Consider the following 142,490-nt stretch of genomic DNA (forward strand, 5'->3'; position numbering starts at 1 on the left):
CTAGGCTATATGCTTGTTTATGCCTCCCAATATGCTCTCTGCTCTCTCCAGAAAAGGGTGGATTTCCTGACTCACATTCCCCTGGTAACCCATTGCCCAAACCGGTTGTTCCCCATTCTGTATTTGTGCAGCTGGATGTTCCTGCCTTATTCCACCCCACACGCCTCCCAACTGAAGCTCATCCTACTTCTTCTAGGCTGTTCCTCCACTGTTTTGAGGCTGCTCTCCATCCCAATTTCATTCTCCAGTGCCATTCTCAGTCCTTCCTGACTCTGTATGTCCTTCAGATTGAATAAACTTCCTTTGTATTAATTCATCCACTCTGCAGACCCATGCTCACAGTTACCTTCCCTGCTTGGAAGCCATGTTAACAAGCATCTGGGAGTGCTGGTGGGCAGCGAGGTGACTCTGAGCCAGCCACTGTGCCCTTGTGGCCAAGAAGGCCAACAGGATCCTGGGCTGCATTAAAAGGAGTGTGGTCAGCAGGTCAAGAGAGGTTATCCTCCCCCTCTACTCCACCCTAGTGAGGCCACACCTGCGGTGCTGTGTCCAGTTCTGGGCTCCCCTGTTTAAGAAGGACAGGGAACTGCTCGAGTCCATCAGAGAGCTACCAAGATGATGAGGGGGCTGGAGCATCTCCCTTATGAGGAAAGGCTGAGACACTTGGGTTTGTTCAGCCTGGAGAAGAGAAGCCTGAGGGGGGATCTTATCAATGCTTATAAATACCTGAAAGGTGGGTGTCAAGAGGATGGGGCCGGGCTCTTTTCAGTAGTGCCCAATGACAGCACAAGGGTCAATGGGCACAAGTTGGAACATGGGAAGTTCCACCTAAACATGAGAAACAACCCCTTTCCTGTGAGGGTGCCAGAGCAGTGGCACAGGCTGCCCAGGGAGGCTGTGGAGTCCCTTCCCTGGAGACATTCAAACCCCACCTGGACGCGTTCCTGTGCCCCCTGCTCTGGGTGTGACTCCTCCAGCAGGGGGGTTGGACAAGATGGTCTCTAGAGGTCCCTTCCAACCCCTACCGTTCTGTGATTCTGTGATCTAAGTCATATGCTTTAACTGTTTTAGGAGATGAGCGATGAAATCCTTGCTGGAGCCAAGACACATGGAAGCTACTGCGTCTCCCCTTTCCAGAAAGACTGTCACAAAGAGCATTTGAATAATCTGAAAATTTCTCCTTGACTAGACCCTAATGACTGCTACCCACCTCCTTGGTACCTATCATATGTAAAGAGGTCATTTGATTGCTTGTCCCTTGCTTGTTGTTTGTAGGACTAGATATTTCCTGCCACATTTCCCCTGCTGGCTCTGTTATTCCCATTTTACTGTGTCTGTTAATCCTACTTGCATAAGGTTCTTCCTCATTACCCCTGATCCTCAGCATGAAACAGCCCTGTTACAGGTCACTAGGAAGAAAACCTCTCCAAAATCCTGTACATATCTGCTAAATATTCCCACTGACTTCAGTGAGCAGTGGGATCTCATTCCTAATCCTGGTCCATCAAACCCTAAGACAACATTTAACTTCAAGTACACAAGTAATACATCACCAACTTCACTACCGGTCTGCATAGCTTTGGCTCTGGCTCATAACATTGTCAAGCCTAAATATCCTCATCCGTGGGTTAAAAAATAGCCTGTGATGCTTATCTATTCCAGGGAGCACCTGTGAAATGGATTCACATATGTCTAAGGTCTTCCAAGTCTCAGGGGGAAAACACATGAGCCAAATCCTGCCCTCATGCTCAGGACTGTTGGTCAGCCCACAGTGACTGTGGGTGCCGCCGCCCGGGCAGGCTTGGGGCTCTCAGCTGTGATGGGTTGTGACAGCTGACAGCAAAGCATCCTCCCAGTTTGTTCCTCACTAAGATTCTCTTGGAAATTCCCCCCCACCAACAATTAAAAAATTAAAGAAGAGTAAGGAACAAGGCTGAACCTAGTGGATTATAACAGACACAGTCTGCTCTCCCAGGATCACCCAGTCCCAGTGGTTAGCACCTGACTAGCCCGGCGGTGTGATGTACAAAAAGCAGTTCTCACTGTGGTTAATGAAACTTGGATGAGGACTGCCAGAAGCCTCCTTTATAACCCAAAGAAACTTTCATCGCTCCTTGCAAGGTCAGCCCCCAGGAGGGAAGAGGCAGTGGGAATAGGTTATGGCACTCTAACTATGTTTGAAACTTGTGTTCATCTCGCTGGAGAAATGGGAACCCAGGATTTCTTCAGCACTTCCCAGCCAAGCCCATAACTTTGTCCTCCTGGGGGGGCAATGATTCCCATGACGGCTGGGCTGAGGAGCGGGGATGTGCCTGCAATGAAGAATGAGCTGGGGGTGCCACTGTGTCCCTCCAGCAGCAACCTGCGGGGTTTATGTGTGCAAGCTGCTTCGTACTTGGTGATGTGATTGAGACCTGTGCTAAGGTGGCCTCGGGGGAATTTCAAACACACTTCACTGAAGCACCTATATTAAAAGCTGGCTCCCTAGGGTCCTTATACAACCAAAGAAAAGGCAGAGCATCACTCCTGGAGCTTCTTTAGGCATCTGTAAGATAGCAGGTGTGAGTCTCGGCCCCTCTGTTGTTTTTTTTTCCTCTACCACTTTGGGGAAAGTTATTCACAGTTACACGACGGGAAGGAATCAGAGCTTGCATTTCTCCCACTGCTCAGCTGAGACCTGCTTCAGGCTGCTCAGCTCTCCTAAAGTGAGATAAAATTCATCCCAAAGCCAGTCTCTCAGTGCCAGAAAATGGAAGGGGCCCAATGCAAACAACAGGAGAAATAAGCCAGCCAACGCCAGCCCTCTCTCAGGCAGCCTTCCCTCTGAAACCAAAAGCAAAGCAACTCCCAGAGGTGTCTCCTGCTCCAAGCATGGCTTTGCAATTATAAATTATTCCAAGATTATCTCTGTCCCCAGCACTGCTGTATTCACCTCTTCTGTGTTTGCTGGGGGATTAATTGCTGCTGCGTTGGCTGTACTGCAGAATAAAAGCTGGGGACGCAGCAAACTCCTAATTACCACCATTATTCAGTAGCGGCAAGGGGTGATAAATTTAAAGCCAAATACATGAGGAAAAACTTTTTGTTTTAATGTAGTCTGCAGTTCACCAGCACAGACTGCTGCTGGGAAGGCAATCAAGACAATTATGACCAGGCATCCGGAGGGCCCGAGCAAGAAAGGAGATCAGAGTTGCACTGGCTGAGCTAGCAATGCACAGAGCTGGCCATCCTGGCATCAGCAGGCACCATCCAAGGACCAGGATGTGCTTCGTGCTCCTACCACATCGTAGCATGATGTTTAACATCACCTGGGTGCAGCATCCATCTTATCCCCTGACACCATCTGCTCCCATGCAGTCACGAGGCCCCATCTGTGATGCACACCTGATGGAGCATCAGCAAGACAGGAGAAGCTGCACTGGTGCCAACTTCTAGGGCTCTGCATTCAAAAGAGCTGCTCCAGGACAGTGTCCCCTTCCAACCTCTTTCCCTGATGGACCACAAGCATGGGGAAATGTGGAGATATCTGAGGAGAGAAGATACTTAGAAGTCTGGTGCTATTGCTTGTTCCGGTGCGGAGCACTGGATTTTGAGGTTGTTTTTCAGCTCAAAGTCGCTGGTTATCTCCTGAACACCCTGCCTGAGTGTGAAGGAAAGAGGAGCTTCATCTCCACCAGAAGCACCTCTGGCTTGCAGAAGTCCCCCACAGCCTCACCATCCTCATCCATGGTAGGAACAAGAAACAAATACACTGCTCCTCACTGAATCTGGGCTGGAGCAGAGTAAAGCCGAGCTCCATGGGACTGCAGAAAGGTCCTGGACACCAGTACTGCTGTCACTGTGGTGCTACAGGACTTCCAGGTGAATGGAAATGTGGTGAAAGCCCCAAACCCCGAGGCTCAGATGAAACACCAGAAGCTCCATGGCCCTGAGTGGGACTGGACTGGAAATCTGTAAAGCTTTCTCATGAGATTTCCTCTCTCCCTCCTGGTTCTGTTTGGGCTGGAAACACCATGAGAATAACTTTCCTCCTTGCATTTCAGCAGTTTTGCTTCCGGGCCTGGGCTAAACAAGGAAGTGCAGAGGCGTGGGAACTGAGGGGAGACACAAACACACGAGAGCACGGCCTGAACTGCTCCAAATCTCTACGTGCAATTCACTGCCTCTATCAAGGCAATTCTTCTGCCAGCTTCACTCCTCTGCCTGGGCTGGCACCTTCAGGTGGAGCTGGTTATCTCAGCCTTCCCTGTGGGCCAGATCCTGTTCTTCCTTAGGCAGCAAAGCAATCCCAGCAATAGCCACTCAAATTTTACCAATGTGAGAAACGAATATTTGGACCATGATCTTGATGCCTTTTAAAGACACATCACCTAGCCCACAGTAGAGCACTCGGACACAGAGCCCAGACCACCAAATTGTGGTGCTGCTGTCTGGGACTTTCTCTGTCTGAAGAAAATGAAAGGACTCTGGCTACGTATGGGAAAAGACCTGATGCAAAAACAGGAGTGGACCCGCCCCCAACACACAATGCTTTTTAGGTAGCTAACTTAGAAGATTCTGGGGCTGCTGCCCTGGAATTCACGTGCCTCCAGAGGAAACTAAAAGGTTCTGGGAAATTTCTGGGAGGAGTTCCAGAGAGCTATTGGGCATCGACCTGTCTCCAACATACACCAAACTCTTCAGGTGTCTACCCTGATGGAGTCTGGGGCCACTGCCCAGGACTTCAGATCCCTCCACAGCAGGACAAAGCACTTTGGCAGATGCCTGTGAGGAGTCCTGGCGAGCCACAGGGCATGGATCTGCTTCCCATTTCTATCAGCAATCAGTGAGAGAGTATCAATCAGTAGTATGGCAGCAGTCAATAAGAGCAGCCATCGATCGTATCGCAACAACCAATCTTTTAGCAATAATCAGTAGAACAGCAACAACCAAGTAGGTGTATATTATTGCAGGTTACTACAAACCTAGCATTAGGGAGGGAACTTTCCCTCGAAACAGCAGCAGATATACTGATGATAGACTACTTTATATAGAGATATAATACAGTATAAAGTGAATTAGACAGATTTCAGAAAGGGCCAAAGCATGCCAGAGGGGAGGACAAACCAATGCCAGAGGGGACCCAGCCATCCCAGAGATGGGTGGATAAACCTAACCGAGTCCAAAAGTGAGCCCAAAGCGGGAACAATAATGAAACAGCCAGAGTCTCACTTCAGAGATGATCTGGAGGTATCTGGATTCTCAGTACCTGGCTGTGCTTCAAAGTGGCCAGCTGCACGTTTCATGGATGCTTCTGGCCACCAGGCTCACAGCTCCTGGGCTCGCAGGAACATTCTTCTGCTCTGTCAATTCCCCTTCTAGCCAGTCCCCTTTATGGCTGCTCACACCTGTCTGCTCCTGCCCTAGCAGCTCCTCAGACACCAGCGAACTCACAAGCACCTGCACAGCAGAAGCTTCCTCACTTCCAACACCAGAGCCTGGCAGGAGTCCCAGCAAGGTGCAGAGCATGGACATGCCTCCAGCACTGACAAGCTAGCAACCTCTAAGCTATCAAACTTAGAGGAGTCTGAGGCTGTTAAACTCAGAATTCATCTATCTGCTGAAAAGGCCAAAATACTCCCGGAGATGCCTGGCAGGAGTCCCCTGGAGCTACCAGGCATGCACCCAAGACAAAAACCTTGGTCCTTTTGCTGCCTACCATGAGATGTGGTAAAAGGTCTTGACTTCTTGATGCACTCAGCATCTCAGCACCCTGAGAACAGAGTGCATTTCAGATGACTGAAGTTAAACTGGTAGCGTGGAGTACCGCAAACCATCAGCACTTCAGGCAAGATTGACCCTTTCCTCCAGGATCCACATTTCATGACTGCTACGTGCCTTCAGCACCCACTGACAAAACAAGGTGTGCCCACATGAGCAGGTATGGCATAGAGGGATGAATAATGCTCCTCTCACCCCATATGTATTTCAGGATAAAGTTCAGGCATCACCACAGGCTACCGCACCACCTAATATACGTTTAGACCAAGCATTCGGTGTCTCAAAGCTACAAAGAATGAGGAAATGGAAAGGAGTTTTTCCTGTCCCAACCAGCTTGCAGTTTAAGGCACTGCTCTTTCCCATAAGTCTCCAACAGATTGGCATGGAAATCTCTTTGGGATTATGAGGATCTATTCAGTAGTTCAAAGGTTAATTGCAGCAACACCAGGGTTATGAGCAGAAAGGAGGGGACAATTTCTCGCAGCAATGTCGTGGAGCTACTGACCACATCCCTCTGGAGCATTCATCATTATTTAATTGTTGCTGTATTAATAGCTAGTATGATTTAAAGTATTCAGGGTCTCTTAGGCTTTGTGAAAGAGGCAAGCCTTTTGTGTTTTTTAAGGACCTCAAAATAGGAGATGGGTGTAGCAGCGAGGAGCCCAGCAGGCACTGTCTCTCATCGCTGACCACTTAAGGCAATCGACTGCACTCACTTGGCAGTCACTTCTAGGCAGGAGCTGGCCCAGACCAAGAGAGTTAAGGAGTTCAGGTGCACCTTAAGGACCTGCAGACAGTGCTGGCACTAGCTAGGACAGGACTCAGTGACTTGAGAGGCCACTTCCAATCCCATCTGAAAACCTGGCTGCATCTGCATACTGCCTAGCACTGAAGGATCTCCACCCTACCAGAGCAGGTTACATCTGAATTTGGGCCGGTCAGTCAGGGTTAGTACCAGTTATAAAGCCATCTTTCCTTCCTGGACAGTGCTACATACCACTACCATCACCTAGCCAGGTTCTGATGTTGCCTCCTCTGCAGCAAGCACCATCGTGTGCCTGTTCTGTACATTGATGCTAACTTCACAGCTGGAACTGCATCCCCAGGGGCATGTGCACAGATTCTCCATGCCCTTACCTCAGAGAGAGAAGCACAGCCCTGAGCCATTGCCTCCTCTCCCTGTCAGAAGAAGAGAGGTAGAGATGCACCCATGAGCCATCCAGTGACTCCGGTCCCTGCCAGATCTCTCCAGCCTGCCCTGCCCAGGGCACTTTCGCCTGTCATAATCTGGCACGTCTATTTCAGACCTCAAATGCAGAGGATTGCCACATATCACAGGGAATGAGAAACAGATTCCCACTGGAGAAGCAGGGTCCTAGAGCAGTGTGGAGTCAATGACATGCCCTTAAAGTTCAGAGGAGGAGGACCTGACTGCTTGTTAATCTTGTTTCCCAGCCGGTGACTTCTAGGGATAACCTAGCCAGGGAATTCTAGGGAAAACTTTAAAAGAACTTCTAGTAATGCACTGTGAGAATAAAATCCCCAGCACTGCAGCTCACAGGGAGGCAGCACTGCTCACTGCACAATAAACCATTTGAACCACTGGACACAGATCCAAGGCATCAGGAAACAAGCAGGAGCATCTCTATGCCCTTCTAGCAGAATCACCTCTCTCTCATTGATTGGCATTAGAAGCCTGGGCGTGACCTCCCGTTCTGGGGTAGATTACATGATGCCTCCAAGTCCACCTTTCAGCCCCATTTTCCATGATTCTAGGGTTTTCTCATGTTGCCTTGTGTTAGGTGCTTTCCATCTTTGAAGTGACTCATGTTCACAGGCTCGTCACCATCACATTCCTCTCCTTGCCCTTCTCCCAGGCCCTCCTCCCCAGCTTCCCCAGCCAGCGTGAGCCCTCAGCCTCTTCTTGACCTCTCACCATCACAGTCTTGAACTCTTCAGACTTTTCCTGCTACTTTACCCATTAGCACTTTTATTAATTCAAAGGTGCCTTATCTTGGAGGAGAGGAAATACAGCAACCTGGAAGCACAAAGTAAGACCACATGATTGCTCCCCCAGAAGACAAGCACGTGCTCAGTGGCCAGCTAGGTGCTACCTCCATAGTCCTGCCACTGAGGGCTAAGAAATGAATCAACAGGACAGTGCTGCACCTTTACACAGGCAGGACAAAGGGTGAAGCTGGGTCATGAAATCAAAGCTGCATTACTCAGCGTGGTCAGTTTGTCACTGCATTTTGCGATCGACCACCTGAGTCACAGGAGTGGAATTAATCTCACTTAAATCTAGAGTTCTGAAACACAGAATCTTATGTCTGGCCACGTATCTTCAGCTTCTTGTACTGTCTGTGATTCATTTGACCTCTCTCAGATACTATTGTAGACTGAATCACACTCTGGTTCTTCATATTTCTCTCCATCGTCAATAAAAGGAGCCGACGGTGACTAGTTCATCTGAAGTCAGACATCTCAATTTTACATGCCAAAGTAAGAGCAAAGGAATCCCACTCTGGGTATTGTCATTTCTCCCTAATTGAAGGGCTTAAAACTTTCAAAGCAAGAGGACAATGACAGCTGAATTTGTGGTGGGGCTTTTCATGCCAACATTCAGAGACCGTTTCTCCCCTGCCAGCTTGCTCAGCTTAGTTCATGGGAATGTCTAGAAATGAGAACCCCTGGAGCACAGCAAAAATGAGCCGGGCTCTGGCATTTCTGAGAGCAACCAGTTCTTAATTATTTGACTAATACTAGCATTGTGCAGCAGCCATACGCACCATGGGGTCTGAAGATGTTTCTTTGTCACAAAGACCCACGTACAAACCTCCACATGGAGGGTGGGTCTAATTTCTGCAGCGTTTTAGGTGCAAGAGCACGGTGCCAAACTGCAGCTGTTTTCAGGGTGTTTGAGGAGTTTATAAAGTATCATTAGTTTGCCTTAAGCGTAATTTGGGTCAGGAAGGATCAGAGAGCTAGGAAAGGCAGGCCTCCTGTGCTGGTCAACTAGATGTATCACAGGCATAGTGCAAACGCTCCCACATTCTGGAAAGGGCAGGAGCATGCTGGCAGCAGGAGTGGTGGAGTCTCCATCCCTGGAGGTATTTGAAAGAAGGGTAGATGTGGTGCTTGAAGATATGGTTTAGTGGTGGACTTGGCAGTGATAGGTTAGTGGTTGGACTCAATGATCTTAAGGGTCTTTTCCAACCTAAACGATTCTATGACTCTATGATTCTATGGGGAGAACCACAGGAGTGGGGTTTTCTGCACAGAAAGGATAGAATTACCCTGGGAGGAGGCTACAGGGCCAGGCTGTAGAGAGGCTTTCTGAGCCATGAGGATGGAGGCAAAACCACTCATCAGCCCTGGAGGTTGGACACCTGGGGATACGGGCTTTCTTCCTTCATTAGGAGATGGGTCAAATAAGACTAGAAATTAGGACTTTATCATTTCAGCTCCCCACCCCCAGAAGTATCGCTAGCAGAGGGCTCTGAGGCAGAGCAGTGCCAGGAGGGAAGGAAACGTCTTGGGCAGTGCCCAAGGGATGCGCTCAGACCCCACGGGCCTACGGCAGAGCCAGGAGGAGAGCACTGGGGAAGGAAGTCTTTCGGCAAGGTCGGACAGCAGCTGTCTCCAGGAATGAATCCAGGAGCAGCGTCCTCCTGGGATGGGCCAGGAGGATCTTGTGTTGACTGACTGCCCTTCCTGAGTTCGGGAGGAAATTAATCTCCCACCGTGGGCTTCAGTTTATTTTTACATTGCAAGTTAGCCCAAAGGGAAAAAAAAAATCATAAAAAATTCTATTCCCTAAAAGGAATCACAAATTTCACAGCGACCTAAGGAGATTAGTCAAATCCCTGTGACCGTCAGCAGTTTCACTTAGGTCAAAGCCTGGCATAACTCAATCTCTGTGAGAAGAGGGGAGAGGAGCAGCACGACTGCCCAGCTCTGCAGGCGGGCCAGCCTCTCAGAAAGGACCCTTCTGCAATATCTGAAGGGAAATACGCCTTTCGCAGTCCCGCAGCAAAGAGGCAGTCAGACTGGCCCGGCGCGCAGACAGCGAAAGGGAGCGTTATCTCTTGCAGATACCACAGTGAGACCTTCCAAGCTGGGAAGCAGGAGGGGGACCAATTTCCCAGGCTAGGAGACATCAAAGGCTGTGTGAAACCTTCTGAAAATGCTCACCCTGAATTCTCATGCATGGGTGGGCATATGGGATAACTCTCCAGAGTGTCAGGGAAATGTAGAAAGTGGAGAAGTCGGGTCCTGCTCTGAAGGAGAAAATGAAGAGAGGTTAGCTCAAAAGCTAAAAATAAATATGCCACCCGTAGGTTTGGTTTTGCACAAAAAATTGGCTTGAGTTAGGTAACCTAGGGCCCTTTTTGGTTGAAATAATTTCCATCCCCTGGCAAACATGTCTGTTTTAATGGGCTCACAGAGGCATCAGCCTTTCAAGCTGCGCATCAATTTCATCCAAGGGATCAGTAATGTGGAGGAGCTGTGGTACTGCTGCTGCAATGCACCCACTGGGCAGAGAGGTGTTAGGGAGGGAAATAAAGGACAATCTAAATTACTCTAAAGAGAAATAGGGCTTTCAGCTCATACTCCAGAGTTTTAAAAAGATCTGCCCCTTCTCAGTGTGAGGAAGGAGTCTCTTAATAGAAATCCAGTGGAGGGTCTTCTGCCCTGCAGTGCGAATACACAGTGTTGCTTTACATCATATCATGAAGCCACATAGGATGGGAAAATCCATGGTGTCTGCCCTCGGCTGCAGAGAGGCAGGAGCTTTTACAATTGTTTCCCTTTCCCTGATAAAGTTGCTGGTGCAGTTTTTAGAAAAAATAAAAAACAAACAAAACAAAACATTTTTTGTAATTCTTAGCTCTCCTCACAGGGAAACTTGTTCTTTCTTTTGTGGCTTCTCTGCTCTTTGAACTCTTCCAGTAGTACCAGCCCCGAGGTTTTCAAAATTATGAGTCAGGAACTGGGAAATCCTTACACTGATTTAGAAACGAAAAGATTAAAAACAAAACAGCGAAAGACACCCCAACCGCAGGGACTTTCAAGGTGCTTCTGGTCTTTGAGTTTTTAAGGTTGAGAGTGGAACAGTCCCATTGCAATGTTTCCGGGTACCACCGCACCTGCTTCTCCATCTGCTGTTTCTTTTCTCATGTTAAGAGCTCTTTGGGGCAGAAAACATCTTTCTGTCCTGTGAACATGCAGCACTTAGTACTAGGCGGTCTTCAGGCAGGATGCAGCCTCCTGGGCACTGGGAGAATGAATGCAAATCATTACCATCAGCCGTTTTACCTACTTAATACATAATCTGAGCAAAAGCATTTGAGGAGAAAGCCAGATAGCAGATGGAATAAGGGAATTCAGACAGCACTGTTGTCCACCACAGCTGCCAGCATCTTCAGTCTTTGGTATTTGCTTCTGACCCAGTGAGAGCTTTCCTGTGGCTGGAACAGGAAAAATAAAGATGATTCCCTTGCTGCTGATGCACACAGAAAAAGGTCCAATTTTTAATACGTGACATTTTGGGAGGTCCTGAAAGCCCTCTCTTAATCTGATTCCCACTTTGATTAGTGTTATACCAACAAGCAGGAAGGTATTCCCACTCCCAGAGGTTTACAGACTACACACCTCCATGGTAGAGCACAAAAGGGGAAATGCAGCCCTTGCCTCTACAGGTGGGGAAAGCTGATCCAGAGGAGTGGAATGTCCCACGGTCCCACAGCATTATGCTGTGGAAAGGTCAGAAACAGAGCTAGAGCTTCCTAGCTGTGTGGCTGATTCAGACATGGGCAAGCTCTGCCCTGATCGGGAGCAGCTTTTACTCCCAGGGGCCAGAGCAGTGCAGCCATGCTAGCGTAGCACCACGTCCAACCACTAAAGCCAGTCAGACCTGCTCTGAACAGCCCTCAGACTTCTCTGCTCTTGGCCCTCTGCAAGGTCAGGTCGCTCTGACGTGGAGTCTGCAGCCCTGCTTCTTGCCCTGCACTTATAACACACACAAAGAGGATACAAGCCCTGATCTGTTTGACCAATTGATCTCTGGTCATTTCCAGGAACCCTACAAAATTACCTTGCAAACTGCATGGCTTTGCCACTTATTTCTGCTGCAGATGATATCTGCCATCCCAAAATGTCCCTGATCCTATGCTTAAAACTTACTTTGATTTTCCTTTCACGAGTGGGAGCTTGGAGGAACAAGTGAGGAAGCCTGAATGCTTCTGCTTGCTGTAACAACCTAACTTTCAAGACAGAAGTGCAAGAGCTACTTAGAGAAGCAAAGTCTTCAAAATCTTTGGTCCAGATGGAGGAGCGGGACCAAAATCACAATAGTGGCCACTTCTCAGATGTACCTATGTCGAAGCTGAATTTAGTTCTGGATCTACAGAAATAATAATAAAAAAATAACATTTCTCCAATGCCAACACAAGGGAATGTCCTCTACTACTCTTCTAACATCAAGACAACCAAAATCATGAGTTGGGCTTTGCACTAAGTTTGTTCAGGTTGGGCAGAGGTAATGTGGCCCTTTGCTCTTGATGATTTCACCAATCTGACATTTGTTCTCATGCATTTCCCCACCCTCCACCCGCCCTAAAAAATGGAAACACAGGCTCCCTAACTGGAAATGCACATTTCATAGTAACATTTTCTGGATCACTTTGCAAGAGGTAGAGTGGGATGAATTTTTTCAGCACAGCTTTGATAGAAGCCCTCTGCTCTTACCTGGCCCCTTGGTGTCTGTATCCCGACAGATTCCTTCAGCAATCTGCAACTCTTCTTGACTTCGCCTTTTTGTGGTGTTTGTTTCTTTGCCCTTCTTAAATAAACCACTGGCAGTTACTATGGTAACACGCCTCATTCTTTCTCCTCCCTAAAAGTCTATTTCTATTTAACAGGCTTTTAAAAAGACTCTATTTATACTTTCCTTTGTTATCCTGCCCCTGCTCCCTTGCAGCCAGACAAGGGCAGGCACGGTGTAGTACATGCACTAGCCTGTGTTACTAATAATGGCCATCCATAAACACAAGAGCAAGCCGTGGGGATCAAAGCTGTGACCTTCGTCAGGAGATGCTCTGCTTCTTAGTCGAACAAAAAGGAAACCTGAGAGACAGCACACCGCATGCTCTGGCGGGAAGCAGCGCTAGCAGCGGCCATCCCCACCTTCTCACTCTTCACCAGCTAGCTGAGGGGCTGCCACCCCCCAAAAAAGCCGTCATGTGAAAAACAGCCTCGCTATCACTGCCGGCAGCTTCCAAGATTCCACCTTTCCTCTTTTCTCAGTGTCAGACATTTGTCTACATTACTGGTAATTGGATAAAGAGAAAAATATGAGCTGTAGTCCTTTTTGCTTCTTATTCTGTGGAAAGAAAAGCTCCCTTCCCCCCTGTGCTTTTTCATTTTAAATCTGAGGGCTATTCAGTTTATTTCCTTAAGGTTCATTATATCATTTAAACATGCAGATTACAATTTACATTAACCCTTAGCTGAAGCAGTAGGTATGTGAATTTTTACAATGGCAGCTTTTCTCCTATTGTTTTTCAGGCATTTCTGTTAATAAAAAACAATGAGTCTGAAACAGTCCAAGTACAATTTGGTTCCTTTCTCCATTGAGAGGTTTCACTTGCACAGTCAGGCTGGTGCCAGAAACCACACGTTTTTTGGTCATCTTTAGGGTGTTCCAGGAAACATATTGTCGACAGATCTCAATTTTTCAGTAGGAAAAGCAAGTAGAATAAAGACTCCCCAGTTCTCCCCTTCTTTCCTCCACATAAAGACAGCTTTCAGGACTTCTTAACTGACAAAGAATGATCCCACAGTTGTAAATCCATTTTCTTCTCAGTTGTGATCTCTACTGTGATGGCTAGCACAAGAAGCTGTGATGCCCTAAAAGTGACATTCCAGAAAGGGTTAAGGTATTTAAAATTATGGCCTCAATAAGCAGCTCACAAAAGTGTCCTGTCCCCAGGGTAGGATCAGTGTATGAGAATTTGCCCAGATCATGTAATGTTTGTAACTTGATTTCCTGCCGGAAAGCTTCAGTGGGCGGAGTTTCTGCTGAACCAGACAGAACTAGAACCATTTCCTTCTCCAGATTGCTTGTGCATGTCCAGTCAAGCTCAACTGAATTAATAGCAACCAGCTCGTTTCCCTCACACACCCCTTCCCATTCACCTCTTGCAGTGAAGATACGGGAAGTATGTGATAATCATTCTGCCAGGGCAAGTGCCTCAGGAGGTGGGATGATTCGGCAATCTTGGGCAAGTCCCGTTCTTTCTCTGCACCTCTGGTGCATCTCTTGTTATATTCTGGAGAAAGGATGTCCTAATGACCAGCCTCCTGCCCTAGCGACTTCCTACATGACCTTGGGAAAGTCACTTAACCTTCGCTCGCCTTCACTTTCTGTAAAATGAAGAGGAAACTAGCAGAAGGCACGCTCACCCTGCTGCCACCACCAGTATTAATCCTGGGCTCATGAGGACTGAAAGTTTAGGCTTAAAGACCAGTCACTATTGTCTCCTGGAACAGTGCAGACCTGTGGTGGATCGCCAGAAGCACTTCTGCAAGGGAAAAACAGCTCTATTACCTCCCACACTCCCAACTGGAAACGGATTCATTCATTCATCCCTTGCCTCGGCCATCCCAGGAACCATGAGTTTCCTTCACATCCAGATTCTGCTCCAGGTGCTTGGTTTTTTATCAGCATTCTAGGTTTCACTGAGGTAGTCTAACCTAAACCCCGGCAAGATGCTTTCATCTATACTAAGAGCTTCCACACAGGAATGAATGCATGCCTAGCCAAATGAGAGGCTACAGATCTCGTAGAACAGATCCGAGCTGGGGCCAGAGATCCATCCCACGTACAGCTTCAGGACTCTGCTGGCTTTAATGGTGCCAGGTCATTTATTTGACATTCAGCTGGTAATCCAGACACTTCATTAGCAAGGTTAAGATGAAGGTGGGCAAGCTCCCTTCCCTCAGTCAATTTTGAGCTGCACCTTTTAAAAATCCTTCCCAAGTTCAACAGCAAAGTTATCCTGAACAAAAGAAATTAAGCAGGTTGGTTTGTTTTTGTTTTTTCTCATGGGACCAAGGAGGAAACTCCTCTGAGGCACAGAGACATTCCTGAGTTCCGTGTTTCTCACCCTTTTCCAGTTGCTGTCTCCACACTCACCTGTCAGTCACAGTGCTAGTCTTCGCTGGATGCCTGGGGCACACCCTCTCCCCCCCTACACCGATAGTATCGTGTCCTTAGGATATGTCTACACTCCCAGCTAGAGCTGGTTATGCAGAATAGTCCTTTCCTTAGGCCTGGCTAAGTCTGGAGGCCTGGGTGTGAGGTAGAAAGTAGGCACTACTCCTTATCATACAAGGAAGATTATGCAACTAAGTCCTTTAATGAAGAAAACAAAGGCAATTTGAATAGGTATGTGGGGTTGGCTGCAGGTAACTACTGGCATCGAGCAGGGTTCTTGCAGCCTGTACCAGCCCAGGTTTCCAGTGCCAGATGAAGTGGGGCAACCAGTCGCCCCCCACCAACCCCTTTAAACCAAATGAACAATTCACCTTCTTTCATAAAAAAGGACAAAGCTTGAGGGCGATATCATCACTGAAAGAATTGTCACTGGGACCTAAAACTCAAAATGTTTATCTATTACTGTTACTTCATCTCCTTTCTGATCACTGCTTGCAGGCGTGGGAATGCAATGTGTGTGTTTTGGGTTCTTTTTAACTGAAATCATTTTGCAGGCCACCTTCAGGCATGCTGGGGACCACCAGTAGTGCAGGGACCGCATGTGAGGAATCCCTGCCCTAGAGACCCATCCTGCCTTCCCTGATGTGGTTAAAATGCCATTCCACGTTGCGGTGCCTGCAAGGATTTAACCACGTTCTTAACCCAGACGAAAGCCCTGCACTATGCCATGTGCCTGAGAAAGCAGGGCTGAGCTTCAGCTGGGTAGGAGGGCAGCTGGAAGAAGCCAGGCTATCTACAGCACTGGGTAGTGATTCCTTTATAGCTTCCCCCATCTCTCTTACATGCAAATGTAACTTCTTAGTTTCTGGACCCAGCTCTTTCTGCTCTGAAGTCTTTGTTGGCTATTAATACCTGGGGAATCCGTGAAGTAGGCAAACAAGGTTTTGATGAGTGTGGGAAAAAGAAAGGCGTTACCATGTATGAGTGAACTTCAGTTTCACTCGTGCTGAATTAGTCAGTGCCTTCAAGTAAATTCCAAGTGCTGGTCCAGCTATTAAATTACTCTTCTGGAAGAGGTAAGTGCTCCGTTTTGAGACTCTCTTGGAGGAAAAGCTACTTAAAAAAAAAAAAAATAAAACCTGAATGAGAACTTTTTTTTTTTATTATTTTCTTATCTCTCCCAGAAAGGAAAAGTTTCCACTAATCACTACACAGCAGCTTCTGGGACCTCTGCGAGCTGGAGAAACCCAGGTTGCCTGTAGAGCAGATGAACATGACATCTGTGTCAGCAGTGGTGACTGGAAGCCTCATCCAGATGTTGAAGTCCCAGAGAAACATGACGTGATAACTGCTTTACCAAAGGAACAGAAGTACCTGGTGTAGAGAGTTGAGACACAAGCTCCAGTGGCTGAGGAACTCGGTGGAGGACTTGTTCAGCTCAAACTGTTACCGGATGGGAAGGAGGCATCAGTGCTGGAACATTAACACCAACATACCAAGAATTCATGTTTCACTTCCTACCCTGGAGGAGTGGTTCCTCCTGCAAACTATCCAACCCAGAATTATCACTTTTCTGCTGCTTCCCCCTCTAACACCGCAGCCGTGAGAAGTGTTGCCTGCAGGTGGCAAAAAGGAGAGTAATTTTTTTTCCATCAGTTCAGTGTTAATGATTTCCTGGCTTGAAGAACGCCGCATTTGGCTGAAATGGAAATGACAGAAAGGGTAGGGAAGGACCATGGAAAAAAAAGATTACAGAAACTCAGAGAAAGCAGGTGTATGGATTGCATTTCCATCCTTTCCGCAAACATGGAGCCTGTGTGGGCTTGATCCAGGAAAGTGTCCTAGCTGTAATAAAAGCACTTTGACGAGCACACATTAAAACATGGCCAGGCTTTCCACTAACACTAAGGCAAATACAGCCCTCTGGGATTAGTGCAGAGGTTACAATCTTTCCACATTGCTTTTCAGTGCATTGCACTGAAAAACATGCTCAAGGATGTTAACATGCACAGGAGATTGTCGATATTTGTGCTGAAAATCCATTCAAATTCAGGAAATTACAGCTAACGTGAAGCCTATTTGATCCTCTTAAGGCAGTGACCTGATTGGGGAAACATTTCTCTCTGCCTGTTTCTCTAAAATCCAGAGAAGTGAGGCAGGGTCTGACTGAAGATGGATTCAGGCTTGCCAGGAGACCTGAAGGTGTTCCTCGGTTGTGTTGCATATCAGTTTTTAATGCCTCCATTTCCCCTCCAGCTTACAATGGGCAAAAGTCCCCCTACCAAAGAGCAGCATCAAAACTGGTATGAATTTATACTCTCAGCCAAGAAGCTACGCTCTCAGGCAGAGCAAGCCTTCAGCCTCACCCATGCAAGAGGGATCAAGCTGGGTTTGACAGCACTTCTGAGGCGATGTGGTGGAGGCTCACGCTGTTGCCCCTTTTTCTTTTGCCAGAGCTGTCAAGCTGAGATTGTGCTCCAGCGCTAGAATTTGCCATGTGACATTTCAAATGGTAAGCAAAGAACAGCTTGCCTACCGCCACTCTCAGGTTCTCAACTAAATAAAACCAGATTACTGGCATTTGCTGCATCTGAAAGAAAGGCGGGTCTATCACATTCACAAACAGTAAAGGATTCAGAAAAACAAACGTATTCCCTCAGAGCCAAATACAGTTCCTCATCATGCCTGGGAATCCCCATGGAAGGAAAAGGGGTCATGCTGTTTTAACAAGAAAGGATTTGACCAAAAATACCCAACCAACTAGAGCAGCTGCAAAGTTGTTTTTCTTTGTGCTGGATTTTTTGTTTGTTTGTTACAGTTTTCAATTTTTTGCTTTTAAAGAAAGCATTCGCAGGAGGGTTTCTCAGTCAGTCCTACCATCACCAGCAATATCAGGAGGACTTCTGCCCTCCAGAGCTTTCGCTAAGATTTGCCAGACTGATTCTAGCACCACCGAAAGTCACGCTCTGAGTATTTCATTAAAAACATTGATGTGAGCAACAGATAATTTTCTCACCTAGAAAAAGTAGCAGAGTCAAACAGCAAAATGCTAAATGTCAATAACAAGGGAAGTAACAGTTTTCTTTCTGTTTTCAGCAGACGTCTATTGCAGGGTGTGAATTTACTGATGCCTAATCAAAGCTTAGTCAATCTAATCTAAGTTTATGCTATGCTCCCCCCCCCCCAAGAGAAGAACAAGGAGAACTAGGCGTGCCGATGGATATCCCTTTTACCCAGCTGCCTTTTTCAAGCTTGCAGAAACTGAATGCCTCTAATATCCTTTGAAATTGGTCAATATATTCAAAAATTTTAGCAAAGGATCCATTTTATGTATTTAAAAACATACCCTTCAGTTGCATAAGATTCACTGCACTAAGAAACCTTGGTAAAACTGGCTTGTTTCCTTTACTAATTCTTTTTGTATGACGCATTAAGAAATTCTGAACTTTTTCTTTCCTTTTTTTCTATTCTTTTTTTCTGTTGGAAACACTCAGTATGGCAAATCAGCCTTTCTCAAGTTCTGTTGGAGGACTTGTAGATCTTGACAGGTCAGCTCTAAACCAAAGAGGAGGCCTCCTGGCCCTTTTAACAAAGCATATTCTCAGAAACATAAAGCACTGTCAGGGGGTTCTGGTTTAGAGGTCACCACTTTAATGCCTTTCAGGGAAGAGGAAAAAACATCCTTGAAGTAAAACCATATCTGAGGATCTCCTGATTTTCATCTGCTGCCCCTTCCTCTCCATGTATTTGTGTATGACTCCTGAGGAATCACCTCATCCCTCCATGCCTATTGGTCACCCAAAAAGCCTGATCCTGCTATTCTTTTAATGTCTGCAAAGCCCTTGGCTGCCTCTGTGCTCACTTCTGCTAAAAGAGTCCTCAGTAAATCAGAACTAAATTAAAAGAGGAAACTTGTGCTGAAGTCAGGTGCTCTGTTCCCATTCCTTTGAATTTATGGTAGTTCTTTATGCTACGCCACTGATATAGGCAGGGATTTATAGCCAAAAGGGTTGACAACCAAAGGCAAGGCCCTTGGCCGCAAAAGCTGAGTGATGGCGGCTCCTGAATCACGCCAATCCCTGGGGCAGCGACCCGCTGGGCGACGGTCCCAGCACCGCTAACGGCAAGGTGTTAAATGCACCATCCTTTATAGCGCTTCGGGAACGAGCGGCCTCCTCTGCGCACCCAGCCTGGCCGCCGGGGCCCTCACGGGCTTGTGCTGCCTGGGGAGATGGGGGGCACCCCTGCACCAAGCCCAGGAGGGTGCTGCCTGCCCCTGCTGCCAGGCCTCCCTCCTCGCCTTCCTCTTTGTCCTCTTCATCTTCCTCCTTGTCGTCGTTGTTGGCCTTGTCATTGTCTGTCATTGTCATTGTCATCATCGTCTCCTTCTTCTGCTTCCTCTTCTTCTTCTCATCTTCTTATTCCTCCTCTTCTTCTTCATCTTATTCTTCCTCCTCCTCTTCCTCCTCTTCTTTGTCTTCTTCTGCTTCATCGTCTTCATCTTCTTCTTCCTCCTCCTCCTATTCTTATTATTCCTCCTCCTCCTTTTCTTCCTCTTGTTCCTCCTATTATTATTATGTCTCCTTTTCCTCTTCTTCCTCCTCTTCTTCTTCCTTTTATTTTTCCTTCTCTTCTTTTTCCTCCTCCTCCTGCCACATTCACCCCCTGCCCACTCACCTCACGCCCCGTGCCTCACAGCGCCCCGGCCCCGCCCATTCTCCAGCCCCGCCCACTCTCCAGCCCCGCCCACAAAGCACAGCCCCTCCCCGGTATCCACGCCCCTTCCCTGGCCCCGCCCCCTCACCGACCCCGCCGGCTCCCCCTTCCCCTTCCCATTGGTTCTCCGGTGCCACGTGACGCCGCGGGCGGAGGGCGTGGGCGGGGCCCAGCGTGGGCGGGGCTAGGGCGGGTAGGGGGCGCGCGGGCGCGCGGGCTGGCGGCGGCTGCATGTGCGGGCGTGGGGCAGCGACCGGGGCTGGCGGGGCGGCGCGGCGCGGCGCGGAGCGGGGCCGAGCGGGGCGGCCGGAGCCGGCGAGCAGGTCAGTGAGCGGGACGGGCACGGCGGCGTGGGGGGGGGGGGGGGGGCGGCGGCGGCACGTGGGGCCGCCCGCGTAACAATGCGGGCGTGGGACGGACAGGGGGGGAGAGGTCGTGTGCGGCTGTCCGCGGGGCCGGCCGGGTGTGGGGTGATTCCCCGCCACGCCACGGGGAGGCCGTGCGCGGAGCGATCGCGGCGTGCGGGGGAGGCCGCGCACGGCGCTGCACGCTGCTGGCCCGGCAGGGGTGGGCGCCGTGCGCGGCGCTGCGCCGTGCAGTGGCCCCGGAAGCGGCGGGGAGGGGGCCGTGCGTGGGGTGCAGGGTGCAATAACCCCGGTGGCTGCGGGGAGGGGGCCGTGCGTGGGGTGCAGGGTGCAATAACCCCGGTGGCTGCGGGGAGGGGGCCGTGCGTGGGGTGCAGGGTGCAGTAACCCCGGTGGCTGCGGGGAGGGGGCCGTGCGTGGGGTGCAGGGTGCAATAACCCCGGTGGCTGCGGGGAGGGGGCCGTGCGTGGGGTGCAGGGTGCAATAACCCCGGTGGCTGCGGGGAGGGGGCCGTGCGTGGGGTGCAGGGTGCAGTAACCCCGGTGGCTGCGGGGAGGGGGCCGTGCGTGGGGTGCAGGGTGCAGGGTGCAGTAACCCCGGTGGCTGCGGGGAGGGGGCCGTGCGTGGGGTGCAGGGTGCAGTAACCCCGGTGGCTGCGGGGAGGGGGCCGTGCGTGGGGTGCAGGGTGCAATAACCCCGGTGGCTGCGGGGAGGGGGCCGTGCGTGGGGTGCAGGGTGCAATAACCCCGGTGGCTGCGGGGAGGGGGCCGTGCGTGGGGTGCAGGGTGCAATAACCCCGGTGGCTGCGGGGAGGGGGAGTCACGCAGAGCCTTGCACAGCGCACTTACCTTGGTAGCAGCAGTGGGACTCAAGCAAGGCGTTGCACAGCGCAGCCATCCCGGTAGCAGCAGACGTGGGTCATGCACCATGCTGCACCATGCAGTAGCCCTGCGGGGAGGCCATGTGCGATGCTGCACAGCTGCAGTCACCCACCCTGTGGGGGGCTGTACCCAGCGCTGCACCCCGCCAGGGCCGCTCCAAGCAGCGGAGCTCCCTGACGGGCACGCAGCCCACTGTGCTACGCGCTGGATGCGATGCAGAGTGTGCAAATCAGCGGGCATGAGCACTTTCAGGCTCCAAGGGGCCTCACCGCCTTCACGAGGCCGGACGCAGGACTCGGCGTTGCGAGGGGCCCAGGGGGGAAGCGCGTAACTCCGTGCTGTCCGGTCTTGCCATCCCAATGAACGTTTCCCACCTCTTTGCAAACAGCGTCAAACGTACGGACGGGGCTGCGCTCGCTGCATCAGCAGTTGCAGCAGCGACGGCCTCTCCTGGGCCATATTTGAGGATGTTTCCATTAAGCTAAAGAGCCTTTCACTGGCCTGGCCATGGCCTGGGGGATTTGGGGGGCTGGTGGGCCCAGTCGCCCAAGCAGGTGGGTCATGTAGTAGGAGGACACCCCTTAAAACACCTTTCTCTGCCGTAGGTAAGGTGGATTTTGCATGCGACTGGAATTACTAATCCAAGCAATTAGCTGGAATCTGGCAAGTTTGCGCTGCTGCCAATTTCGAGCTAATTCAGTTACAGCTTCATCTTTCTGCTCAAAGGAGCTGAAACGTAAACGGGGCGACTGAGCGTCTGGAGCTGCCGGGTTGGTTTTACGTGCATCCTTCTTGCTGAAGGCTGATCAGCAAGAAAACAGCTTTAATGAAGTTGTGTATTTATTGATAGCAGTGGAAAAAGAGTAGAGTTGATAAATGGGGCTGGTGACTTGTTTGTATACTAATATCATGAAAATATCATGAATCTCCCTGTTGTCAGCTGGATTTAAATTCTACTGTTAAAATTATTGCTAATTTTTTGGTCACATTGTCACTAATAGCGTATGTTGAAAATGTTGCAGGTGGATTTAAAGCTGGGGCCTTTGTACTCCTACCAATATTCTGCGCCGATATTTATATACATCCAGGAACTTAATAGTGTGTTGTCACTAGGCTCCAGAGTTAACCGTCCCGGTGCTGGCTAGCAGGGGCTGTTGCATCACAGTCCCTGACACGGATGCTTTTAGGGACATCAGATGCTAGTAGCGGCTGCCAAATTTGACACGTGGGCAAGTGGAGGAAGACACTTTTAACCTTTGGTAAATGCTCCAACCTGAAATTCATTCCTCTGGGAAATCAATACTCTTAACTTTCAGGAGGCTGAAAATAGTCGCGTTACTGGAGCCCCACGAGCCTTTGCCCTGTTGGCTCCGTTTACAGAGGGCACCGCTTGCAGAAGCAAAAAGCTTTCATTACAGCTATTTTACTTTTATTTTTATGTGTGTCTTGATAGCTCAAAAAACACTCCCAAACACTCCCTGGCTTCCAGTCACGGCGGTCCCCAATGAGAAGCATCCGCTGGGATTGGCCTCTTAAGTGCATTTCTTTGATTTGACGGCAGAAGTGCCAGTAGATACGTCAAAAAAAAAACACAAACCCTGGCATTTAGGCATATTTCCAGCTTAATCATCCCCTGCAAGCGATGGAAATCAGTGGCTTGAAATCCAACAGCACTTGATATTAAAATAGCAAACAGTAAACATTGGCTCCTATCAATAACTTTAATTATGGTTTGGGTTTTGTCTTAAATAGGCTCATGTTGCCATAGGGAAATAAAAGTTTAGCATCCAGACGTGCTCAGCAGGGTGGTAGCGTCTTTGGATGTGGCGTAACGTGCTTTTATAGCATAAATTAAAATAAAACAGGGTTTTAGCAGCATAGCGTGCTGTTGTGTAAGAAAAATTGCAAACTTTGGGGCCGAGACCGTGGGGTTTCTGGGCACCGTGTGCTGCCGTGTGTTGGTGGACAGCATTCCCGGGCGGCTTTGGACGGGGAGAGCAAGTTTTACCGCTCCAGAGCTGAACCCCGCTGGGGTTTTTCAACCATAAAACAAAGTGTGGAGGAGGCTTTGTGTGTGCCACTGATAGCCAAACCGAAAGCAAAAATAAACACCCACAACAGTTTTTTTTCTTTTTTTGGGGCATTGACAGAAAAGGAAAGTGCCAGTCCAGGGGCGGGTGTGAAGTGCCACGTTCACTATGCTCCGAATCTGGAAAATGCAGATCGCAGCACGTGGCAGGGGCGTGCATGGCTCCCCCGTGCCTTTTGCATCTTTCTTTTTTCCCCTCTGATTTTATCCAAAATTAAGGGAGGGAAGCAGCACCCCTCGGTCCGTTAAATGTTCGTTTTTGCCAAGTTGCACCACTCTGTGAACATGAGACGGGACCCTATTGCTGTGGCAAGGAGCCCTTAAAATTTCAACAGCTCCACCTATAAATATAGTCGCCGTGAAAGGCAATCCGGCTTTTTTTTTTTTTTAAAAAAAAAAAAAAGCCATGCTCTTTTTTAGTCCCACTGTATCTGCCTGACTTTAGTGCAATGCAATGCATCCCTGGCCGGGCAGTGAAGGCGAGGCAGTGTGGAGCATTAAGACTCTTTAAGTCCTTTTTCTAATTTAGGTGAAGAATGGGTGCAAGCAGAGGAAAAAAAATTTCATTTTTGTTGTCCTGAAGATTTTAGGGGGTGGGACGGTGAGGCTGGCTCTGTGCAGCCACATGGGTTTTGCAGAGGGACCTTTGCTGATCGCTTGGTCCCGGTGGGTCCCCGGGAGCTGCCGCATCATGGGGTGATGCGGGATGTGGGAGGAAGGCGCCTGAAGCATCCCTTGGGTGTGCAGCGATGTCCTGAGTGAAAATTAAAGCAAAGAAAGAAAGAAAGAAAGAAAAACGCTGGCTGCCACCTTGCCCCGGAGGTGTCTGGGCTCACCTGGCTGCTCTCTGATGCAACCGCGGCTGCCCGGGGAGCTTGGGGGCCGGTTTTGGGCATGCCCAGGGTTGCCCAGGGACAGGCTGGCCCTGGGAGCGGGTACAGCATGTTCTCCTGGGTGCTCCTCCGTGATGGTGGGACCCCCCACCAGCCCCACGTGAATCAGTGGGGTGATGGCCACCGTGCACGTCCTGGTGGAGAAGGCGCTGGTACTTGCAAGGCTGGGATTTAGCTGGAAAGCCTAAAAGGAGGGGTGGTTTTGCACCTTAGCGATGCTTTTCTGCATGTCCTGTGTTTGCACGGCAGAAATCCGCCTTTGTGGCCGGAGCGGCTGCAGCATGAAGCCCTCAGTCACCTTGCAGTGCAAAAACCTGCTGGGGGTTTTCTGATGGGGCAGCACGGGCTGGAGAACGGGTGAGAGTGGGGCGGGAGATGTCGAGGCGGCGAATTGCTGCGTGTGCAGTTCGGCGAAGTGCTGAGCCTGGGCTGCGCGGGAGCTGCAGACAGGCTCCTCACGTGACCGTCTGAATTTCAGATGATTGCTGGACCACTTTGCCAACAGCCTCTCACGATTCATCAGCTGCAATAGCGCTTCTTTCTTTTTTTTTTTTTTTTTCTTTTTTCTTTCCCCTTTTCTTCCCCACCCTGCCTGATTTCCAAGCTTGAAGCAGGAGGGACGAATACAACACGGAGGGTGGCTGCAGCTGCGCACGGTCTGTATCCAAATGGTTTCCTGGAAGGCAAGTTTTTTGGCTTTTTTTTTTTTTTAATTTTATTTTAATCTTACAAATATTTTTACTGTGAGTCTCATATCTGTGTTGTTTGGATGTCAGGTTTAGTTTCCCATGACATCAAGCGATTAGAGGAGGGGGGGAAAGGAGGGGCTGAATGCTTTTTTACATGCAGATCTCTGCGGTGGTATCGTAGCTGATCAATGGTAAATGTGCTCCTTCTCATCTTTGCAATAGTTCTCGGCGATTTCCTCTTTTACGTCACTGCAGTTAATAAGATGTTTAACTTGGGAGCTGGGGGTGATGTGGCATGTTATCATGTTGCAAGGAAGGGGGGGGATGACGAGTTCCCGCACAGACTTGTGCTGGGGAAGATCGTATCGATGCAACCTTTCAGGCTGAGGAGAACAGCTGGGTTTGGAGTCAGACCGTTGCCTTTCACCCTTAATGAACCTGACCTGGCTGCATCTAATTTTTTTATTTCCTTATGACAATTATTATTTTTCCTTCTAATACTGAGAGAAGCAACTCAATCCTCTGTATCAGCTGCATTGCTGGAGCTAAGGGTGCATCCCTTAATTTTTTTTTTTTTGATCCTGACTGGACTTTGATTTTTTTTTTTTTCTTCCCTTTTTTTTTTATCCCCTAAAGCATTGCACAAGACCACTTGATGGCTTTTTTTTTTATGGTGATGTTGGATCGGCAATGCAGGTGTGGTGCCTGCAGAGCCAGAGCCCTCTCCAGGAGGGTCATTGACTGCATGCTTTGAGTCCCGTGCATGTGGCCAGTTGATTATAGAGTTAATAAAGCATTGCCATTGTACGCGCCTTGACCAGAAATAGCGTCCCTCCCTGCCGTGGTTTGCAAGGCCAGCTTGTTGTGAGTTGGTCAATAAACACTTTGAGCGACACCCTTGGGAGTTTCGCACCAAAATGGAAATGCCTGTGTCCTTCAGCCCTTCCATCCTTGCCAAGTTGTTTTCTTCTCCCGCTCCTTCTCTGACCTGCCGCTCAAACCCTCTCCCATCTGCTGTGTTTTTCCACAAGTGGCTTTTGAGCATGACAGCAGGGAGAAGAAAGCCACTGTGGGGCCGTGGGGGCCATGGTGTGGGGGGTTGATGCCTATCAGCAGAACCCTTGCCTGTGGCTTTGGGCCCTTTGCTCTGGGTGACTTGGCTGCCAGCTGGCCGTGCAGCATCTGGCACCGCTTCGGCACGGGGCTGCCTCTGCCCACCACCAGACCTGTTCTACCGTCACATCTTCCAGGACTACCACCTCATCTCTAGGGTTTGAGTCAGCCTGGCCAGGGTGACCAAGATGTCCCCATGTAGGTGTGGAGCGGAGAAGGGCTCCATGACCTTCTCAGGGCAACAGCGTGGGCAGGGCGGCATGGAGGTTTTGCAAGAGGAACCACCACAGCTCCGGTGGTGGCATCTTCCGATCTTCAAGCAGGACCTGTCGCTCACAGTCCTGCCAGTGCTCAGCCACAGGCTGCCACTGGTGGTTTTGCTTAATAACCCTTTTTTCTTTTTTTCCTTAAGAACAAAATGCTTCTTAAAAAGCAACGTGCCACCAGCACATTGAGACCTTGGCTTGCCTTTTTGGAGGGTCGCAGTCTCCCAGCTCCGCTCTTGCTCCGGGGAAGAAGCAACACAGTCGGGTGCAATTTTCAGCCCTCATGGGAACAGGGTCTTAAATAACCCCGCCACATCCAAGCTAAGCAAGCTCGCGCCCTCGTTGCTGGATGCGGGAGTTAACTTTCCTTGCTCCTTCCACGCACGACAGCCCTCGATATGCCGCCCCTGAACCTGGGGCGAGTTCGGGTGCAACTCCAGGCGGTGCTGGCTCGGCACATGTTCCCAAGCTGAGCGGCCGCCCGGGGCCCACTTCATGCGAACAGGGTCAGCAGCTGGGAAATTGCAGAGCAAAGTGCCTCCCTGGTAATTCCCAGCTGCTGTTAAAGCGGCTTTAAAATAAATTCCCTCAAAGAGCAATTCCAAGTATTTGAGGGTTTGAACTTTTCCGGAGAAGGGTTTGGGAGCTGCCAGCTACCGCGCTGCACCCTGGCACAGCGGGGAAGGGCGCCGGGGGAATTACCTTGATTATCCCAACCTCTAGAAAACACTTTTTTAATGTATATGTTATGTTTATTTACTAGCTGCGTGTGCAACAGGGTGGTGAGAGATGGAGTACTGCTGGAAGCAAAGCTTGCATTAAATGGGGAAGATGGGTTGCTGAGCAGTGTCCTGGGCTGCAGGCAATGCCCAGGCTCGGCAACCCTCACCGTGCCCTCGTACCTGGCCGCCAGTGCTTACCCGAGGGTGCAGCCCGGCTGGGCGCCCCTTGCCGCGCATTCCTCGGCCAGCTCTGCTTGGTAACGTGGGCACAACAGAAAACAAACTTTGCAGCAAGCCTTGTTCTCCCAGAGCCCCTGAAGCTTGCCTAAAACAAAACAAAACAAAAAAAACCCCAACAACTTTGGAGCAATGTAGCCTTTTTTTTTTTTTTGTCCTTTTTTTTTTTCTCATGCTTATGAAAATTCTCATACCAAACCAGTAACCTCTGCTGCCCCCAGTTCATTATTTTTTAAGGTGGCGTTAGGGGGCATTTAAGGGGAGGCTGGTCCAGCCTGGCTTCCCAGCCTCTGTGTCCCTTTCTCATCTGCACCCCGTCAGTGCCAAATTACAGCTTCATGCTTGTCTATGTGGTGGGCAGAAAACCAGGGATTTTGATCAACAAAACAGGAAAATTTGTCTCATCCCCTGCTTCCCCACCCCAGAAGGCTCTGCATGTCCCCGCTCTGGTGCTCCCCGGGGTGACGGGGTGATGCATCCCGTGGTGTGCAACCTGCTGGTCACGGGGATGTCCCCATGAGGCTGGGTACCCCGAGCTGGGGACAGCCAAGCCCTTCCTTGCAAGGACAGTGCTGGGCTCCTGCCAAAGTCCCTCTCTGGGGCCCTGCCACCAGTGCAAGCGCAGCCAGGCTGGAGGCTGGTGATTAAACCCGTGATCCAGGTCACCTCCTGCCCCTCTCAGTGCCCCGAATGATGGGGATGCTGATAGCGGGGCTGCATCCAGGCAGGGAGCTTGCACCTCTGCATGCACATTCGAAGGTGTTGGGAATGAACTGAGCCAGTTTGGCATAAAACCACCCTAGAAGCCCCACTGCAGCTGGGGTTTCCTCTGCATGCACCTTTCATTGCTGTGGCTCAGCCACTCCCAGCTCCAACCGATTTGGTTCCTGGGCTGTCCTTTGCTCTGGCGGCTTCTTAATTAACTTTCTATCATGTATGTAGTTTTTAAAATATTTTTTCTGCATGGACCTGGTGGAGCTGTTCTCTGAGGTGGGAGAAAACACACCTTGCTTCTTAAGGATGGGTAGAGAAACCTGCAAATTGCGCAGAGAGGTTTGCCATGGATGGGACAGCAACGGGTGCAGTCCCAGCCCAAAGTCACATCCACTGGACCACACACCTAGTTCTCTTGGGTTTTTTTTCCTCCAAAACTAATCGCTCCAGTCCCTTAGGCTTTGTTGTTGTTGTTGTTGTTGTTTTTGCTCCTCTCTGAATTCCTAATTTGCAGGCTTGCTGCCAGCATACAGCGCGCTATAAAAAGGGGACTTGTTCTTCAAGCTTCCCTCCAGTACGCAGCATTTGCACAAATAGCAACATGCTTGACAAGTAGGTCTAATTCCCCCTGCTATTACTGAAATGCTTGTAGGGTGCTTGGGGAGTAGAGCCGCTGTCTTAAGACAAGCCAAGCTGAATTTCATGGAGGGCCCTGAGCCCAAATCCCAGCCGGTGTTTGAGCTCCGGTCGGCTGGAAAAACAGAGCTGTGCCTTTTTATTGTACTCCCTGTGCAGCTTCTCTCTCCAAGAGCAAGCAGATGCTGTTTGCATCCCTCCATACCCCACCGGCGCAGGTATGGCTGCTGGGCAGGATGCGGGCTGCGGCAGGACACCCACATCCTGCCAAAGCCAGCCCCAGGGCCACCACCAATTTTTGGCTGGTCTGGAGACCGGTCCCCCCCGCCGTTACGGGCAGCCGCGATGCAAACCCCCTGCTGGCTTCCTTCTTAAAACTAATGAGCCGTTTGACCCTGGCAAGTCCTCCGGGAAAGCTGCTGCTGGAGCCTTGCTGCTCACATGGATACAAACTGCTCTCATTTCCAGCTTAAATTTATTTGTGGACGACTCGTACCCACTTGGCCTTGTTCTTCTTGTACCCACACTGGCTTTTAGCTCCGATTGCTCTTTTCCCTGCTCTGGTATTTATTCTCTGGCAGGCTGTACCAAGGGCTGTGGGTCTGCCAACCTAAATAAGCCCAGTTTTCCTGGTTGGGAAGGGATGGACGGGGCATAAGGGCATCAGGGTTTCCCCACCCCTGCGGTGGAGACAGCCCAGTGACTTGCTTCTGCAGCTCATCCTCCCATTGACAGAGGAAATGCCTCTCGACACCCTCAGCAGGGATGGTCTCAACCTGCAGAAGGACACCCCAACCATCCTCCTGGCTGACAAAGGCTCTCTGATTCGAAGCCTTCATCTGATATCATTAGCATGCTCATCTTTTGCTATGCAAAAGCCATTTTGGTGGAGGATATGGGTTTTTTTCCTAATGCAGCCTTCAATAACACCCTTCCCTCTCCTTTCAGTTGGCAGCCTGGGGTGGTGGCACGACCATTCATGCTCCCGGCTGTGCTAATCTCATGCTAATCTCAGCTGTGGTCTTCTGAAGCAGAAGTTTCAGAAGTTTCCTGTGCACGGCTGTGCCAGGCACTTTGCTCAAAGGCTGAAGTGAATTTATAACACTTCATCAGAGCAAAATATGCACGCAACTTGTTACCATTGGTCCCCCTCCAGGTGTGTTGGACCATACGGGATGCAATAAGTTTTGATTAAAACGTGCATTGGGTTTGCGTGGCTAGATTTTGGTAGCGGGGGGGGGGCTACAGGGTGGGTTCTGTGAGAAGCTTCCCCTATGTCCGTTAGAGCCAATGCCAGCTGGGTCTAAGACGGACCTGCCGCTGGCCAAGGCTGAGCCGATCAGCGATGGTGGTAGCACCTCTACGATAACAGATTTAAGAAGGGGAGAAAGTTGCTGCACAGCAGCAACTGCAGCTGGAGAGAGGAGTGAGAATATGTGAGAGACACAACCCTGCAGACACCAAGGTCAGTGAAGAAGGAGGGGGAGGAGGTGCTTCAGGTGCCAGAGCAGAGATTCCCCTGCAGCCTGTGGTGAAGACCATGGTGAGGCAGGCTGTGCCCCTGCAGCCCGTGGAGGTTAGTGGTGGGGCAGATATCCACCTGCAGCCCGTGGAGGGCCCCACGCTGAGCAGGTGTCTGCCCAAAGGAGGCTGTGACCCCATGGGAAGCCCATGCTGGAGCAGGCTCCTGGCAGGACCTGTGGACCCATGGAGAGAGGAGCCCAAGCTGGATCAGGTTTGCTGGCAGGACTTGTGACCCTGTGGGGGACCCATGCTGGAGCAATTCATGAAATGCAGACCGGGGGAAGGACCTAAGTTGGAGAAGCTCATTCAGGACTGTCTCCCGTGGGAGGAACCCCACTCTGGAGCAGGGGAAGAGAGTGAGGAGTCCTCCCCCTGAGGAGGAAGGAGCGACAGAGACACCTATGGTGAACTGACCACAACCCCCGTTTCCCATACCCTTGCACCACTGGAGCGGAGGAGGTAGAGAAAATCAGGAGTAAAGTTAAGCCTGGAAGAAGGGAGGGGTGGGGGGAAGGTCTTTTAGGATTTAGTTTTATTTCTCATTACCCTACTCTGATTTGATTGGTAATAAATTAAACTAATTTCCCCAAGTCAAGTCTGTTTTGCCCATGATGGTAATTGGTGAATGATCTCCCTGTTGTTATCTCAACCCATGAGCTGTTCGTGATATTTTCTCTCCACTGCCTGGCTGAGGAAGGGAAGTGATAGAGCATCTTGGTGGGCACCTGGCATCCAGCCAGGGTCAACCTACCACAGAACCCTACCGAGGGGGTTTAAGGCTTTGTGCACGAGGCCTTGCAAAACTCTGCACTCAGGGGGATGGCTGGGAGCCTGCTCAGGTATAGGAAGAGCTGCGAGGTGTTTCCTTCCCGCTCAGGACTGGTAGTTTCTCACCTTGGGGTCTCGTTTCCCCCACCTGTTCTTTTCCCTGCCGCATTTGACATCTTTGCTGCAGGTTCTCTTTGCACATGGATGCCTTTTTGTGCTTTCTTTGGAAGCTCTGTGCTTATTCCTGTGATGCTGGGATGGGTTTGCCCATCCCAGTTTGGACCCCTGCCTTCTCCTTGGCAAGCACAGCTCGGCTGGTACCTTTGATGGAAAGAAAGATGCTCCAGGTGCCGTCATTCACCAGCTCCTTACTTCCTCCAAGTTTTCCTTTCATTAAGAACCTATTTTTGTTTATTTTTTTTTTCATCCTGCCTAATCTAAACTGCATCAGCATGTGTCCATTTGAGGCAGGATTTTATATTGCCCTGCAGTGTCCTTCATGCCACGCCCTCAGTAAACAACATGTGAATTGGCATCATCAAGGAGGAGCTGGGCTCTGCGGTTATTAGTAGGATTATTCTCATCTCTCACAGTTCCCAGTGAAGCTGCTTGGCTGGTATAATGCAGTTCCCCCTAACGCTCATCTCTGCTGTCCGCGAGAACGATGCCAATCCAGCGTTGAGGACTGGCAGCAGATTTCTGGGAGGAAACCAGCAGACCTCATTGCATCTTTCCACATTAAGTGATTTCTGACCCTGAGCTGCTCTTTTCCAGGCCATGGTTGTTTAGTATATCACATCGGCATTAACTTTCCACCCTGAGTCTTTCCCAAGCAGCCCGCGGGCTCCTTCACAGCCACAGCTCCAGTGCGGGAGCGCATCGCATCCTGCGCTCATCAGTGGTATCGCTGGTTTTGCTTTTTGCATCGTGTTTTCTCGCTGCCTAAATCAGCATTCACAGCTTCCAGCACTCATGGTGGGTGCAGCTGGGCATTTTCTCCCTGCAGTCAATCTTCCACGTTCCTCTCTCCCCGTTTATTTGATTTCTTGCTGTATTTAAAGCCAGGGGTGGTCAGTGCATGTTTTGCAACCTTCTGCTCCTGTTATTCATTTCTTAGAAATGAAGGAGAAGGAACCACAAGAAATGAAGAGCCTGAGGTTTGAGGACTGCCTGTTTATTTGTCAAAGCTAGAAATGCAGTGGGTGAAGAGGACGAGAGGAAATCCTCAGTGCAAATGTACCTCAATTAAATTTAGGCTTGCGTAAGTCAAAAGTGGGTGAGGGGGGGCATAGCTGTAGCAGCTGGAGGGAGTGGATTTCCTCTTGCTGCAGTTTTTGATGGAAGCGTTACCACTGCAATTGCTGCAAAGAGCATCTTAGTTTTGAGCTTTACACCACATTTTTGCACCCCTCCCCCAGGCTGGCTTTCCTGCACCATGGTTGGCTGGTGCTGGGGGAGCTGTGCTGCCCATCTCAGTGGCATCTTGGCACCCCTTGCAGTGGGACTGCACACAGCTGGTGGCAAGTGGGTGGCTGTAAACCAGTCCCAGGGATTCAAATGCTAGCCAGGAGGCGGAGGCCAGCCATTAACTGCTGGAGAGAGGGGACAAGGAGCAGCAGAATGGCTCCAACACCAAAGACAAAGATGCTCTGAAGCCCAAAAAGGACAAAAATAGGTGTCCGGATCCTTAAAGAGGGTTGAGGACTGCTTAAGATCTCCTTCGGAATCGGCAGTTACCAGATGAAAGGGAACATCTTCAACCAGGCATTTTGAAGCATCTGTTTTGAATTTCACGCATGTGTTTGGGGAAGCAGGGAGGGCTGCTCGCTGGGTTGATGGCTGGGCAAGGCAGAGGGTAGCCTTCAGGGGATACGGCTGGTTGCTTACAAAATGCGTTTTGACACCAGGAGCGATTTCCACATCTCTCCTCCTTTTCAGATTTCATTGTCAATAACTTTCCAAAGCCCTAATGCTGGGTACAAGCCGTATTTCTGCTGGTGGGAGGGCAAGGGACCGTCTCCGCACGAAGCGGCAAGCGGAGGGATGTACATGTGGTTTCCTTTTTCCCTTTTGCCCCTCCTCACTACAGAGGAGGCATTGGCATGTAATTACCACCGGCTTTAATCCAGCCACACCAACTGTCTTTCTGGCAAACGCAAATACAATAGGAGCCAAGCGTTATTGCATGCCCTAAATAAAACCATTACATCCCAGGGCCTCATCCAAGCCCACTTTGCAAAGCATCCAGGGCCGGTTCCGTTCATTTTTCCTGAGTCTGGAAGACTTGGTTTGATGGCAATGACCCATAACTTTATTTTTTCCCTTAGTTTCCCCCTGCAAAGCCACCTGCACGCTTGTGGCCGCCACGGCACCTGCCAGGAGCAGCACATCTGGCTGGCGTTAGTGAGTCTGCCGCAGGATGCGCTTGGTTCAGGCTTTTCTTACTAAAATTATTAACAGCTTTAACTGAAACCAGAGGTGGACAAAGGCTTGTCACGCAGACGCGCACCACCAGCAGGCATGCATGGCTCAGCCCAGCGTATGGCTGTGACCGGCATCCTCGCAAACTGCTGCCAGATGCAACCCCATGTCCTGCCCATCAGTGGGATGGACAGAGATGTCAGGCACCACGTAAGGTCCCGCTTGGCCTGAAGGAGCCACTCAGGAGCCAGTGCATCCCACCAGGCTTTTCTTCCAGCTTCTGCTCTAAACTGGGATTTACTCTGAAACCCAGAGGATTTAACTTTCCATCCCTGAGCAAATACAGCCCAAATTGATGCAAATGCATGACCTCACCCAAATCTCAAGAAGAGGTAAATATTGCATCATGCTGAGCGTGCTGTATCCTTTGCCCCAGTCTGAGAAGCTCTGCCCGAGTCCACCCTGCTGCAGGGACAAGCCAGGCAAGGGAGGAGGTGTATGGTGGGAAAGACTTTCTCCTCACCACCCAGTTTAATTATCAGTGTCTCAACGTTTGCAGTGTGATGGATGCTGGTCCTGCCCCATACAAGGCTGCTCTGGCTGCTGGCGTCCCCACAGAGCTGCCGGCGGGGAGGAATTGGGTTTCACAACCCATCTTTCCAGGCTCCCGCAAGATTACTGGAGGGAGAGGAATGTGCTGGAGAAATATCCCAACTGTTGTTAAAAGGCACAGCTTTCTCTGCCCCTTTCTGGGGCAGCCATTCCTCCACCACAGCAAAGGTCCATTTGGCAGCACCCACTGGAGCCAGCCCTGTGTCACCTCTCCATGTCGCCCTGGGGTGCCTTTGCCCTCCTGGCCTCCCCTTCATGTGCAAATAATTGTAATCATGATAAGCAGGCTCTTCTATAAAGAAACTCTTTGCTTTTCCCTCGTGGTTCTTCTGGGACAGAGCTCAGTCACTTTATATCTGGACAATAAATCTTCAGGCTCTCCACGACACACCCTCCATGCAAGGCAGTAATGCCTCTTCAGTAATGGGCCTGCCAGATGCTTGTTCTGTCTGGGTGAAGAGCACGCCAGCCAGTTGCAGCATCTGTAAATCATTTGCCAGGAGAGCCCAGGCAGTGTGGGAGTCTCAGTCGAATCTCTCTTGGCCAACCCTTTCAAATCACAGTGAAGGTTTCTGGGCTAACCAGAGCAGAAACATCTGTGAGCTGCGGCAGCCTGCAGTCCTGGGGTGGAAGGTGCACCCCACACATCTCTGGAGGAAGGTGGAGAAATCTTCCTTCTTGGTCCTTCTGCTTCTGAAAGGCATGAAATCCTTGCCAGGCAAAGGCTAAGGTATTCCATTTCCTTGAACCCACTCTTTGCGTCTGCTGTTGCTTTAAAATGCTGGGAGCATCAGATGATGAGGTGTGGTCCTGGGCAGTGGAGGGCACTGGGGAAGCTTGAACTGGTTTGGTGTTGGGTTGTCATCTCCTGGGTGATGGAACATGGAAAAGGCTGAAAGTGGGGATGTCTTTCTCTGAGGTGCCTTCTCTGTTTGGTCTTCTTTCAGAGCTCCACAATCCCAGTCCACGCATTTTACCTCTAGCGAGAGCACCTACAAGTTCTCTGTAGGAGATCCTGTTGCAGCTGGGGGTGACAGCTGGGCCGTTGCATTCGCCCTGGTTTCTCTCCCAGGCTAATTACAAGCCTCTTGGACTCTCTTAGATGGCTTTGGCAGGTGCTCTGCTTTTCTAGCACGAGTGCCGGGGAGCCCTGGCCACAACCATAAAGTCTTTCCCTGGCTATTAGAAAGCAGTTATGCTCCTTGCGTGTCTTTTCATTACTGGAAGCTGGTAAGTGAATGGGTCCTACACAAATAAACTTCTCAAGGGCAGTGAGTCAAAATATCCCTGGGCTTGTTTGGTGGAAAAAGGTTAACCAGCGTGAAGTCTATGAACTGCTGCTGACGCGACTTTGTTGACAAAATACGGTGTTATTAATTGGAGTTGTAGGCAAACCGCCCGGGGGTATTTAGAAGGAGCTTGTCTGTCACAAGGGCTGAGATCTCCCTGGGAGAATATCTGGCTGGGCTCTTTGGAGGTGCACCTAGGGTCTTGGCCATGGCTCTGGTTTGGGGTTTTGTTGCTGAGGATGAGGTCTCAGTCTCAGTCTGAGGGTCTCAGTCTCCCACAGTGGCCACAGGAGCATGGCGATTCACTGACAGCTGAGCTGTGGCAGAGGAGGACAGGAGGAGCTCACCAAGAAGCCAGGCATCAGGAGAATCCTTTAGAGCAAGCTGAAATGGTCTCTGTTGATCTACTTGAAGGTGTCCCTGCTCATTGCAGAGGGGTTGGACTAAATGACCTTTAAAGGTCCCTTCCAATCCAAACCATTCTACGATTCTATGATGACTATAATAAGACTCCTGGGTCCCTAAATTCAGGTTTCTGCTCTCAAGATGAATCCTACCCATAGCATCATTGCCTGGGCAGAAGCAACAGCGTCATGGTGAAGGTGAAGGCCAGGAGAGTGGCGTGTGTGGCACCCAGCGTGGTCCTAAATCCCAGCAGCTGCTGACCGCTGTGTTGGCATGGGAGACGCTCACTGTGGCCCTGCCATTCCCCCAGCCTGGCAGCTTATTTTAGACTGTGGCAGGGCAGTGGTTGGTACATGGCCCTGGGTGCCATTGCAGCATTTCAGCCAGAGAAGAGCTGCCGTCGTGGCAGCCGAGCCTAGCAAGCTCCAGAGCCAGCTGCTCCTGTCGTGGCTGGCAAGTTCGTTCACAGCCTCTCATGGCACTGTGTGACGAACAGCTTGCTTCCCTCGGCCTGGAAGCGAGCGGAACACCCGCGCTGGCGCTGGCCCAAGACAGAAGCTATGGGAATCCTCCTCGACAGCATGACAGCAAACGCTCGTCTTGAGCAGGGCTGGTGCTAGGAGGCCCTAACCCAACAAGGCCACGGCGAAAGCTGTCCCGTTGTAGGCAGAGTCTGCCTTGGGCTGCAAGGGTTCCTGCACCTGTGTGACTAAGCGCGCTGGAAAGCACCTTCGGTGCATGCCAGGGTAGTGGAAATTGGGCTGCCAGCAAACAAACGTGCCAGTGCACGTTCCCCCATGCTTTGAGGGGGTGGGTAGCACCTAGTGGAGGCGGGCAAAGGAGCTGTGCCTTCTCCTCAGTTTCCCTAAAAGACTGAGAAACACCTCCAAGGTAAGGTCAGCCACATTTAGGTGGAGCCTTGTACAGGTGAAAGGTGCTCCTCAAGGGCTGCCAGGTCCCTGTAGTCCCACAGCTGAAGCCCCCTCTCCTGGGATGCTCAGGCTTGCCTAATTCAACTTGTGCCTGTGAACATAACCTGTGAGAGCCAAAGGGAGCAAGATCCGTATGCCTGTTCCTCTTGCACAGCCTCTCGGCACGGTCTTGCCTGGGGTGAAGTGGCCGCTGGGGTGGAGCAGTCCATTGGGCAGGAGTTCGGAGCGGCTTGACCGTTCTCTGCAGAGCAACCATGGCAAGCGGCCCACGTTTCACAAGTGGGGTTTTCCCATCAGGCTCTCCAGCTGCTATAAATAACAGGAAATGTTTTGTCATTTTCTGCTCCAGAGGAGGTCAGGAGCTGGATTCTGTGGTCTTCAGAACTTTAATGAGGTTGGAGATTTATGTGGTATACTCAGAAGTCCCCTGGGGCAGCTTGCATGGGGCCATTTGGTTCCGTGGATGGAGAAGTCTTGAATGCCAGCCTTTCACAAAGTTACCTTAGCCACCCTTTATGACATGTCAGGTCCTGCTAAATCCTTCATGTGCTCTTCATTGCCAAGGCCACATGTTAACTCTTGCATTGCTGCAGAACCTGCTCACAGGAGGTTTGAAGCATCCTCTGTCTGCAGTAGGGAAAGCTTCTATCAGGGATCCCAGGATGGAAACAGGGACACCAGCCACTAGTCTCATGAGCTTGCTGGGAGCTCATTTTGCAGCTTCCCTGAGTCATCAGCACTTGGTATTCCACTCATGGTGGGCAGATTGCTAAAATTTTCTTCTTGCCTTCCTCATCAAGGAAGTCTGGTCCAACCTGAATCTCCCCTGGGACTGAAGGACCAGCTGTTTGACTCCTGGATGGTTGGTCTCTGATGGCCAGACCATTGCATTTGCCAGTGTGTTCCTGCCTCAGAGAAACAGAGCCCCCAACAAATGGCAGAAGGCTTTAAGCAGCCCTCAGTGCAAACTGATTTTCTAGCTTTTATTCAAATTAAAGTGTTTGCCTCGCAGTATCCCCCCAAACCAATACTCAGTCAAGCCTGAGGTGAAACTACCCATGCAGTGCTCCTCCATCTCCGTTATTGGGGTGTGCTCCGTGTGCCTGTCTCCTTCAGCTGGTAGGATCCTACCAAAGCCCTGGTCCTTCAAGGCTGCTGTCCTCCATCCTCACGGCTAGGACTTTGGTTAACTCCATGGTGGCAAGGGGTGATGGGAAAGGTCCTAAGGCATACGCGTCGTGTCAGCAGAAACAGATCAAAATAACCTACTTACGGTGCAACTGATGTATGTATGCCAAGGCTTGGAGTTACCCCACCATACCTCTTAAATTAGGGATGTGACTGCCCTATTCTCCTGTCATACTAACGTATAAGAGATGGGGAGATACCTCCAGAAGTTGGTTTGCTCTACAGACATGGCAACTGCCCCTTCTCTCTCCATTCATTAGAGAAGGAGCAAAGTGCAAAGCCTGAAGGGTGTTTGTCTGGGTCTAGCTGTGTGGAAGAAAGTCATGCCCACCTTCTTTGGCTGGAGACATTGATGGGTCTCCATTGGGGTCATATTATTTCCTATTGGGCATCCCCAGCTCCTCTTCTCACGGTTTACCTGGCTTGTGCTTGTGGCAGGATGGAAGCCCAGCAAATCAAGTGGGAAGATCTAGCCCCAGGAGTTTGCTCAGACATCTTGACAGCTTTCCTGGATCATGGAGAGCCACAAGCATCAGGTCCACGATGCCTCTCGCCCCAGCAGCTGCGCAGGGAGGAGGCAGAGCCGCTGTCTCCCGCCTCTCCCATTTCCCCAGCAGATGCAGGAATGCTTTGATGTCCGCTCCCCCAGCCCTGAGCACCCAGCGCCAGGATTAACCACCAGTCGGACCCTTCCACTGCCTCCAAATTAATCTCCTAAACTTAGGCAAGCCTCGCTCAGAGGGGTCCTGGCATTCCCCTGTTGCAGAATAAGGGCTAAAAATAGTTCCTCCCCTTGCACCTGCCCCTCTGAAGCCAAGATGGTTTTATTTTTACAGCCCAGATTTCCTGGTGGTTGGCTCCTCTCCTGGGGCCTAGGGGATGGGGACAAATAGAAAAATTACCCATCTCAACAGTGCAAAGGTAGGCAGCGTGGAAGGTGCTCGTGTATGCATGGGTTGGAAGGAACCCTTCCCATCCTAACCTCTCCTTCCTATAACCTCATGCTTCGAAACCAAGGCAAAAATGCAGCTCCTGGGATGGTCCTGGGAAAAATACCATCTTTTGATCCTTTTTGCAATTTTTTAGACACCCCTTCAAGGGACAGGAGGGCTGCAAAAAACTGCAAATGGAATTGTGTGTTTGTGAGAATATTGTGTCTGTCTCTAAGGGGTTTTTTGGGTCTAAGCACCCCCTGAGCAGATCTCTGAAGCAGCGAAGGAAGCCTGGCTCAGCCCCAATTAAATGGTTTCAGTGAGGCTGAATTATTTTTTTGTAAAAGCCTGTGTGTTTACGTTTTATAAGCTTATTTTAAAACACATGCGTATACAAGAGTAGGCTTATTTAAAAGGCAGAGTGGCCCACTGTGTCCTTACCTGACTTAAGTGTCAAGGAAGCAGCTTTTTTTTTACTTTTTACAAGCGCAGTTTAAAATAAAATACTAATTTGCTGTGTGCCAGTGAATATGCCCAAGAGGAGGTCAGGGCAAGGTCTTGTTTTCTGACTGTAAAATGTTATTTTGCTTGTTTACGGAGCTTCTTCTTGCCAGCCATCATTTTAGGTTAATCTGTTAATGACAGCTATAGGTAAAAAAAACCTCATTTCTGTCCCCCAGAGTCCTGGCAAGCCTGCATTGCCAAAGTCCCAAACTATCCCAAGGCTTCCCAGTGAACAGTGTTTGGGAACTTTCCATTGGTGAAGCAGGATTTGCTGGGTGACCCTTTCAGCCCAGGTCTTGGCAAGGTTTCCGGCTTCAAATCCCCCAGCGAAATACATGAGAAAGCCTTTTTGGGGGGATCTTGGCATTTTCTGCGTCCCTTGGGGGAAGGATTTTATTCTTTATTCTTGGTTTTAACCGTATGACCTGGCAATGCACCATCCTGGTCGCAGGAAGGTGAGGAGCACCTTACGGTGGTGAAGAAAGGCTGCGGGTGGATGTTGAAGTGTAGTGAGTTGTTAAATATGGACCTTAACAGCAGGACAGATAGGGTGAGGAGAGCCCCAAGGAGCTACTAATTTACACAAAAACAAAGTGAAGCTTTGTCTGTAGGATGTACAATTCATCTTGTGTAAGGGACGAAAAGCTCACACGTGTTTTTATGCCAGTGCTCAGAGATAATTTTCTGCTTTTAGCAAGCTTTTACGAGGCACGTGGGCCTGATGGGTATGAAGACCTAGGAGGCAGGGAGATGAGCAGGTGCCATTTATACCCAGGAAAGAGCTGAAGCAGACGTGGTATGAGGGACGGTTTTCCATCCAGCAGAGCTGTAAACCAAAGCCCTGACCACTGGTGGTTATTTAAAGACTCCCACGGCGCTTCCTGCAATGAGAAGGTGCTTGGCCTATGTTCAGGCTGGGCGACTGCTCTCTGCAAAGCCAAATAAACAGCAGCCACTTGAACTTTCCACCTTGTGAGCTCGGCCAGATGCCTCGTTCCTGGGCCACGACCGGCACCACGCCTCAGACAGGCTTTGCGGACAAGCCTTCGTGGAGGATTCGGGGTGATGACCACGTTTTGGGGTTGAGGGGTACTTTTTCCCATCACATGAAGGATCCCAAGGGAAGAGTTTGGTGCTACTTGGAGCTGAGAGGGACCATCTGGGTAGGAAGGTCTGTGTCTCCAGAATGGGCTGGGATGTGGGTCCGTGTCCTTCGGTGACCTTGGGCAGGGCATAGAGAGTAAATTATATACTTTAATGCTAGACATGTACTTTAGATGCTAAATTTCCTGAGAGGAGCACAAGCCAAGTAGCCAAGACCAGGAATCTCGTCCATCCATCAAGGCATGTCAGGAACGTGTGAGTGCAGTGGCTGTCTCATCTGCAGGATGTCCATGAAGGTGCCAAGGCATCAATGGTGAGATGCCTGTGGTGATTCTTCCTTGGCTGGGGAGGTTGGAGGTGGTCCCTTCCAACCTCAACCCTTCTGCGACAGTCGATGTGAAATGTCAGGCGCTCACCTCTATGTATTTTGGTGCTTTTATTGAGTTGGATTTAACGTGGTGCATATCTCTCCCTGCTTCTGACCCTTCCCCGGTGACCTAAGATGTTTCAGCAACTCACATGAACCCTGCGAAGGATGCTCCTTCCTCACTTCCAGCGGCAGCCCCTCAGCCTGGGAACTTTTGCAAGACTTGGCAGCAGGGCCATTGCAGGAGTATTTCACACAGGACCCAAAAATATTGCTGTCGGTGCAGCGTCGGTCGGCCTGAACGGAGGGTCAGGTCCCTAAGAAATCAGACTGTTGACGAACAAGCTTGAGCGTATTCAAATGTTTCGTCTGATTTTCTTGGACTGCAAAGTTTCCAAGGGAGCCAAAAAGCTGGCTGCTCTTCTTGTTGACTTTGCAGACCAGAAATACAGCCGAGTTCAGTGAAATAAGGAAGCTTAAATTCTTGTATTGAGGGAATTGAGGGAAAAAAAGCTCAATTTGGGAAAGCTCAAATGTCAGCTTTAGAGATAAAAATAAAAGTCAAGGTGGTGTGCCCCGTCTCTGCTGCCTGCTCTCTGCAGGCACTCGGCATCCAAGAGTGATTGCTTGGGCACGGGGCAGGCCACAGCATCCAGCCCCAGAACCAAAATCCTTGCCTGACATCCGTCTGAATTTCTAGCAAAGCAGCAAATCCAGGGACGTTCCTCTCAATCAAGGTCAGCAGGGTGGGTCCTTGCCGGCACTGGGGCGCACAGATACAAGCCGTGCTGGTATGTGCCGGCGCTGAGCCGGGACGAGAATACAGGAGACATCAGGCAGGAGCAGAGCATCACTTTAAACTGCAAGTGAACTCTGAAATGACAGCGAACTTGAAGCAAGCCCACGTTTCAGGCCAGGCTGGCTGTGAATCAGCTCTGGAAAATTGAAAGATGAAACTTTCTGACTTCAGTTCAAGTTATGAACTTATAAACTCCCAATTATCTGGTTTAATGGATGCAAGCCAGAGACAAACATTTTTCGAGGCGAGTGTATGGGACAGCTTCCTGAAAATGAACTCATTGAAAAAGGCGTGATTTGGAGACTAAAAGTTTGACTCAAAATCTCGTATTTTAAAAAGCTGGGTTAATTTGACATGAAGTTATCTTGCTGTGGATCCCAGAGCTGCTCTTGAGCACACTTCATCCCTGTATTGGTCTTTGCTAAAATGTAGGGGCACGATAAATCACTTCCAAAAAATGAAAGTTGAAAAAATGCCACATTTTAAGCCCATCTGAATGATGGCAAATGTGCAAAAAGCCTTTCAACAGGATAGCCACATAAGCTGACTCCTTTCCCCTCCCAGGATAACAAGCCCAGGCTGGCAGTGAGCTATGGACAAGTAGGGGCAATGGGGCAGCCCATGGCCCAGCTTTGCTATTTCATGGTACAGCTTTGAGGCAGGGGTTAGAATAGGGGTGCCCCACGTGTGGGTGCAGTTTTTGTCAGAAAATCTTAGCACTGCAGGGTTTTTTGCAGATGCTGTTCCAGAATAGGGCTTTGTTTCTTCTGTTTGCCTTTAAAATACTGATTTCTTTTCTCTATTACTTTAAAAATGGCTGTATATTCCCCAAAACTGTCTGCAGGCATAAAGAAAACCAGAATATATGCCTAAAGCTCTGCTAAGGATAAAAATGCAGAAGAGGCATCACACACAGCTGGGCAGCAGTTCCACCTGCAAGCTGCTAAAATTGGCGTCCGCTAAAGTTAGCGGAGATTTCATTGAGCTCTAGCTTGTTTCACTGAAGTGGACAGGTCAAGGACCAGGGTTTTATTGGTGCCCTGGCATCAAAGGGACTCATCCATGGTCCCAGCTGCTGGGAATCGCCCTCATTATTGGGGCCATGGCCGCTGTTGGTGAGAAGTTGGTAGCGCTGGTGCCCACAGTGATGTTCCTGCCCAGCTCCTGCCTGCGGCTGTGCCACCAGCAAAGTGGGTGAGCTCAGAGTTAATCCCTGGCATTAACCAAAATCTCCTGTTTTTACCCTGATGCGAGACTCCTGTGCTGCACCGGTCTCCTGGGAGCGGATGTGGGGCAGGTGCCCCTCTGCAGTTGAGTTGTGAAGGCTTCACAGGTGCATCCATTCATATGCAGCTTGCCACGGTCCTGCAGGCTCAGAGGCTCAGCCGGGGAGGCTTCAAAAGAGAGGTCAATCGGTGTTTCCAAACACTGCAGGGAAGCCTCTTGGCAAGGTCCCCAAAATCCTTCAGGTGCCATCATTGGGTGGAGCAAATACAGCACACACGTAGAGCTCGAGGGAAGTCCTTCTGCTGTCTTTCTAGTAAATGCCTGCCCAGGACGTGCTAATGACAGCGGAGAGGATGTGCTCCATCTGTTTGACGAACGACACTTACGGTAGATCTGGAAACAGGGCGGGAGGTGTTTTATCGACCGGCTGATAAAAGAAAATACCAGGGAAATTCCTGCCTGTTCTCTGTTCACACCGTGCCTTGGCGTTTAATTACAGCGCTCATTTAGCAGCTCTTGGCTGCCCATCCCTGTCCCCGTGCTGCCCGTGGAGCCGTGCCAGTACAGCTGCCTGTTTGCAGGGAAACGCGGTGGGAACAGATCAAGCTGAAAATAAATTTGTTTTGTTTTGTTTTGTTTTATAATTCCCCCAAGGCGAGATCAACTCCCAGGTGCCCTCGCCAAGGCGGCCGTCGATATCTCGATGCTCTTGTGCCAGCAAGGCTGAGTCAAGCCATGGGGCAGCTGACTTTGTGCTGGAGCGGATGAACCCTGTGGCTGGAGGGGATGTCTTGAGTGCCCCTTGTCTCTGCTCCCTTGGGCTGGACCGCAGAGGGACAGCCTGTCCCTGGGCTGGTTTTGCTGTTGGTTGTCACATGTGATGCCAAATTTAAATTATTTGTAAAACAGCAAAACACACTTTGTGCTGGCTGCTGTGAGTACTCTCTATACAGCTCCTGTAGGGCACTAGAGTGTGTTTTTTTCTGCTAAGATAGTTAAAATAGCATGAATTTCAGCATGGAGACAGGTATATTAATAGGAGTGCCCTCATTTAGCTGCTTCTCTGTACTGCAGGAGCTTATAATGGGGGAATTCATAAAGCCCTAAGTCAGTGCTGGGCATTTCTGCACTTCTTTGTGTCTAGTTCTGGGCCCCCCAGTTTAGGGGGGGCAGTGAACTGCTTGAGCAAGTCCAGTGGAGAGCTACTAAGATGCTCAGGGGACTGGAGCATCTCCCTTATGAGGAAAGGCTGAGACACTTGGGTTTGTTCAGCCTGGAGAAGAGAAGGCTGAGGGGGGATCTCATCAATGCTTATAAATATCTGAAAGGTGGGTGTCAAGAGGATGGGACTGGGCACTTTTCAATAGTGCCCAATGACAGCACAAGGGTCAATGGGCACAAGCTGGAACACGGGAAGTTCCACCTGAACATTGGGACAAACCCCTTCCCTGTGTGGGTGCCAGAGCAGGGGCACAGGCTGCCCAGGGAGGCTGTGGGGTCCCTTCCCTGGAGACATTCACCCCCCGCCTGGACGCGGCCCTGTGCCCCCTCCTCTGGGGGTGCCTGCTCAAGCAGGGGGGTTGGATGAGATGATCTCCAGGGGTCCCTCCCAACCCCTGCCAGTCTGGGATTCTGCAAGGTCTCCATAGAGTTTCCTCAATGTTGCATTTTCTGTTCGCTGCAGCCTGGCTCTTTAGGAAGCAGCATGAAGAAGAGATGGAGAAAAACCCTCCCTGGGGTGTACCCGTGACAGGTAGGATTGGGAATGGCTGTCTGCCTCCCTCCCCAGGCTGAAACCATCTTGTGTGGCCCTGGGAGTGGAGAGGCAGGGACTACTTTGGCTGGATCTCAAAGCAAGTATTTAACCCAGTCGGCCAAGCCGCTCCTGACTACCTCTGTTTCTGGCAGACCGGGAACACCCAGGGTAGGTCCTGTATCTCCCCTCTGGAGGCTGTACCTGTGGGAGCACCCGGCACTGCTGAGCAAGGAGTCTAGGGCAGGGATCGGTGGTGCCAAGTGCAGCGGGGCTGAAGATGGGAAGGGACGATAATGGGGCAGCCTGGTTTTTAGGCATGGTTCCATTTTTCTCGTGGCACATGCAACCAGGGACGTTGATGGGATGCTGCTCTGCACCCGCCGCTGACTGTGATGCTCTGTGGCAAAGCAGGGCTGGTCCTACCAGCTTTTCAGAGCCCAGCACAGCAGCTCAGTCCCCAGCAGCCTCTGGTGGGATGGTCGGAGCATTGCTGCGTTGGTTGGGATGAGGCCTGCCTCTCCCTTGAGTCTTATATGAAAAGCCTTTTCCCTGCACAACAGCTTTGGCTTTTTGTTTGTTATCGGGGTTGCTTTTTCATTTACCTCCTTTGCCTTTTGTCCCTGCACAGAGGCAGAGCACATGTATGTGCCTACCCAAAAACATTTATTATCCTCAGTAGTTGGCTGCTGGCTTCATCATAAATGATGAATTTGAGGTTGTGGCTTAATTTATCCAGGGAAACTCATTTACTTTCAGCATGATTAGAGCCTGCTCCAGCACAGCAAGGGTGGCTGGGAAATGCCACCCACGGCGGGGTGTCAAAACGCCTCTGAAACCATCCGGGAGCCGAGCGGAGCTGGAGCAGCTTGCGTGTCTCCAGGCCATTAAAGCTTACCCCTGGGGCTGGGGAGGATGTGCAAAGCACGGATAAAACACCGCGTCCTGCCTGTCCCATCCCTGCTGGATCCGGCCGTAGGAGCTGCGGAAGTTTTCCTGCTGAGCAGGGTGGGGAGGCTTCACATCTCAGCCTTTATTTAATTTTCAGGTGATAAAAGCGTTGCTTCCCTGCCCCGCGCGTCTGAGCAGCCAGCACATTCAAACGCTTCCCTTTCTGCAGAGAGTTTGCATTTCCCTAAAGGCAGTGCCGGTTTTATGCAAATACCCCGATGAAAGAAAGTCAAAGCAAAAGTATGCTCATGAGTAAGCGTTCCTGGGCGTTTCTCGAGCAGTCAGATGCTCTCCTGCAAACCTTCCAGCGTTTTGGGAAGAAGCAGCGTGGCATTGCCAGCCGCAGGCTCCTCTGTCCCAAAAGCACTGTGCAATTACCACTTCACCTCCATGTTGTCCCAAAAGCGGTATCAGCCTGGAAAGGTGCTTTGGGGTTGCAACATCCCACTGCTGGATTGTTTTGCTTGAGTGCGCCATTCCTGTGGGACGTGGCATCCCCACTTGTTGCGGTGTTCACATGATGCTCGGCAGCGGTGCTGTAGGCAGGATGGGTTTCCTCGGCTTCCTGCCATTCCATAGAGGACGTGTTCCTTCTCCTTCAATGATCTCCAAAATCACCTGGGCACAGTCCGTCGCAGCCAGCTGGGCTTTGCTGCATGACCTCCTCCTTACTTTCCCTGCTGGGATGGGAAGTAGAGTAAGTAGCAGCATCCCGCAGTGGCTCTGGCATCTCCTATTCAGAGCAGGCTTTTTGCTTGTATGAATGGTTGCAATTTCTCTTTCTGAGATGTCAGAGCATTTGCTGGCTTTTATAAAGCCGCTGCTGGAAATGCTTCCTGTGAATGACAGGAATGTGATTAGATAACCCTGTTCATCTTCTGTATCGAAAGACAGTTCATTTAAGTGACAGGACACACTGGGATCTCTATAGTTTGCCATCAGTTCCATTTTTAGCTGGTTTTGCCTCAAACAGCAGCCAGGAGCAGCCATGGCATGCCAGAGCATCGCTGCTTGCATGTGAGGATGTGATTTAAAATGTGCTTGTCTGGAGCACCAGTAGCATGCTTTCTGCTTCTGGTTTGCAGCCCGGAAGAAGACTGGCTTGGTTGTAATGGGGAGCCCATTTCTGCAGTCTCAGACCATGTCCCAGGCTGCAGCATTTTGGGACTCCGGTCCTTAGGAGTTTTCAGCCCATTTTCCTAATGCTCAGAGATTCCTGTTCCAGCAAGGCTTTTTAATCTCTTTGTTAATCCTGAATCCAGTTTGGACCTCACTCGATGAAGAGGCAAGCTGGGAGCTGGGAGGAAGCCAATGTGGAGAAGCCTGGGGAAGAGCCATGATGCCACCCAGCCACCATGGCCATCAAGTAGTCACAGAATCAGAGAACGGTTTGGGGTGGAAATGACCTTTAAAGATCATCTAGTCCAAACCCCCTGCCATAGCCAGGGACATCTGTCACTAGATCAGGTTGCTTAAAGCCCTGTCCAACCTGACCTGGAACACTTCCAGGGATGGGGCATCCACACTTCTATGGGCAACCTGTTCCAGTATCTCACCACTCTCATCATGGCAAATTTCTGCCCTATGTTTGATATAAACCTACCCTCTTCCAATTTAAAACCATTGACTCTTGTCCTGTCACTGCAGGCCCTAGTGAAAAGTCTCTCTCAGTCTTTCTTATAAGCTCGCTTTATATATTAAAGGGCTGCAATAAGGTCTCCTGGAGCCTTCTCTCCTCCAGGCTGAACAACCCCAAATCTCTCAGGCTTTCTTCAGAGGTGTTCCAACCCTCTGATCATTTTCCTGGCCCACCTCTGGACCCACTTTAATAGGTCCATGTCTTTCTTGTACTGTGGACCGCAGAGCTGGATTCTGTACTCCAGTGGGGTCTCATGAGAGCAGAATAGAGAGGGAGAATCACCTCCCTCGACCTGCTGGCCACACTTCTGTGGATGCAGCCCAGGGTACAACTGGCTTTCTTGGCTGCGAGCGCACATTGTTGGCTCACGTCCAATTTTTCATCCACCCGTATCCCAATGTCCTCCTCTGCAGGGCAGCTCTTAATCCATTCATGATACCAGGAATTGCCCCAACCCAGGTGCAGGACCTTCTGTTTGGCCTTGTTGAACTTCTTAAATTTCTCATGGTCTCACTCCTCAAGCCTGTCAAGGTCCCTCTGGGTGGCATTCGTTCCTTCAAGCTTATCAACTGCACCACTTTGTTGGTTGTCGTCTGCAGACTTGCTGAGGGTACACTCACTCCCACTGTCTATGCCATTAATAAAGATATTTAACAGCGCCGGTCCCAATACGGACCCCTGACCAACGCTACTTGTTACTGATCTCCATTTGGACATTGGTCTGCAGCTCTTTGGTGTGGCCATCCAGCCAATTCCTTATCCATAAACAATTCATCCATCAATCCCATCTCTCTCCAAGTCCCCAGTGGCTGCTGATTCCTGAGCTGGAGGAAGAGCTGCAGCTGCATCCTTGCCTTTTTATGTCCCTGTGAGCCCAGCCGCAAGATGCATTTCCAGGGAGCTTTGAGCTTCAGGAGCTCCCCACTTTGCAGGCCCTGAGCAGCCCAAGCTCTGCACTGGCTTAATTGTCTTCCTCTAAAGCAATGCTCGATCCTCCCTTCTCCTCCTCCTGCCAGTTTGGTCCCCCCATCTCCCATGTTGACAAGGTGTAAGTCAGGCTGAGGACAAGAGGCAATGCTTTACACGCTAGGCAGGCTCTGTTCAGCAAGTGGAGACACCAATGTCCCGCCAGCAAGAATGGCTGCAACTTTTGGCATTTCACCCCTTTGATCTGAAAGAAAACCACCTTTATTTGCTCTGCAAGCTCTTGTGGGCCGGGGACACCTCATGGTGCCCGCCAGCACAGCGTCCCTTGGCGCTGGGTTTTTGCGCAAGAGCGGCAGTGGCTCAGACCAAAGAATTTTGTCCTTGTTGCTGGCAGTGGCAGAGGGTACAGGATCAGGCCATGCCCATAGTCATGCATCCAAAACTGGCAGCTCACAGGTACCCGCTTTTACCCCTAGAGCTTTGCCAGCGTGTTGCCTTTGCAGAGCAGTGGTCCTGCAGCGAGCAGGGGTCTGCCGTCGCTTTTTGCTCGAGCTAAGGAGGTTTCTGGAAGGGGTTTGCGGGGAAAACCTTCTTTGCAGGACCTGGGCTTGATGGGGTAAGCCAGGAGTGTGGTGTGCCAGGGGTCTGCAGCATGCTCCCGTGCAGGAGCAGGACATTTTCCCATCTCCCTTCACTTGTGCCACAGCTTTCAATGATCCCTTTTCCCCCAGCATTTCTCTATATTATTAGTAGCCCTGGCAGGGGGCACTTGTTACCTGCATGCGACATTTCTGTCCCATCCCACTGGGAAGGGTAAAGCCTGGAATGGGTGGTTTCTGCTGGGAGGTGGCAGTGGTCAAGGCTGGTGAGGACGAGGAGGAGCCGTCACAGAGGAGCCACAGCCCTCATGGGCTGGTGGCTGCGTTGAAAAGTGCTTTGGTGCCCACCACGAGGGAGAGGACCAGTGGTGTTGCCATCCCCCAACAGCTTATCACGATGTATGTGACCCTGCATCCATGGGGTGAGATGTTTAGACCCACTACTGGGGGGCAAGGGTGAGATGGTCTGGGAGAACAACCACTGAGAGCATGGAGTCTGGATGGTGGGAGGAGCTAAAAGACCCACAAACCCCATCTAAACTTGGTGCCATTAACTTGGAAGAGCTGCCTTTCTCCAGAGTTTGGCTTCTCTGGTTACTGGCTGTAGCTTAATGCCAGCTGAGAAGACCTTTCCATGGGGCTCATCACAGGCAGAGAATGTTTTCTTCTCTCCTGTGTTGCCATCCCCAGCATGTCGTGGAGCAGGGTGTACTTTCAACACTATCTGCAGGTCGAAATCCACCCGTTGGGTAGATTGAGTCCCCTGGAGCCCCCTTCTTCGTCAACAAACACCCATCAAAGCCACCGCGGCCGGTTGGCATTGGGGGTTGTGCAAGTCATGCCGATGACGCAGAGAAGGCTGCCAGTGCCCTTTGGTCAGGGCTGCGGTTGGCTTGACGAGGAGGTAGGACTGGTTGGCATAGGGACATCTTCACGTCGGGATGCCACCACCAAGCAGGGACATGCGAAATAGCAAGTTCAGGTCCGGTGGAAAACGGGGCAGTTGAAGACCAGAGGCCAAAACACCGGTGCTGGGGTAGGCAGTGGAAAAACTAACTGCAGGCTGCATCTCTCCCAGAAATAGTCTCCCCAGCATGGGCTCAAGCTTTACTTTGAAGGGCAGGCCACAACAGCCCCACCATGCCCTTCCGGGGGGGTTGCTGCTGCCCGTGCTCCTGGTGCTTCCCCATAAGAGGTATCGCTCCCCCGCAGTGTTTTGCCATTCAGGCACCTGCCACGAGTATTAAATTCGCTCAAAATGCTTCAAGAAACCACAAGAAAAGAGAAGCAGATGTTCAGCCACGCTGGAGATTCAGGGTGGGAGCAACACGTGGTGGTGGCAGTTGTTGGGGGGGACCACTGGGGTTGGCTTGTTCCCCCCATGTGTGTTTTGGGGTGAGGGTGCTGCTCTGGGAATTTTTTTTCTTTCCAAGGATGCTCTTGGGCAAGGCAAGAAGCCTGGAAATGCCCCATCAGATGCAGGATTGCTTTTTTCCCCTGATTCCTCTAGCCAAAAGAAATCCCTGAAGGATGGGAGGAAGCTGTCCCCCAGTATCTGGGGTGCCTGACTTCCCTGTGTATGGGGTGCCGGAGCGTGGGGACCAGCCGTCCCCAAACGACCGAGCCTTCCTCCCTCCCAAAAAAACCCTCCAGGGCGCACCCTCTGCAGATTTGGGAGGCAGCCAGCCCAAAGCCTGCTATTACAGTTCCCCATGGAGTTGGCCTCTCTCGCCCCCCCCCCCCCTTTTTTTTCCTCCTTTCCCTTCAAATCCAAGCCAGGAAAAGCCTCTGACGTCAGCACCGCGGCTGCGAGCTCCTCGCGGCTGCTGGGGGAAGGCGGCCGAGGGGATATCCCGGATCATAAAACCAGGATCTCGCTGCGAGTGGGGCCGCCGCCGGCTGCCCGTGAGTTGTCTGCTGCTGGGGACAGGGTGGGAGGGATGGGTAGGGGACTGTGTTCACCTCGGGGGGTCCTTTTCCCCCCCCAGCGCTGAATGTTTCATGCCTTTTTGTGTTTTTCATGAGCTGCTTCTGGTGGCTGAATCTCTTACGGTGCAAGAAGGAGTTAGGTTAAAAAAAAAAAAAGCCATCTATGCACATCTCAAATTCGAGCTGCATGGGATTAAAAACTGAAACTGCAGCTAAAGGGCTGTCCAAGGGGTGCCTGGAGCATCTTGCGTTTCCTCCAGGGCATTTCCCCAGGAGCACTGGGCAGGAGAGGCAGCCCCCGCGCCAGTGTCCATCACAGGCATCCTTGCGTCAGCACGGGGTCCGTGTCCCATTGGGGTTGTGGACCAGCACCAAAGCGGGTGAGAGGGAAAACAACTCCCAAAGGGCTGTTTTAGGCACTTTCCACACTGTGCCTCAGCCTCTCTTCAAAGAAAAAAAGGTGCAAATAAAAGATAAAAAGCAGTCAGTCATGATACTGGGGCCTTCGGTGCATTCCCAGCTTGCACGGTGCTGGGCAGACTGTGCTCTTTTTCTCTGTCTGTCTGGCTCGCTGTCTTATCTTCCCCGTTCCTCCCTCTCTCCTGGTCTCCTGAGTGCCTCCTGCTTGCAAATCTCCACACCAACATCATGCTGGCATTTTCCCTGCTGCCTAAATAATCCTTAAATCTGACTTGAGCTATAAAATCGGGTTGTACAGCTCTTTTCTGCAAATTTACCTGTGAGCCAATGTTTACCACGTGCTGAAAGGGATGTGAAGGAAGATGCATGACCTGGTTTATCTCGCAGGTGTGTTTTGGTGGGCTGCTGAGAGCACCCCATCGCTCTCCCTCTGCACCTGTGCAAGTTTAATCTTCCTTGCTGTTTTGCTCAAGAAAACATCCTCTGCAGCAAAAGAAGCAAACAAAAAAATAACCCCTTGGAGGAAGAACCCTGTGACACTTCCCTGGCAGACGGTGCCGGGCGCTGCTCTGCTCCTGGCAGCAGATACTCTGCAGCCGCCACCGCCTCCCCATGGTACCCAGCACGGCTTTTCCGGGACATCCCTGTCTGCTCTTTCCAGTTCTGCACCTGGAGCAGGATGTGCCCGTGGCTGCTTATGCCTCTGCCCCCAGACACCAGCTCCTGTGGGGTGTTTTGTTTCCATCGCTCTCCTCCCGGACCTTTCCTGTTTCCTTCTGCACGGATGCAGCCAGAGGAAATCTCAGCACATTGGCTTTCCTCTGGCCAGGTTCCGGCTGCAGTCACGGGCTGGGGACGGCACTGTGGCTCTCTGCATCCTGGGACCTATCCTCCCTGGCGGTGGTGGTGGTGGTGGTGCCAATGGTGGCAGTGGTGGTCTGCTTGTGCTAGTGGCAGTGGTGACAGTGGTGGCAGTGATGGCAGTGGCGGTGCTGCTCATCCCGGTAGCAGTGGTGGTAGCGGCGTTGCTGGTTGTGCTGGTGGCAGCGGTGTTGCTGGTTGTGCTGGTGGGTCTTCTCGTGCATGCAACCTAGCCTCGTAGACCTGCTCACTGCAGTCACAACATGGCAGTAGTAGATATGTGCAGAACTCCTACATGGGAATAACTGGGACTACTCAGAAACTTACATTCAGTTTTCAGGGTGATGGAAATGCTCGTTGCAAAGTGAGATTGGGAGCAGGGAGAGTAGGACGTGGTCAGCCATGAGGGGAAAGGGCCAGTCGGTGTCTTGCTATATGGGCTGAAACCAGGAGAGAGGTTGAGCAAATGTAACACAGATGGGTGTTTTTTTAGATTTTTCTGAAGGTGAACTTTGAACGCGAGATGTGCTCACTCAGGAGATAGCTATATTTATATACGGGTAAGATACATATTGTTTGGGTGAGTAAGAGCCTTTGTTCCAAGTCCCGCTGCTAAAGCCCACGTGGAGCGACAGTTTGGCTCTGCAAAGCTTCCTTTTCCTTTGCTTGGGGAGTTGCTGCGCTTAGGAAAAACTGACTTCACCAGCTGCATCCCGCTAGCCTGAGTACCAGCGGCAGACCCATCGGGTCTGGCATCTGCTCACCCATCCAGCCAAGCCCTTTCACTAACTGCAGCGAAGGAGACCTGCCCTTCAGTTTGCATCGATGTGTTGGAAGGCAGAGCAGCCCCACCCCCGCCGTTGCAGGGTCTGTCCCTGGACGGCTGGGACGAGGCCACGGTATGTGTAATAGAGCCACCATGCTGCAAAGGAATAATTAGGAGAGCCCCCAGATCCCCTCTATTTTGGGGTGACAGTCCTCGTCCCCTGGAGCAGCATCCTCAATTGCCACGCCAGACTGTGTTTGCCCTGGATCTTCACTGGGCTCTTGACTGCAAAACTTCTTGGGGAAAACCAGAAATTTCCACAGTCATGGTGAAAAATATCACCGTGGCTCACACAGTACGTGTGTCTTTTGGTGGCTTTGCAAGGAAGAAACCCACCATATCACATCATTCCAGCTGGAAGATAGATGCTTGTAGAAATCCAAAGGCAAATGTCACTGCTGAGGCTTTGGGATGAGCTTGCAGATGTTGGGGTGGCAGCAATGGGCACATTGTGGGGAGGTGGCTGCCATCCCTCCCCAGCCTTGGGCATGGCAGGGGCACAGTGGCAGCAGGGTACCCAGCTCCTCCAGTCATCCGTGCTGGATTTCCTTCGTTGGGCTTCACCCCAAAGGATTTGAGCCTGAAAGGCCAGTGCTGCCCCACTGAGCATCCTCACCCAGGGCTTGCTTACTCCATACTCACATGCTTCATCCGAATCCAGATCCTCTGTAGCGCTCGAGTCAGAAGGATATTTATTCACATGGAAGGTTATTAATATTAGCTGAAATACCCTTTTCTACATTATTCTGTCATGCTTAATATGGTGATCAGCATCGCAGCCTGCAGAGCTGGGGATGATTTGCGATTGAATATCCATTAGGGATTTATGGGCTTTGGGGCCGAATTGCCAGGATGTGCAATTGCCAAAATACTTGAAATGCTTCCACTGGAGAGGAGACCTTGTGGGAAAGGAGCACTCGCTGTTCTCGTACGCAGGCGGGTCCCAGTTAACCTCCGTTACTGGCAGCAAGCACGCCCAAGCCAATAAAAAATTATATGGTATCCAGAGCGCCGATGGAGCATGAACCGTGTGTCAGATGACGATGGGGAGCAAGCTACCGCTCCCGGAGTGCGATGCTGGCACTGGTACTTGCAGTGGCTCCCAGTCCCATGGGGTTGCTCAGCGGGTGGGTTTAGTCCGGGACACAATTAAACATGGGCATGGTTTGTATTAACACAACCCTGCAGCCGGTTAAAACAGGATATGAGGTTGTTTGGAGGGGAAAAGGTTCTTTTGTTGCTTTTCCTTGTGCAGTGCAAGCACCTCTCATGCTAGTGTATCAAGCCCAAAGGGGCAGAAGGCAAGATGTCGTCAAACACAGTGGAAGCTGAAAGAGCCAAGAGTGAAAGGCATTAAAAGGTAAAGCAGAAGATCCACAGGACCTTTGCTTCAGAGAAACTGGGTTTGCAAGGGGATGATTTGGGGCAATACCTGCTATCCAGCAGCTCTTCCCTTTGAACGGGCATCTGTGGCTGCCCATCCCTCCCCCCTCCCATCCCTTTGGAGGGTTTTAACCTCTTTTTTTCCCTTGAAGCTAATGGAGAAGGAAGGAAAAAGCTTGCCAAGGGGGTTGCCAGCAGGTTTTTCTCGGGAAACGTTCACTTGCTGGGTTGCTGGTTCTTTTTGTGGCCACAACAGCCCACAGCTCAATGGCTGGATCTGTAGAAGCCAAAACCAGCTCAAAGTTACCCTCCAGAAATACCATTTCCTACCCAGCCATGGTGAGCTCATCTCAGGGGGGAGCAGACCCCACAAGAAAAGTGATGGGTGGGAACATCACTGGAAAAGCACAGCGAGCCGCAGGGGGAGAGCAGGTCTCCCATCCCATCTTGCAGAACCATCACAAGCTTTGAGCAAAGATCCTGGCTGCCATGGTCCAGTTGGGGAGGGTAAGCTGCCCCAGGGGTGTCAGTGTCACCTGGGGGCTGAGCTGCTCTTAGTCAGACCTAAAATGCTGCTGGGAGGCAGCTCCCACCTCTTTCCCATCCCTCAGCCAAGCTTCCAGCCTCCATCAGCTGCTAAAATCTGATTTTCTTAATGGGGACTGGAAAACGCTCCCTACTGTATCCTACTCGTCCCCTGCAACCCAGGCAGGGTTTGAACTTTGCAGAGTATCCGTGCAGGGCAGATCATTATTGTTCTTTAGCACCTTTGAAAAAAAAATGCAAAACAATACACCCTAACTGAAGGAGCCCATGGCTCAATGCTGCTCGGCCACAAGTCACCATCAAAACACAGAGCTGGTTCTGTCCCATCTCCTCCTGGTTTGGGGTAGCATTACCCGATTTTTTTACAGGCAAAAAAAAAAAAAAAAGAGTCAAGAGTGATGGAACGTGATTAACAAGGGGGTTTAGGGCAACTCAGGGGGGTGGGGATATACAAGGGTCTGCAGAGGAGCTGGGGAGGGCTCAGTGCTGAAAACCCCTTCAGTTTTGTCCCTTTCCCAGCTCCTAGCCCCCTCTAAGCTCCTTTCCAAAATCCCGGCTGTAAAAACATGGGCGCGGAGATGTGCTGTGTGCCAGGCCAGCGCCAGGGCTCGCACATGCTTCCAGTAGTAAATAATTAGTGCCTTGGCAGCGGGAAAGTCCACAATTTTCGCAGCCAAGCTGGGCATGTTTAGGAGAGCAGCCCCACCTCCCCTTACCACCTCGCCTGGCTTTTTTTCCCTTTTCTGCTTGATTTTTTGGTATTTGTTCTTTTTGCTATATGATTTTTCTCATTCCTAGAGATCGCTGGCAAAGCAGGAGCTGGCGAGTGGGCTGTAAATGGTGCTCAGGCACGGAGGAGCCCAGTGACAGCACCCAAACAGTGTGATGAGCTAGGCAGTCCTCAGCACGCCTCCCTGCTCCCACCTTGTCGTGTTGCTTGGGGATAAAACAACCTGGAGGGGAAAGTTTCTGGACGCTGGGGAGGAGAGACGAGGGGGTGCATGCCAGCCTGACTCAGGTTACTTATGTGCTTATGGTCTATTTTGAGGCTCTGGCCATGCGGCGCTAAGCAGCCGCTGACCCAGGGAGGGGACGAACGAGCTTCAAAACAAGAGCCCGGCAGATAACAACGCAGGGAAGTGCTGGGCTTCCCTTGTCTCCAAGCAGGGCTGACAGCACCCTCGCCTCCCCCGCAGGCCCATCTTCTCTTGAGTTTTGGCATTTCCACAGTGGGAACTGATTTTTAATTCTTCCCATTGCCATGCTTGAAGGTAAAGATGCCCCAGGTTGCGAGGCCAGGGTACTTTATAGGGAGCGATGCACTGACAGCGATGGGGATGCGGATAAGCGAGCAGGGGGACGCAACCATCACCAGTTTCGGTGAAACCGCTTGCCCACAACCCCCTCCTTCACTCCCCCGCTCCCCAAGAAAGCTCATTTGCAGGCGGCTTAGTTGACCTAAGAGCATTAGAGGTGCATTTGGTGGACATTAGCTGCTCGAGCAGCGCCGGGAGCATGTGGCCAATTAGTGGCAGCGGTGGCTGGTTTCGGGCAGAGCGCTGCATTCGGGGTGGAAATATTTGCCATGCTGCCCCATGCGTTTCAGGGATGCAAAGGTGAGGTCTGGGGGGGATGTGGTGGGTGCATGGTGGGGTCAGCTCACCTGGCTCAGGTGTGTAAATATACCAGCCAGGTGCTGGTGTTGGGTGGTGTGAGAGCAAGCTCCTTCCATGCCATGCGCTTTTCCCTTTTGCTGCAGGGGGAGTGTGTGTGTCCCCTCCACTTTCCAGTGGCATTTCAGCTTTTCAGACAATTTTTCAGCTTTTTCTTTACATACAGCCTCCCTTTCTAATCTGCTGTGTCCTGCAAAGATGAGCACGGTATGGGATGCTCACACAGGATGCAGTGGGTGCTGGTGCGTTCAGGGGCACCATGTCCCCGACCTCGCACCAGCCAGGAGCTTCCCTAGAGCCAGCCTGGGGCGGACAACACCCTCACCACTGTGTTTTCCTTTCCCTTCCCTGCAGCCTCGCTCTCCGCCAGGATTTATGGAGGTGCTGAGGAGCAGCTCTGAGCCCTGCAGCCCCCAGCAGCCCACCCCGTGAAGCAGCGCCCGGCCGCCTCACCTCATCTCGCCCGACATCCCAACCCTCCGACTCAACCATTCAAGGCTCCTGTGCATGGATCGCCCCAGCGAGGGACCGCTGCCAGACGCCGCCGACGCCGCCCCGTAGGCTCCCGGCCCCCCGTGCCGCCCCCAAGTACTCCACATACCCCGATGGGGTAACGTGACGGGGGTCACCCTCCCGCCACCGCCACCCCCCATATGCAGAGGCCTTTCTAGAGCGCCAGGGAGCACGCGGCACCGGAGGCGGAAGCCACTCGCCGTCGCACACACACCGAGGAAGCCAACACTACAGCAAAGGGATTTTTTTTTTTTTTATTATTATTATTATTATTATCATTAATATTATTTTTCCCATCTGGATTTTTCCCCCCGGGGGCTTGCGGTGTGTCAAGGAAGCCGGCGCGCTCCCAGGAGCTGGGATTATTTGCACAACATCTGTATATTGAGTTCTCGATCCTGTTTTAGTTTTATTTTTTAAGCGCAGAGGGGTTGTTGGTTTTCTTTTTTTTCCCCTCCACGCCACACTTTTCTCGGATTTTTTCCCTCACTGCCATCAGCACCACCTCACCCTCCTCCCACCCTACCATGGCCCGGATGAACCGCCCTGCGCCGGTGGAAGTCTGCTACAAAAACATGAGGTTCCTGATCACCCACAACCCCACCAATGCCACTCTCAGCACCTTCTTGGAGGTAAGGAGGGGAGGCTGGAAGAGGGGGACTAGGGCCCAGCTGCGTGTTTTGGGGCTGAAAGCCAATGTTAAGATGCAACAGGGATCAGTCCTGTGTAGGATGAGGCTGCGGCACATCCCCTTTAGTACCACGGCCCCCACTGGCATCCTGGGGCCGTGGGTCCAATCACCGCCAGCTTTTTGGGGTAGGATGTTTTGGAGGACCCCAAGTGTGGTGTTTGGGCATGGCAGAGACAGACCACAGTTTCCCTGTTCCTGTTGCATCCCCTGCCAACTTCACGTCCATCATGTCAAGGGGCTTTCCAGTGACACACGTGGATGTATGCAACCTCCCCTGCATCTTCCAGCACCTCAATAAGGGCTTTTCATCCCAAATGTCCCAGCATCTTTCCAGTGCCCGGAGTGTGCTGGGCAGTGCACGAGGAGCTGGAGAGCTCAGTGTTGCCTGAGCCAGCGATGGTGCCCTGCCTGGGAGCACGGCCTCTGGCACTGGCAGCAGCCAGCCGTTGGGGAGGATTAACGGATGCACGTCTGCAGTCCAGGGTGAAAGGCTTTGACTTACTCTTTTTATCAGTACCTGGGGAAAAGGCAACATCCTGCAAGTTCAGTCGAGCCAGCACAAGCAGCTTCTGCTTACAAGGAGGTGTTTTGCGTTTGTGGGGGGACCTAGGGTTGCGCATGAGCCTGGCACAAGGTTTTTGCCTTAGACCTGAACCACCTTGAGGTCTGATGGCAGAGGCATCCTCTGAGCTCGAGGAAAATGCACACCTGAAGTAACAAGTATGAGTGCCACCGGCTCGGAGAGCCGCAGGAAGACGGTCGGGATTTGGGGATGGCCGCCCCATACCCTGCGCGCTGCACACAAGGCGATGGGGATGGCACAGTGGGAAGGGGAGAAATTCCCCTTTCCTCCAGCTTCTCATATTTTTGGCTGAGCTGCCACGTGTGCAGGGGTTTGCTGTGGTCTGGCGAGCGCACGTGGGGAAGGAAGGAGATGGAGCATTGAAGGGGACAATGTCAGGTGGTGCCCAGTGGGGCTGGTATGCCGGCGCATAATCCAGGGGCAATCCATGTGGCAGGCAGTAAGACATGCTGGAAACAGCCCAAGTCTCACGCCCAAGCCTGCAGCGCATCAGAGTGATGACGGGATACGGCAATGAGGTCAAGAAGGGGCCCCTGAGCAATCTGCAGGGTGCTGAGCGTGCTCAGTGGGGTGCGCTACGACCCCCCCCAGCCGCCTCTGCCTTTCTGCAGTGGGAGCTGCAACCTCACTGGGCACAAATAATTTCTCCTTTGGGGAATTTGCCCCCATGTTGTCATAGCAGGGCTCAGATGTGTTGGGGTTACCAGATGGTGCGACTGGCAGGGATTTTTCAGACCCGTCCTTCTCCTTCCCTCCCCAGGACCTGAAGAAGTACGGTGCCACCACGGTGGTGCGAGTGTGCGAAGTGACCTATGACAAGACCCCCCTGGAGAAGGATGGCATCACCGTCATGGTAGGTGGGCGGTGGGATGGGCACTGGCGGGGCTGCCCATCCTCCCTGCTTAAATATCCCCATCCCTGGGGTCTGCTAAACACCGCATGTTTCAAGTAGACTGAATCAGCACCGCGCTTGCCCAGGAGCAGGGTCTGAAGCCCAACTTCATCCTCAGGGCGAGGCAGGCGAGCTCCCCGCTCCCTGGGCTGAGATGGGGCTGGTGCTTTAAAAAAAGAAAGCACTGCCCACGCACCCGAAACTGTGACTCATACAGTTGAGTCGGCAGCTGCCTTCCCTGCCTGTCGCTTGGGCTTTAAAGCATCCAGGGATGAGAGTGCTTGATCCCACATGGAAGATGTGCATGGTTCCTATTACCCGCGGCATTATCTTATCCGGTGGGGGGGAGGGTTTTGCGGGATTTTTGCTGTTCCAGCAGCCGGCTGGTGCAGCTCTGGGGGATGAGAGGGAGCAGGCAGCATGCAGGAAAAGGCAAAGAGGCAGAGCAGGCAGCTGCCTGGGCTGCATCTTGGCTGATAAGTAATTGGAGATGATGTCAGGCATGATTGCCCTGCCAGGGAGTTCAGCTCCAGCTGGAAAGTGAGGCTCTGCTCGTTATTTAGGAAAGGGTTTGGAAGGGCCTCATGTCTCCTGGGGTGGTCCTCTGTGTGTAGGTCCTCCCTATATAGCTCTTTCGGTATAGTGTATACCCTATAGAGAGAGAAAGCTATATCCTCGATCCTCTGGGATTTAGGTAGATAATAGATCCTAAATCTCTCTAGATGAAAATCCTCCAGATGCAGATCTCACTAGATATAGATGCTGTATCTCTATAGGATGTATCTTATAGAGCAAGATAGCTCTATCCTACATGTAGGATCTGTATGTAGGAGGTCATCTCTGCTCTCTTACAGACCAAATTCTGCCTTTTACCCTGTTTCTGGCTGGAGTCCTTCAGTCTGAGTTTCTATATCTAAGATATACATATCTTTCTACATATCTTATATAGAGAGATGTCTATATCTAGCATATGTTTTATATAGGGAGATATCTATCTCCTAGATAGAGAAACTATGCAAGATACTATATAGTTTCTATATATAAGATGTAGGTTTCTATAACTATATAGAAACTACATAAGATATATAGAGCAATATCTATATCCTATGTATCTATGGGTAGATATATCCAGGCTGATACAGGCATCTCTTTCTATATCTCTCTCTATATATACCCATATCAAACATATAAAATAGAATCACAGAATGGTTTAGGTTGGAAGGGACCTTTAGAAGTCATCCAGTCCAACCCCCCTGCAGTGAGCAGGGACATCCTCAACTAGATCAGGTTGCTCAGAGCCCCGTCCAACCTGACCTGGAATGTGTCTAAGGATGGGGCATCGACCACCTCTATGGGCAACCTGGGCCAGTGTTTCACCACCCTCATAGTAAAAAATTTCTTCCTTAGATCTAGTATATATATAGAGAGAGAGACTATGTCTATATATCCTACCCCCTTCCTTGGGGTATAGGCACAAGCAGGTCAAGGCCTGACTCTGGTGCGGTGTGCCTAGGCACTGGCATCTGCAGCCACAGTGCCCATGGTGGTTCCATCCCGGATGCACTCCCTGCTGGGTTTGGGATGCCTCTTCTGCTTTCGGCTCCTCCACATGTCCGGGGATCCTGGGCAATCCCTAAAGCTGACAGCAACTTCCGAGTCGTGTTGGACACAGGTGTCCCATGCGTGGACGTCTGCTTGGAGGCCACATCCACTGGTGGCTCCCCTGTTGCCGATCCTCCTGGCCATGCTGCCTGGGCAGCACCTGGTGCTTCAGCAGCTCTGCCAGCAGGTCGGAGATGGGGCAGAAATCCCACGGGGAAATCAGCATGTTTCACTGTAGGAAGGTTTATGGTGCAGGATGGATGTACTGTACTGGGTATACCCATACGGTTTAATATCTTCATCAGTGATGTAGACAGTGGGATTGTGTGCACCCTGAACAAGTTTGTGAAAGCACCAGGCTGAGTGGTGCAGTTGATACACTTGAGGGAAGGGATGCCAACCAGAGGGACCTTGGCAGGCTTGAGGAGTGAGACCATGAGAACCTTATTAAGTTCAGCAAGGCCAAGTGCAAGGTCCTGCACCTGGGCTGGGGCAATTCCCAGTATCAGTACAGACTTGGTGATGAATAGGTACAGAGAAGCCCTGTGGAGAAGGACATGGGGATACTGGTGGATAAAAAATCAGACATTAGCTGGCAATGTGCGCTCACAGCCAAGAAAGCCAATCGTATCCTAGGCTGCATCCAAAGAAGCGTGGCCAACAGGTCAAGGGAGGTGATTCTCCCCCTCTACCCCGCTCTCATGAGATCCCACCTCGAGTACTGCATCCAGCTCTGGGGTCCCCAGTACAAGAGAGACATGGACCTGGTGGAGCTGGTCCAGAGGAGGGCCATGAAGATAGTTGGAGGGTCGAAACACCTGTCCTATGAAGAAAGCCTGAGAGAGTTAGTGTTGGAGAAGCCTAGAGAAGAGAAACCTTGGGGGAGACCTTATTGTGGCCTTTCAATATAAAAAAAGGGGCTTATAAGAAAGGTGGAGAAAGACTTTTTACCCAGGCCTGTAGTGGTAGGACATGGGGTAATGGATTTAAACTGAAAGATTTTAACTGAAACTTTAGATTGGACATAAAGAAGATTTCTTTTTTACAATGAGGGTGATGAGACATCAGACCAGATTGTCCAGAGACGTGTGGATGCCCCGTCATTGGAAGTGTTCAAGGTCAGGCTGGTCGGGCCTTTGAGCAACCTGATCTAGTCAAAGATGTCCCTGCCCAGGGCAAGGAGGTTGGAACTAGATGATCTTTGAAGGTCTCTTCCAACCCAAACCATTCTATAATTCGATGATTTTGTGATACGGTGTGTCATCCCGGTGTGAGCCCAGTGACCTGCGCTCATGGTTGAAGCAGTGCTTTCCAGGTGCCGCAGGGAGGAGATGATCTTGTAGGACAGGCATGGGCTGTGCAAGGTGGGCTGGCTCAAGGATTAGGGCACCCTGAAGCCCAGCACGCTCCTTTCCTAGCAAAGCCACACTGAAATCACATTAGGGATTCAAAGACTTAAGTGAAGTTCAGCAGCTTCTTTTGCCATCTCACACCAAGGATGACTCCAGCACAGCAGCTTAGTGACTCACTCCTCAAACGTGAGGATTACAGCCCCATGCTTCCCACTCACCAGGGATCGCCGTGCCATGTCACCTCCAAGCAATGCTCCCCTGCCCGTCCTCCTCTCCCACTGCTGCGTAGCCAGCGGCCACATTCCTCCTACCAAATCCATTTTGGGAGAGAATTCCCCATTTTGGGAAAGACATACAGCGTCAACTGGCTACCAGTGCCCATGAGGAAAGACCATCCTTTCCCCAAACTGCTGCAGCTGTCACAGGCAAGGGTGAGTGACACTTTCCCCCATAGCAGAGCCCAGGACCAGGGGGTGCTTAATGCAGCACCCATTTCATCACCGAGCTCTGATGTTGAGTCCATGCAGCTTGAGGATGAGGGTCAGAAGAAGATGGGCGCTTTGGTGGGTTTTTTGGTCACTCGAGAGCCTTTCCTGAAGGACACTATTTAAATGGCCCCATTTTCAGGGGTCTTCCTCCCACCCTTCAGCTCTCTCTAGGTCTGTGTTAGGGGGTCCCCAGAGCATCCTTTCAAGGCCATGTGTTCACTTTCACTCCCATGTGTTGCAGCAAGCTGCATTTCAGCGCCGCGTCAGGCCCTGAGCTTTCAGCCATCTCCAAGCCACCTTTGTAGACTCCCTACAAAGGGGCTTTGCGCTCCCAAGTGCTGGACTTAGATGGGAGCTGGTGGGGGGAAGGATGGGGCTTGTGGCTCCTCAGAGCTCAGCATGATTTGGGAGGAGGCAGGTGATTGCCGCCATGGTCCACAGAGGCAGGAGGACATGGGGACCATGTTGCAGGTCCTGTAGGTGCTCTGAAAGCTGAACCTGTCCATTAGGAGATTGGAGGACCCCAGACCTAGACTCCTATGGCTGCTACGTCCCCATGGAGCTGCGCTGCGAGCCCATTGCCAGTACAGGCATCCTCCTCCCCTCTGTTGAGGTCCAAAACACCTTCGCCCTGAGTAAAAAGCCATCCCCTGTGTTTTTTCCCGTGGTCTGACAGTGTTTCTCTCTTCTCCCAACCTTGCCCCCGCCTTGCAGGACTGGCCATTCGATGATGGAGCACCTCCTCCAAGCAAGATAGTGGAAGATTGGCTCAACTTGCTGAAGACCAAGTTCTGCGAAGACCCTGGCTGCTGTGTGGCCGTGCACTGCGTGGCTGGCTTGGGGCGGTAAGTCAGAGCCCGGCACTCAGGCTGCCACCCAACCCGGGAAGAGGGAAGAGGGAAAACCATGGCTGCTGTACTCCTTCCACCTTAGAGCAGGGGTTTTGCATGTAGAGGAGACCTTAGGGGGAATAGGCATTGACAGGGGGGTGGTGCTGCCTGAGCTCCTCCTTGCGCCTCTCATGGCCAAATCCTAGGCACCAGGGAGGACCCAGGTTGCCTGGTGCTGTCCTGCCAGTGCCCTATGGCAATTTTGCTTTTGCTAAGGGCTCGTCATGGAAATATTGCAAAATGCTTCCCGGGCAGCCACTGCGTTTCAAGAGCCACTGTGTTTTGCTGCTTCCCTTGCTGCAGGTCAGGTTTTGCATGTGTATTTACGCTCACTTTTCCTATAGTTTTGCCTCCAAAATCCTTGTGCTCATTAGAAGAGCAGCAAACAGCCGCCAGCCCCGTCCTGGGGGTTTTATCTCTAAAATCAGCCATTCCTTGGGGCAGCACTTGCAGCCAAATGGCAAGAAATCGCACACTAAAAGCTGGCACTGGATTGCCCACAATGCCATCATTACAGCCCTGCAAGATGTCCCCCCGCCCCTAGGGTGGGATGTCAGCCTCTGAGCCACCTGGCTGGGGAGTGACCACCGCTGCCATTGCCTTTCAGTGCTCCTGTCCTCGTCGCGCTGGCCTTGATCGAAAGTGGGATGAAATACGAAGACGCCATCCAGTTCATCCGACAGTAAGTCGAGTGGTGTTTTGGTGTCGAGGGAAAAAGAAGCCCTTTCCTGAGGGAACAGAGAGATCTGGCGTGTTTTGGGGTTTTTTGGGACACCGGGGTTGCTTTTCTCTCCTTTTGGCATGGAAGAAAAGAGGGGGCCAGCACCAAGCACCCCGTGCCTTTGCATTAGGGCCGCAGGAGGCCAGGGAGGCATCTGGAAGCATCCCTGGGGTGGGGTTGGCAGGTGACCTGCTTTGAGCAGCCTCCCCATGTGTTTCTTTCCTGGCCCTCCGTGCCCTAAGATTCTCAGGGTGGATGAGCAAGAAAAGCTCCTGGGGTTGGTGCCTGGCTCCATCCCGGGAGGATGCATGAGGCTGCAACCTCCAAAATCCCTTCCTGCTCTAGGCGGGGGGGTTTCAGCATCACACAGGGGTGGGTTTGAGGTGGGGGTGGTCTTCTCCTGCCACAGTGCTGACGGTGCCGGCCCATCTCTGTCCCCACAGGAAGCGCAGAGGAGCCATCAACAGCAAGCAGCTGACGTACTTGGAAAAATACCGACCAAAGCAGAGACTCCGATTTAAGGACCCTCATAACCACAAGAACAAATGCTGCATCATGTAACCTCAATGACCTCTTGCCAAAATCCGTGCACACAGACACCCGGGCACTCACACGCATCCCACCCCCTCACCTCCTCGCCCAGCCCCCCTGCACCCCACGCACTACCCCACTGACAGGGCTGGGTTGGGGGGGACATGGAGCACCACCGACATGTTCCAGCACCCACAGCACAGTCGTCTTGCTGGACCCCTGAAAAAGGCTGCTGTCTCCAGCTCCAGCCCCGAAGAGGGAAGGCAGCGCTGCCCTTTGACTCTTGGCATTAACAGGCAATGAGCTCACATGATGGTTCTTCATCGCCTTCCTCTTCCTCCCTTTCCCCTCCCATTGCACTGAGGGGGATGCGCGGATGGTTTGGGGTGATGCAGGCAGGGCTGTGCCAGCTGAGAAGGGATGGGGAGCAGGAGGGCCGGAGCATCCCCAGCAAAACCGTTTCCCACCTCTTCCCTATAAATAAGGGCTGCAGCAGCAGGGATGGAGGTGGGGATGGTGCAGTGACCTCGAGGGGAAGATGGTGATAGCAGGGAGAGGTGAAGGGGGCTCATAGCTTGGTGCTGGCCTTGTGGCCACAGGAAGGGCTGAGGTAAGACCCCCAGCACCATTCCCTTTCTCCTGGCTCCTCTGCCACTTCGTCTCCCTGTTGCCTTGATGCCAGTCAGGATACTGCAGATGGGGCTTGTTGGGTGCTTGCTGCAGTGAAGGCAGAGGTGCTGGGAAGTGGGAACCGTGGAGGGCCTTTGAGGCACCCAGCTTTGCCAGGGTGCAGGGTCAGCACTGGGTCCCCCAAAGTGTGGGGTGCTCTTATTTATAGCTTCCAAATTCAATGCACAGAGTGGTGGGTTCTCTCCTATCATGTCCCCATCACCAAGCTGCGGCACAAACCCCAAATCTGGCTGCAGTGCCCTGGGGATGCAACGCGTATCTGTCCTTTACTGCTGCGTTTGCTGTCCAAGGGGCTGGGCCGCAGCTTCCCTGCGGGATTTCGGGTGCTCCTGGCAGGAGCACATCACCAAGTTTTGCACCTGCCTTTCCCACACCCGGTGGCTTCTGTAACCCAAAACCCCCGGCACGTGCCCTGGTGGAGTGGACTCAGAGCTGCCCCTGAGCCAGGACATTAAACATCTCTCTACTTTCTGCCTTTGAACGTTTGCAGCAGCTGGAGCAGTGGGCATGTAGGGGGCGTGGGGATGTTTTTTCTTTTGACGAGGATAAGAAGAAATTTGCTAATTAAACAAAAAAAAAAACACTTCTAAAAAAACCTGTTTGTCTTCCGCACGTCCTCTAGCCTTTGTTTCTCCCATCGCTGCCTGGTGGAGCTAGGGAGGTGACCCATGGCCCCCCAGACTGATCCCCGGCACCAGGTCACAGCCAGCTGCCATTCACTGTCACCAGGGCATATGTGTGGCCCAAGGGATGCTCCAGGTATCCTTTGGGCTTGCTGCTGCTCACCCCCTCAGCTGCAGAGGATCACAGATGTTGGGGCAAGGAGGGCTAGTCATCCAGCATCTTGTGGTTTCAGGCTGCGCAAGTTGAGATACCTTCGGTGCCCTGTGTTGGGTTTCTCCAAAGGTTTGTGTGCCTTCCAAAACATAGTATCCAGAGACACTTGCTTCAGAGGGTTCATATCTTGGGATAAGCAGTGAGGAAGGCTAGTTAGACACTGGGTTCCTGCAGAAGAGTAGAGGATGGCTTCGTGCCACCACATGTGGGTAGAGGAGCTCGCAGCCGTTTCCAGCACCACTCATAATAGGAGCCAGCCCCACCACATGGCAGAGACAGCCATCCCATGGGATGGGTCATGGTGCCGAGTGAGGTGGAGACCCTCCATGCACAGCCCCGGAGCTGTTATACCACACACCTCGGGCCTGTCTAAGGCCCCACATTGTAGGACAACCCTTGATCCCTTGAGTTTCTCCTGCCCCATTCCAGGTTGTTGGTTCCTATGTCTTGTGTGGAAGGTGGCAGTGGTTGAAGGGTCTGCATTGGTTGGGAAGAGTGAAAAACTGGGCTGCTAAAAAGGCCTGATCCTGTATTGCAGCAGTCCTGCTGAGTGGGTCACCATCCTCTTTCTGCCCTGTTGTGTCCTCCTGCTGCTAATATAGGTGCTGCTTCTTCCCCAGGGGCAGTAGGAGGTGGCTTGGCATTGTGACAGGGACAGCCCCAATCCCTCTTAACCAGGACACCTCATGGTCTCATGTGCTCCCCAGTCACAGCAGGCTGTGCCATGACTTGTGAAGAGTTTAGGATAAAGCGGTGAGAACCATTGCTTTGCAGGCTTGGAGATGTTTCTGTCCTGGCAAGAGGAGGAGAAATGTTTTCCTCGCCGATGCTCGTGGGAACATTGCATGGCAGATTGCCCAGGGCAAGCGGTCCAGGTTTTCAGCCATGATGCTGTCAAGCTGGGGTGAGGATGGGGACAGGGGCTTGAATTCAGCCTCCTTTGGCCACAGGAACTCCTCACCTCCTCCATGCAGTGTTTGATAGTGGAAGTGCTCAGTGCTGAGCTCTGATGAAAGTACACTCAAATCTCAGCTTGGTGGGCTTGTTGGGGGGAACACAGCTGGGGGACAGGCTTTGCAGTCCTCCTTTGCTTTATGTAGCATCAGCCCAACCACCTTAAAAATAGAGAGCTTCTAGGGTAAGAACAGTCCTTGACCTGGTACAATCCATGTGGCCAAATCGTGAGCACCTCTGACTGGTAGAGTGGCATCTTGATACTCCAGTTTTTGAGTCACCACCAAAAAAACCCCAAAACCATGCCAATTGTACTAAATTTTTTATTTTTTTAATGGATGTCTACCCTTTATCCTGGAACTGGCTGTCACCTCCCATGTGCTGCTCCATGGACAGGACACCTTGGCAGCCCAGGAGCTGCCATCCTTGCATGGAGAGCCTGAACCCACTCCAAGGTTTCTCTGGGTTGGACTGCCAAATATTTGGGATTTTTTTGATGTGGACTTGGGCTCCTACCTCTGAGGTACCAGCTCCCCAGTGTTTCAGCCTAGAGAGGGTCACAGAAGCGTAATGGGCTGGGGAAATTGTGGGGTCTTCCAACCAGGTTTTGTGTTAGGAATCTCAAAGAAGAGCCCAGTTCCCTCACAAAAATCTTGGGACAGTTGGGGAACAGGGAAAGTTGGAGCTCAGTAGACACATAGCCCAGAGCGAGGCCTAAGTGGCCAAGGGCTCATGCTTTGGGCTGGTTTCGAGGTCTCCTCATATGCTAATCCTTGTTCTGCCTCATGCCAAGATGTTGAAAGGAAAGCCTTAAAAATCTGATGTATTTGCTGATTCTGTAATTGCTCCAGTTGTCTCCACTGGGTCTTGGCAGATGCCATTGGGAACAGACACCGCCATGGCTTTGGCTATAAACCAACCACCTTATCCTGCCCTTTTCTGCAGAAGCAAAGGCACAGGCTGGGTTTTATACCTCCTCACTCCTATGCACCTCCCTCACCCCCTCTATGGAAACGCACCATCTTTCCATAGTTTGCAGGGAGAGGGCTCCAAACCAGTAACAAGAGCTTTGGAGACCCAATGGATGGCAAAGCAGAGATGCCCTAACTCAAACCAAGAGCTTATAGGCTTTGCCCAGGAATCAGTCATGGCCGAACCTCACATGGGGGAATAAATCTGAGCAAGAAGTCGTAGTCCCCTCACTGGTGGCACACATGTGCCCTTATCTGCATTTTGGTTATAAGGCTCGTGTGTCCCTTCCGTTCTCTATGTTTGCCAGTTGGATGGAGTGCGTGGTGGGAGCAGCGGTGGGAAGGAAGGTAACGAGGCTGTCACAAATGGCCAGCTCTATTTAAGAAAGGTCTGGTGACACGTATTTAAAGACTTCACATTTGTAAATTCATATTAGAATTTTGCAATAAGGCTGACACTGTGGTGCTCGGACTGAGAAATTCAGATGAGGAGGTTTATGAGTAACAGATTTCCCGAGGAAGCAGAGAGTTTTGCTCTATCTACAATAGAACAAGTCGTTTTCTTTTTTTTTTTTTTTATTGGGTTTGTTTGGTTTTTATTAGTCCCAGTGGGAAAGCGCACAGGGAGATTCGTGACTTCCATGCAGTTTCCAGGGTCTTATATCGTATTTGCTTCCAGCAGGGCTGGGTAGGTGCAGTTTGGCGGGTGGATTTGGATGGGATACTGTCTGGTGGGAGAAAAATGTGGCTGGTTTCTTTGCGCAGTGGGGGGTCACGGGCCAGCTGCGGTCCCGCTTGCAGGCTCTGGCAGACATTCCCGGGGAGGGGGGCATTTCGCCGTGCTAGGCTTCCCTTTAGATGACGATCTCCCAATGAACTCTAGACTTCCCTGCTGTTTCTTTCTGTGCAACAAAGAACTACATATTTTCCTTTTTAACTCCGTGGGCAATCGTAGTAGTATTTAGATTAAGCCCAGATGACTTTTTTTTTTTTTGTCTGAGCCATAGCTAAATTATTATACCCAATGCTTTTTGTATCAGATGGCATCACTTTGAATATGCAGATGAGGTATAGGATCTTGACACTTTATAACCTTTTTAAAAAGAAACTTGTCTGTTTACTTATGATTTGTGTAAAAAGGAAAAAAAATGTATGCCTTTCAGTATCACTTTTTTTTTTTTTTTGAGTTTTATGAAATTACGGTGGTTTCACTCCAGCAGCGAAATAAAAAGCATTCACTGTTTTGTACATCCCTGTGTGCTGCAGTGTTGCTAATGGGGGAGTTATCAATATGGGGGAGGCGAAGGCAGAGCTGAACTCTAGCCAAGGGACAGTGAAGGAATGCATGGCAGGGCTGTCGGGGTCCTGCTGCTTCCCCTTGGCTGGAGTCCTCAGCCCTCTCCCGTCCCATCCCAAATGTGTCCCAGCTACATTCCGCACTCATGCCCCTCGGTTATTTCCCTCCTTTCATCCCATTCCTCTTTCCTGAGAGCTCCCAGGACATACAACAGAGGTGGCTGGGAAAGAGTTGGACCTACTGCAGTTAGATGACAGGCTGCAGCCAAATTAGATAAAGTAGAGCCCAGGGCAGAGAGAATTGATTTGCCCAGTGCCAAGGCAGGTGCAAGGGGTACACCCAAGGCTCCAGGCATTCACATAAAGCCCTTTTCCCCATGAGCTGCTCTCTGTCCCATCCAGCATAGTCACTGCATGGTCCATCTCCAGCCCTTCCTTAGCAAAACATCATACAGGTCTTCAGCAGTGATTGCCAGGCCAGGCAGCCCCCACTTCCAGCATCCCCCCAGCAGAGCCACCATGATCACAGCAGGGTCTGGAGCCAGCACCTTGCCAGAGAGAGTCCAACCATCACCACAGCATTTACTCCCAGTCCAAGAAAGCACTCCTCCAGAGGAGGATCTGGCAGCAGGGAGATCCCAGAGGTGGTCTGCAGCATCAGATTTGCCTTGGCTGAGTGAGCTAATTGTGTTGCTCACATACTGAAGTGTGTCATGGCTTTTAAGTACCCACCTCACCACCAAATAATTGGCATAAGCAGAGCCCACACACACCCTGATTCCGTGTCCAGCATTCCTCAACTGATGCAGTTGGATAAAAGATGTTGTAAGGTTCAGAGACACCTTTTATCCTGTGTGGAAAGACCTGAACCCATAGCAAGGCTGTAGGGTGCTGTTGCACAAGCTGCCCAACTGAGGGCCCCCGTTGGGCCCCCAAGGGGCCATGGCTAATAAATCATAATATGCAAAAGCTTGACCACTCAAGGGCACCTATGCAGTGGGCAGCCCTTGTACTGGAAATTCACCAATACCTGGATTGACTGTGACCAGCTTCTCTGGACTCTGGCATGAAGCAGCAATGGGAGGGGCTACCTTCTAAATATGCATCATCCACTGGCACAGACACACCTGCTAGGGATGCCTGGGTTAGGAAGATCTTGTAGCTGGAGATCTGGTGGCTGCTTCTCCCTCCCTTGCTGCTTTTCCTACTATAGACCAGTTTAACAGCTAAATCAACTGGGTGGATTTAGCTGCTCAGTGACTGAGGTCTTGAGGGCGGCATCTCCCTGTTGAACAACACAAAACATGTTGACCTCAGTATATCCAGGAAGGTAGGCAGGGTAGACTGGTCAGCACATCAGCAAGGAGGAGCCAGGTTGAATATTAGGGTAGACTTTCTGCTGGCAAAATGGAATTCTGGAGAGAGGACATGGTATTCAAGCCCTTGGAGGACTTCTAAGAACAGGACAGGCATTTTGTCCCATCCAAGGTCAGGATGGGAGGATGACCTCTGTAATGTGATCTTTATCGCTTACACCACTAAGCCTTTGTGGTCAGCTGTGGTCCAGCCTAGTTCTTCTTCAGGGTCAGAACCAAATGAGCATGTTAAAACTGTGGAGGCAACTGAGCTAGGCAGGACATGGGACACTGGGAGACATGGCAGATATCTCAGCATTTCTGCAGTAACTGGCATATGTTACCTATTGGAAAATAGGTATTCTTCCCTTGCCTGGGAGAAGGGGAAGGCTGAAATGATCTGGACTCAATGTTTTCTGCAGGAATGGCCTACCGGGAAAAGAAGTCTGATTTGGAAGACATGAGATGGGTTTTACTTACTCACACTTACCATCCAGTTCCAACAGCAGACCCCTCAGTTCTTCCCTGTAGCTGGGACTCCTGGAGGAACCAGGCACTGTAAGGTACCATACAGGCTGCTGAAGAGGTGGGCTTTTGGGAATCACCACAGCTCAACAGAGCCAGCAGATCTGGGGGAGTTTCGACCCTCTCCAGTGAGTTTTGTCCACAGGAAAGTTCTTTCAGGGAAAGCATTCAACCAGCTCAGCCCCAGGTTAGGGCAGGGGGCCACATGTCAACAGATTGCCACACGGGAAGCTGCTGCAAGGCTGCTGCAAGGTGGGCACTGACATTACAGCTTCAAATTCAGGAGCGTGATCAGGTTTCCTTACACTTCCACTCGCAGACTGATGGTTCAGTATTAGTCTCGATGATTAAACTATTTGCAATAGGGCTTGTAAGGCCTGTTCGCCCATCTCTCTACCCCAAGAATTTGAATCCAGTGACTGATTTAACCCCACAGAGCATGAGAACTCACAACACCACCATGTTCCTACAAGACCAACAAAAATAGCAGATAAAGACCCAAGTGGTATGTTCAGTAGACCATGGCCTATCCTTGGCTACATACCCAAGAGTCCACCCAGAGGAGACACTACACATACCCCATTCATTGGAGATCTGCTCAGTGCTTCACTACTGGCAGAGTCCACGCATCAGACACAAAAACAGGCTTTTCACATGAAACTAGCTGGTTTTTTAACTCTGCCCTCCATGACCAAGACGGGAAGGCAAAGACCAGAGGCTCCATAGAGGCTGAGGAGCAGGAGCTTGCATGAACAGGCTGGTAAGCAAGAAAAGCTGACACTAATTGTGTGAGCTCCCAAGTAATTACAAGGGGTTGGGTGGGGTAAGTGGGGCAGGGGGAGGAAACTCCCTCGTGCTGCTATAGGCTGAGGAATGCTTTTTGTCAAGATCCTGGCTTGGAAGATGGGAGGGCTGTAGGTCACAGCACGGTGGGGTGGCATGGCGAGAACTGTCCTTGGATTGCCCCAGGGCATCCCAAGTGCTCTGCAAGGCAGATGCTTATCTCCTCACGACCTTTGAACCACAAAGCTGCAAGGGGTGCTGCCTCCAGGGTTGTGCAATAAGCAACTGGGCCTTCAAATCAGCCTAATTGCTACCTTGCCTCCCAACCAGGAGGGCCAGGGGGACTTCTGAACATGGGCGTGTGTGCTGCAGAAACACTCGCCCATGCTCCTGCCCGTACATGCTGTCTTCTACCTGCCTGCATTCCTCCTTATCCTCCATCACCTGAAAACATGCACCCCTTTGCAGGGCAGACACCGACTCTGTGTTAGGCTATTGCCACTCCATACACAGGTTCCTGCCCTCCCCAAGAGGAGCGCTATGAAAGCCCATCAAATTGGGGTGGTCTGGAAAGTTCTGAATTGGCCACTCACAGGTCTCAGCAGAGGAGGTTGGTACCTACAAACCCCATCACAGCCACATATTTCAGTGTCTTCAGTCTTGGCAACACCAAAATTAGTGAGATCCACCCAGCTCAAGGTGGGTATTCGGTGTGGTCTCATCCTTGGCTCCCTTTCCAGTCACCAGAGATGCAGTCAAGAGTCAACACTGGAGATTCGGGAGGAATCAACCTCATACTGGCATGGACACTTCTTTCAGAACTCCACCACTGCAAAGGGTCCCCAGACACCCAGCTCACACAGAGACACCCACGCTGGAGACACCCAAAGCCTTGAGAGATGACCCAGAGCTCACCCTCTCAATGTTACTAACCCACCACAGAAAGTCAGTTCTGCAGACCCATGGAGGCAAAGGTTACAGGGTCTGCAAGGTCTAGACCTGCCATGGTCCAGGCTCACAAGACTGGATAAAAAATTCCGTACTCCCTGTTTGCTACGTGCTGAGCCATGATGCAACATTTCCTTGTTTGTTTTGGACCACTGCTGTCTGCCACAGCCAACACTGGCTCTTCTTGGGCACAGCACAGCTCTCACCACTGCTCCTCTCAATCTGCTTGGGATCAGGCCTTTTGCAATAGTTCTACCTGAGGACATTGTGCTGTCTGCAGTGGGTCTTCCAGTTTCACTGTGTGCCCAGAGAGACACGCACCATCAGGGAGAAGCTGTGCAGCAATGGGAGGCTGCAGGAGTGAAGGTCTCACCTCCCCCCAGGATATGGGGGACCTGTGGGTCTGGGCATGAGGCACAGGAGGGCGGGAGGTGCTGCCCTGCTTACACTGTGGTATCTGGAAACTCCCATGCTCATGGGTATGAAAATGTAGGGCAGAGCTTGGGTTGGGAAGAAAATTAAAATGTTCACAACAAATGTAGCTGAAAAGTCAAGTGGAGAATTAGACACTGCTTGGCAAAGGTACACTAACACAGATCGCCAGGGGTGGGTTTTGCCCTGGGAGCTTTCCCTGCAAACAGAGCAAGGAAGGGAAGGAGAAACTCTGCCCAGACTCCCATGACCACCCCCACAGTTCAGAAAGGGGGTTCTGCAAATCACTGCTCCATGCCGTGACCACAGCAAGGAGCTGTGCTGCCCTGCCTGACCCACTCACCGAGCAGGACCTTGGGGCAGAATTTAAGTGTCAGAGAGAGCAAACATTTGAGTGGCAGGAGGGGAAGAGGCTTGCACAGAGCCTGGAAAGGGCTGAGTCACTCGCTGTTGGCATCAGCAGCAGAGGCGAAAGTGTGGCTGCCAAACAGCCACCTGGAGCTTTGTCAGCGCATCCTTGAAAAAAACGGACAAAAAAGTCAACTGATGGCCTCTCCCTCATCTCACCGGAGAGCTACGTGTGCTGCACGCAGCCAGGGAGTTCCCTACAAAAGCAGTGGGGCTGTGGAAAATGCCCTTCCCTGTCTGCAGGTGCTGGTTTCTGTTGCAACATCTCCCTTGGGGCTCACAGAGCAGATGGGGCTGCTCAGCTCTCCCACAGTAACCAGGCAGCTTCCAGGGACGCATCACAGCCAAGCCAGGGTTCGGTCCAAGGAGTGGGGGTGGGAGATGATTAGAGACATGACAGCTCAGCGCTGGGAGAAGCACGACACAAGAGCTGCCTCCTCCTCGTGGAGATAACTGTGAGGCTGGCAGTGCTGCTGACTTCAGCCAGGGTCTGACTCATCCCCGCCAGGGCATCTTGTCTGGATATCAGGTGGAGAAAGGGAGAAGCAATGCATTTAAATGAGCTTCAATCTTTAAAGCAAACAACACCAGCTTGTTTTGCAGTACTCAGGCAGCCGTGGGTGACAGAGAAGGATGGGCAGATGGGTTTTGGCGCACCCGGTTCAAGGCACTCATTTTTGGTGGGTAGATGCTCAGCACTCAAAATAAGGCTGTGATAAAGGGCTATCATGAAAACTCACCTGGTGCTGCCAAATACTAGGGCAAAACATCTTGGGGCTCTTTCTGGGTTGCAGATCTGCTAGACTGAGGGAGACAACACAGCTCTGTAGTGCAGAGAGACTGTAGGCTGTAAGTCTGTAATCTGTAACTACCCCAGCTGTAGCCAAGTGATATACCTGGGAAGTGAAGGTAAGTCCTTCTGGTTGCAGCTCCTCAACCTGTTGTATCTGCAGTCTCCATCCTGGGAGAGTTTCAGAATAAAGCTATGAGCAACTGGGCTGAACCCATAACTGACCCTATTTGGAGCAGGAGACCTCCTGAGGTCCCTTCCAGCCTGAATTATCCTGTAGTCCTATGACAATCCCAGAGAAGAAAATAATATCTTATAGCTCACAGAGTGCAAAACTGCGTCACTGAAAGAGACTCCAGAGAGGTATTTCCTTTGGTACATGCACCTTCTCCTGACACTGCAACTGTCTCCACCAGCTCCATCTGTTAGGGTAAGGTGTCCATAGCTGTAGAGGGAATTATGTCCAGACTGCATGCTCCCCACATAGACAATTCAGTATCCTCTCTAAAGTGTGGGCACCAGAACTATATGTTGTACCCAATTTCAGACTCCATCTAAAGCAGTTAAATCACTTCCCTACATGCAACCCTTACTCAACCTGTCATCTGTTTTCTGTTGAGAGGTTTTCTATCACGAGATGAAGATTTACCAAACGCAAAGGCCTGCAAAGAGACGCCTCTAGCTCCATCATCTGTTGCCACACCATCTGTCATGCCCTTAAGAGGCTGAGCTGCAGCCCATCGCACTTCAATCCCTCAGCCCACCACTGGGTCCTTTTCCCTGGGGATATAACTTTTCCAGCTGGCTGGGCTAAACTCTGCGTGGAAGCAGCTTCTTACAAAGAGGGTCTGACCAGGGCTGTTCCTGTGACTGTCTGTCCTCATCCACTTCATTCCACTGATTTTAATCCCCTTCCAGCTTCTTCAGGAGCAATTTTGCCTTTATTTCTGGCTCACTGGTAGAGAAGGCTGCATGGCTTTGGGCCTAGGATTCTCCTCCAAAGAAACAGATCCAGTCACTAGCAATTCCCTATTGATCACCACTTTTTGAGATCTGTCAGTTAGCCAACTCTTAGCTCATTTAACACGTGCTCTACTGCTGTGTGGTGTTTTTTTCCCCAGCTAGAATGCCACGCTATACAAATCCAATATTTTACAAGCATCTTGTATATACAGTTATGTTTATGAACCAAACTTACATTCAAAAATAAGAAATCAAATTGGTACAACAAGACACCTTTTCCATAAAACCACATTGACTGGCATTTACTATACTTCTTTCTGTTTTCAAGAATCAGATTCTAGATCAGACTGTTATTATTAACAATCAGCCTGTTATTATTAGCCTGACATCACTCCTAGACGTGTCTGGCCCATAAAGGCAGCTGAGCTGTTCAGCAGGCTCCTGAGGCTTAGCACCACGTTAGTACGGGTACTGGAGACTGGGAGAAGATATTGGCCCATGCATCAAAGCCTTTGCAGCTTCCAAGGAACTGAGCTCTAGTCTTGCTTGGGTTGAGCCTGAAACAGCTGCTCTTCATCCAAGGACAATTTTCTGTATTACATCCTGAAGTTTTTAGGAAAGCTCAGTTAGAAGATAGTTGTAATGGCAGCATCTAAGCTTATAGGGGGCTCACAGCAGCTCCCTGTGGCCTTGCACAGTGGCAAAGAAGAGGAGGTGGTTGTGCGGAGCCTGGTAGGATACCCCTGGTGAGAGCTTAACTCACCCCTCCGAGCTGTTGGAGATATGCAGCCAGGATGATCTGCACAGCCCTTTCTGTGTGACAGCAGTGTGTTGTGGTATCTGACCCTTGGGCTGCGGGACAGCAGGGGTCAGGCTGGGTGTGATGTACAGGTGTAGGAAGTTGTCTCTGCCCTCAGACATTTACACAGAATCCCAGGTTGGAAGGGACCTCAGGGAGCACCTAGTCCAACCTTTCTAGGAAGAGCACAGTCTAGACAAGATGGCCCAGCACCCTGTCCAGACGACTCTTGAAGGTGTCCAATGTGGCCGAGTCAACCACTTCCCTGGGGAGATTATTCCAATGGTGACTGTCCTCACTGTGTTGTTTAGGGAACAACAGCACCATTTCTAAAACCTTAAATTCTACCCAAAATCAGGGGGTGAGGCAGCTGACCTGCTGAGACCACTGGACCACACCAGAGAACCCCACTTGACCATTTCCGTAAGGATCCTCCTGTTGCTTCATCTTGGGCTCTGCTTGGGGCTGTTTGGCAAAAGACTGCCCCCATTTTATTCCACACGTGCAACTTTCTCCACAATACATCTTGCACCAAGAATTCCTGATCCACCAGGTCGCTGGTAGCCCCCAAAATCTCAGTGTAAAAGAGAAGACGCCTCACATCTTGGGCCTATGGTCAAGCCAGATCCTGGTGCCCAGTTCCACTGCCGTCTTGCCCTGAGCTCACACCCTCCTCAGCCTTCTCCTCTCACAGCCTGTGCTCCAGTGAAATCCTTTGCATGCTTAAAAAACCTACTAGCACAAACAGCCAGCCGCCCACCCATGCTTTCAGCCTGCCACCAGGGTAGAGAATCCCCATCCTTAAGGACGCAGCCTTGAACAAAAGCCAGGGAAATAAAAAAACAAAACAAGCTCCTCCGCAGCCTGACCTTTTATTGTCCATAACAGGCTGCCAAACCAAACTGCGCCGCGGGTCCTTCCCACTCCTTGCATCTCGTCCGAGATTCCTCCCCACCCAAGATTCCTCCCCGCCCTGCTCACGCGGTCACAGCCCCAGCTGTGTCATCGGGTCTCCCCAGGAGCAAGGAAGACAATGGGGGGATCCTTGGGGTGGTGTGGTGCCTTCCTTTGCCTCCATCCAGAGAGGGGATCCTGGGAGGGGGAGAAGGCTCAGTGGAGGGTCGGATCTGCAGTTCCTGGCAGATGGGGCGGTGAGCAAAGGTGGAAGAGCATTTGCAGCCTTTTGGGTTTGACCGCATTGGAAGGACTGGAGAGAATGTGTCAGGTTTAAATAATCTTCTCCCCTCCAGGGCCCATTCGGGCCACTTCAGGAGGAAAAAAATAAGGAAAAAAAAATAATCCCCCTGTGAATATCTGGTGCCAGCTGCAGAAGAAAAGCTTAGCTCTGGGCTGTGCTTGCCCCAGCAGAGCCTGCCTCGCTTTTGCTGCCCTTCACATTCCCCCCCCACCCCCACCCTGGCTCAGCTCACGAGCTCCTGAGGACACGAGCTGAGCTCAAGTGTCTGAGAGCCCTTCAGCTGGACGTGGCAAGCCGTGCCCTCCCTGCCTGCAAGCACGCAGCCAGGGCTTGTCCACATTAGGCAGAGCTGACTGCCTCTAATTAGCAGCGGGTGATAAATCCAGGGGGGGAGATGACAAGCCAGCGGGATGAATCCAAGCATCCTGCCCTTTCAATTCTCTTCCTCCCATCACACACAGCCAGGCTTGCCCAGTCCTATCATCTCCTGTGGCAATAAGCCATCCCTCCCTAGATGGGGAATGAACTCAGTGGCTGTGTGTGCAGCCCCATCTGATGGACTAACCAAATGGGCATTTGCTTTATGCCCTCTTGTTGAGAAGCAGAGGCCATCCCAGCCTCCCTGTCCCGACAGTGGTGGAGGGAGATGCCATGACGCCTCCTCTGAGAGACCATGGTGGGGTTCAGCCACATTGTCCAGCATGGACATGCAGTGCCAAGCTGGCCTGGGACTCTAGACCAAACCCCTCTGAGATGTGGGGGATAAAGGTTGGGAGCAGGACAATGGCAATATGGCATTGTATGGGGTTTCTGCCAGCCCTCCCCATGGCAGGAGGGGACAGTCCATGCTAGCAGAGCTGGGTGGTTCCTCATCCCCGAAGACATAGTCTAACATTACCACCTGTCCCCACTCCCAACCCACCCCAATATCTCCTGTTCATCATACACCCGTACCACCCCACCAGTGCCCACTCTCCACAGCCAGGGCAGGGCCCTGCTGCTCCAAAATGATGCCTCTGAATGTTTCTAGCTGGGAGAGCAACTGGTGTGGGACAGGCTTCAGACAACACCTTTCACACCTGAGGCTTCCAGGGTGGCCTGGCAGAAGCAGGTGCCAGGGTGGAGGGGCTCCTATGGATGGAGGGGCACAGCTCACCCCATTTTTTTGCCTGTGGTTTCAGTGAGGTTCTGCCAAGAACAGGGAGGGCCCTCTCAGCGCCATGCACCTCGGGGGCAGTGGCTGCTTTTCCCTGCAAATCTGGAGGGAACAAAATCTCCTTGAGGGCTCTTCATTTGGGTTGAAACTGCCCAGGATGATTCACATAAATCTTGTTTCTTTAGGAAAACAAGGGGAAAAAAGCTGGGGTGTGGTATAAAAGCAGCTTGCTGTGCCAAGAGCATCCCTGCTGCGCTTGGAAAACCTTCCCTGAAGGCTTGCAACCCCACTCTGTGATCGGTGCTTTTGGGAGACCATAAACCATCACTGGGACAGGCATAATCTGGGGACTGCCAGCCCTGGGGGTGACAGAGACCAGGGTCTGCTCTGCAGACCTACACGAACTGCTCTGAGCCCAGCCCTGCTGCTGGCTGGGGCAGACAAGCTGTGAATTCAAGAAAAAAATGGACTTACAACCATTTCTCAGCTCTGCCCCCCGTAAGGAAAGTGTGCACCTCACTGGGGAGTTTCTTCACAGTGTTGTACAGGCATGCTTTGGTTTATGGTGCCTTTCCCATTGCACCAGACTTCCTTGTGGGGGAAATAAAAAGTGAGAGAGAATGCAGGAAGATGCAAGCCTTGGGTTTTGGCTCAGGCTGGGGTGGGATGCATGCTGGAGAAGTGAGGAAAGGAGAAGCCATAGGACATGGCTTCACAGTGATGCCCATTTACAAGCAGGGACACCTCATTCAGGGTTGGATGTTTGTGGAGCCATTTTAGATTCTGTCAGCAACTTGGGGAAGCAAAAGTCACTCTTAGTTGGAGGAGGAGTCAGCAGGTGAGGGAATGGATGCAGAGCCAGGAAGTCTGGAGGTTTGGGGTGTAGCCTCAACTAAGTCACTGATCTGCTGGCAAATAAATTCTTCTCTTTCAGAGCAGCCTCACTCCTTTTTTCAGGCACAATTTTCACTTAGCTTTGGTGGGGCACTGCCTGGCACTGGGAATTGCTGGGAAATAGGGATGGGATAGGAAAACTGCAGGTCCAACCATAGTTAGCTCAGTCCAGCACCAGCCCAGCCATGCACAGTCCATCATAGAATCATAGAATGATTTAGGTTGGAAAAGATCTTTAAGAACATCAAGTCCAACTGTTAACTGAGCACTGCCAAGTCCACCACTAAACCATGTCCCTAACCACCATGTCTACACATCTTTTAAATGCCTCTAGGGATGGTGACTCAACCACTTCCCTGGGCAGCCTGTTCCAGTGCTTGACAACCCTTTCAGTGAAGAAATTTTTCCTAATATCCAATCTAAACCTCCCCTGGCAAACCTTGAGGACATTTCCTCTCATCCTATCACTAGTAACTTGGGAGAAGAAACCAACACCCACCTCACTACAACCTCCTTTCAGGGAGTTGGAGACAGTGATAAGGTCTCCCCTCAGTCTCCTCTTCGCCAGACTAAACAACCCCAGCTCCCTCAGCAGCTCCTCATAAGACCTGTTCTCCAGACCCTTCACCAGCCCCGTTGCCCTTCTTTGGACACAGTCCAGCAACTCAAGGCCCTTCTTGTAGTGAGGGGCCCAAAACTGAACACTGGATTCAAGGTGTGGCCTCACCAGTGCCGAGCACAGGGTCACGATCCCTGCCCTGCTCCTGCTGGCCACACTAATCCTGATACAAGCCAGGATGCTGTTGGCCTTCTTGGCCACCTGGGCACACTGCTGGCTCATGCTCAGCCAGCTGTCAACCAGCACCCACATGTCCTTTTCCTCTGGACAGCTTTCCAGCCCCTCTTCCCCAAGCCTGTAGCATTGCATGGGGTAGTTGTGACCCAAGTGCAGGACCCAGCGCCTGGCCTTTTCCAGTCTCATATATTTCTCCTCGGCCCATCGATCCAGCCTGTCCAGATCCCTCCACAGAGTCTTCTTACTCTCAAGCAGATCAACACTCCTGCCCAACTTGGTATCATCTGCAAAGCTACTAAAAGTGTACTTGATCCCCTCATCCAGATCATTGATAAAGATATTAAACAGAACTGGACCCAACACTGAGCCCTGGGGAACCCCGCTTGTGACTGACCGCCAACTGGGTTTAGCTCCATTCACCACAACTCTCTGGGTTCAGCCATCCAGCAGTTTTTACCCAGCCAAGAGTATGCCCAGCCAAGAGATGAGCAGCAAGTTTCTCCAGGAGGAAGCTGTGGGAAATGGTGTCAAAGGCTGTACTAAAGTCCAAGTAGACAACATCCACAGCCGTTCCCTCATCTACTAGGTGGGTCACCTTGTCATAGAAGGAGATCAGGTTAGTCAAGCAGGACCTGCCTTTCATAAACCCATGCTGACTGGGTGTGTTCACCTGGTTGTCCTATATGTGCTGCCTGATGGCACTCAGGATGATCTGCTCCATAACCTCCCCTAGCACTGAGGTCAGGCTGACAGGCCTGTAGTTTCTCAGATCCTCCTTCCAGCCATTCTTGTAGATGAGCATCACATTTGCTAACCTACAGACAACCAGCACCTCCCCAGTTAACCAGGACTGCTGATAAGTGATAGAAAGCAGCTTGGCGAGCGCTTCTGCCAGCTCCCTCAGGACCCTTGGATGGATCCCATAGCCATGTGTGTCTAAGTGGTGTAGCAGGTCACTAACCATTTGCCCTTGGATTATGAGGGCTCCGTTCTGCTCCCCATCCCTGTCTTCCAGCTCAAGGGGCTGGCTACCCAGAGAACTACTGGTCCTACTACTAAAGATTGAGACAAAGGCATTAAGTACATCAGCCTTTTCCTCATCCATTCTCACTATGTTTGCCCCCGCATCCAGAAAAGGATGGAGATTCTCCTAAGCTCTCCTTTCTTGATAATTTATTTATAGAAACATTTTCCATTGTTGTTTACAGCCGTAGCCAGGTTAAGTTCTAACTGGGCTTTGGCCCTTCTGCTCTTCTTCTTGCATAACCTCACAATGTACTTCTAGTCCTCCTGAGTTGCCTGCCTCTTCTTCTAAAGGTCATAGGTCATTTTACCCCTGAATTCCAGCCAAAGCTCTCTGTTGAGCAGGTTGGTCTTCCTCCCCGCTGTCTCACATTACCCCTCTCCTTACTTCACCAAGAATCAAAAACTCTGTCATTTTGTGATCTCTGTGCCCAAGGCAGCCTCCAGCCATCACATCACCCACAAGTCCTTCTCTGTTCACAAACAACAGGTCCGGCAGGGCACCTTCCCTTGTTGGTTCACTCACCAGCTGAGACAGGAAGTTTTCTTCCACACAGACCAGGAACCTCCTAGACTATTTCCTCTCTGCTGTATTACATTTCCAGCAGACTACTGGTAAGTTGAAGCCCCCCCATGAGAAAAAAGGGCTAGCGATTGTGAGTCTTCTCCCAGTTGCTTATAGAATATTTCATCTGCTTCTTCATCCTGGTTGGGTGGTCTGTAACAGACTCCCACCATGATACCTGCCTTGTTGGCCTTCCCCCCGATTCTTACCCATAAACACTCAACCTTATGTCACCATTGTCAAGCTCTAGACAATCCAAACACTCCCTAAAATACAAGGTTACCTCACCACCTCTCCTTCCTTGCCTACCCCTTCTGAAGAGTTTATAGCCATCCACTGAAGCGCTCCAGTTGTGCGAGTCATCCCACCAGGTCTCCATGATGGCAACTATATCGTCATTTTCCAGCTGCACAATGGCTTCCAGCTTCTCCCCTTTGTTGCCCATGCTGCGTGCATTGGTGTGGATGCACTTCAGCTGGGCTATTGCTCCCACCACCTTTACTGGGGGAGAAGCCCTAATTCCTATGTGACCATTCTCAAGCACTTCTATGATTTCTAACACATCCATAACCCTTGTGTCTTTGCTGTCACATGGATCTCTATCCCTTACCTCCACTGAGACGACAGATCGAAGGACCTCACTAGCACACTGTCCTTCAAACATTGGTGCGCCACGCCAAGTCTTATCTTGGGTTTTATCTCGGGTTTTATCCCTTTCCCCTTCAAATCTAGTTTAAAGCTCTTTCAATGAACCCTGCTAACACATGTGCAAAGATCCTTTACCTCTTTTTAAGGCAGATGTACCCTGTCTGTCATCAGCAGGCCTGGTGTCATGTAGACTGACCCATGTTCAAAAGAGCCAAAACTCTGCCTGTGACACCAGTCATAGAGCCAGGTATTGATCTGCTGGGTCTTGCTCTTTCTTCCCTGATTATTCCCTGCAACTGGAAGGATAGAGCAGAACACTACTTGTGCTCCCAATCCCTTAAGCAGCTGTCCCAAGGCCCTGAAGTCTCTTGATTGTCCTCAGATGTCTGTTTGCAACTTCATTGATGCCTACAAGAAAAATCAATAATGGATAATAATCCGAGGGTCATAGAGGGTAGGAAGTTTTTTCTTTACATCTTTAACCTGCGCCCCAGGGAGGCAGCAGACCTCCCTAAGAAGAGGTTGGCACATTGTCTCCTATGACAGTGACCTGTCTCTTCTTCTTTATGGAAGCAGTTTCAATGCAGGGTGTGGGCCAACTTAGCCTTGGTGACACCTCCAACCTAGATGAACCATCATCCCGTCATTGTTCGGTTCCATTTGCAGAGCCTCGCACCTATTATGCAAGGGCACCTGGGAAGGTGGGGCAGGTGCACCTCATAGAGGAGCTGCGCCTGCTGTGCCGGGCAGGATCTTGTCGCCATTGCCCCCATCCCTTAAGTCCCTGTGCTCAGCCAGGGGCGGAGGGGATGGGGGATCCTCCCTAACATGCATCCTCTCTGCCTGCCGGGCCTGTGCCAGGGAAGGCAGGGTGCGGTTCCAGCAGTCCGTCTCTCTCCCGCTCTCCCTGGCACCCCTCGGCCTACTCGCCTCCTCCCGGAGCTCTGTCGGCAGCGAGGAGCTCCCCTACCCGGGCGCAGCTCCCCCAGGTGTGCTGGCTGCTGCCGCCCGGTACCGGCACACGGGCAGGGCACACCCTGCAGCCGGACACCTGGGCGGCAGCGTGTTCCCCCCGGAGCTCCGTCTGGGGAGCTGCGTCAGTCGTGGTGGGTGCAGAGCCTGGAGAGGCCGTGGCCTTCGGCCGGGTGGGTGCCATTGCTCCCTGCTCGAGCTGGCAGAGCTTCACACCCTTCCTGCGCACCCTTCCATGTGAATTGCCATGCTGTGCCGTGTTTGCCTGCCCAGTCAGTGGCACTCCTGATCGCTAGCAATCCCTAAGGGCTTCTTTTATCCATGTGGGGGGGCTTGGCCGCTGTTGTTTCTGGCCCTGCCCCGGTCTCCTCCACCACTGTCATATGAGCTGTGGGCTCCTGGTGTGTCTCTCCACTCCCCTGAGGTTCCCCCAGTTCAGGAAACCTCCCTGCGCACCACACTAGCGCGCTCTGCTACTGATCATGCTGGCACCGGAGCCCTCTTCAGGGACTGTGCAGGAAAAGTTGCACACCGAATGGAAGGGACTGTGGAGCACAGGGCTTCCCAACACAAGACAAGCAGGGCATGGTCTTAAGGCAAAGCTCCCTGGACTGGAAGAGGCTGAATCAAGAGAGGGAGGCAGACGGGATATAATTCATGACAAGGCAAACTCCTTTCCCCTTCTTTCCTCCCCACCAACCTCCCTGACAGAAAATGGAGGGGGGCAATAAAAGCCTGAAGAGAATAAGAAAGACTGAGAACAGATCTTTGCAGCTCCCATTGGAGTGGACCGTCCCTGAGTAGACCCTACAACATTTGGACAAAACCAACTTGACCATCCCCCACGTGGGCCAAGTGAATGGCAAGTACCTCAGCAAAATTAGCAGTTCTCTTACATGAATTTCTTTAAAAATAAAAGTTATAGAATTAATTTCAGGCCAGTTAAATACACCAAACAATCATTGTTGAGAACCTCCATCATCCTGTGCTGTCATGAAATATGAGAGCAGTAAAACAGGTCCATCCCTCAGAGTGGGAGTAACGGTGAAGTGTGGTTTGCCCTGCTCCAGCACCACCAACCCAGCCCAGATGTTCAGCAAGAACAAAACAGACATTGCAAAAAATGTTTTCTGTTGGTATGAGAGGGACCTAGGGATGCAACAAACATGTCTGTAGTCTACTCTTCTGCAGGTGCATCTCATGCCAACTGCAGCTGGTATGGTGTCTTCTGGGATCAGTAACATTCTGTTGGCTGCGGACCGCTTGCCACAGCCCATTAACAGAAACAAGCCTGTGGTGGCTTTTAGCAGAAGTAGGGCTGCCTGGAGGACTAGTGTGGAGCCTCTTTCTTTGGCCAGAAGCTGGAGTGTCACCTCCTGGGGATAGGCAAGTTGTGTTTCCTCTGGTATGCAGTTATGTAGAGCCTGCAGCACTGATCTTCAGGTTGGGGTAGTCTGGGATGGCTGCCTAAGGCAGCTCACTCAGTTTTATAGATGAGGAGCTCACCCCAGGCTTTCCAGACATCAGGGCCTGGTTCACATAGGATCCCAAACTCCCTGGCTTTTGGTTGCTGCGTCCAAGGTAGATCCAAGACTCTCTTGGCTTGAAGACATCAGGGGTGGGCTGTGGCTGGTCATCTCAGAGCCACGGACACTGGAATGGCATTAAGCTCTCTCAGCAGGGTGTCCTCCATATCTCCTGCCTTCCTGGCTCAGGTGGATGCCACCAATGTGGTTAACCAAACCTTCTAGGACCATGGTTCTGGAACACATGGACTGGGAGACCTATATCAGCATGAAGCTAAGAGCCTTCCACATACTCCCATCTAGATGGCCAAGGTCTCTCCTGGCCCCCGACACCCCAGGGCTCTCAGCTTTCTGCTGTACACTCACAGGAAGTCCAGCACCCACAGGGGGTTTGCAATTAAATTTTTTCACAGTGTCTCACCTGCTACTCCAGGCTCTGGGAGAATTGCAGGCACTTACAGCAAACAGGTCCTGGAAAAAATGACTGGTGTAAGAAAACCAACCCCAGAGTGTCATCTTCCCAGATGGTGCCATGCACGAGGAGAGACAGCCGCTGCAGGCATTGATCTACTGCTCTCTCATGTCTGCCTTCTGGTCTACAGAAGGGTCTCTTGCAACTTTGAGGAGAGCAGATTCACTAGGGATGGTGGAAGCACCCTGTGCGTGGCCAGGTGATATTGCTGTTGCCTGGCCTCAGCTATGAGGGAACCAAGGCTGCACATGACAGATCTCGATAAGGTCTCACCATGTGGGATTGGAGGCATTGCTTTGCTACCTTGGGGTAAAGTCAAAGCAACATGTGCAGCAAGCTGGGAGGCCTCCCATCTTCTCTGAGAGTGGCCCAGGACCAGAGGAAATGTTGCCATGGGCTGAAAATACTCACTGTATCTCTGTCCCTCAGCCCCATGCTAAGGGCCAGGAGCAAGTAGTTACAAGAGTTTGTTCTTGAAATAACTTCACTGCTGTTACCTTTGGAGCAGCTGGACCAAACCCATCTTGAATTAAGTCTGTCAGGACCAGTCCAAGCAACTATACCTGGGTGCTGGTTTTTAAGAAGTCCAGAGGTCTCCAGATCAGTGGTCCCAGCAGGGTGCACAAGAAAGACTGCTCTTCCAGAGATTTTCCAAGAGGACCCCCACATCACCATGAGAATATGTTACTTTTACTGGAGCCATACATCTCACCTTGGACCTTTAGTGCCTCTCAGATAAAGTAGTCCTCAGGGAGTGCAAAGGCTGGGGAGTTAGGAGCTGTCTCCTGATTGGCATTTATTAGTAGTAATGCATAGAAGTAATGTACATCAGGTGGCTTTCCCAGCCTCAGATCAAACACAGCATAGGCAGGGTACACCCAAATGAAGAGCATTTTAGCAAAATGACTAACTACCCTTTCAGCTTGCAGGTGGAGCTGGATGTTCACAGGTGCCTGAATCAACCTGGGTAATGGGAGCTGAAACCCACGACCCTCATGAGTTTTGATTCAGGTCTTTTTCTCCTGTAAGTCACTTAGACTCATCACTATGCTGTCATTATCTGGGGAGCTGGCATTGAAAAACTGGTCCTACCACGTGGTGAGGGAGACAGATGTGAGTAAAGACCTTTGATTTTTTGGCCTTTATCTTAATTAGATAATTTGAATGTTCTTGGGGGTTTTTCTCTGCTTTTCCATTACAAATGGAATGGATAATAATGCCTTGTGTTTCTAGGTAGCCATATGATCTGCTTGCTTATTGGGTTAATAATTACTGGGAAAAGATTAACAAAGAGCAGACATTTGAATAGTTCTCTGAAATCCATTTTTTTTGGTTAAACAACAGAAAGGGTCGAGCGCCTTGACTGGTGTACCAGCCACTCACTAGATCCATAAGATTTGTGTTTCTTATGTTCTTGGACTAAGTTAACAAATATTTACAGGCTGAGGCTCTGATTCAGCAAAGCACCCAGCTGTGTGCTTAAATCTCCTTGGCCTCAGTGGCACTTAAATACAACCTTGACAAAGTTGCTAAATTTGAGGACCTTGGATTTTTTGGATAACAAAGACAACATGTGTCATTGCCAAACTAAGGGTCACCAAGTCACATTGCTGGCTAGCACAAAGCTCTTCATCCCTTTTGTTCTCTCTTAACTGGTGAAATAGTAGCTGACTAGGTGTTTTTCACATGTTTTTACTATTTTTTGTGGCTATGTTGTTGGTTTCTGAATGACCTGTATGAAAACCTTTTAACACAGATTCTGAGTTTGGAGGGTTCACACTTCTTTGATTTGCTTTTTTTGTGGTGCTGTTGCTGCTGCAAGGCAATCAGGAGATTTTCTTACATCACCAGGTGAAGAAAGATTGCTGAGAAAGTCTGATGTCCCTTTCATGAGTGAAAACGCAGAAGGACTCACTCAGCAGTTGGTTGGGAGGGTCACTTCTCTGCAGGGCTAGTTCACCCGAGTGAGGCTCATTGAGCACTTCAGGAGGTCAAATTCCCCTTATATTCAGTGTGTGCATTTCTTTTTTCCTTGCTCTTGCACTCCCTCTGCTGATCCAAATGATTTATTAAAATAGATGCTGGTGCCGGAGCTAAGCAAATTTCAGGGTGAAAACCACTGTACAGCAAAAAGTAAACCAGCTCATCCCAGATGAAGAATACCTGAAGTTCAGGGGGCAGAAGGGAAAAAACACATAGTGAGAAAGGGAGATGTGGCTCCCAGCAGTCCCAGCCTGAGCATGAACTTCTTCAAAATGCCAAATTCCTCTCAGTGAAGCCCCCATCTCTGGACAAGCTCAAAAGTGGAGGCAGCTTCTTCAGAGGGACAAGAGCCCATCTACAGAGTTGTCTGAGGTAGAGCTGAGCTCCCTCTTCCCTCCCAGAGTAGCCATAGCAGAGGTTATAGGATTCATGGGATAATTCAGGCTTGGAGGGACCTCAGAATGTTTCTAGTCCAACCTCCTGCTCAAAGCAGAGTCAGCTTCAGCAGCCAGCCCAGGTTGCTCAGGGCTTTCTTCACTTTGGTCCTGAAAACCTCCAAGGATGCAAACCACAAAACCTGTCCCAGTGTTTGACATCTTCACAATTCAGCTAGATCTACTTCAGTCCCTCTCTAAGGCAGCACCAAAGTCTTGAGCTGGCATAGCCAAAGCTGTATCATGCTGCAGACACTCCTGCACATTTCCCTTTGTCATCACTAAAAGAGAAGGTCCTTCTGGGTACAGAAGAAAAGCTCAGCTGAACCTTTGTAAACAAGCAAGTGCCTGGGTTTAGAAAGTAAAGTTGCCAACCTCCTTTCCTTTGTGCACTCACACCCCAAATCAGTAGTCCCCAGAGCTGGAAAAGAAGACCTCCAGCAGTTAAAGACAAGGGACTTTTTGGCCGTAGCTGGTAGAGTCTCACCTTAGCTGGTCAGGCCCACAGGACCCATTTCCAGCCACTGATAGATGCACCATCAGTGGAGAAAGGAGACAAGGGCTTATACCAGTGCCAGCAGCTTTCCCACTCAGATTGCACCTGGAGGGGCTACAGCATGTGGAGACCCTTTACATGGCATCATCCCCCAAACTCCCCTGCTGCAGCGACCCCAGACAGAGCTGGGGCTGCTCCCAGTGGCTAGATAGGGTGAGATGTGGTGACCAGGGTTGGAAGGGTAGAACACAGCTCTCCACTCCTCCATCTCTTTCTTCACAGACCAAAGCTCCTGTCCGCTGCTCACTTTTCCTTCCCCAGTCTTGTGGTGACAGCTCAGGCCATGGTAGCTCTGTAGCCCAAAATAACAAGGAGGAGATGAGGTAGCAAGGGTACAGGTGGGATTCACTTTCCTACACCCTCTCCAAACCATGTCCAAAAACCATGTATCTGTCTGTCTGTCACCCACCCTTCTCTGTGGATGCCTTTTGGTCATCTGGGGTGAACTTTTGCAGTACCACACATTGGGTGCCTGCCCGTCAAAAAAACAAACCCAAAATAAGAAGCCTCATTGTTCACTTTGGAGGCAAGCTCTGTAGGCCAGAAGAAACATAACCCACATGGGCCCAGTTAACCTTTCCCCAAACCACTTTGCCTTTCATAAGCCAAAAAGATGAGAACTAATGGTGCTGCTGGGAAGCAGGGGAGAAGCAGAGAATTGCTCTGTGTGTTCTTTAGAAGGTCCCAAAAGGAAAAGGTCTCTTGCAAGGAGTTTATTTTCATTAAAAATGGCAGGCCCAGCTCAACCAGTCAAATAAACAAAGCAAGTCTGTAGAATGGCAAGTGCAAAAGGTCCTGGGTTATTTATAAAGGACTTTTAAGTATATTAGGCCTAACACCAACATAAATCAACCCTGCTAGGATTCCAGAGGCATATCACATGTGGCTCTAGCTGTTGTCAGCTTTGTGCTGGAATATATTTAGCCTCCTGTTATCTTCCAAACCCTCTCTGCTTTTCCCTAGGGATTCCCCTTTGAAAATTAATACATTGAGACCAGACACAAGTTCCTGTCTTCAGTCACATATTGACCAGCTCAAACCCTTCAGAAGCATTCAAATCCTTGCCATTGCATTTAACAGATATTCTGCTGTCCAGCATATTGCAGAATGGTGAAGGACCCTGTTCAAGACCATGTTTGCCTTTCTGAGACATGCTATTCTGTGCAGAGGGTCACCAACTTCTACCATGGTGAACTTCAGTTCAAATAAATCTGAGGGATTACTTTCCAGCTGGTCAGAAGGAAGATGAGGATGTTTGGGATCTTATGGGGCTTGTTCACACGTCCAGTGAAGACGCTGCAATCCAACTAAATAAAACGTGAGTGATTTGTGAAAGGGACAGTAGGAGTTGGCTCTGCTGCCTCTGGTCTCTGGGATGTAGGACTCTGGGAACCAAGGCAAGCTACAGGAGCAGTGGAAAGCTACAGGAGCAATGGAGGCAAGAGGAAGGCTCAGTCTAAAAGCTGTCTCCTTTGCTTTGACAGTTAGGCCCAAAGCTCGTAGAGAAGCTGGAAGAAAATTAAGGGTCTGGTCCACCTAAGACACAGATATACCTCATTTTCTGGCAACCAGTTCTTCATGTTCAGACCCTTGGTAAAGTTAGTGCTGGGAAATAGCCCTATGTTGGTCTGCTGCCAGCTCAACCTCTCTTGAGAGGAACACTCCTTACAATGTCATGGACACAGAAGTTCTTGAGTGCTTTCTTCTCCAGTCCCACCAGCACAACTCTGTACCTTCCCAGAGCCAGGGTCCAGCCCAAGTCCAGTATGACATGACATGTCCAGGACTGCACAGAGTGGAAGAGTATTTCAGTTGGAGATTGGCTGTAGTGTTTACTGCATGCTCCGGGTGGAATCTAGTGTCCTAACACAGGTGTTTCATACAGTATGTGGTATTTCCACTGAACTCCAGCTGCCACAACAGCAGGATATGGGTGTCCTATGAGTTTATGTGGCCTTCCCTCAGGTATCCTGATGCATCTCAAACAGTATCAGATGTTCAGGCAACTGCAATATTCTGTACATCCCAGAATCTTGTGGACAACTTGGGGGGAAACTTGTCCCATATACTGCCTTGCACTGTAAAGCTAGGGATAGTCCCATTTCTAAGTTTCATTTCTGGCTTTAATTGCTTAAGCTTATGTTTGGAAAAGATGCTACATCAGGGGAGAGAACTTTTGGGGTAGAGGAAAAATGTTCTTAGAGCAATATTCAGATGGGTACCCACCCTTGGGATCCCAGTTCACCTGCCAAATAACTTGGCTCCTCATGCTATAGCAATCTGGACAGCTGGATTTGCTCTTCCAGAGAGGATTCAGGACAGGGTTTTCATCTTTGTTTTATGATAAGGTCAGACACCTCTGTGTGCCACTGCCTGGGAAGGTGATGACATTCCTTCATCATCACAAGGCCAAGGCCAACATCATAGGTAAGGTTTCTAAAAGTAGTGCAGAGAGGGAAGTACCTGATTTGGGGAATCCTTTGGATTTGCTTTTTGATGCCAAATGCCTCAGCTGTTTTCAATTTCTTGCAGTTAGCTCTGGTTTAGTAACACTCAATAATTGTCTAATTGGTTTGAACTAATTGACTACATACAGCCCAGAAGATGCCAGCTGGTGACCCCCTGCCTTTCTGTGGGAATTGTCTGCAGGAACAATTGCTCAGCAGGAAAGGCAAGTTTTGCAAAATCAAGCTTCACTGTGAGAAAAAGCTGTGGTTTTGCTCAAGTAATTCAATTTTTTGTTTGTTTTTGTTTTTCTTCCCAGAAAACTCAAATCAAGCATCTTCATTTGGATTAGTTTAGTACCAGACATTTGCTTTTAACTTTGTGCCATGACACACGGAGCCCCAGCAAACTTCTTGCTTCAGCTGAGCTGTGCTGGTGATGCTTGTGAACATGGCTCCCCTTCCCTTCAGTCAGACAAGAAGCAGATGAAAGCACTGAGATTGAGGAAAATAAAAATTTGGGTATTGAGTCTTATATAGGGACTTCTGTAGTTTTTTGCCCCCATGAATAGGAAATGAAACTGTTTTTTTCCAGGGTGACACTCTGCTCTCCATCTTAAATACAAGAGTTAAAATCATCTGTCTCGAAGACAAGAGTTAGCCAAATTTTAGCAACCCTGTAGACCCAGATGCTCCCTATGAAAACTAGGGGTCTGGCCTCCACTGCCAGTTGTTTTTCTTTCTTTCCTCCACCCCTGCACTCAGCAGGGATGCTCCAGAATTGATGCCTCAAATACTTCTGACGGGAGAATCAGGCTGGAAAATGCTGAGGATCAAGGCAATCTCTCCTTGAGCCATTCAGTCCAGCAGTGCTGGGCTGGGACCAGCAATACCAGCATTGCTCTGGCTAGCTGTAACATCCCAGGCGAGTATTTTTATGCTGGAGCTGCTCACAGCCGGTTAGTTCCTGGAAACTTGCACCAGATGGCGATACCAGCCCATGTCCAGCTTCATCTCTTAAACAACTGAAAAGGCAAGCTCTGAAGCATCTTTGAATTGGTTTGGGGGATTTTTTGTGTGTTAATGGCTGATACCTGCTGGAGTGGCTGAGCCATGCAGGTGTCCCAGTGCAATGGTCCACGCTAAAGTGTGCCTCCTTAGGCACCCTCTGCTGTATCTTGCCAATATCCTGGGAGGAATAGATAGATAGGAGAGAAAACAGCCACGGCTATGTTCAGGACAAGGAAACATTTATAGAGGTGAAAGTATGGCTGGATATAAGGGGTCAGAACAGAGTGGGAATGGAATGTGCCAAGAGCAAGATCAGGGACGAGCAGCACAAGCTGTCAAGAAACCATCCTGCCCATTGGCACAGTAGATGTTCCCCACCTCAGTGGGTTAAAAGTAGCTTGTACAGAGCCCTGATAAGTGCATTTGCCTCTGGTCACTGATCTCTGCCCCCACATGCTGCAGCACTGACCTTGCGGTGATGCTAAACAAGTTTCTTTGCCTCTGAGTCTTTTCATGCTCCCCTCCAATAGCTCCCAGGGGCCCGGCTCTGGGAGACAGACTGCAACCACCGCAGTCAGCTCGGCCATAAGCATTTTCATCACCCTGATATATGTTCCCAGTGCTCCCAGAACCTGTCAGGGAGCTGCTCAGTAAACAACAATTGGATTTACAGAGCTCATTCCTGAACGGGAAGTGCTGGCGGGTTGACAGGCCAGATCCTGCGCATAGCAGGTTACCTCTGGCCCCATGGAATCACAGCCATGCAACCCAAAGGCCTTGTTTTGTTGTGGTGGGTGGGAGGCAGAGCTCGCACCATGAACCCTGACTCATGTCCTGCCCATGCATTGGCTTGGATTGCAGTACAGCACGAGCAGGGCTGTGGGCTGTGTATGGAAATACCTTTTGCGTGGACACAGGCGTCGTGATGAGCAGAGCTGTACACAAAACAGGACTGTCAAGATATAGCTGAGAAAACTAAGCTTTCTCTGTATAAGCCTCTGACATGCTGACCTGAAAAACAGCAGCCAGCTAGCTGGGGCTGGCCCTGTTATCACACTGGGGACACACAGACTGAACCATGCTGGCTGAAATATGCAACTTCCCAAACTGAACCTTCTCTGTCCAGCATTTTAGGTTTATTATTTCTACCTGAACAAGACTGGGAATGTCATTTACCTGGTCAGATAGGAGCCTGGCCTCCCCCTACCCAGAGGTGAAGGATAGCTCTGAGGGGAGGCAGGGAGAAGATAGCTGGGTTGATGAAACCAGTCTGGTCTCACTAGGAGATGGCATTTGCCATTGCCTGCTGAAATATTAAGCACCTGCTCTATGCCATGGTGGTTTGAAGGCTCTAGTTGCAGCCGGCAGAGATTTCCATCCTCCATTTGCCCCTGCAAGCACAGTCTGATCCCAGGGGAATTCTGCATCAGAATGAAAATATGTCCTAACATTAACATGTGCAAAGGTTTAGACCAGGCTGTCAAACAAACCCTGATCACTCATTGTTTAGCAGGTATGGATCCAAGCTACATAAATCGGTAACAGAGTATGCTGGGAATTCATCCACCTTTCTCTTCTGGAAACCCTCAAGGAATTTAGGCATGACATGCCTAATGACCATGCTGATCTCTTCAGCCAGTCAGGCAGATGTGTTTGCAGGTGGAGCCAATCCCCTGCATGAGAGGATGAACGCCATCTCACCAAGGAAGAGTTCAGGGAAGGACCGCAGAGGGCAAGTTGCAGAAAGTTTGGAGTTATGTACTTGCCCGGGGTCATCTCTCCCCCTCTATTCAATGGGGTGGGTAATAAAATAATTTCCTTAGTCTCAGAACTTCTGAAGAACTTCTGACTGAGAAAAAAAACCCTAAGTCATCAAGTTTTCCACAGAAAATCAGAGAAAATGGGGCAGATGCAGTTACTTTTGCTTCGCCAGTCCATAGACAGGTTACTTAAATGGCCTACCATATTTCACATCTCTGTTTTACCCTCATCCAACTCAGCTACCATACTTCCAACCACTGACGCAAGTGAGCCCGTATTTACCCCTGTCATGCAGGCTAGAACACTACCAACCCTGCCCAAAGCTGGGCTGAGCCACAGCAGGTTGCTCAGGGCCTAGACCAATCAAACTAATACAGCCCAGTACATGGTTAGTCTTCATCACTGGGAGGGCACGTTGCTGTCATGTCTGTGTTGAGCTGCTCCACTTTGTAAAAGCCAGTATGTACTGCATCCCTGTGCTGAGTCTTCCATGTACTCCAGGTTCAGATAAAACTGCACACAAAGTCCCTTCCTCTGTGGTTTTGATCAAACTAGGGCCTGAGAAACTTCTCTCAACTAAGGTCTCATTGAAATAGTTATGTTCCCAAGGAAAGTTTCAGTTTCAATTAAATCAGCATTTTTTGATGGGAAAAAAATCAAAAAGCATTCCAGTCAGTTCTCGACAAATTTACTAATATTTACCCCAAAGGAGACCCTCATGGCAGACTTTTGTTTCACTACCAAGATGTTTGGGAAAGGCTCTGGGCTTTCAGGTTATACCCAGCAATCTTCTTTCTGCTGTAGAAACATGGCATGGAAGTTTTTGCTTGATGATATTAATAAGTCTGTCTTTACTTGATTAGGAGTGTTAGTGTTGGCCCGACGTAGCTCTGTTGAAAAACCTTTTCTGGATTCAAAGCATATTTATTGCAATCTCTAAATTCTTCAGCTGAACGGGGAAAGGAGGTTGAATTCTTAATAAAGACTTCCTTCCTTCCAGTGTTATTTATTCATTGGATAAAGATAGGCTAAATAAACATAAATTACTGGTAAAGACTTAAAAACTTCAGTGATTAAAACATCATTCTCCTGTCAATGCTGCACATAAATTCCTTGATTCTTAGGATACTAGTTCTCAGATAGCAGACAAAGCCAGTCTTTATCATGGATGAAGGTTGCAGATTTTTGGAAATAAAATATTCTGAAATGCATGGATGTTCCTCTGATTTACCCAACTTGTAGATCTGCAGTCTATCAGATTCTTGGTCAGATAAGGTTTCTTCTTCCTGACCTCCTGTCATATTGCAGTAGCTGCATACCTTGTCCAGCTCTGCTCCTGTGTCAAACATTTGTTTCTACTCTGTGGCCCCTTGAAAGCTTGTCACTCACTGCTTTCCCTAACAACTCCCATGCAGAAGAATCATCCCTTTTTGGAAAAGGCTTGATGATTAGGAGTGGACCAAAGCTGACAGCCCATGTTGCCTTCAGGGTTGTCCCAGTCCTTTCCTGAGGAGGACAAAGCATAGAGCTCAATTCTTTAAACAGATATGAAGCACTTTTGGACAGGGATTTATGGCAAAACATTGATTAGTTTGTTATGTGTCAGAGGCGCCTGCTGAGTGGTAGGAAAGCTAAAAGGGAAGAGGTCAACTTGAGGCCACTTGAGCAGTTACTGGCAAGAACACCTCTTTTCTTGTTGAAGCTGCTTATGTGTTTAGTCTTTGGAAAAATAGATCACCTAAGAAAAACACAAAAAGCATGTTATTGTCATTTGGTTTTTGAAAGAGAATAAATGAGAAAAGACTGCATTTCCTCTGGAGCACCTCCACATTCAGATCCCAAGGTCCTTCATGCTTTGTGCTTTCTGAGGTGGAGCTCCTTAAATCAGGGACCGGCTAGGGCAAAGCAGACCATACATAACAAAAAAGTAATGGTTCTGGCTGCTGATCATACTAGAACCCAACCAGTACCCAAAGGGTTTGATACCAACAGAAGGAAAGGGCTTTCCTTCTACACGATGCATGTAATTAACTTCTGGGACTCGTTGCCACAGGAGGTCATGGAGGCCAACATTACGCATGAGATGTCAAAGGATTTATTCAAAATTGTGGAGGATTTCACTGGGATAACCTAGCACAGTGATCTGGCTGCAACTTCTGCTGCAAGATGTCCCTAAAATGCTGATTAACAAAGGCCAAGTGTGTTGCTCTAGGCATCTGTGTTTCTTACAGTCATTCTTCAAACATCTGCTCCACTGTCAGAAGCAGCATATTGAGATGCACTGATAGAGTTTAGCAGTTACTTATTGACCAGGGTGGCAAGGAAAGGTTGGGGATTAAGGACAAAATTCTTTATTTAATAGGATGTGGAGGGCAGATTTTCAGCTGCTGTAAATCAGTTTAGGTTCCTAGTTTTCCATGAGGCTCTGGAGATTTACCCCTCCCAAGGATCTGGCTCTCTTTGTTTTTTCCAGACCAACAAGACATTAGTTTCCAGCATGCCATTAAGAGCTCCCCTTGCATTGCAAAGGGTTATAGCAAAGCCCTTGAAACCTGAGGTACACAGATTTCCCTCACACCCCTTTGCTCTTTGGACCTTCACAAGACCCTCACTGCAGTACTGTGCCCAAACAGGCCATGCAGATGTCGTGACAGGATAGAGATAGTCATACACTCAGCACCAGCCAAATCCAGGGGCCAATCAAGGAGCAAGCCAAGGGGCCTTTCTCCAGCGCCAAGCCATGCCTCTTCCTCTCTCCTCCCCTGTTCTTGAGCCTTTTTCTCTACCTTCAGAACTGCCTTCAGCAAGGAGGGGACGATTTCTTAGAAGTGCCCCAAGACCAGCTAGTTTGGGAGGTTTTCAGTGCAGCATGGACTTTACTTAGCAACAAGCAATGCACACCTCTTGGGATCTACCAGCCATTTGAACTTTGAGTGGCTGGGGAAAGATATACAACATGTCTGCTAAACTAACCATGATAAGGCAAGCCAGTCTTCCTCAAAAACAAAAGCAGAAATACTTTCTTGCCAGCAGAAAAATATCGTGCATATTACGCACAGAGTGGGTAGCTGCTTGGGTGCCCCCACCCATTCCCATGGGACCATTCTATCTAGTCCTATAGGATTTGCCACTGTCTCATAAGATGGTAAGGTTTCTTTCTCTGTAAGTCCCTAAATAAACTTTTCTAATACCCATAACATGAACTGATTCCAGGTGCTCCAAAGACAGATGTTTGTATCGCAGGTCAGTATCAGGTACCGCCGTAACACTCAAGATCTTTGTCTTCCCCGCTTCCCAACCCTTATGATACCATATTTCACAAGAGTAATGGTTAGCAATCCTCAGCCAGCAGCTCAGAGGCTGGAAAGTGTATGTAGAGAGGAGATCTGCTCCTGCTCTGAGGGATTTATGCCAGTTGACTGAGTTTCTGTAGGCAACTGGAGAGAAATGTTGCCTCCAAATAGTAATAAGGTGTCTGGCAAGTTTGGGGATTCCTGCTGGTTCACATAGACTCAGCCTGGGATGGTGGCAGCCCGTGGAAAACAGGCGATCTCGGCCCTTTCTCTGCTGGTTTGATTGCCGCAGACCCCCTGCAGAACTGACTCCAGCTACCAAGCTATTTGGGATGAGAGGCTTGGGATTTATTATCCTCTCAGATGAAATACCATGTTGCTGCTAAAGGCTGTGCCTTCCACCAAGCTTTGGCAGGGCAGAATGAAGAAGATGCTATGAAAAGGATATTATGTGCAGCTGCAGCTGTCAGGGCTGTATTTTCACCTGAGATAATAAAATGTACCTGTGTGCCAAGGTAAAACTGATCACCTGGTCCTTGTCAGGTGCTAAAAGCAGAGACAGTCAATGGGCCTTAGCTAGAAGTTTTACATCTCAGCAAGCTTCATGTGAGACTACCTTCTTCAGTTTATTAGCTGCAGCCTATCAGTTAGTCTCACCGGGGTCTTCTCAGGGGTCTGTCCTACAAAGCCAGAGCTTCATCAGTCTTCTCTCTCACACCAGAGAGAGCACTTGCCTAGGAAAGAACTTGCAAACAAAGCTGGATTGCAGTAAAACTTCCCCAAAATATCCCCACTTCAGTCAGTAGAGTTGTATTTCTCCCTAATAAACCTCATTGTATTTTTCTTCCATTAATTTGCCCAGGCATAGGAATCCTTCTTTGCATTCACAAAACTCTGTGGTCAGGAGATCCACACTGATCTACACACTTGGTGAGAAAGCAGCTGCAACCAGGACCACTTTAAATATGAATCAGTTCCTACTGGTTCCAGAAGCAGAGGCTTCCCAGCCCTTGATTTGGAAATGGTGTTAGTTTTATATATTTTCTGTGCTGCCAAAAGCCACCACGTAAATCCTATGTTTACACATGCACATGCACTTAATGCAGAGAGTGGCTCATCCATGCTCCATCTCTCGTTGTATGGAGCCCAAGAAAGGTCCTCGAACAGCAGATTACCATCTCTCATTCTGGTCAATATCTACTCTCCCTATCTGATGTCCTCTGGGTTTCCACAATTTTTTGCCAGCATCTGTCAGGGATTCTGTGACCTGGGTAAGACTGAGGATGCTCTGGCAAAGCTGAGGATAGAGCACATTAAGGGACCTGTAATGAGCAGTGCACTGGAAGATGGGAAACAGCGAATTAAAATACCACATTCCTGCTTGTTTATATGGTTAACTAAATGTCCACCCCGGAGCCAGTGGCTTTCCCAGCGTGAGACAGTGGGGTTCGGGGCATGGACCACCTCAGCCTAAAGCAGATGCAGGGAGCAGAGCTGTGTCTCTGCTACACAGGTGTGGCCAGGCCCAGATGTGGACCAAAGCCTGATGAATACCCAGCACTCATCATGTTCCTTTTGGCCTGGAAGCTGACACACAGGAAGGTCTTCTGGGTGTCTCATCTGCCCAGAGGTGATGCTGAGCATCAGCCCAGGAACATGGGGAGGGCTGAGTCAGAGATGGCCCATCTGCACTACAGGGTAATACCTCCAGGAGGATGCCCCAAAGCACCACAATTATATGTGGCATAGCAGCAGACACAGTAGCAACCTCAAGGGCATGGTCTACACTGTCCCACATTTCAGCTTTCCTTCTGCCTCCAGACTAGTGAATCCCACCCCATCTGACCACATGCACCAGCCTGCAGAGCCCAAATGCAGACAGCAATATCATAGACACCATAAACACTCCTGTCCCTCACATGCTCTCATCACCCAGCAGTTAGCCAAGGCTGCTCCATGAGCTCAAGAGTAACAGAGACATATTTCGGAGTTAAACATCCTGCAGTTCAAAAGGGGCTGCCAAAGGAAAAAATGGTTTCCTTCCTTGCTTTAAATTCTTCAGGCTTTTTACAGCTGGAGGCATCCCAGGGTCTTGCTGTTGTTCATTAGTCTTCTCTCTCTTGTCCCCACTGGATGGATGCATCTCTGTTCTAGCACAGGCCAGGGGTACAAGTGTTTGAACCCCCTGAAAACCCAGTGCCTGACACCAGGAATCACCATCCTTTGTCCACAGAGCCAGCTTTGATGTCCATTGCTGTGTGATTATAGAAGCTTTCACTCCCATTTTGACACCTCAAGACAGTACCACCATGCCCTATGAGAGCACCTACTTTCCTAGACATGGTTTGGAGTTCTCATCCATCTCTGAGGTAGAAGAGGAAGGCACTGGGTCAAGCCTAGGGAGAGATCTCAGGTGTCCTGGCACTCAATTTTGCTTTCAGCATGAATTTTCTTCCTTGCACCAAAAGAAACCTCACCAGGAGGTTTTCCGCTGCTCTCTAATGCCATTCGGTTTGTTCTTGGGTGTATATAAAGAAGTGCTTCACCTCCCTCTGGGCTGGTATCTTCTCCATCTACTTCTACTCCCAGCTATTGGTCTTTTCCCTGCCCCCAAACAGAACTGGAGAAAGACATTGTTTTTTCCTGAGCCTTGTGCCCAGCAAAGGGCTCAGAGCAGCCCCCAAAAGCCAGTGGCAGTTTAACAATATGCTTGTTTCATGCATTTAACTAACTTAGCCTTTTCTTCCTGACCTGCTTTTGCTGACCCTGCAATGCAGTTTGCCACCCTGCCCTGGTAGCCATGGGTCACGCTGCAGCCCAGACCATCTTACCGAACCCAAATCCCTGCAGGAACCCCTGTTCTTCATCACCAGGGAAAGGAAGACCCTTTGTAGCAGTCCTGGCCGGCAGCAGAGGGTTTTGCCATCTCTGCCCATGACCCCAGGAAGATCCAAGAACATCTCTTCACCCTACGGCACCTTATCATCCCGCTGGGTCCAACCACTGTCCCATGTTAGCCACCAGCATGGGCATGAGCTACCCCGAGGGAAAAAAGACAGAGGTGCCAAGGGATATTATTGTACTGACAGCTGGATTTACAATTTCTTCATCTGGTCCAGACGCCACTTTTCACAGTTCATTGCTCTGCTTTGTATCCAGCCCTGCATCTCCCTCCCTCCTTTCCCTTTATGTATAGATATTTTATTGCAAACACTCTAGCTTTTACGACCGGATTTTTCATGCTCTGGACCACTTCCCCCATCAATTCTTTTGTCACTTTTACTGTCAGCTGCTCCTGGATAAAAATAACAAGAAGGGCCAGGTTTCATAAGCTGGTCTCCATGCTTAGGAAAACCTGCAGAGAGCAAGGGGAAAATTACATTGAATAACCAAGCTACCTGTCAGGAGAAGCAGTTACTAAAAATACTATGCAGGTTGAAGAGCATGGTGCATTGTAAGTTACTATTTAATTGAAGTCCTTTTCTGTTCTTCTTTGAGGTTGTCTTCTTCTGGCCAGAGAGTGACTGGGTGTTCATTAGAGAGCCTCTCATAGTCCACCCCAGCCTGAGCTGAGAGCAAACAGATACTGCTGTAATTCCCCAGCGAGTCCCTGTACCCATCAGAGCTGTGCTCTGTCCTGCTGCCACCCAGTCATGGGACTCACCAGACCCTCTCCCAGGCAATCCTCAGCAACTGATGTAAAAGGCACCACGCCATGAAATTAAATCCAGAGGAAAGCTCATCTGTTCTGTGGAGAAGTTCACAGACCCAGGACAGGAGGGTCTTCCCTCACAGTCCCACACCAGCAGGGTTTCATTAGGAATGGTAAAACCTCCAAAGCCAGGAAAGGCAGCTGGTTCTCTTTGGCTCAGTCCTTGCTGCACCTTGTGAGATTTGCAACAAATAAATCAATATAATCCCCAATTACACATTCAGAGCAACTAATGCTGGTTTTCTACCACCAGTGAATAATTAGAAAGGGACTCTTTTCTGCAGATGTTCATAAAACCCACAAGAACTCAGCCAAGTAGAGTTGATCCTGCTTCTGTTGGCACAGCACTTGGCATGACTTTGGCTGGGGACAGCTGGCACTCTCCTAAATGATTCCCCAGTACAAAAATCAGGAGTTAGTGCTGGGCTTTTCCCACCAGGCAACGTGCATACAGCCACCTCGCTTTGGATATGAGGAGTGCTTAGCAGTACAGGTGTGCCTAGATCATTCCCATTGTGCTCAAGGTAGTAGAAAATTCCCTGGCACTGGCAAATTTACTGTTGTAGACATAGGTGGCAAGTGCAGATGAGCTGGCGTTGCAGCTGCTGCCCTTCTGGCCTGAGCATTACTGAAACTGTAGAGCTTTGTAGGACTATTCTTACGGGACCAGAAGTCACTGTTACAGCCAGGGGCTTTGCTAGTGTTCATGTTTACTTACAAAAAAATTTACCATAACTCATCCTCCGCAGCAGTTCCCACCTGCTGTGAACCAGCAGATCTGCTCTCTGCTGGCCTCTGTCTCCAAGAAAGCTCCATCTCCCTGCTTGCCCTCCTTGCTCAAAGCTGTTCTGGCTTTCTACCCACAACCCAGGCCAACACCCTGGCCACAGTGTTAGCAGCTCCAAGACACCACCTGTGCCTTTCTTGGTTCCACCTTCTGCTCCTCTTGCTGTTCATGCGCTCCAAAAGATCTTCCATTTAACCTTTCCACAAAAGGCCTTCCTTGGTTGGTTCTCAGCCAGCAAAGAGCAAGCACAATCAGGCACTTTTCTTCACAAACCACAGATGTGGGCTTCTGTTTTAGCTTTTTCTCTCCTTTCCAAGGCAGAATTGACTGCCCTTCACACGGCAGCTCACAAGGATTAGTGGGGATTCACCTGATCAATGCTTCTCCAGGTTTCAGCCACATTGCACCATGCATGCTCAGCACACTGCTCTGGGGAAGAGCAGCTCAGGAGGAAGAGTAGCTGGAGAAGAGCAGCTCTGCCAGATCACCATCACACATGGGGCACCAGCCCCAAAGCCAGCCTGGCAAAGGGGAGAGCAGTGTCCCATTAGCCATGCTGAGATCTCAGTGCCCGCCCTGGTCATGGAGGCATAAATTTCTACAGAAGTTATCTGTTTCAGTAGATTGCCATTTTCTGGTAGAACAAAAGCCAACTCTAAAAAACAACCCAGACACAGCTGCTCCAAGAGGAGAGAGAGAAAGATTCATTTCACTTTACTGCAGGCATCCAACAGTCATGCATTAAATCTGAGTCCATCTTTTAATCTCTTTCTCTGATTAGTATCTGAACGGACCATCCTATGCATATTGTAGCTGAGTCTTTTCAGATGTTAACTATTCCTGATAAAAATACCTTCTTATGAAGATGGAAGATTCTCCTTTAAATCTATGATTATCTGCTTGATAATAAGGGTTACAGTAAGTGAGGATGGAATTTGTCACAGAATTCAGTGCCTTGCAGGGAAAGAAAGACTTGATTTAGATGTTAGAAATTTTCTTTTGAAAAATGACACTGAGAAAGAATTTCTCAGTACTTTTTCACAAGCATGGAAGGGAATGTGGTACAGCAGCTCATAAACACCTGGATAATGCAGCAGCTCATCTCCAGGGATATGACTTTCATTATATTACAAACTAAACAGTTATTAAAGTTGCATAGGTTTTTTCATTTGCATTAATTAGACTGAGAGTATCACAGAAAAAAATGACACAATTGCAACTATGATTGGCAGGAAAGCAGAGTTTACAAGTTGACAGGAAAAATAATTTCCTGTCCAAATTGGATTCAAATCAATATATGTATAATTTTCAGTTTCCTAGAAACTGGAAGCTTTCCAAACATGGTGCATGACACCAAACAAAACTGGCAGTTTATCAGTTCCATGGCCAGTAGCAGCAAAATAGAAACTGATACCAACTGCACTGCATTGCCTCAGGCAGCACCCCCGTTCCCCTGCTCCTGGGGTTAATCACTATGTGAAGTCACCCAGGGCTTGAAAACCAGCAGGTTCAAGAGTTCCTGGCCCATAATTCTGGCCAGGTTCCACTGAAGCCTAACCTTGGACTCAGTAAAATAACTTTAAACCCAAGCTTTTTTCAAATTAAGAATTTTGTGTTTGCTTAATTAATATTTTCCCATGACCCTTTTACTTTGGCAAAAAAAGAAAATTAATAATTCCAGTTACTACTGTAGGTCTTTTGTATGCCTATCCTTGATTTTACATGGACATCTGTGCAACCTCTCCTACCCAAGCAAGAGCCAAACATGCATAATATAACCACGTAGCTAATAAAAGTAGTTCATGTCAGAGATAGCCTGGAAACAGGAGATAAAACCGCAGATCAAAAATAACTTATGTCCAGACAAAGTCAAGGTTGAAAACATAGCAGCAGTTTTCAGGTAAGAAAGTTACAGGGTATAGGTGCCAAAATAAAGCATTACAAACACTGGAAATTCACTTGACATTTAAAATTTAAGAAGTCCGAGCACATTAATGTAAAGAAACAAAAAGTTAGGATAGCCAAAAATATTAACGCTGCCCTGTAGCAAGTCCACACAAAACCCATTTCATTATGATAAGTGCTCTAATTCTGTTTTTAAGGTATCAGATAGATTGAGCTGCCCAAGGTCACACTTGATACTTGCACTTATCTCCTTTGTGATGCAATTCAGACAAAATTAACAAACAGACGTCAAGAGCTTTAAAAAAGCGGTTTTGCAAAAGTACATGTAGGCGTGGAATTTTCTTGCAATAACAGTCTTATTGCTGGACTTGTTTAAATCTAGACGAGGCACTTGAGAACGAAGCAAGGAGACAATCTCATTCTGCTCCTGCCGGGGCATGTGGACAGGATGACCTAACAAGTCTTTCCCATCTGCCATCCCTGTAGTTCTCTGAGAAATGAAACCCCAGGAGACCCAGGGCCTGATCCTGAGAGGTGAACCCAGCAGACCAGACTTCACCCTACTTAGGCTTACTATAAATAAGTTTGTGTCAGGGCCAATTACTGGCATTTGCCTCTTTCTCAGTCCTGTAAGTCAGACCCTCTTGGCATTTAATGATGCGATTTTTCCAGCAATATATGGATTGCCCTCGCTTCCATGTTTTTCCCAGCTGTCTGGCTCAGAAATGTGGTCTTACTTGGTTAAATCTAGGGTGCCAATGCTAGAGAGATGGGCAAAAGTGTCAAAAAAAAATCCCACACCCTAATTTTGCAAATATTTGTGCAAAGTGAAACCTGAATCTGCCTCTCACGTGTCTACCCTCTTGCTGAGTTTATAGTGAGTATGCCAACAGATTACTTTTCTGGCAGGAAAACTGGTGTAAAGAGCACATATTAAGTGAACATTTAAAAATATTTCAGGAGGGTTAATTTTCATTGCACAGCCCTCATTCTAAATGTCATTAATCTCATCAAAGATCAAAACCATAACTGTTTAATCTGTGTACCCTACAAAAAGTTAACCAGACATGAAACTGTCACTAACTGAGAAATATTTACTACAACTAGATGAAAAATAATATCCAATAATGTGTACAATCATGAAAACCTTCATCCCCTAGGGGACAAATTAAAAACAGAAAAGGAAGCTAAATTCCTGGCATGTGTTATTTAACTGAATTACGTTCTCAGCCTTCAATTCAGTTTTTTCATAATTGCCTTCCAATCTGGGGAAAGCATTTGACAATATTTTAGAGCTGTTAAAAATTTTTGGTGGGAAACTACTTACTTGTATGAAATCCACCATTTTCTGTCAAACTGGGAGTTCATGCAAGAAGTTTCCATTTTTCATGGAATAATTTTGGCCAGCAAAAATGCCCTGGGACAGACATTTCAGTCAATCTAATAGAAGTTAGCAATTACATCCAGAGTAAGTTGCCGAGAATTTGAAAATTATTTGCACTCAGATGAGGTCAATTGTGTGAGGTTCAACAATGCCAAGCGCTGGGTCCTGCACTTGGGTCACAACAACCCCATGCAACGCTACAGGCTTGGGGAAGAGTGGCTGGAGAGCTGCCCAGCAGAGAAGGCCCTGGGGGTGCTCATTGACAGCTGACTGAACATGAGCCAGCAGTGTGCCCAGGTGGCCAATAAGGCCAACAGCATCCTGGCTTGTATCAGGAATAGTGTGGCCAGCAGGAGCAGGGCAGGGATCGTGACCCTGTGCTCAGCACTGGTGAGGCCACACCTTGAATCCAGTGTTCAGTTTTGGGCCCCTCACTACAAGAAGGGCCTTGAGTTGCTGGACTGTGTCCAAAGAAGGGCAACGGGGCTGGTGAAGCGTCTGGAGAACAGGTCTTACGAGGAGAAGTTGAGGGAGCTGAGGTTGTTTAGTCTGGCGAAGAGGAGACTGAGGGGAGACCTTATCACTGTCTCCAACTCCCTGAAAGGAGGTTGTAGTGAGGTGGGTGTTGGTTTCTTCTCCCAAGTTACTAGCGATAGGATGAGAGGAAATGTCCTCAAGGTTTGCCAGGGGAGGTTTAGATTGGATATTAGGGAAAATGTCTTTACTGAAAGAGTGGTCAGGCATTGGAACAGGCTGCCCAGAGAGCTGGTGGAGTTGCCATCTCTGGAGGAGTTCAAAAAACATATAGATGTGGCACTTCAGGGCATGGTTTAGGAGGCCTGGGGGTGTTGTGTTGACAGTTGGACTTGATGATCTTTGAGGTCTTTTCCAACCTTAATGATTCTATGAGGCAAACACAAAAAACCTGGAATTTTAAATATGTTAAAAACTGCATAGTGTTTACAGAAAATGGCCTTTTTCACATGTGCATCTGAGGGCAAAAGGTAGACTGCTAGCACAACAAAATATCTTCTGTATATGCTGGCACTGCTAACAAGATCAGTAGTAGTGTAGATGCCAACGTGCTATGTCTTGTGACTAGCAGCCACAAGAATACGCCATCACCAGGGTTACCCCTCAATGCCGTGGATTCCTTCTTTCATACCCCAGTGGGTCAGATGCCATCAAGTTATCAACTGTGGAAAAATCATGCTGTACAAAAAAGATGGCATCTGACAAAGACAAGAGCTTCCAAGTTAAGTTCACCAGCACACATGCATATTAAAAGTTCTGCAGCAAAAGTGGTACAGGATTTTTCCAGGCTTTTTCCCACCCACACAGAAGTTTGAACCCTGGCCAGGACTCCTTATATCTGTTCCATAAGAATGGGTACAGGAGTGTTGACTTGTGTCACTTTTTACAGTCTTCCACAAGCCAATAACAGACACCTCAATCCAGCCCAATTTCAGTCCAGAAAACCTCTTTTTGTCACCTCAGCAATGGATATAAAGGAGCCTTTTGGTGTACAAATGGGTGATTTTCTCCTGGTCCATTCACTGGTTTCTATTTGCCAAGTCCTGTCCCCTTTCCACAGGGCCACCATCCATGGCAGAGATGATGGATGGACCCAGTGGGTGACTGCCTTGAAAGGCTACAAGTGGGTCAGAAGTGAGGATGTCCAAGTTGAATGAAGAAAATGTTGACCAGTTGCCCTGACAGATAGTAAAGGCCTGGGGACATTCCTGATTTTCCCTAACCTTTTTGATACAGATTGATTTGTGTCCATCTTGGACAGAACTACATCGTGGATCTGAAGACATGGCAACAGAAAGAACTTCCTCCATTCCCTGGTGTGGTTATATTCATCATGTCTGTGTCTGGAAGGTGCTGAGTTTTTCCTGGTGGAAAAGTAAGGCATTTTCTTTCCATGTCCGCATGGTCAGCACTTCACAGCTGAACCATGTCCTGGGCTTCCACCCATCCTGAGTGGTGTTTGGGAGTTGGCAGCCCTTCTGTTACAGAGATAATCTGTAATAATCAGATCAATAATCAGTGATAATGAGAAATGCATTTGTGGGAAAGGCTGGGGCCACATTGGGGAATACTCCATGCAAGGAAGAGACAACCACATGCTTCTCCTGGGATTTTCCCCGCACTGAGCTGGAAGGCAGGCGTGTCAGCAGGTCAGCAGGCAGGCACTGAGCTCAGGGATGACTGGACCTATTGCCAGTGATGGAGATGACAGGGCTGTGGACTCTGCGCCTCTCCAAAGGCCCTGGCTATAGAAAGCTCCCACCAGCATAGACTTCTCAACACCATTCTGGGAAAGCTATCACAGAAAGTATACAATGCTACCCAGCCCTCCCAAGCCAAGACATATACCTGCTGTTCACAAAGGCAATGATGTGATGTCATATCTTCAGTCCAGTCCATGCAGTGCCTTGCCTTTGCCAAAGTCAGTGGTTCCAAGGGGGAGAAACTGATGTCTGTTTATCTGAGCCCTGAGAAGAGCAGAGGAGAGTGAACAGACAGCAAGGGTAGAAGGAATTAGGACTATTCTGTGCCTGGTAGATTCATGCTTCTGAATCTCTAGCCATGAATGGAGACTACTCCCCTTCAGAGGAAGATCATGACCCTATATCAGCCAGTGGCAAAACACCCATTGATTTCAGTGGCAGCAGAAAAAAGCTTTTTGAAAAAAAGGGTAAAGAAGGAGGGCAGCAAATTCACAGTTGCCATAAACATGCTTGCACGTCAGCTTTCTACCTTCAAAGGCTTTGTGTGAGCTAACCTCATCCCCGTCATCACAAGCCATCAGGCTGTGTGTGGGTGGTCAGGGCAGCTTTCACAGCAGGGTGGACGTATATCAATGAGCTGCTACGCACCAGAACTCTGCTCTGCTCAGAGGGGAGGTCCCATGTGCTGAGATCGCCCATGTTAGGTAGTGCTCAGGAGACACAAGGATCGTGCTAATCCGTCATGCCAGACCAAGCAGACAGGTGAGGGAAATCAGGCACGGGGCTGGGAACTTCCCAGCATTGCCGCACAGCATCGTCTTTCAATGTTTGCTCATTCTCTATTGATTTCAGGGCCTGTGCATCATTATGCCATGCTGCTGACACTGTGCAGGGGAAAGTGATAGTATTGGTAGGGTGGCAAATGGGTGTTGTCTCAAAATACAGCTTTGCTCTGGATTCCTTATTGCCCAAGAAAAGGAACAGTGGCCAGGCTCCAAGGCAGCTTGCCAGGCAAAGGATCCTGGAATCTCCAGCTCTGGGTAGTTCTCCTGATGAAGCATTCTGAAGGTCCACAGAAAGTTTGGTCTTCTCAGCAGCCTCCACACTAAGCAGCAGAGAAACATGGCAGGAAGCAGGTAGACATGTACTACGGTCTATTTTGCTAGGAGCTTTATCAACCCAACTGGGTCTGCTGGCATGTCAGCACCATGCAATACTCCAAGGTATGGGAGGGTCTGGACTATACTCCCACCATAATGGTAATTATTCTTCATTTGCCTGGCTCATCACATAGGCAGCTAGTGTGGTGGGGCAGAAACTCACTTTGCCTATTTGCAAAACCTCTGTCCTGGAAATCCTACAGAGTAAATTAGCACATGACAGACTTGGAGATAAAACTATTTTCTTGGAGATTTGTAATTTTTTTTTTCTTTCTTCTTTCATGGGGGAAGTCTCGACAACCTTTTGGGGAAAAGAGGAAGAAATATTTTTTAAGATGAAAGAGGGAGGCAAGGGCAACTTGAACTCTCATCTTACTGAGCTGTGGCTGTCGGGAGAAGTATTAGGGCATTGGATTCTCAGGCATTCATCTTGAGCTCTTGTATAAACAGAAGTCTAAACAATCAAGCAAAGGCTTTATCTCCCAGGGAATTTAACATTTTTCTTGAGTGCTCTTCAAAGGAAAAGAACATAACTCCAGAGCTGGACAACTTGCTTTAAGCCATCCTCATTGTTGATGTCACCATGGATAAAAGAAAGCAACACTTGGACCTATCATGAAAAAAATGGCAAATGGCAAAGGTTTCATTGAGCAGTTACACCAAGATCTACCTCGCCTGCTTTGAGGGCAAAGCAAGCTCCTGCCCAGCTGGCCAGAGGGCTCTTTGGAAAGTGGAATAGACCCTGAAAAGGACACAGAGACCTAATTTCTGACCCACATTGGCATAAGAGTACCACCATTTTCCTCAATGGGGAAGAAAAGCCCCAAGACAATTGCACTTGAGGCCAGCTCTCCCTTATCATCCCTCACTTTGAAAAGTGCAGGGTACAAAACAAATCTACATGGTGTGGCTGTGGGGTCACAAGTGGAGGATACAGACATTATTCTGAATAACAAGCAAATGTTATAGTCTCTCCTCCTGAATTTTCCTGAGAGGGATGAAACTAGGATGAAATAGCTTGCATTCATGCCATGTTCTCACTGCCATCCTTCTGATTCACCTATCTAGGAGGAAGTACAGACTGAGACTTCTTCCAGATCAGGACACCCAAGTTTAAGTTTCCACCACAGTCACTGGAGATCAAGTCAACGTAGCTTAGAGCTTGATCCAGCCCACTTTACAGCAGATACCCAGCTTGGGGTGGGTTCATTTGTCTAGGAGACACCTAGAAACATCTGAGATGCAAAAGGATATCTAAGATAGCCATATGAGGTTGGTAGATAAGACACAGGATCCATTTCAAATGAGGAGTGTTTCAACAATTGAATTCCATCCACAGCTACCCACCCCATGGAGGTCAATGACATTGACAAATCAGGTACCCAGATATGTCCTCAGGAAACTGAATGTTCTGTTTACTTAAATAATTCAAAAAACTTTGGAAATACTGTTAGGCAACTGTGTGGGCTTTTCTGCAGGGTCTGACAGAAATCCATGCCTTTGTCTCACAAATGCTCACCTCAGCGTCTGGTCTTCAGGAATGATCTACATTTCTTGACGATGCTAAAGAAAAGTGCTAACAAAGAAAATCTCACCTTGTCTGGACAAATTGAGTGCCATTGTTGAGAATCTAGCTATCCCCTCCCTTAATAATGCCTTCTGCTCTGATCTCCCTCCTGTCCAGCCTGCAAGCCACCTGCCTAGCAGAAAGGCAATAATCCAGAGACATCCAGATCATATCAAACCATAGTAAGAAGACGTCCACAAAGCTCATTTAACATTGCAGATTTCAGATTAGAAAAGATTTGTTATTTAACCAGAAGTGTTCCTATATAGTTGTCTGTTCCTGATTTTCTGTTTGAAACAGCCCAGATAGATAGTCTGTTGACTCTCTGAGGAGACACCCCAAAAGAATCACCATCCTCCAGCTCAATGCCATTACTACAACCCCTTCATTTCCAGAGTTAAGAAACATTCATTGTATATTGGTCTTCCTGCTATTTAGGCACCATTTCCCACCTAATTCTTGCAATGGCTTCACTAGTGGTAGTGGAACCTCCATTCAAATAATGATCATTATGTCGATGCAGGTTTCTTGGTCCTAGAAGGCTACATCTGAATCTCACCCATGTCAGCCTATGTCCACACTAGCTCAAAAAGGCAGATTCAAGAAAAAAAATGGGTCACCAGGCTGCCTAGCTATGTCTGAATCCTCAGTGCTTTTGCAACAGCTCCATTTCATGTAGATGTCTCCACACTGTCAGTTCCTTCCACATGGAGGCTGAGAAAATAACAGAATCTATCTACATCTATTTTCCCTCTAAAATAAGAATTATTTTGACTCCATCCAAAATGTTTTCTTTCCCTAGGTCCAGTGCACCAAACTGCATACACCACCTCTTCTGGACTCTTCAGCCATCCCGTGGGACAAACAGGAGAACAAGCTGGATGAGTCAGCATCCTGCCTCCAACAGCGGACGCCCAAGAAAGAACATAGGCTTAGAACAAATATATAACAATATTTCCTTAAAACACTTCCCAGCATTCAGCAGCCTGTGGGTTGGGCATTTCCCAGGTAAGAAAAGGGATGTCTGCATTTAGTAGCCTTCAATGAATTTTTCTCCCAGACTTTTCCAGTCTCTTTCTCAGCATACATGAACTTTCCAGATCCACGAACTCCTGCAGCAAGGAGCTCCACAGATTTTATGATACACGATGTGACCAGCCACCTCTTTTTGCTTGAATTTGTCTCTCAGTAGCTTCTTTTGGTGTCCTCAAGTTCTTGCATTGGCAGAGATTGTGAAGAGTGATCCCCCCGTCTCCATCTCTGTGCTGCTCAGGAGTAATATTGTCATATGTCCCTTCAGTTCTCACTTTTCTAGCCTAAGGAGCCCTAAAATTTGGCAGTGCTGCTTCTCTCCAGAGCAGGTCAGCAGAGGGAGCTGACGGTCTAAGCCCTTCCAGCAGCTTATGTCTCTTTGCATGTTTCAGCTTTTAACACTCAGTCTAAATATAAAACAATACCCATTGTTTCTCCCAGCTGCATGTCTGAAAGTTTCAGAGGAATACAATCAAACAGCCAATTAAGGCAATGCACTCAGAAGGAAGAATAGTGGTACTTCAGATAACATTTTATTCTGAACAAAAGCAGATTTCAGGGCTTATCCTAAGACACCAGCCAAGAGAACAAGACAAGCAAGGTAAACAATCCTGATTCAGAATGAATGACACCTCGACACTGGGATGTTGCTCTCACCTGTGTTATCAAAGCATGAAAGATCCTGCCTTGAATACCATGTGCCATTGAGGTCTGCAGGAGCACAGCTTGCTTTTGCTAGAAACCCCCTTTAAGCCTTGGAGATGTCATCTGAGTTCATTATGCCTCAGTTTCTCCACTCCTCTATGCTCTTTCCATCTTTATGGTAGCTACCTCAGGACAGGGATCATGTCTTGCTGTGGTGGTTACAGAAAGCCCCAGCTAATGTGACCCAGACTGCTCCAGACTTTACCACTACCCATGAACCTTGTCACAGGTTCAGCTTGGAGGAATTAATCACCTGCAACTGTCTGAAAAATCTCAGTTTCCAGAGTCTTTCCACAGATTCTTGGGCATATTTTCCCTGAATCTTTTCTGCATTGTAAAAGGACTTGCCTCAGAGTGGAGGAAACCAGGAGCTGGGGGTGGTTGCCCCAGAGGAGGAGATGTTGGTGAGGTCTGCCTTGAGATCGAGGACATGGAAAGTCTGTCTGCAAACCCTGAGCTCCCCACATATCCCTAACCTGAGCCCTGGAGCCACCAGCTGAAATGGGCTCCTGGGAAGTCAACTGCATTGGGAGACCCCGGGGTCTGATGCTTTCCAATCCTCTGGAAACTTCAGGAGGGGGAAAGTGGTTCTGGTCCAATTTGGATCCAAACCATCTCGTAAAAAAAATTACAACCCACACTTAATCACATTTCCCGCTAAGCGGAAAGCCAGCTAGCTCTCACTCCCCCTATCACCCCTGGTTTTGGCATCCTCCAGAGCCCACGTGCTTTGGCTGAGTTTTGTTTGATCTACAGCGCAAAGGAGCCTCGCATCTCATTTCTGGCAGCTGGACTGCACCACCGGCTAATTCTGTGGCTAAACTGTTTAAATAATGTTAATGGCTTTACAAATTCACTTTCAAAACAGCCCGAAGTGTAAAGCCAGCGCAGCTGAAGCAGCATGCTGGGGCTTAGGCATGTTTAGATAAGAATGGGTGCAGAATAAGCTTTCAGAGTGCTCCGCGCGAGCTACTCAAAAGCTGAGAACTGGGGACTTCTGCCCCTTAAGAACATCTCCTGCACCACGATGGGGTAGATGCAAAGCGTCTACAGCAGGGCAAGGAACGAAAGCCAGCAGAGCCAGAGGGATTAGTATTTTTATTTTTCTTGGCAGCCAGCTCCCTCTGTGGCAGGTGCTGTTGGAGAAAACAACAGCAGATCCATGGGCACTCACAGGTTTTCAAAACAGCAATAAATAATTTTTTAAAAAAAAATCAAAGGCTTAGCTGAGGGTGCTGAAAGTATGACAAAAGTTTAGGCTTTAACACGGGGCAAGTCTGGATCACATCCACCTACCTGAGGCAAAAGTTGCAGTTGTCTGGCATGGTGTCATGCTCTGAGCTTTTAGTCACGATGTGCCCTGTGTCCCCAGATGGTAAGGAGGAGGTTAAGAAATGCAATGCGGCTTGCTGGGGGGCAGGATTTAGCCACATGAACCTGGAGAGAGTGCAAACCACAGGGAGGCAAGTCCAAAAGGCAAAGGCAGAAACATGGTGACGTTGGCAGCAACTGTATTTCCACACCCAGACCTTTTCTGGATTCAGGACAGAAAGCTGTCAGGGAATACCAGAGCTTTCCATGCTCAAGTGTATTTGCACACCTACCCCTCCTCAGTGCCTGCGCAGGCTTTGTGCCTGCCACGCAGGTCATGCTGTGATCATGATAGTCATAACATCATCATGCAGGATTATCTGTGCCTCTTAGCAGCCCAGATTTCACAAGGGTCACCCACTGCATTCACGTAATCGCAGCTGTACTCAATAATCTCTCTTGGCCAAATAAAAATAGGTTTGGGATGTTTGTGCTTTGATTTACATCAGGATAAATCAGCTCTTCTGCCCCAGTGGTTGGTTGTCTACCGGCAAAGGAAAAGTGAGATAAGATCAGCACAGACCTTTGGAGTGTCTGCAGGAGAGATTTAATCTGCGACAGCATGGCTCAAACTTGTATTTAGGAAACCAAACAAATTCAAAAGAAAAATTAAGTGCATGTTTTAACAATGCAGATGATAAACCACTAAAACAAGCCAGTACAGGAAGGGGTGGATTTACCAGTTCTCGATGCCTTCAAATCAAAACCAAAGGCCTTTCTAGCCAAACACACAATTTATGGTGAGTGGGACACAGTCTCTGAACTACCCTCCACTACTAAGGATGAACGTACTGGAAGATTTGGGTTTCTTACCAAGCAAGAAATATTGATTTGCAGCCAGTGTGCAGCCATCCTCACACTGATCCTGATGCCAGCTAAAAGAAAACCCTGCCATGACCAGTGAAGACCCAAAGCCCTAACACAGTCCATGCTTCTGAAATGGCATTCATCGTGTCCCTTAAAGCTGTGTCCCAACGTGAACCAGCAACGGCTAGTTCCTTCTGAATCCAACTCTGGTCATGCAGTGCCCCTGCCCAGAAGATCCACAGTGCTCCCAAGTGCAAACCATTGGGCTCAAAACTTGCTCTGAACAGACCTGATAGTGACACAGACCTTGTGTGGTCCCAGGGCTGGGTCTGGTGGGAGACCCCCACACTCAGAGATGGACCCAGAGCTGGGTTTAGGCTCTGCCATGCTATTTAACATCGCATAGTTTTGGCACACCTTCTATTGCACTCAATGGGGACTGCCAAGAGCAACTGCTCTCTCATGAACTCTTTCCCTCCAGGTGGTGAGAGTGGTTTTTCCAGTCATCTGGACCAAGAAACAGAAAAAAATGCTAATATATACTATCCTGTCCAGCTGTTCTATGTCCCCTTGCCTCCAATTGCAATCCCACAGCTTCTGTGAAAGAGGAGCTGTGCCCAGATAGAAACAAGTAATCCAAAATTTTAGGGGGAAATTACTTCACTTTGGCAGGCCAGTAGATGCTTCTCAAACATATTTTTCAATCTGTGCACATCTGGAATTAACATAGATGGTGAATAAGAGCATCCAGAGAGTTACATGGGTTGGCTGACCACTCGTCATCTACAAAATCCTTTTTCTTAATAGTTCCTCCCAAAATTGTTTTAGGCAATTTACTGAGCAATGATGCAAAAGCCTGAGGCTGCTGAAGTCAGAAGAAGGTTGGCCAATGACTCTGAAGGCTTGGAGTCTGTTTTCAGCTCTGATGGGATGAGAGGGATCAAACAAAAAAGAGAGTTTGGGAAGAGAGACAAACTCTGGCCAGGACAGAAGAAAAACCAGTCACTTGTTACAGTGGTGGTTGTGGGAACCCTACAGTAAACATGTGGCGCTGAAGGATGCAGTGCTGTGAGGTCAGGGCTGGCCAAGCTGGGAGCTCAAAGGCAATGCATGTGTAAGGGGCAGAATGGAAATAAAAGGCATGAAGACAGGCTCTATCCATTGCTAATGCTGTCTCGCATGGCAGCTTCCTCCTGGCCCAGCAGTGACCTGGGACATGTCCACCCCATGGTGATGGGCCTACCGCAACATGCTGTCTGGGATGGTCCTGGCCCATAACGCCCAGATGTCATGGGAAATCCTCTCAGTGACATGAATCACTCATTTTACCCATGATTAAATGGTCCCTGCAAACCAACACATAGTCCTGCCGTCCCAAAGCCTAGACAAGTGCCACCATTTCCTATTTGTACAGAAGATGCTGGTTTGCTAAAGTGACCCTAGAGTGTTAGCTGGTATCTTCAGTACCAACTGCTGTATTATCCATTGCCATGGACAACTTGAATCATAAATATCACTTTCAGTGTTGGCAAATAGCTTCCTCCAGACCAGACAGCAGGACTCTGCTCAACAGCTTACCCCCTGAGAGGGATGGGGAAACCGCTGGCCACAAAGCACAGGGCCCCACGTCCCATAGCATCATTAAAGGATCATGGGGTAATTGAGGCTGGAAGGGACCTCAGGAGGTCTCTAGTCCAACCTTAAAGCAGGGTCAGCTATGGGGATCAGCCCAGGTTGCTCAGGGCTGAATCCAGTCTCATCTCCCAGGATGGAGGCTGGACAACCTGTCTCCTTGGCATCACAACCTGTTCATCGTTCATCTCAGCTGGGCTGGGGTCAGGTCCCCACAAAGGCTCAGGCATGTCAAAGTCACCTCATTGCAAGCTCCTCCAGAGGAGGCAGCCCAGGGAGGATACACGAAGGAGCACAGCCATGCTCATGGAAGCTGGACACAGCCTGGCAGCCTGCCTTCATCTCTCCCCAGGAGCAGGCAGGTCTATGATCCCACCCAAGGGCGTGCAAGGGGCTTTGCCATTCCCACTCCCTCAGTCCCCATGTCCTCGTGGCCTCTTCCATGCCACAGGAGGCCAAAGGCACATCACACTGCTCTAGGATGGTCGCGGCTCCTCCCAGCTCGACCACTCCAGCAAGGATGCCCTGCGCTCTTTCTCCAGCTCGCTGCTCTGCTGTGATTCATGGCTCCTCTCCTGCCCTTCCTTATATGGCAACTTTGCAATTCCTTACATTTCCTGCCAGAGAGTGCTTTTTTATGCGCTCTGCCACCAGCCCAATTTGCTCCTCCAGAGCCCTGCCCAGGGGCAGGTCACAGACCCACCATGCCCCGTAGTGCTCCCCATGCAACAATGATTCCCCTGTGCTCCCATCCCATGCCATCCCCCTCCACCTGAGTCATCACAGATGCCATCCACATCCACATGCGCTTGTGGCTTCCCCGTGCAGCAACCCCCTGGTCATTCCCATGTCCCCAAACAACAGACAGGACACGTGCAGCAGAGAAGATCGGCCAGGCAATGCATCCCTGCTGACTGCAGTATGGGCAAGAGGCTGTGGCGTAGCAGCCTCTGTCAACATGGCCATTCACTCTTGAATGCTGAGAAACTTGCCAGAATGTTTTCCCTTTGAGGTCTCAAATCCATTTTCATGTTTAGTTCCAGGTGGCCAAAAGACTGAAAAGTTAGAGCAGGGAGGAACATAGGGAAAGATGGCCAGACACCCATTTCCTTAGGAAACCAGGCTAACAAGAGGGTGATCGGCCTTGAGAAGGCACCCAGTCCATCCCTTTGTGCCAAGGTGGGACCACTTCTACGAAAGCATTTGCAACAGACACTATTTTTAGCCCCCTCCAGCTCCTGCCCAGTCAAGTTGCTCATGTTCGTGCCCACCACCCTGCTCCCTCATGCCGGGGCACACCACAGGGTTATCCATCTCTTCCCATTCCCATCTCTGCCCTTCACAGCAGCCATTTATGGATGCAGAGGCTGTCACCATGTGCCTGCATCCACAAGGCCCATGAAAATGGTGTGTCCTCACCCTCCTCTTTCTGCTCCCGTTTCCAAATGCACATGAGACACACGGGCTCAAACATCCAGGGATTCAAGCTTTTGTACCCAGACAACATAAGCCACAGAAGCAATGAGCAACTCCGTTTTCACAAAATATATGCAGTAAAATTTGTATCTATTCCAGTTATTTCTTTATGGTTAATTTCTGCCTCTAGATTTCATGGTCGATTTTGTAATTTCTATTTATTTCCCAGGGAGATGCTTTCCTATGGTTAATGCCATCTGCTTCAATTTTCCTGTCCCTCCTCAGCACCAGATACACCCAGATCTCCCCAGCCTCCTTGTTCTGCTAAATATGAAACGGATCCAGCAGTCATATATACAGTAAGATGGACTAAACCTGATGATTCTCCAACCCACATCCTCAAAGGGGGCCACATACTCAGAAACACCATCCCTACTCATTGCAAAATCCTCCTCCCAGCCAGCCCCTGACCTGGCGTCCGGGGAGAGGCACCTCTCAGCTCACCCTCCTGTTTAAGTCAGAAAATTTGCCTTTCTTCATCTTCCTTCCTTTCTCCCATTCTGCCCTTATGGATCAGCCATCCCCTGTGGCTGTTTAATCCCAGTTGAGATGTTCTTTATAGTCTAGTTGCAGCAAAATCAGAATGTTTGGCTTTATGTTGGGAGGTGAGGTTTTGTTTTCATTCTGGGAGGTGAGGCTCTCCCTATTCAAAAAATAATGGCTGAGGATTTATTTAGGGAGCAAAAATGTAATCAAAAACATTAAACCAAACCAAACCAAACTAAACTAAACTAAACTAAACTAAAATAATAAAATAAAATAAAATAAAATAAAATAAAATAAAATAAAATAAAATAAAATAAAATAAAATAAAATAAAATAAAATAAAATAAAATAAAATAAAATAAAATAAAATAAAATAAAATGCAGAAAGGAGTGAAGTGGTTAAATCTCAGAGCCATTCAACCACATGCTTTTTACTGCCTGTGTCCTTGATGGGAAGATTTTGATGTGTAATGACAATCTGCCTTCTCCGCAGCCCTTCTTGTCCAGCAGTTTCCAGACAACAGTATGTCAGTCCTGACTAAGGCAGCCAGCTTGAAAGTGCTCCTTTTGCAGCCAGGGAAACTGCAGCACAGCAGATGTGGCAAAAAGGGAATGGCAGTATCAGGAAGGCAATTCCCAGAAGAAAATCTTTTGTCTGGCAAGAAAAGCATGGAAAGGAAAACTCTCCTGGGACAGAAAAGCCTGCAGAGGAGAGAGAAGAAGATGCAGGGCTTCAGACACTCTAGCTGTCTCCAAACAACCAATTCTCCTGAATAAAAAAATAAAACAAGGGAGCATGAAGGGACAAACAAGTGTGGTGTAGGAATGAGCTGGTCAGAAATTCTGGAAGAGGGAAAAGGAGAACAGTCTTTTCCAAACAGATTGGACAGGAAAAGAGCATCCAGCAAGCGGGCACACAAGCCCAGCAGGATGGGGAATCGTTGAACGGTTGCCCCCCATCCCTTCCCTCCCAGCTGATGGCAGGCACAGCACCCATAGTCACAGCCCCGCCGGAGCAGAGGTTCATTGAAACATTGCAAAGAGATAGAAGGCTGAGCAAAAGGGAAAAAGGGATCCTGCTGGTTCCTGATCCAGATGAGCTAAGTTTTTTTTTTATAATTTCTTGATTGCCCCTTTCTGTTTTGCTACCTCTACTGTTTTCCACAGCTGCATCTCATGGTAGCTTTGAGCTGTCTTCATCCCAGCTGGTTTCCAGTAGGATAAGCCTTCCTTCCTCTCTGTGCAAAGCCAGCTTGTCCAAACCAACAGGAGACTGCAAAGGGATGGAAGATACTGCAGAAGTCCCCAGGGCCATGATTGCACAGTTGTGTTCCTTGAAGGAATGGGGAGGTTTAGCCAGGGTGATTCCTGTTTGCAGATCTCACATGCACAGCTGAAGTCTGCAGTTTCAGAGATTTGGCTCCCAAACCCTGGGTGTGATTTCAAATCTGACAGTCCGTGCTGCCTCCCTGCATTGCTGCTCATTTTCCATGTCCCTGGCAGGTGAACAAGGAGAAGATGGCATGTACTCTCATGGGACTCAGGTGATTATTGCTTTTGTTGCTCCCATTTAGCAGCCACATGTTCCCATTGACATTTATTTCAGACCACTTCCGTTTCTTCAGAAAATGATCACATCTCTCTGTATGGAAAATTTAGCTGCTTTAAGTATCAAGCTGTGCTGCTTGTTCCATGTGGGAAGGATCGGAAACAGTTTAAGTGGGGTTTCAAAATGCAGATTAAAATGATGGGCTGGAACAAGATCTTGGTTTGGAAGCACCATGAAAACATCATCTCATGTTTTCGGCAAGCTGAAAGTTAGGAATGAATTGCATGCCAGGATTTTTCAGGCTGGAAAAAAAAGATGCGCAAAAGGAGGGATGACAGAGATTTATAAAACCAAGAAAGACACAGAAAGGGTACAGAAACTGGTTTTTCATGGTCTCTTTTAATACAAAACTCCAGGCCTTTAATCAAACCAACACAAGGAAGATTCAAAGCAAGTGCAAGGCAGTTCTTTATGTAATGAGTGGTCAAACTGTGGAAATGCTTGCCACAGTATGTTGTGGGTGCTAAAAATTGCACAAGTCAACAGGACAGTAGGTCATGCAGAAAAATACACTGAGGATTGCTAAATATGTAAAACCCACATGCAACTCAGAAGACCTTTAATGCATAAGTATTGGAGGCAGAGAAAGTACTTAGAGGAAAAATTTCATGCGTGTTTACTCTGTTCTTTTATAGCGTATGTACATACAGACCATAAAGTTTCAATTTCCCTGTAAGCACAGAGGAGGCATCCAGCCACCCTGAGCTGGGCAGCACTCAGCAACTTGAAAATACCCATGCTTCTGTGGTTTTAATCAGATGAACACAAAGGCTGTGCAAAACAGCCCAGTCACTGGCCAGGGACATTTTGTTCCTTCTGTCAATTCCCAGTCTAGACAGACCCTTCTCCAGTAATGAAAGGATGAGTGAAGGGAAAATCCCCATCCACCAGCATTACCATGTCTCTGGGGGTGCTGTCAGGAGCGGCAGTTTGACCAGAGGTGACTGTGTATGTCCCAGGACGCGATGAACAGTCTTGCTTTGCTGCAGGTTCACGGCCCCAAGGTGTGCATGCCATAAGGTACCTTCTTGGTGTTTCACCACAAAACAAACACCCAGCATGCCTGGATGTCCCTGATGCTACTTTGAGCCAGGACAATAGACTAGAGACTGCAGAGGTCCCTTCCAACCTGAATTATCCCATCAACCTGTGATCTGGTGTTTATTTGCAGCCGTGGTTGGATTCCTTTATTACTTCCTTGGCAGTGGATCTGTCCATCCCTGCAGGATTAAATCCACAGCAATGCAACACAGCGTTTTGGTGCGACCAAACCACAACCACTCCCTGTAAACCTATGTTTAAATTAACTGTATAGATCATATACAGGACCCTGGGATGCTCCTGTATGATTTACTGGTGTAGACATAGCCTGTGTGTCTTCCCAGCTGCACCCATGGTGGGACAGGCTGAGCTCCAGTGACATCGGGGTGCTGGACAAGGTGAGTTCAACAGTTACTTAAGTCCCTGGTGTTCCTCATTGCCAATAGCTGTCTGGACATGCAGGAAGAATATAACATTTTCCACCTGATCCAACCCTGTTGCTGATGCTCCCGAGCATCAATGATCACTCAGCATCAATTAAACACTCAGTCTCCCCCCGAGAGTGTCTCTCTCCTACTCCGTGCCCTCAAGTTCAGTCTTGCCTCAGGAGAATTGCAGCACAACTCGGCTTTAACCAAAATAAACTGTCCTGGCATGATTTCCTGTTTTTCAAGATAGAGCTTTAAAATAATAAGGAGCAATTTTCCCCTTTCCTTGCTCTTACAGGCAGCATGGGCTCCATTATGAAAGCTTCAAAGATTGTCACCTACAACACCATAGTGACCCCAAAGTATCCATCTATTTATTTTCTCATAAGGGGCAATTCTGTAGCCGAAGGAGATTTATAAATTGAAAACAGACAAGATTTTCCATGGCTTGTAAACTTGTGGAAAAATCAGAGGGACAAAGACAGCTTGGGGCTTCAAAGCTGTAAAATAATACTCAGCCCATCTGATTTTAAGTGCTTTAGACCTTATATCAATATTGTTCTTCCACTGGGGTGGGGGTAGGAAGAGGGACCCAGCTACCCCAACAGCAGGAGAAATCTTTTGGAAACAACAACAAAACCACTGGCCTGGGTAATCCCTGTTAATAAAAACAAAACTGTAGCTCAGATTCTATGTACAAGCTGGAACCAGGCATAATTATTCCCGTGGCGCTGTGAGACTGAAGAGATATCAAAGTGGTCACAGAAGTATTTTGGAAGCCCCCCAAGTGCATCCTTTTGTCATCTTCTCTTTTTTAATTTGAAGGCATCGAGCCCCGAATACTATAATCCAGTTTGGATCTCCCACTCTGTTCCTCCTGTTATTTTAACTTTAGGCACAGCAGTCCTTTGAAAATGTGCCCCGTTCCCACTGCCTGGGAGCTATGGGAAAAAGCTATCTTGGTCCTATCAGGAATGTGCCTCGCCTCTGCCCTGCGGTTGTGCTGCCTTCAGAGAAACTGGTGTCACGAAGCACCGCAGAAGGACAGGCCACGGAATTCCTTTGGAAGAGCTGGGGAAAGGTGGGGACAAGTGGAGCAGGCTGTGCTGTCCCTTTGCTTCTTAGAGTTGGAGGAAAGTTGGAGACACCTGTGGAGGGGGTTTTCCTGCTCTTGGAGATGGGAATGTTTTAGAGAGGTGGAAAGTTAAGGACGACATGTGGAAGGGCTTTGGAAAACCCATGCCCTGTGGGCAGCTAGAGGCCAAGTGAGGTGCTGAAGAGCATCTCACACAGTTATAGGAGCCTGCACACTTGCAACTGAATCAAGACCTTTCTGGCTGGTCTCTGTTAACTAGCTCTCCACAGGGTATAATGGCTGCTCAGACACCTAGTATACATGGATACACAGACATGGAGGCTCCTACATGTCTAGGTCTCCATCCAGAGCTGAATCACACCCTGGAGCTGGCGAGATTAATTCCCACCCACAAGGCCAAAGGGTTTCATGGGTATGGGGACCATGGAAATTACACAGCAGGTGTTGAGTGGAAAAGAACAGGTTTTGTATCTTGGGTTTGCTGCAGGTCCTACCTGACACAGCTCCTGGAAATTCATCTTTAAACCCAAAGGTTCAGTCCCTTTGAAGGTAGAAATGCTTAAATGAGAAAAGATGATTCCAATGAGCAAGTACTGATCCATGATGTGAGTATCAGGTACTTGCCTTCCAGTCAGGAGGGGTGCTAAGCTGGAGGACATTACATACTGGAAAAGATATATCTGGCATTTCCCAAATAGAACCCCTACCCATGGTAAAATAGAGTATCCTGTCCCAGATTCCCTAACAGAGATACAGGGAGTGACCAGGACAGATATGCTGAGACATCAGGACACCCAGTCTCAGAGGATGAGTCTGTGCATTATTTGCAAACAGGGCCAAAATCTACTTTCCATGTCAAAACCACTGCCTCCCTCTACCTGTGCTACTGCCCTCCATCCCACAGCCTATGCAAGATCCAAGCTCCAAAAGTGTCTAATGCCAGGGTACCTGAGAAGTCCACCTGGGGATGGAAGAATTGACTCCCCAGGAGCTACAGGAAGTCCATGACCTTCTGAGCCGATCGATCAGATAATATTCCCAAAGGCATCTCAAATACCACTAAATGCCCCTGTATAGCCAACTGGAGCCTGACCATGCCTGGCCATGCCCAAAGACATGAGTCCTCATCATGCCAGATCTTCTCATGCACCCAAACCTCCCATCTCCATCTGATTTGCAGGTTCAGGTTGTGTCACCTGGGGTTCAGAGCCCAGAAATGGGCAGGTCTTCCTTCCCTTGGTGTCCATAGCAAAATTCTCACTGGCCTCAGAGGAGAGGGCCAGAAGTCACAGCCCTTGGTGGTGAAAAATGCACAGACAAGTGATGAGGAGGGAAATGACAGAAAACAGCTTACCCAAAGCTCCCCCAAGCCACTGTCATGGCTCCCTTCACCTCAGCCTCCTTGTCAAGCACGTGGACCCCCATCCACAAGTGAAACTGCCAGGAACATTGCACTTGGCACCTGATGTGCCTCCCCCAGATACCTTCAGCTGTGCAAAACATGGTTGGCTCCAGTCTGGAAACACGAGCCACTCTGAGAAGAGCTCTTACCCCACTAGCTGGGATCGGATAGAGCTGGTTAATCCTTTTGCAAGGGTGCTAGGCCAGCTGCCAGGCCTGCCTGTGGGGAATCCATCCAAACCTGACTCATCCTCAAGCAATTCAGATTGTTCCCTTTAGTACTTTGGAAAAGGTTATCAGTCTTCTTGCTTCAGGCCAAAGCTGGATTGATGGATGGGGGGGAGAAGGCAACATGCACCACACTTGGCCTCCTTCAGAGGACTTTATCTGTGGAAGTCAGATAGAGTCGTGTGATTTGGGACTGGCTAGTCACTTGCCCTTCACAGAAATACATTTCCCACATGTGAAATTAAGGGGTTTGCACTCCTACTGCCTCAGTAGATGACCTCAGGCTAGCCAAGCACTCAGACTCTACTCGACAGGGACCCCGTAAAAAGCAAAGCAAGTGCTGGGTCAAGCACTTGGTATGGTGCCCTTGCAGCAGCACGCTGCAGTAAATGCCCTGGCCAGAGCACAAAACCCAGTCAAAGAAACAGCTTGTCCAGTGCAAGCACAGCCTAAAGCCAGTGTAGCTGTACGCTTCTACGGGAGACCTTATCTTGGGCCGCATATCTCCAGGACACAGGGCTCTACCCACCCTGGGGACAGTGATGCACAGACATCAATATGATGGATACAAAATGTCCGTTTATTTAGCTGCGTCACACGCTTATATAGCTCTTGCGGTTCCTGTTCCTGCCACTCCTATGGGGAGGAGTCTATCTTTCCGTCACATCCCGTAATCTTCCGGTCGCCGATCCCTGTCTATTCCCCTACATCCCGGAAACGTCACACTCTCTTTTCCACAGACATCCCCAAGATCATGGTGTTTTCTAGGCTCTGGAGAAATCTGTGTGATAATGCCACACATATCTTTGCTGAACCACCAAACCCAGGAGAGGAGATGATAAGCGTCAAGAAACAGGTAGTCACTGTTTCCTTTCATCCTCTCATCCTCCCTTGGAGCAAGCAGGCTCCTCATCTGGACACTCTTGGATGGGTAGGATCTCCCTCACCAGTCATGCAGCCACATCAGTGTATCTTCTGCTAATGTCAGGGCTGGAGAATAACTATAGGGATATAGGGACCCTGTAGGAGGGAGAGGGGAAGAACAGCAGAGGTAGCTGGGAAGGACTGGGGTGAGCTAGTCCTGCAGCAGACCCAGCAACATGAGGGGCCACACCTGGTTATCCCTCCAGACTGTATCCTGTTTGACTGAGCCCACATATGCCCTTGCAGACACCCTGAGGAAAGTTGTACCTCAATACCTCCTGCCTTTTGTCCCTGCTCCAGCAATCCAGCAGCTGCTCAGAGTCTGTGCATCCAGCATTTGGTCTTTCCAGCCTGGTTTCAGGTGAAGGTCTCCAGAGAGTTTCCTTTCTCTGAGAAGCTTAAGCCTCACTCTGCCATGTGCCCATCCTCCTGCCCAGGGCTGGCAGAAGATGCCTCATAATTCCTATATGTCCTGTCCACCGCAGGCTGGCTGACTTTTCAGAAGAACAACAGGAATTGCACAACAAGAAGAAATTGCCCATGGTCTCTGCCCTTCAGGAGTGAAGGTGAGTTTAGATAGAGCCCACATGGATATGGTTCTACCTAGCAAGCTACCACATGCCTGTCCATCCACATCCCCACACACGTGCATACCTCTTGGATGGAAGACTCATGTCTTCTGGTGGCTTTGTCTCCAGGAGCTGCCAAGGAGGCAGCTGCTTGAAGGGGATATGCTGGCTCACTTGCCAGATGCTAAACTATCATAAGCAGGGATCACAGGTGTAGTTATAGCACTTTTAAGACCAAGAATATCTTGGAAGGTGTTTTAGAAGTCCTTTTGACTGAGTAATGAACTAAAACTGAGAATAAAGGCGATCAGAACATCACTTGCAAATACAGACTCTTTCCAAATAATATGGTGTCAGAACAGTCCTAATTAGATCAGAGAAGACATAAAAAGCAGGTCATAGCAAATACAATCTAAATGGGAGGGCATGCTTATGTCATTGTGTCCCACCCAAAGAGGTCAGAAGTAACTTTGGAAAACCTCAGAACCGGAGGCTATTTCCTATAACAGAAGAGAATGGCCACACAACCCACATTTGTTCATCAACACTTGATATGGCTTTGCCTCGGAGCTGTGCTGGCAGCCAAAGATAATTAGCAACACCACTTTCCTGCTAATCTGTGGCCCACACCGCCATTGGCTGCATGGAAGCAAAACAATATGTTGCTGAGATATACTTCTTTCCCCCATTTTTACATCCACTGTCCTTTGCCAAAAGATCCCAAAGCTATCAATAGGAACAAATCAATAACAGACCTGTAATCACTTCTGGGAATGAAATGTGTGCCTGTTTCTAGTAAATTCCTAAAGGAAAGACCTTGGCCTCATTGCTCAAGCACACAGAAAATTTTTGTAGAGTGCAAATTAACAAGCTATAAAATATACCAATGGATTAGCTATTCCTTAAACATTTTACTGCTTCCTTTTGTGTTAATACAGCTTCTCAATGGGCTTGAGGCTGAAGCCAGTTTGATGGATACCACCAGCTATGTAAGTAGATGGAGGGAGCTTGGCACTTTCTCTTTAGCACCCATCTGCCAAGCTCACACAATACAGCCCCTCCAACAGGGTAGAACAACGGCACAGATGGTGATGTTAGAGGTCAAGTGCACATCAGAAAAGAAGCATTTTCTGAGCTCAGAAGGGTAGTGACTTGTAGGACTGTGTCCTTACCAGCAACTGAGTGTTGTGCTGTCCAGCCAACACTAAGTCCATGCTGTTGTAGCAAGGACCAGTCCTGCTTTACCCACCATGACCTTCCTTAGCAGACATGAGCTCCCACGCTCCTTTTGTGCAAAAAGGCTGGTCGGGGAACTGGTCCAGCATGGGATTAAGAAATGTTTCATTTTTCCAAGACCCTTTAACATCACTTCTCTGAGTCAGTTCCCAGGAAGTGACTCCAGCATTCGCCCGGTGCAGATAAGGCAGGAGAAATGGGCAGCTGGGTGGGAGGGGAGGGTGCAATGACCACGGAGCTCTGAAGGAAACCAACAGTGCCTCATCCTCAAGCATGACTCCTGCTCACCCATGGACAACAGAGGCAATTTCAGAGGGTGGATGTCTGTCACCACTGTCTGCAAAGTGTTCCCACACAGCAGCCTCTCGTGGCAACCTGTGTCACCCATTTCAGTGCAAGGTCCTGCAGGTCAGCTCAAAAGCCAGTAAAAGTGGGTTCTGCCAGGTTTTCTCTGGAGGATGTGGCCTCCAGCCTGGAGAACAGTCATCTGAGAGTGGCAACGTTGGCACTACTACGAGATCCTTTTAACCTTTTCTGTTCATATCTTTCTTTGCCTCATGCCAGAGTGGACATGAAAAGAAAACTAAGAAACCTACATTTACATCCTCTTTTAGGTCCTTCACATCATCAGAGGAAACTGCATGATTCAGAATCAGAATCAAAAGCGAATTTGTCTCTAGGAACGTATCACTTGCACATAGAACATGGCATGTTAACGATTAGGCATATTCATACCAGAGCTTGACAGACCATTTTAAATTGTAGTTCAGGGACAGCCCAGAAAGCTTCCTTTCTAAGGCAGATCACTGGCACCCCCTCATCTGGGTGTAGACAAGTCCACTCTGTAGATATGCATTAAAAGGAATGTGGCCAGCAGGTCGAGGGAGGTTATCCTCCCCCTCTAGTCTGCCCTAGTGAGGCCACATCTGGAGTGCTGCGTCCAGTTCTGGGCTCCCCAGTTTAAGAAGGACAGGGAACTGCTGGAGCAAGTCCAGCAGAGAGCTATGAAGATGATGAGGGGACTGGAGCATCTCCCTTATGAGGAAAGGCTGAGAGACCTGGGTTTGATGAGCCTGGAGAAGAGAAGGCTGAGGGGGGTCTCATCAATGCTTATAAATATCTGAAGGGCAGATGTCAGGACGATGGGACTGAACTCTTTTCAATAGTGCCCAACGACAGTACAAGGGTCAATGGGCACAAGCTGGAACACAGGAAGTTCCACTTAAATATGAGAAAAAAACTTCTTTCCTGTGAGTGTGACAGAGCAGTGGAACAGGCTGCCCAGAGAGACTGTGGCTTCTCCTTCCCTGGAGACACTCAAACCCACCCGGATGCAGTCCTGTGCTCCCTGCTCTGGGTGTGCCTGCTCAAGCAGGAGGGTTGGACAAGATGATCTCCAGAGGCCCCTTCCAACCCCTACCATTCTGTGATTCTGTGATTTGTGATATCCCTGCTCATGGGAGGAGGAGGATACGGCCATGAGCTACACAATGCTATGCAGAAGATCTATCAAAATAATCTGGGCTCCAGCTCAGGTATTGGTTGGTAGATTTTTTTCACAAATAGTTTTAGAAAACTGCTTTACCTAAAATTACTATCCTGAAGAAGCCAAGGAAAAGTTATTACATCTCATGTAAAGATACATAAAGTCCTGTGACAACTCCTGTATTCATATCACAGTATGTGATATATTGCCTTTATGTTGAAGGCCCTACCTAGAAGCTGAAGGACCCAAAGGTAGAACTCCCACCGATTTCAACAGGAGTAGAATTACCCACAAAAGATTAACTCCTCTGACTGCATCATTAATGTTCAAATTGTTTACGTTGTTACTCATCAACAAGATGAGATTGCCCAGGAGTCTACCTAATGCCAGCAGTCTGACTTTGGCCCAGCAAAGTCCTGCCTATTGCTCCTCTGGCTGAACTGCTTTACATAAAACAAGCAGTGTTATTTTCTTTACAAATTTCTCAGCTCATTCCAGCCACAAATCTTTGAGTTCACTACACCCTTAGAGCAAACTGGCCAAGGGACAGCAAGGACACACTTAATTAGAGCAGGGCAGGGCTTGAGTCAGTGAAGCTGGAAATTAGAGGGAATAGCAATTTCTCTCCACCTTTTTCTGCTCTGGGATAGATAAGTCCCTCTAATGTCAATGTTCATGTATTACCAAAGATGGTCAGCACTGATTACATGCCCACAGAGGAAATGCATTTTACGTGTCAAACTCACATTAAGTAGACAAAATGTAAGTGTACAAATCACCAGCTTTGCACCAAACTGGCATTCCCATAGTACAGAGCTTATGCTAACTTTTGTCAAGGTTGGGAACAGCTCTGCACACCAGTCCAGCTGGTGTTGGCATTGCTGCTACGCTGTGGGGCACCCGTCCCGTTGCAGTGCAAGGATGGGAGCAGGTGGTTCCCTCAAGAACCCAACCTCTTCCATCAAAGGTTAAACCATGGAAATTCCCAAGTACCAGATGATCTGCCTTTTGCAAATCAGGCAGTTAGTTATGTGTGCCCTGCTCTGACCAACTGAACTAGGACCTATATGAGTTGTCCTGTTGACTAATGGAAAGTTAAAGCTTAAGGGCTCTGAAGGTTGGGCCACTGAGCCTTAAAATCTCTGTGCTTTGCCAGTTTGTCTGAGGCACTTTGGGCAGTACAGGACATTGTTGTTGGGTTTTTATTTATATTTTTAATCTTTATTTTAGCCAGAATGGAATAGCAAGACGATGGAAGAAATGTAGTAAGAGTATGTGAAAATGGGAATGGAATTTTACATGGGACAAAACTCCCAGAAATAGCTCCAAAAGAGACTGCTTTAAAAAAAATAATCTAAAATAACATATTTTATTGGTGTTAGAAGGGTGTTTACTGTGGCAAGCCTAGAAGGGAGGGAACATGTATTCCTACAAAACAGAAAGCAGGAGATGTGCCATTACACAGCCAGACAGCACATGAGACCAAGCTTCTCCACCGTATATGCTGTTTAGATAGTGGCATTGCAGTCCTATATGTTCATACAGCAAAATGCTTTTGTAGATACAGATTAAAGACTCCTGGAGGTTTGCTCAGATCACAGGGTTATTGGTTTGAGGAGGGGAAGGGTAAAGGTGCGAGGCAGCTGCAATCTGTTTCTTCAGTTGGTCACTGAGAAAGGAGAAGAAAAATCCAGGTAACTGCTTCCACATGTTCATTTTGTAAGTAAACTCCTTGGATATATTTTTGCATCTCCCTGGGTCTGGTCCGATACCTAAATTTCTGCAGAAAAGGTAAGGAGGGAAAGGAAAAACACCTAACAAACTGAGCTCAGCCCAAGTTCCCACCATCCTTACCCTGAAGCCCCTTTCACAAAGGTCTGTGAGCCACAAAGCAAGGAAAATGCAGCCTCTGAATGCAACTTCAGCTCAGGCAAGAATGCACTGGGAGAAATAATAACCCCTGCCAGGGCCCCAAATGAACCATTCTGTCTTTATGAGCCATTGTTTCCTTTATTGATGGACCAGCTCTGATTCACAAAAATATGCTTTCAGAAGACAAGAGGAAAAAACACAGTTGAAAACACAGAGAGGCTCTGCATGGTTAGGGCACCATGGGAGTGTTGCGGGAACCCAGCTGTTATTTACCCTGGACAGCTGTACGGACAATGTTGAAACATCTTTGTGGACAAATCCACTCGCTGTCTGCTTCAGCCCCTTGCATTTGTAAACCTTGCTGTGAAGTCTTCCCTACGGGGCTAATGTTTAGGGCAGCATTGCAGCTAAAGGTCCACTCTAGCAGTTTCTCTCGCCTTTACCCCCACCACCACACACCCCACTGATCACACAGATAAGGCTTAAATGAAGTTGAAAGAGGCTGAAATGTGACCTGTTTCATCCCTCAGTTGATCAGTTGGCCAAGTGACAAGACCACTAGCCACCGGCTTGGGAGAGGGTGCTGGGGCTCAATTTGGTTGTGTGCTTGGTGGCACCTTGAGCCATTGGAGTTGTCCTTGGGCACCCAGTTACGGTCTCTGGGGAGCCCATGCAATTAAAGATTAGCAAGCAGAGGCCAGCACCTTTAAATGGCATCTGCATGTGGACAACAGACTCAAGACCTTCCTGGCTCGTGACTGATTCTCTGTCTAGACTAAGACTATCTAACTGTATTGACTAAATGTCCAGTGACAGGAGTAGGAATCTGGACATGCAGAGGACAGGGGAACACCGACATTTAGGAGTTTTCACATCAGACTGGATCCAACAGTCTGTGCTATGTCAGGGTCAGATGTCTAGTGATGTCTGAGATGCTTTAGTAAAACCTGCTCTCCTGCCAGGTCTGGGACACAAGACACAGGTCCTACTGGAGACCTATGAGCTCAGTGGCTATGCTCCAGCATCTTAAATGGGACCAGACACCTTCATATAGACACCCTCAGTCCAGCCTCAAGCTTTTCTTCTTCACTTCCTCCTCTAAGCCAATGCAGCAGATCTGTGCCATGAAATGCACTTACGTGCAGAGCTCATGGTGACAGCCAGAGGTAGCTGCAAGCATGGAGCCAGGGGGACCAGCCATGGGGACATGACCACACGGTTCTATGTACCACAGCTGGCTTCAATGCTGTTGCCTCCCACAGTCCAGCCTGGCTCCGCTTTTGCATCTTGGAGAGAGATGTCTTTTGCAAATGCTACTGTAGCAAAGAGCTCTCATCATGCTCACAAGAAATGTGAGAGTGCTGTGTCCTCCAGTGCTGGGTGAGGGATTTCACTGGCAGCATGAAATGCTGAATGCCTATTGGGATCCACTTCTGCATGTTCGCTTTTGGAGAGTCCTCTGCTGTTTCTGGAGTGATGCAGATTTGCCTGCCTGCAGAGGTGGTTTGGAAGGAGTTGTTGGAGCAGACAGATCCCACTCTGCTCTCATCCTCCCCAAGATACCTTGGATGTTCATGTCTTCAAAGTACAGAGCCATGCTTCTGCAGCTCCTAAGCACCAGCTTAGCTCCCAGCACTGGGAACTGTAGGGAATATTTTCTTCCACCCTAGAAAGATCCTCAAATATGTGCCAAGCTTGAATCTCCACTGTCCCAGCTGCTCTGTGCTCCTCTACACAGTGTGGGCCTGCCCTGGGAGAAGGGGGAAGTTGGGGGAAGTTGGGGAAAGGAGCATCTCGCTTGGAGCCATGAGCTGCTGAATACATCCTAACAGCAAGGAGCAGCCAAGTCTACCCTGAAGTGTCTGGAGACCTGCTGTTCAGCTTTGAAGAAGAAAATGCCCTGCAGGCTGCAGCCACCCAGCAGAGGACCTGTGGGACCCCATCCTCAGGCAGAGTTTGAGAGCCTACAGCTTCCCTACCTCCCACTTCAAGCACAGATGTCTAAAACTGTCGTCCTAAACCTCTCCTGCACCAGCTACACTGGAGCCTGAAGTCACCAGTGTATCAAGGGCTTTTTTATCAATCTTTTTTTCACTGGAGCCTGAAGATACCTGCTCGAGCCTAGAGGCACCTAGGCTCACTTTTTTCAGATCTTGTCTCTTCACCAGACCCATCTCAGCATTGAGCCTTACTGAGATCAGTGGCAGTTCAGCCCAGGAGGCACCTCAGCACAACCAGCCCTACATAGGAACTACCAAAGGATGAAGACCTGCTTATGCAGATTTTTTTTATCCAATAGCTCAGAAACTCACTCAAAATAGGGAGACAACTTTTTTTCTCACTGCGGATCTCACAGTTAAAGACCCTCCTGCATGCAGGGGCACTCAAATCCATATCATCTGACTCTAAGTTACAAAGTTAAAATATCCAGGGATGAGGGTACTCATTCCATTTTCCACTAGGACTCCCTCTACAGACAGAGCGCATTACTGTGCAACTACATAGCCACTGTCATGGAAGAGATGCCACGGCAGTCCCCACTCTAACGAACATTAAGATATTTTTAAAAAATCTTACTCTGAATATACTCCTCTAGAGTTAACAGAGCAAGGACTGCAACACAGGTCTTCAGCAAGAGCTTCCTTTCTAGGAGGCGTGATGGAGAAGAGACCCCAAATCTCTGCCATCCTTGGGGGTTATCAGCATCCACCCATCAAGGACTGCCTAGGCTTTTCATTCACATTGAGAGCTCTGAATACTTGGCTTTTAAGTTCCTTCAGCCAGGTGTCTGTGTAGTGGCTAGTAGACCTCATTCCCCAGATCTTCCTGAAAGCCCTAGCCAGGATATGCGACAATTCCTTTTCAATCGATTCCCTTCATGATCATGGGCTCTCACTGAACAACCCTTCACGCCCTCCAAAAGCTGTGAAAGACTGTAAAAATCCCTGCCAGGGAAATGAAGAGTTAATAGTCCTCCTACCTGGGAGGTTATCACTAAAATGGGACTCCTGCCCAGGAATGATGTCTTATGGGCACAACTCCACTGTGACGGTTTCTTCAGAACTAGTTGGTCTGCCTTCTTCTGTTCAGGAGGTCCATTTGTAGTAAAAATCTATAAATAGTCTGATAGGTTGGGAGAATGAAAAAGGGCCACTGCTGGGTCATTTAATGTATAGACAAATACATGTTCACTTCATCTGCCATATAAACCTCAACTGTTCAAGTTTATCATTCACTGCCAAAAATGCTATTACAGCAGCTTGAGATTTCAAAGACAGTTTTATTCCTGTTTTTGACTGACCTTTGGATGGATTTTTCAACTCGGAAAAAGAAAAAAACTTTATGTGCTCTGAAATGGAGCTTAGAAGGTTTAACACATTTCTAAGTATAGGCATGGTGATTTACGAGGACCTCTTTTTCTGTTTTTTTGTAAGACTCTGTCTTTCTTCAGCCATGAACAATGTATTGGTTGTGACAAGGAGACCAGGAATCTTTGAGACTTTAGCATTATTTATGACAGAGGGTGTATGACCCAATGGCCAAGAAACTCGACTTTTGACTTGGCTTTGCCATGGACATGCTGAACAACCTAAGAGCTTTCCCTTCCTGTGTCTCTTCTTCTCTGTAGTGATGGTACACCGGGGTCAAAACCTATTTTCTCACTACTGTTTTTCAAATAAATCAGCACAGCCCAATTTGCTGGTGGTACCAGATGATGTTTCCTTGTCAATAATCCCTGCTCCCTGCAAGGTTTTATTACTACAGTTTCCAAGGGTTGACCAACCCAATTGCCTCGATAGCACCAGGTGGTTGAAGCTGTTTATGAGTGCTGGTTCCTGGATTCATACAGACTAATCTCAATGCTTGCTCCTAAGAGCTTATAATGAACCGAGAGTGACAGAGCAGTGAAACAGGCTGCCCAGGGAGGCTGTGGAGACCCTTCACTGGAGACATTCAAACCCTGCCTGGACACGGTCCTGTGCCCCTGCTCTGGGTGTGCCTGCTCAAGCAGGGGGGTTGGACGAGATGATCTCCAGAGGTCCCTTCCAAACCCTACCGTTCTGTGATTCTGTGATTCTGTGAATGGTTTGCATTAAGGTATCATACAGATGGTCTGATAACAGATGACAGACCAGTTGCGTTAAGAGCTGGACAAATGCATCATAGAAAGGTGATCCATGACCCAGAGAGAGCACAAGTTTAATTGCTGTTGTACAACAGCACTGGGGCAAATTCCATATTCGCCCTTACGTGAGGCTCTAACATCCGAGTGTTCAAGTGTTTGCATCACGCTGCCTAAGTGAAAGAGTACTCATGAACCTAGTAGAAAACTGTCAGCATTTAGGGCATGAAAAACTTACGCTGGAATTCCTGGAAGTTGTTTAGCCATGAAAAAAAACCTGGCTTCACTCCCAACCAGAAAGAAGCCCTAAACATAGGTGTGATTAATCTGCTGTGGATAATTCAGCATTAATGAGCACAGTAGCAGGTTCCAGTTTCTGCTGGTGTTCTCCAAATCCCTCACAAGCACTAACCCTGTGCATGCCCCAAAAACATGTCCATGCACACATCCGCTGCCCAGTGGGTGCACAGAACTAGGGGATTAATGTACACATCACACAGCAAAAATCCCAGGATGAAATTAAAGCCTTAGCCTGACACAGCAGGGTCTCCACAGGAGACGAGTACTCTCCAACCGTACAAGGGTCCAGGGAGAGGTGAGTTATTCAGGTGCTTGAACCTGAATACTAAGTTCTGCAACCTCTGTAAGCCTGTAAAAGGCTGACCCTTCTGTATATACAGGCATATTCAGGTGCACACTCATCTACAACTGCACGGCCCATGGAACCCATGTCTTTAAGGCCTTTCTTTGTGATGGTGAATGAACACAAATTAGCATCTCCTGTTCCCTTAGAGACAGACGCTGGCCCTGGCCTGGGCACAGAGGCAGCACAACTGGGCAGCTGTGTCCATGTGGCCTTGTGTAGGGGCACTAGGCTTCCCTCGGGCCCTCAACGTTCCATCTCCCCTTGAACCAGCACCCAGGTGCAAACAACCACCAAATGTGGGGGAAGGCAGGGCTTGTGCTCCTGCCCGGGGCATTGGTGCAGGTGGGAAGGCAGCTCTCTGTGCAGATGTGAGGGTCAGGCCTCCAACATACCAATGTCCAGGTGATGATCTATAGCCAGGGTCAACGTGGGCTCCATAATCTCCCTTTCTTTCAGCATTATCCCCTAAAATCTCTCACTGCTGGCTGCCTACATCACAAAAACTCATCTCCAGCTCATCCTCACTCCTCTTCCTTTCCGACCCCTCCCCTTCACCCTGAAGACATCCTTTTACCAAAACGAGCTGTGGAGGCTAGAAAAGATACTGACGTCAATGTAAAAGTAAACCAAGGCAGTCTGGTTCCTGTATCATCACTGCGCCGGGCTGAGCGCTGGGGAGCGAGCGCTCGGTTGCTCACGGTTGCTCGGTCAAGGAATCTGGGAGCGAGCTCAGGGACCAGCAGCTGAGCTTTCTCATTCAGGCTGCGTAAGTACCGGCTGCAGCATGCTTCAAGCTGGGAGAGGCGGGCAGGCAGCGAGGCGGGGAGAGGGAGGAAGCTGCACCAGCTGCAGCTCAGGAAGGCAGCGTGCTCTGGTCCTGGCTGGGCTGAGAGTTTGGAGGCATGCAGGCAGGGGTGGGAGTCCTTGCAAGCCGGGTCAAGAGCGAAGCACATGGGTTTGGATGCGGTTTGGCTCCACACAGGTGGGAACAGCACTGGAGAGGAGCGTCCCCTGTGCTGGGTGCTGCAAGGGTAGAGGAGGGTCAGGGAGTTTAGGGCTGATGCAATGGAAGAGAACACCTCATTGAGGGAAATGTGGGTGTTTCTAGATACTGAACTGGTCCCTTTGGGTGCCAAAGTATATTTGTGCTGGTCCATTATCTCAGTCAGTGACGTGCATGTGGGGACACACGCATGTCTCTACGTATCAAGCAGACTGCAGGCAGAGCTATCTGAGGAATTCTGTATGAAAAATTGACTGTTTCTGGTATACCTCCATATACTGACAACCTCTGTCAAGTCCAAGTACATATACATGTACACATCCTGCAAGTGTCCCTGTATAGGGATGCAAGGCTAGATTCAAGGCTTTTAGACTCAGGCCATGAAAAAGTGGTCTGAGTGGGCTCAAAATGAACTGTATAATATAGGGTTAGGAAGCAGAAAACTTTCCCCAGGGAAATGGTATGGAAATGCCCTTACTTTGGGCACTGTGTGGATGAGGGAAGTGACCGGCACAGAGCTGGGGTGGGTGAGAGGCATGAATGGCCCTGCTAGCTCTTTCGGCAAGTCGCTGCCAGCTGAGACATGTCCAGCCACAGTATATCATATAGAGTATCTCCTGTCGTTTACACAAACTATACTCAGTGGTAGAGTGTGATGAATTGGCAATGTGGCTCTTCAGACTCGTTTCAGCTGTGTTTTGGTAACATGAGGCGCCTTTTCTTCTAACATTTCTCACACACCAGGGCCAATTTCTCTTCTTCAGCAAAAAGCCAGCCTGTTTCCTGAAATGGCATCTCCTTCAGCAAAGCTAAAACTCCCCCCATTGAGAAATAAAAGACAGTGGGCATACAAGTTTACTCCCTATTATGTGAGCGTGACAGTCCCAGTTGAAAACCAGTGGGGCAAATGCTTCTGTCACCCATGATTAGATGCAATGCTGCATCTCAGCTCACTCTGTGAATCCCTCCCTGAGTGGAGGAAAGCTGGGCAGCCATGGAAAAAAGGAGGCAGACTTACCTACCACCTCCATGATAACATCTAGCATCTACTGGCACAAGTGAGGACAGGATCCTGCCATCGATGGGAAACTCTTTACTAAGAAACTTTTCTATCATCTCCTTTGTGCACAGAAATCTCTGCCAACCCACAACTGGAAAGCAAATTTTCTTCTGCCACCCTCCTTTCTTACAAGAACACGTAGCAAGTTAGCAATGCAATTGAGCAGTTACTTTATTAATCAATTGATTTCAGCGCATTTTGCTTAACTCTGCTCAAGCCTCATTCCCCGTCTCCCGAGTGTGTTGAGATAAAATACAGACAGGGAGCCATTTCTTCCCTTCCCACAGAGCATAAAGGCTCCAAAATCACCCTACAAGTCTTCTTTCCCCCTTGAAGAAGGAGGCAAAGGCCAAGGAAGGAATTGTACATGAAACATCTTTCACAGCACGTTCTCCTGAAGGCAGAGCAAGCAGAACGGGGGAGGCTGCTGAACAGAGCAATAAATCCCTCCATGCGCACGTACAACACCGCCACAGCTCTGCTCCCCCTTACATGCATCATGCCCTGGGGATGACGTGGTTCCCAGGGATACAGGCTGTCCTGCCCTTATGTCCCCTTTCAGAGGGGAAGACCGAGTCCTGCACTCCACCTTGTCAGAAGTGCTGTGGGATTTTGGCTGTCTGCATTTTAACAGGTTAGAGACACATAAACAGGGATGTTTAGCAGGCAGGTGTTCAAAACGTTCAGGGAAACCTCACCCTTTAAGGAGATGCGAGTCCTGGCATCTAAAAACAGAGATATCCAAATTCCTGAGCCCTTTTTAAAGTGGGAGCCAGAAATCCCCCATGGGAGTAATGCTCTAACAAACACACAAAGCGCACATTGTTTGGACTTTCCTTTGCACCATGGACTGTTATAGCAGGTTTCTATAAATGCCCAGTTGCTATTTTTAGGGGGATGTGAGACAATTATTACTTAAATGTGCATGTTAGCAAACCTCCTGTGACATCTAAGGTAAAGTCTACAGCCCCTTCTGAGGATTTGCTGCTTCTTAGCAAGCCTTTCTGTAAATATTGTGCTTCTTGCTCTCTCTTTTACCTCTCCTCCAGTTTTCATATTTGCATTTTAATTTGTAGCTTTTAGCTGTAGATTTTCTCCTGCTCAAAACAACTGGTTAAGGGTAGCTGAGCAAATCCTACTGACAGCTTAGCAGAGAAACACTTGCCATCCAGTAAGTCCTAGAGAGGTACAGCACAGTCCAGCTAAGAATGACAAAGTCCAGAGACAGAAATGTTTGTGCTGAGGTGAAGGGTGAATGAGGAAAATAGCAAAATTAAGCCCAGGGCCAAAGCAAAATGAATCAATGAAGCTGTATGGGCCAGATGGGACTAGGCTGAGCTGGCTGTGACACCCAAAGAAATTATATCACCCATCAGGATGACACTAACCAGGGATGTTACTGTTCAGACTCAGCATGGTATTTACTGGGATCAATACGCCATTGGTGTATAGACACAGAGGAACTGAATTTTTTATTACCCCTTATGCACAATCCATAAAAGATATGCACCTCATCTACCACAGCCTCGAAAGCACCACTTAGAACCATTATCACACAACAGAAAGGATGACTTATTCTACATTGGTGCAAAAAGGTTTACTGACGATTGTCCCATCTTCTTCATGGCTTCAGCCACCTTCTCTACAAATACCCACAAAAAAGATGGGGCTCTGGGAAATGCTCCTGAGGCTAATAAACGTGGTATATGGCTCCTGGTGTGGTGGTCCAGTAGACAGCTCCCCATCCTCGCATAAACTGAGGTTACCAGCCCTCTCTATGGGACACCTGGAGAGATGGATTTGGGTCTCTCTGGGGAGCCGCCCCATAGTGAAGCCATCACAAGTAGACTTTGGCCTCGGGGATGGGGTTGGGGATGCTGTGGGTGTTGGACGAAATTCTGTTTTATCCAGAGCTACAAGAGGCTGGAAAGACCTACATTAGAGTAGATTGATCGCTGCTGCAGGTAGGCATTAGCAAGAGGAAATGGCACCGAGCTCTGAGCACGCAGACTCGCACAGAGACCACAGCAGGCTTTTGTAACCCACCAGGGTCCTCTCGGAATGCCAAATCCAGGACATAGTAAAGTGGCTACCAAGAAGGATGTTGTAAAGTGGCTACCAAAAAGGATGTTGTAAAGTGGGTACCTGGGCACAGCAGGAGAGGACACCGAGACAGGCTCAGCAGGGTGACCAACTTCTTGCATGATGCAAAAAAAGATGTTTCTAGCATTCAGGTGCAGAGGACAGGAGATTGCTGGTGGATGGCTTACATGGCAGGGTGGTGGGCACAGGCCTCTACCACGCAAAACCAGTACTGTACAACCAGCCCCTCCACCCCGTGGGGTGTAGGAGCACTGTCTTGCTGGTCTGGCTGCTCTCCAGGAGCTGGCCAACGGGCAGTGCAAACTGCACACACAGAGCACGCCTTGCCCTATAACCAGCCCAGCCTGACTTGTCATTACCCATCTCACCAAGGAGGCCAAAGCATTAGCAGGCTTATTAACTGGGTGTAATGTCATCCTCAGCCCGAGGGTCCTCTTCTGGAAGGATGTAGAGAGAAAGCTGTGTTGTCATGTTCAGTCTCACCTTCTCGGCACTTGCAGAGTTGAAGTCCCCCAGCAGCCAGGCTGGCTCCTTTTCCCTTAGTTGAATATGCCAAGCAATACATCTTTGAGAAAACTCCAGGCTGCCAAGCTGTGTTACAATGTCTCCAGCTACTCATTATGCAGATAAATTGATTGTCATTAGAGTGATGAAGTAACTCAACAAATAAACTCTCAGGAACAAGGCAGCCCAATTTTTCATACACCAGCCTCAAGGCTTCCTGCTGCTTTGATCAAACACAGAGAAAATTGCCTCCAGGCTGCACTGGTGTTAGAGACACAAACTTGTGAGGGCTGGAGCAGGACAGTGAGGGACAGAGATCTATAATACACCAACAATCCCACATTTGTGCACTGTTGTGCAAGGCAGGTTGAGCAGATACTTTCCAAACAGGTCCAGGGCTGAGTTGTGGAGCTGGATTGCACAGGGCAGGATTGCACAAGGGAAACATGCCCAGGGAAACATGCTGCCCCCAAGCTATCCCTTCTCCCACCACCCACAAAAGGGTTTCACAATGGTGGGAGTAGTGCATAGGCATTTCCCACCCCTGTCTCTGCCATGCAGATTCAGGTCAGCAGCACAAAGCTGTCACATCCCACTGCTGCATGAAGCCACCATAAAGTTCACTCCAACCAGCAGCTGCCTCAGAGGATACCCAGGACTGAAATAGCCAGGGGCAGACACCAGGAATCAGAGTCACTGGCAGGAGAGGGAAAGGAAGGGGAGTTTTGCTGCCTGGCCCCTGCCTAGATTAGGTCTGTCTCATACCAGGGCTGTTCATCTCCCACTCACAACAGTATTAATTTCACCCAGAGAATCAGAGCCTCTAAGACACTAGCAGTAATAAATCCCAGTGGTATGATTCCTCATGAGCAGCTTACCTAAGAAATCGCATGATTATTTTAAATGCGCTGATTTATTAATACACTCAGGATGGCTCAAGCCACTAGTTCTTGCCCAAGGGAGTTCAGCAGTGGAGCTCAGCATCTTGACTCACAGTGTTGGGACTGATATATGACTAGCTGTGATCAGATGGCATATCTAAAAATACAGAGCCTGTGGTTTATTTTTCTTGGAAAATGGAAAGACACCCAAAGAAGCAGAGCCCAGTTTAGCAATCCCAGCAGGCTGGATTTTTGCTTTAAAGAAGCCAGCAGAATTTGCCCAAAAGAAGGTGCCATTTAGGTTGTGTTACAGACATGGGATTAACCTGTGACTCTAGCACCATGGGGGGATCCTCCAGCTGCCCCAGCTGCTGCTGTGGCTCTAACTCTGTATTACAGAGAGCACGGATGCTGATTGTACATCCTTGCCCTAGGAGACACGAGCAATGGGATTCCTCTGACTCAAAGGAGGTCTCTACACTGGGACCACCGGGAAGTGGGCTGGTCATTAAGTACACACCAGAACTAATGCACTAAGCCCTGCAAGATGAACCCGCCTTGCACCATTCCCAGGGAAGCTGCCGCAGATATCTCTGGACCTGTTATCAGGTCTGTCTTCAGTCGTCTCCTCTCTAGACTAAACAAGCCCAGTTCTGCTGGTCTCTCCGGTGGGTCATGTTTGCTGGACCTCAGCTCATTCCCACTGCTTTGGTTTGGGCCTTTTCCAAGGCAGACACACATGCCCCTTTTATTAGCCCATTTAACACTATTTATTACATCTAATAGTGCTTTTGTAGGAAAAAATCCCTCCAGACAACACAAAGGGCATGTCAAATGGCACCTTGCAGCACCTCCTGACATAACACAGACTGAAGCTATTGGTAATAAGATGAAGCCACGGAGAGGAATGATTCAGCAGTGGCAATTTGAGCTTTTGCTCCTGATGATAAATTTGCTTTGAGGCCATAAACACAAACTGGAATAGGGCCTTGGTCTTCCCTCCATCATGCCATCCATTGCCTATACCTCAATGTGTTCAAGGCCTCCTTGATAACCAATGGAGACAATCTGTTCCCGTCCATAACCTCACAGCAGGCAGAGAAAATATTCCCCAGGGTTTCTGAACTGTTGTGTTTCCACCTGACTCGGGTCCACAGCAGGTTCCCTCTGCCCCATGTGAAAGACAAAGGGGTCCACAATCCTATAGAAAAATCAAGCACCACCATCACAAACAGTGCCTGCTGGATTCTGCTGCCCACCCATTTGTCTTCAAGAGAAAGCTGATTATTCTGGCATTGCAATTTCCAGTAGAAACCCCTTTAAATCACACATGTGAATCCTTCCTTCCCTTCCTGAAAAATTCCCAGGGCATTTCTGCATCTTGTGCTTAGAGGGGTCATTTCAACAATAGGGAAACTGAGGCACATCCCCAGAAAGTGGTTTTTTTGTCCCAGATGAGGCCCCTCACACAGAACTTGCCATGGGAGCAGGAACCGCCTGCAGGGACAGGAGCTGTAATTCCAAACAGCTGAAAACACAAAGGAAAACACCCCCTCCAAAATAACAGGCAAAAATTCTCAGCAAATGTGCCAGCCTCTTCCAGAGGCAGCAATTTTAGGAATCACTTGTAACCAGGCAGCAGCAGCAGCAGCAGCAGCAGCATGGTTGTGAAAGGTTTTTTCTCCCCAAATGGGGCCCTTTCTTTTCTTCCTGTTCCTATAGGATTTTTCATCATTGTGGCATTTCCTACGATAATCCATCAGATTTATGCTGCCCTGTTCCAGATCAGAGCATCGCCAAGCTCTGTGCATGTCTAACAAAAGACAGTCCTGCCCTGAGCCATTTGAAATCTCGACAAACTAGGCGAACAAAGGGGACGGGAGAGAAGGGGTAGCGTGTTTGCGGAGAAAAAGCAGGGAGAGGATGTCTTTTGCTAAAGCCATTTGAGGAGCGTGGGTCCAAAGACCAGATTTTTTGAGCTGCAGGTGTTCTTCCTCCCGGGCTAGATTGCTCATACAGCAAAGGACCCCGGCCATTGACCAGACGGCCCTGGGAGCACCACACTGCCCCTTGCCAGGTTTGTGTTCACTGCTAAGTCAGAGCAGGTGGAGGTACCAGACTGGTCCCCTAAGGTCCCCACCACTTCCTTGCCATGTGTTTGTGAATGTACCTTCTGTCCCCTGCAGCCTCGTAGGGCTCAGCACACCTTGCATTCAAGGTTTTCTGGCTCAGCCCTGCCACATTGTGCTTCCCACCTCCCCAAATGCAAGAGCAGAGGACTGAGAGCTGCCTGGGAGCTCTCTCGACCACCCCCAAGCCACATCCCAGTGCAGCCATGCCAAGAGTCCTGCCAGTTCCTGCTTTGCAGCCCTCGAGCCAGAACTGGGCAAGAGCACTTCAGGGCATGGTTTAGGAGACATGGTAGTGTTGGGTTGATGGTTGGCATTGATGATCCTAGAGGTCTTTTCCAACCTTAATGATTCTATGATTCTATGCTCTGCCTCGCTCTGACCTACCCGGGGCACGTGTGCCCAAGCGATGCCAAAGCCCTGGCTGCTTGCGTAGCTTTCCCCTCTAAGCACCAGTGTCCCTATGTGCCCAGTGACAAAAAAATCCAGCAGGAAATACTTTGCTGGGAATGGGGAGAGCTCTGCGGTGAGGTTGTGACATTGGACGTTTTGTTCTTGGCAATTAGCTCCTGAAACTTTGAAAAAATATCAAGAAAAGAACAAGAGGTGGCTGCTGGCCAGAGCGGGGTTGGGGGCCCAGAAAGGTCAGAGCAGGACCCTGCAAGGGATCCCAACATGGGTTGCATCACAAGGGGCAGCTGAGACACAACATGCCTTGTTGGGTGGCCAAAGGGTATCTGTGTCACATTTTGTTTGTGCCTTGACTGAGGAACCTTGTCAGAAACCTCACTGTTGTGAGAGCTGTGGTAAAACGGGCAGACTGGGATGGAGAGAGGGATCCTGATGCACCCCCGCAGGGACAGGGCACATCCAACTTCACACCTCTCATCATGCAAGAACCAGAGACAGGCAGGACCAATGCACTCCAAACCAGTCACCCAGAAGAGACCTCAGGGTCGCCCAGAGGAGCAGCTTGCTCTTTGTGTCCTGCAGACATCTTCATTTTTCTTCCAGCTCAGCAGGTCCGTCAGCAAAAATGCCATGGCCTGAGGAGAGAAATGGAGGGGGAGGCAATGGTCAGAAAAGTCAAATCCCAAATATGCAGCAGGCAGGCAGGAAACTGGCCCTTGCACACTTTTTCCCCCGTGCCTGACTCACCCAACAGGAGCCATGACCACCATTTGGGAACCACTTGTCTTTTCCTGTTCCTCATCAAATGGACAGATCACAGCTGGATCCCATCAGCATAGGCCCCCATACGGCA

General features: G+C 49.5%; 2 protein-coding genes and 1 long non-coding RNA gene across 8 annotated transcripts in view; 2 read left to right on the top strand and 1 right to left on the bottom strand.

Annotated features, from left to right (window-relative positions):
- Positions 1–19,886: 19,886 nt before the first annotated feature.
- PTP4A3 (protein tyrosine phosphatase 4A3) lies at positions 19,887–68,843 on the top strand. 5 transcript variants are annotated; one of them, XM_064442006.1, is made up of 6 exons: positions 19,887–20,019; positions 56,235–57,025; positions 58,428–58,520; positions 62,716–62,846; positions 63,499–63,573; positions 64,056–68,843. In XM_064442006.1, the coding sequence occupies exons 2-6, from the start codon at positions 56,921–56,923 to the stop codon at positions 64,171–64,173; spliced, it is 522 nt and encodes a 173-aa protein (XP_064298076.1). In that variant the 5' UTR covers positions 19,887–20,019; positions 56,235–56,920; the 3' UTR covers positions 64,174–68,843. The 5 variants fall into 5 exon arrangements, with proteins under 5 accessions (XP_064298076.1, XP_064298079.1, XP_064298078.1 ...); XM_064442009.1 differs by lacking the exon at positions 19,887–20,019 and adding an exon at positions 24,590–24,607; XM_064442008.1 differs by lacking the exon at positions 19,887–20,019 and adding an exon at positions 34,215–34,356.
- Positions 68,844–94,042: 25,199 nt separating this feature from the next.
- LOC135312273 (uncharacterized) lies at positions 94,043–112,590 on the bottom strand. Its single transcript, XR_010371840.1, has 3 exons — positions 112,412–112,590; positions 106,797–106,915; positions 94,043–95,071 (listed from the first exon to the last, which is right to left on the bottom strand). It is a non-coding gene; the product is annotated as an uncharacterized LOC135312273 (long non-coding RNA).
- A 21,581-nt stretch (positions 112,591–134,171) lies between these two features.
- The window catches only part of GPR20 (G protein-coupled receptor 20), a 24,763-nt gene continuing 16,444 nt past the window's right edge, over positions 134,172–142,490 (top strand). For both annotated transcript variants that reach the window (XM_064445422.1, XM_064445423.1), the window contains exon 1: positions 134,172–134,312. The gene's annotated coding sequence lies outside the window, so the exon portion shown is untranslated. The remainder of the gene's footprint in view (positions 134,313–142,490) is intronic.

Source organism: Phalacrocorax carbo, chromosome 2 (assembly GCF_963921805.1).
Source record: "Phalacrocorax carbo chromosome 2, bPhaCar2.1, whole genome shotgun sequence".
Lineage (NCBI taxonomy): Eukaryota > Metazoa > Chordata > Aves > Suliformes > Phalacrocoracidae > Phalacrocorax > Phalacrocorax carbo.

What these genes read in the sequence shown, in the direction of transcription:
- PTP4A3 (XM_064442006.1), top strand. Translation starts at nt 56,921, where the DNA reads ATGGCCCGGATGAACCGCCCTGCGCCGGTGGAAGTCTGCTACAAAAAC. An exon ending in AGGATGGCATCACCGTCATG is followed by an intron (nt 58,521 to 62,715) that starts GTAGGTGGGCGG and finishes CCCGCCTTGCAG; the next exon opens with GACTGGCCATTCGATGATGG. An exon ending in GCCATCCAGTTCATCCGACA is followed by an intron (nt 63,574 to 64,055) that starts GTAAGTCGAGTG and finishes CTGTCCCCACAG; the next exon opens with GAAGCGCAGAGGAGCCATCA.